The 144,179-nt window shown below is 35.3% G+C and overlaps 6 protein-coding genes across 8 annotated transcripts; 3 read left to right on the top strand and 3 right to left on the bottom strand.

Moving 5' to 3' along the window:
• Positions 1-5,876: 5,876 nt before the first annotated feature.
• On the top strand, positions 5,877-24,559 carry LOC121412219 (melatonin receptor type 1A-like). The gene is made up of 4 exons (XM_041605128.1): positions 5,877-6,796; positions 21,576-21,928; positions 23,004-23,259; positions 23,944-24,559. Exons 1-4 carry the CDS (start codon positions 6,432-6,434, stop codon positions 24,104-24,106), a joined length of 1,137 nt encoding a protein of 378 aa, XP_041461062.1. The 5' UTR covers positions 5,877-6,431; the 3' UTR covers positions 24,107-24,559.
• A 5,143-nt stretch (positions 24,560-29,702) lies between these two features.
• Positions 29,703-43,289, bottom strand: LOC121411241 (phosphoserine aminotransferase-like). Its single transcript, XM_041603850.1, has 10 exons — positions 42,973-43,289; positions 38,990-39,050; positions 38,408-38,477; positions 37,704-37,900; positions 35,615-35,692; positions 35,099-35,193; positions 34,589-34,758; positions 33,979-34,107; positions 33,339-33,476; positions 29,703-32,761 (listed from the first exon to the last, which is right to left on the bottom strand). Exons 1-10 carry the CDS (start codon positions 43,021-43,023, stop codon positions 32,530-32,532), a joined length of 1,221 nt encoding a protein of 406 aa, XP_041459784.1. The 5' UTR covers positions 43,024-43,289; the 3' UTR covers positions 29,703-32,529.
• Positions 43,290-53,061: 9,772 nt separating this feature from the next.
• On the top strand, positions 53,062-82,826 carry LOC121411240 (pyruvate kinase PKM-like). Its single transcript, XM_041603849.1, has 11 exons — positions 53,062-53,291; positions 68,508-68,705; positions 70,131-70,222; positions 73,173-73,298; positions 74,137-74,323; positions 75,033-75,175; positions 75,917-76,044; positions 76,735-76,885; positions 78,074-78,226; positions 78,556-78,722; positions 80,549-82,826. Exons 2-11 carry the CDS (start codon positions 68,528-68,530, stop codon positions 80,838-80,840), a joined length of 1,617 nt encoding a protein of 538 aa, XP_041459783.1. The 5' UTR covers positions 53,062-53,291; positions 68,508-68,527; the 3' UTR covers positions 80,841-82,826.
• Positions 81,770-90,474, bottom strand: LOC121411239. The gene is made up of 4 exons (XM_041603847.1): positions 90,376-90,474; positions 86,912-88,268; positions 86,320-86,522; positions 81,770-85,082 (listed from the first exon to the last, which is right to left on the bottom strand). Exons 2-4 carry the CDS (start codon positions 88,249-88,251, stop codon positions 84,958-84,960), a joined length of 1,668 nt encoding a protein of 555 aa, XP_041459781.1. The 5' UTR covers positions 88,252-88,268; positions 90,376-90,474; the 3' UTR covers positions 81,770-84,957.
• A 4,071-nt stretch (positions 90,475-94,545) lies between these two features.
• Positions 94,546-121,855, top strand: LOC121411238 (GTP-binding protein Rheb-like). The gene is made up of 7 exons (XM_041603846.1): positions 94,546-94,804; positions 98,001-98,072; positions 105,684-105,834; positions 106,658-106,714; positions 111,439-111,486; positions 116,224-116,305; positions 117,997-121,855. The coding sequence occupies exons 1-7, from the start codon at positions 94,750-94,752 to the stop codon at positions 118,078-118,080; spliced, it is 549 nt and encodes a 182-aa protein (XP_041459780.1). The 5' UTR covers positions 94,546-94,749; the 3' UTR covers positions 118,081-121,855.
• A 3,779-nt stretch (positions 121,856-125,634) lies between these two features.
• Positions 125,635-134,708, bottom strand: LOC121411237. 3 transcript variants are annotated; one of them, XM_041603843.1, is made up of 3 exons: positions 134,577-134,708; positions 129,424-130,841; positions 125,635-129,056 (listed from the first exon to the last, which is right to left on the bottom strand). In XM_041603843.1, exons 2-3 carry the CDS (start codon positions 130,718-130,720, stop codon positions 127,993-127,995), a joined length of 2,361 nt encoding a protein of 786 aa, XP_041459777.1. In that variant the 5' UTR covers positions 130,721-130,841; positions 134,577-134,708; the 3' UTR covers positions 125,635-127,992. The 3 variants fall into 3 exon arrangements, with proteins under 3 accessions (XP_041459777.1, XP_041459778.1, XP_041459779.1); XM_041603844.1 differs by lacking the exon at positions 134,577-134,708 and adding an exon at positions 134,342-134,428; XM_041603845.1 differs by lacking the exon at positions 134,577-134,708 and adding an exon at positions 134,303-134,370.
• Between the last annotated feature and the right edge of the window lie 9,471 nt (positions 134,709-144,179).

Raw genomic sequence — 144,179 nt, 5'->3', positions numbered from 1 at the left:
GACCTAACGATAGTAGACGAGTTGATCATTGGACGAATTGACATTAGTCCAATTGGAAATAAACCGTTATGCAGTGTGTTGTTGCAGGCTTACGAAACGAAAGCCCAAACAATGAGGCTGTTCTCACTACGTCCCTAAAACTAGTATAGTGGAAACTAGTTTAACGCGTAGTGAGAACGGTCAAAGCGGTCTTGGAAGCGATTTTTCAAATCAGTTTTGAAAACCACCTAGCGATGTAGTTTTCAATTTAGAATACAGTAAAAAAAAAAAAAGTTAGAACTTGCATATCCATCAACATTTGATACACAATCTCGGCAAATGATATTGCCGACTGGCTGTAAATTTTGCGATAAGTCAGTGATCACTGTTACAGGGTTGTTAATCTGGGTTAATCAAACATCAATTCATATTATATCCAGAGCGCTCGTGTTTTAATAAATCCATCTCCATTTATTAATTTCGTGACTCTTGAACATCCCTGTATGATTGTGAACCCCATTATTTGTAATTGTCTTCACAAATTATTATAAGGTTCCGCTTGTAAAGCCCTCATTTCTCTCTGGTTCTCTCGTCGTTTCACTGTAGGCCGGGGTATTTCTGTTGCCATGGAAATGATACTCCCATGTCATTAACTAATAGAAATGACAAATATTGAAGCTCAGTATAATGATCTCCAATATGCATGTTTGTAAATGCCACTCACATTGGAAGTTAATCATGCTACGCTATATACATTTTCAGTTCATTTCAGCCATATCAGTAAAGCAAAGTAGACGGAAGGACAATTCATTGAAGGCTTCTAGTTCATCTTAACACCGCCGTCGACCGAACGTGCTATTTTTGTATAAGCAGTTTTCTATAAAAAAAATTTAAAAAGGGAGTGAATTTGAGGTTTTTGTCATTAAAATACATACTATTAACCTGTTAATTGTCTCACAAAAAGCGGAATTTGGGTTAAGTGCGATAAGATGATTGTTGAAAACACGACGTCGATGAACACTGATGGAAGTATATTCGAAGTGGACAATGCCGTCGGCAATTCAATCAACATACTCTTCCTACTGTTTTTCGTGGTCATAAGCCTGACCGGGTTGATTGGGAATGTCCTGGTCATCGGGGCCGTGTTGGTTCATGAGAATCTCCAGGTTCTAAGCAGCACATTTTTAGTGAATTTGGCGGTAGCTGATCTCATCGTATCCGCTGTCATCAACGGATTCGGAATCTTTGGGTTGGTTGATGTCCACTTCTTCGATGACAAACCAATTATGTGCGAGATAATTGGCGTCGTGTGCGTGACCTGGTAAATTCAAATTATTCATTGAATACTAAACATGCTTTATTCAATCAAAGTCTCTGGTCAAAAAAAAAAGTTGAGTGAGAAATTGACCCATATTGGGTGAAAATGGAACATAAATGTTTGCTGGGTCACAAAACAACATTTCATCGGTAATTTTACACCAAATTGCTCAAAATTCACAAAGCATTATGCATTACTTTACCCAACTAACATGTATGTACTCTTTTAACCAATTATTGGCTAAACTCTTTATTCGGGTTGAGCAGAAGTCAAGGAATAAAAGGAATGGGAATGAGACAGAAGAAGAAGAAGAAGAAGAAGAAGAAGAAAAGAAGAAAGAGGAAGCGGAAAGAGGAGGAGCAATCATTGGCGGAAATCCCAGGGGGGGGGGGGGCGTGTCCCCCCTATGTAGGGGTTACAATATCAAATGTTTGTGGTTATTTTATGATGGTAAGAAATACATCATTCAAAATCGAAATAAAACATGCATTTTAGAACGAGATGACCTTACTTTTGGGATGATAACCTTTCTGTTTTGCTTGTCAAATTTATTTTTGTCGAAATGACCTTAAATTTGGGGTGATAACCTTCTTTTTTTTATTGTATAATTTTCCAGTCCCTTGTCCCCCTACCTTTTGGGAGAGATTTCCGCCCTTGGGAGCAATCATGACAAGGTATTTTTGAAAATAAAAAAGAATCCAAATTCTCTTTCGTCAAAGTCTGGGTGAAGGTTCTTTTTGATGACCCATTTTTTTATTCACCTTTATAATTGTTATTTTGCCTCCGACGAAGATTCTGCTAGGATCGAAAGCTTAGGCCCCTTTTGACTCTCTAACCTTTATAACTTGTTGATAAATAAAATGGAAAAGATATATGAAGATATTATGGAGAAAGATTTCACCCACTCTATAAAAAGATCTCATTATCTACACTTAATCCACTAAAAATGTAAAGTAACGATGTCAGAAGAGATTATGAATTCTGTGAAAGTAGAAATATTTTGATAAGGTTATGCTAATAGTTATGCTAATAACGTGTACTGTGCAATCAGAAGGTCTCCCTCAAATGTTTTCTTCAAAATGGTAAAAAAAATAATAGAAAACTTATTGTTAAAGGATTTAGACTAATCAGGCAAGAGGAAATATGAGATATTTGGATTTGTGCAGAATCCGCCAGGTTTCAAATCTGCAATTTAAAAATGACCTCGAGTTTTCTCGGTCTCTTTGATAATCCCATTATATCAGTGTCCGTAGTGTATTTTTTCATGCAATTAATTATTTTTTCTTCGCTTCAGATTCGAAAACATCTTTTCATTTTTTTTAGATCTTAAATATTTTTATTTAAGTGTTTTCGGATTCAATTGTATAAGTAAGGGTCGACTTCGATGAGATTTTTTTTAAAGAGATCTTAGATCTTGTTAAATCAGTGGCATAACGAGTCATACGTCTTGAGGAGCCATATGGCGTATCGGCAAAGCTTATTAAAAGTTGTGAGCGAGTGAAACGAGCGAACAAAAATTTTTTTATTTAAGAAATCAAATTTTGACATATTCAGAAAATAACATATTTTTCCTACTCTCTTTCCTTTTCTACCCCCCCTGTATTTTGTTTAGGAGGGTGGCAAGAGCACCCCAATGGCCCCCCATCTGTTCGACACTGCTTCGGTAAACTGCCAATTCGTCTATGTCAGCTCGTCCACTAAGCACATGGTCTATTTCGTTTAGTCTATTGCAGTTCCATCCATCAACTTTTCGTCTAACAACGATTTGGTCCAATAACCATTTGGTCCAATCATCACTTTGTCTAATCACTATTCTTATATGACAATTTCGTCTCATAACCAGTTTACCTAGTATCCATTTCATTTTCATTAATTTCGCACAATTAACACTTAGCCCAATTAGACCAAATGGTATCTGGACTAAATGGCTATTGGATCAACTGGTTATTAGACGAAATGGTGAGTAGAAGAATTGGCTATAAGACTATTTGGTCTTCTGATGGTAGACCAAATGATAGTAGACGAGTTGGCCATTGGACGAATTGGCATTAGACGAATTGGAAATAAACCACTATTAAGTCGAAAGGAGTATAATATACCCCCAGACTAAGTCGACAAAATGAGATACAGAGTATTGTATTATTATACATGACGCTTTCTACAAAATAAGCAAAAATAACAAGAAAAACAAGAAAGCCAACAATGAAATCATAAACATGACTTGTAACATACACACATGTAGCAACTTAAGTCGATGTTCATTGTATACAATGTGTGTACCAAGCGACAAAATTAATTATAAGAGGGAAATAGTTATTCTTATCGATGAAATTGATAATATAATGATGGAATAAGTTGGTGAGAAAAGGAATTTTTATTTTTATATTTCATATCTTGAATTCATTTACAATAGAATCCCTTTCCGATGACAGATAATATATGATTTAATCTCACATTCAAACAGCTCGTCCTGGTTGACAATTGGGCCGCGGAACGGTTTTCAAAGTGGGGGGCTGAGCCAAAAGTGGGGGCTGACCATGCAGAAAATCACAATCATAATGGTCATTTTTACGTTTTTGTACACGGTTTTGGAAAAAAAGTGGGGGGGGGGGGGAGCTCCCCGCTTCCGCGGCCCCTGGTTGAGTAGTTTTGAATTCCATTTGTGAGGGATCTTCAGAATGACTTACAATTTAAGGTGGATCACTTTATATCGAAGTTATATCTCAGAACTCTTGAAATTGAAATCCCGATCTAATGACCATCATCTGATCGTAGTGCTGCAGGGTAAACTGCCCATTCATATTTATTGCCAACTCATCCACTCATCACATGGCCTACCTTCATTTAGCCTAATACCATTCGTCCATCATTTTCGTCTATCAGCCATTTAGTTCAATGATCACTTCATCTAATCACCAGGCGGTCTAGGACCATTTTGTCTCGTAACAAGTTGGTCTAATACCCATTGTTATTTCATTCAATTTGCCCAATCGGCACTTGGTCCAAATATACCAAATGGTATGTGGACTACATGGCTATTGGACCAACTGGTTATTATTCGAAATGGTGAGTGGACGAACTGATAGTAGACCAAATGAAAGTAGACGAGTTGGTTATAGGACGATTTGGTATTAGACCAATTGGAAATAAACCCTCTGCGAGTATACCCCCACACGAGACACTATATAGAGGATGCTATATTCTTATTATAGCAGCCCCACAACTACGGGATAAACTTCTTTATGAATTTAGCAACTTTAGACAATTTCAAATTAAAATTATTCCGATAATATGTACTTGATCTATAAGGAGTACTTGCAGCGCAATAGCATGTATACAACATGTAATTGCTTTATATGAATATGATTTAATCATGTTAATATAATCATGTTAATAGTATAATCTTATTATTCCTGTTTTATGGTCTTGGAGAGTGAATTTCCGACCTTACACAACTGTCTGTATTTTCTTTTTATCACTCACTCTTCCTACTTTCCTTCCTCCTATTTTCTTTATTATATTTCATCTAACTTTTTTTGCTTTTAATTTACTTCCACGGAGTAGTGTCTTTTTTCATGAGACATTTCTATTCTAACCTTGAATGTCATCCTTTATCTCGACATAATGAAAGGTAGGCATGCACATTTAGAGAAGGAGCTTTGTACTATAAAAATGCATCTTAAGGATAGGATGCATTTTAAGTTTATGTTGCATCATATTAAGGTGCAAAGTGAGTTGTATGGACTTGTATCCTTCGGGGAAGGTGCAAACAAAACGCAATTTGATTACCCATTATGCTTCCTTTGGCGCCGTTCCTGTCCAATTTAATGGAGGGATCATTTCTCGGAACCATCTGGTCTTTCTTAATTTCTCAAAATGGTGCTTTGTAATAATAAATATATATATATATTTTTATTATTTGAACATCGTTGACATAGCATATCAACATCTAGTTCGAATACAACACAGAGCTCACAAGGTCAGTATACAGGTATAGGCGTGGAACCACTTCATTCAAACAATATAGAATTAAACCAAATTTTATGCAAATTATGTCATGTACATTTTTTCTTTACCGATAATCCCGATCTGAATAAATGCCAGCGGTTACCCCCGTCCTTACAACCGTTGTTATTACGCTGCTCCACCGATTTCAACCGATTCGTATCCCGTCCTCCGCCGATCTAATGCTCGGAATGGATCGGGGTTCACATAAAAAAATCAAAATGACATAGATATCAGCAAACAACCAGTAGAACATCCGACAAATTAGATGTTTATGATCTTTAAAATGTTATGGTATATATAAAGATTTAAAGTCTCAGAAAAGAATGTATGTCATAAAGAGTTTTTTACTACATCCGTCCACATCCAGCAGCAGATATATAGAGAGTAAGAAACAGAAAGGGGGGGGGGTGAGGTGAGAGAGAAGAGAAGAGAAAGATAGAGAGACAGATCAAGGTGTGGTATGTGGGAAGACTGCAACACGCTTGTTACGTAGCCGTCTCGCGCGTGCACCCTTCCGAATTAGAAAGATCATCTGTATACTAGGACAACATCCTAGAGGTCTATTAAGACATCTTCTCGTGGTAGACTCCACATCTTCAACTATCGTATTTCATCCCACCACTCTCCTCCGACTAATGAATATCACTCCTTCGCATCTCAGTTCCACTCATATCGACGTTCTTCACTGCACTGCGTGGGGAAATAGAAAGAAAAAACACGAATTCTGAAGATGTTTTTCCAGAATGTATTAGTAGACGAACGCCCTTCGAATCTTTTTGGTTATTTGTATCGATGTGATACGAAGATTGTGTTATCAAGTGCATAATTACAGCTGGAGATTAATACGAACTTTAGAGGATCCACGACAAGCTCGAGTACAACTTTCACTACCTTGGATCTTGCGTCTTTTGATTGATTATACGTTATCTTTTGTATCGGTATTTGACTAATACATTATTGAATAACAATTTGCATCTGAAAGTGTAATCAGATTTATATTTTTTTTATGAACAGAAAATGGTATCAAATGAATGATGAAAGTTGTGGCCAACCACATTCTCCATCGCGTATAAGACCATAAACAGTGTGAGAATTTGATCTAATTTGATTGTCATTGAAGAGCAATATGGATAGTTACTACAATTCTACTTTACCCCCAGATGTCACTATCCTCGGCCAAGTCTTCGGCGATGATGGCGACGACGACAACAACGATGAGGTGATCGGATCTTCCTACAGCGTCCCTCTCCTGGTCGCTTACGTCACCTTTGCTCTCTTTGGATGTATCGGGAATATTCTCGTCATCGGTGCCGTGTTCGTACACCACAAACTTCGTGTTCTTAGTAACACTTTCTTAGTCAATCTCGCAGTCGCCGACCTCAGTGTGTCGGCAGTCATCAACGGTTTCGGTATCCTGGGACTTATCAATGTCCGATTCTTTGAAGACAAGCCAGCTCTCTGTGAAATCATCGGCATCGTATGCGTGACAAGGTATCGTTGATTCTCTTCTTGTGTTCTTATTATCAGACCTTGATAGGATTCATGACTTGAAATTGATATTTTGATTGTGTAATAATATTATGCAAGCAAGATACTTTTCTGCCGGAATGAGGGCGATTTGTTATTCGAAGAGACTACTAACTTGTGTGATCATACGGAAAAGTTTGAATCGATTGAAATAAAAATGTAATATGAAATATACCGTTTAACGTTAAAATTCAAAATTTTTAACATGAATGTAATAAATCGCAGATAATAGCAAGGAAATGAAGTGAACCCAAATTTATAGTTATCCCCCCTTTCATTCTTTAGTCGTTTGGATTATGCAAAAGGTTGCATCGTATGATTTTATCATAAAGAAATGATCATTGGTAGAATGATAGAATTGAACTAATATTTTACCAGTGAGAAGTATTCGAGACCCTCATCTTACGCACTACTTCACCACTGCTCAAGTGTGTCTCTTTCTTATTAATATGATTGACTCTTAATATTTGAATGTGTTCGTATTTGATGGATTATGTAACATAGTTATTTACACATACTTCAGGACAAGTGAGATAGCAAAAGATTTGCAACTATATCCCATCTAGTTATGTTTATCAACTTAGCGCGTTCGAATGTCTACCGTTCACTCAAATTACGTAAAGCATGTTCATATACGTAAAGTAATCGATACGATATGTATGTTCCAACAGCCGATATAAAGGCGACCGAGCTCACTGTCATTAGTTCTCTTCACTATTAGGTAATATTTAGTCAGGCATGCTTCGAAGGTTTTGTAAGTGAGGCAATTCAATTATTTCTCTTCCCAGCTCATTCATGTCTTACACTAATTGATTAGAATTATTGAATTTAGTACATTTTAAGTAGATATTATCAAAAGTAAACGTATAATTTTAAGGCCACTAAAATATATTGGAAGTAAGTTCAGCTAGGTATACATCTGTAAAAAAATGGGGGAAATTAGAATTAAAACTGGGGAGGGAAATAAATCTCATATCGCATTTATAACTTTTTTATAACTGATGCATGAATCGGAGGGAACGTTATTAACACCACAGGGCATGATAAAACGACTGACATCTCTCTCCAATATCAAAAAAATCTGTTCCCCGATGTTGTCTCTCTAACATTCAGACCGTTAGCCAATAAAACCAATGATGCATCTCGGAGATGGGGTGGGATGGCATGTATGTGAGTTTACTTCAATGTCGTAACGTCAAACTGTTATTGAATAGGCATAACCTATTACGGGGGGGGGGGGGGTATGACTGGATTGTGTAAGCAAGGGTGTTGTAATGTGGGCCGAAATTTTAACAAATGCTTTAGCACCCTCCTCCTCCACCCCCCTTGCTTTGATTTCCCTCCTCTTCCTGGGATTGCTTTTGTCGAAACTCTTGGACCTTCAAAATGATTTTAGATTATTTTTCATTCGAAAATTCAGCAGTGTCTCATTTTAACCAAATGTTTTTACAATAATGACAGTGCATCACAAGGGATAGACCGACGAGTTGCTCCAAGGTCAAAAAGTATTTGAACGGGTTAACCAAATTAGAAACACTATACATTGTTCAGCAATTGTTGGTACATTGATTAAGATACGAATATTTCGACTGACCGAATGTCAAAGTCAGAAACCACCGCGGAGAATCGTCAGTTCTCGGGAGAAATAAAGAATGAAGTGCCCTTGATAGAAATATGATATTTGAGATAAAAATAACCAAATTTCTGCTTTTATCATCATCCCAGGGAGGTCAAATCAGCCATCGCGGTTGCCCACATATTTCTTTAATTTAAGTGTTTTCCCTAATTTTTGAATGTTGACAGCATGAAATATTTTGTATTCTCGAGTAATTCAAGTTGATAGGTGTCTGTATACTCAGTAAACACATTGTTTAAAACGTTTAAACAGCTCATATAAGGTTCATTAAAGTAAACAGCGTTGTATTAAAAAAATGAACAGCTGAGGTTATGTGATGTTTTCATTCGTTTATGTACAAAATGATCTTTGTTTGACTTCTTTCTTTCTCATACAGATATCTAAAACAAGTTTCAGCCCTCGTTACTGGTTTTTATTAGTTCTGATTTTGTTTTATTCACTATTTCATCGGTAGGAATCCGATGCCCTTGGAACGATTTTTAAGTAGGGGTGCTAGGGGTTTTGTTTAAAAAAAAAGAAAATAAGGGTTGTCACTCCAAAATCAAGGGCCGGGGTTATCGCCAGAACAAAATATGAAAACATACAAACCACAAAGTTGGTGCTCTGAAATATCCGACATTTGGGTCAAATCTCGATATTTTAGCACACGAACCTGATTTCCAGGAAGAGTGGCCTGTTGTAAATGATATACGCAGCACCCCCAATAAACCCTGAAAGATCGAGTCCACCCCAAAAATGTTGATTTTAATAAAAAGAGAAATATCAAACTAGCATAATGGTATAAATTTCATCAAAATCGGATGCAAAATAAGAAAGTTATGGTATTTTAAAATATCGCTTATTTTTCACAAAACAGTGATATGCACAACCCAGTGTCATGTAAATGAGTCAGTCGATGATGTCCATCACTCACTATTTCTTTTTCTTTTTTTAATTGTTTGAATTATACAATATTTATTTTTTTACAGATTTGACAATTAGGATCAACTTGACTGAACCATATAGAATAAAACAATTCTAATTACACGTGGTCCAGGGGCGGATCCAGCTTTCACCGATAGGGGGGGCCGAAAAATATTTTCATCATAATTTTCTCGATTAGCCGCTATAAGTATAATCTGATGGTTTTTTTTGGTTGTATTTTTGGGGGTTTTCAGGGGTAGTCCTAACAAAAGACTGAAGTCTTAAGTATATGTTAGATTTTATTGTTATAAACAAGATAAGGTATCTCATGTGGTCTAAATATATAATGCGTGCGCGAAGCGCGTGCTAAAATTCTTTGATATTTTATGTCCTTAGAACTGAAGATTCTGATCATTTAAGTATCCAACTAAACAATGCGAGCGCGAAGCGCGAGCCGAAATTTTATTATAGTAACGTGAAAAGGGACTCAATTAGGAGTTTTTAGTGATTGATGAAGAGGATACATAATCAGCAATTAAATAATGAGAGTGCGAAGCGCGAGCTCAAAATTTTTGATATTCCGACCTTTAATCTAAGCGCTTATTTATTCAAATAAAGAACAAGCTGTGTGTCTTAAACAATTACATGCGAGCGCGAAGCATGAGCTTAATTTGTTGATATACTGACATGATAAAGGAGCATTTTGACAATATTTGGAAAGAATTTCCAAAGAGGATAGGTATCTCACGAATCAAACAATGCGAGCGCGCATTTGATATAACAATTTGTGTAATTCAAACAAAATAATAAAAGCTTGATGTGCAAGCTAAAATATTGTGTGGAAATTGATTTCAGAACTGGATATATTAAGTGTCTTTTAATCCTATTGAATGGGATTCATTACACAGGAAATGCGAGCGCGAAGCGCGAGCGAAGATTTTTAAATAAAGTATATTTTCCAATTCTTCCCATCACCCTTTTCTTGTTTCCTTTCCCGGTCGGGCCGGCCGTTACGAGGCTGTAAATTACACATCATGAGTATAATACCTCTTTCTTACTTTCTTTTCTGTTTTTCGTAGTTTCTATCAAGTTAAATAGTACACATTTTTCTGCAGGTTGTCAAAAAATACGGGGGGCCGGGGCCGGCTCGGCCCCCTCCTGGATCCGCGCCTGACTGGTCAGGGAGGAATTAATCATTGTTACACTTGACAATGTGGAAAAAATTAGAATATCTAATACTTCGTATAATTAAATACTAAAGAAATACTGAGTAGATGACGTCATCAGTCTCCTAATTTACATACCGACCAGGATGTGAATATAACTGTTTTGTGAAATTAAGCGAAGCTTTATAATGTCATAACTTTCTTATTTAACATCCGATTTTGATGAAATTTTCAGTTTTATTCTTGTTGGATTTTTCTCTATTTATTCAAATAAACTTTTTTTGTTGGGGTGGAATTGCCCCTCAGCACTCCCAGCCAGCATCCTCTCCTCCCATGGCCATGGAGGAACAGAATATGGTCGATGACGTGCGGATTTGTTTTCCACAAATGAATCTATCTGTCTTCGAAGCTATCATGATGTCTTTGAACATAACAATGATAAATGAAACTCACAGACATTCAAATTCGTCAAAAAAGAACGATGGTAGCATTTTAACTTGATGAGATTATAAGGAAAACTGGCGACATTAATTTGTGGCAAAAGTAAACCGCAGAAATCAGATTTCTTTCATGCACGCATCATTCGATAGAAACTGAAGAACGAGGAACGACATCTTTGTCAGAATTCATCAATGCTTAAATGCATTTTCTAAAACGATTTATGTGCTTTTAGAAAAACTTGCATTAGAGAACGGTCATGATTTGAATTTCATATTCATTTTTTTTTTCATTTCTCTTCATTGAGAGTCTTTTCTGCATGGTGTTCGACTATTGTCGTTACGTCATCGTAGTTTTATGAATTATATAATCATAATAATTACAGCATTCATAAGGCGCTTAGTACAGATGTTTCTAAGTGCTCAATTTTCTGAATATTAATTATTTACCGGGATTATTAGAACCAAAGTGTAATCATTAAAACTAATAAATGAATTAATTAACACATCTCAGATTAAAAACAGACAAACGAAAACAAAATGAAACAAAAACTTGTGCACATCCATGTAGACCAACCCACGACTGATATCAGAGTGGAAATATTTGCGTATTAAGAAGGTGTGACGGCATGTCTTTAATTAATTATTCAAATTCAAATTCGAATTAAATTACGATTTGTTCGCAAGAACACAGATCAATAAAGTGGTTCAATTTTATTCCTTTTTCCTCACCCTGCTCACTCATAACCTCAAAACAAAGTTGGCGTCAGGACTATTAAGGTTCATAGTACTGTGGATTGATATGGCCATGGATCATTACGTAAAATATGATACAGCTCAGAACGAAAATGATGCCTAACGATGTCTAATTGTTCAGAACGATAATACATACATAAATACAACCCATAGGCACTCATAAAATATATGCTTATGGATATTTACATTTGGAATATTGGAGATTTATGGAGGTTGAAAAAATGACATAGATATCTAGCGTTTCTTGGCCTGGATCGGAACCATTTTGTATTCGGACATTAGCGTCATTGCTTGAAATTCGACTCTCCTGCGCGGCGATTTTCTGGTCATCAAAACAGACAGAAAGGGAGCAATTTCACGAAGTGCTTTTCTTTGAGCACGATCTGTTGATTTGTTTTTGTCCATCACTACTTATCGTTTACTTGAACTGTCCTGAACAATTAATCTTTCGATGGGACTACTATTTTACAAAAAAGAGGGGAAAATAAACAGAGCAAGAAAGAAAAAAAATACATGAAGTAGTTTTAATAGGTGAATTGCCACTTGTTCTGTATACAGCAATAATACTTACAGTTTGTTCAGTATTTGGTCATGCATGACCAAAAATATAACTTTGGCGTCATCTGATTAGAGAAAACCTTAGAGCATCAATATGAAAGTTTCCTTCATATTTATAAGCATTTTTTGAATGTTTTCTTTAAAATGTGACGTATTTATTGATACACACCGTAGAGATGACCTGTTTATGAAACAAACTTTATTTCACTACTACTTTCAAAATAATAAGACAAAATAGAAATTGGACAATCTAGGCATTAGACGAAAAGACAGTTAGACCAAAGAAATATTAGACCAAGCGATAGTTGGTCTAAACGGTAAATAGAACAAAGTTGGTTTAGCCATGGCGGCATAAGGTAATAACTTTATGTCAATTTAGACCATCTGCGTGTAGACCAAGTGAATACATACTGTCTATCATGCAAAATCGTATAAACCGCATATTTGGAGAAAACAAAACAGACAATGGCATACAGATTTGGAAGGGTGCTTGTGGGTCTCTGGTGCCAGAAAGTTCCAAGGTCAAGGAATATAAAGGGGAATAGGAGAAAAGAAGAAAAAAAAGACTTGAATATTGATGAATATTACGTCAAAATCTAGCGCAAATTTTTATTTGGCCCATTACGCCAATGGATAAAAATAGATCACCATAACTATTTACTTATATTATGCTACGGTTCTCATATAAGTTTAAAAATATAAAAAGCAAAGTCTTGGACAAATTTCATGAAATTGAATTTATATTACAACGCTATAGTACCGACCCACTTTTCATCTGGATTCTCGGAATCTAGGCCTATAGGAAAAATGATAGTTTAATAACACTGCATTGCGATGTATACTACTTATTAGATCAGTTTGGACAATCGATACCTAACATGATTGAATCTATTCGTGTATTGGTAGATTACAGTGTTATTACGTCTTCTCAATCGATGGATCCTCGGCAATTGGGATTCCAATTGGTACTCGTCAGCATCTTGCAGTCATTGCTGGTTGAAGAAAATTGTTGGTGTTGGTGGTGATTTTTTACCTGATTGCTAAGAAAGCGTGAATGCTTGTGAGCAAGCAACCAGAGGACCGACGGCTTAAGGTCCCCTCCGAAGGACCTGGTACAGAGGATTAATGCCTTATATACCAAAGGGCACTAGCGCACCAAGTGGTAATCGAACCCGGGTCACCGGAATACGAATCCCCCGCTCTACCGACTGAGCTATCGCGTGTATGGAGGGTGTGATTGTAGCTATATTTACCTATAACCATCTTCAATATTGTTATTCAATAATCATGAATTAGGCTCCACCCTCAGCATGCATGTGAATCATCCCATCGTACAATGAACAATTAAATCATAAAAATCCTCATATACAGGCTTATATGACCAGTTTAGAGCTTGGTTGTTCTGTGTAGAAGTAAGTACGTCATTTCCTTGTACACTGTTGTAATTATAGGGAGCATGACCATGTCCTAATTACACATAAACTCATATTCACGCTTCTCAATGACTTGGTTATTAGACTACACTACCAATTATTGCTTAAATGCATAATACGATCTTTAAGAAACGAACATTGTCATCTGATATATTCCTACGTTTGTTTGTGTTTTTTTTTCTTCAAACTATACGCTCATTAGGACATCAATGAATTTGAAGAACTATGTGAACAGCTTTAGAATATCTAAACCCGCTGAAAGTCGATGTTTTCAGTTGCAGTAAAATGTCAATTAAACGGAGTATGATGATCGTATAGTGATTAATCGTGACTTTATGTCCATCTTTGGGGTTCTATGGACCTCCTATTTTCGACTAGAATCCAGATGAATACCATTTTAGTTACACCCTCTATTCTTTCCTTATAGCACATTAAATATTGTGGTGTTAAAAGCGACACCAGTTGGTGTAAATAGAGGACCACACCCTGAGGTGTTAAAACTACACCCTAGAGATTGAACATAACACTAAAGAGTGTAAATATAACAACCAAATGTGTTGTAATAACACCTATGGGTGTAAAACTAACACCACCAATTTAACACCGGTGTAAAACAACTGGTGTGGTCCTCTATGTACACCGGTTAACACCACAGTTTTTACTGTGCACAAAGTCAAGTCTGATCCATCTCCAGCGAATTCTTTGTATGATGGTATCTTTATTTTGTTCCATGTTTCATTGGTTTCATTAGATGTGCATATTTCAACGTAATTATGTAAGATGTGGGGCTCCGTTTCAATGAGTAAAATTTAGCCTCCAGCAAAGTATTATACTGCAGGGTAATATATTGTCTTATTAGCCCAAGGTTCACTTGGTCAAACAGGCGCTGATTATCAAACTGCTCCTTACGTCATTTTTAGGTCTGATGACCCATTCTTGTCTAATTTCATTCTAGTGACTTAATTATTGAGATCTAAACACGGTTGGGGAAAGGAATGTTTGTCATTGTAATAATACATGTAATAAATTACATGTATTTATATTTACAGCTGCAGATACCCTTACAAAGGACCCGTCTACTATTTTCTATTTCACTGGCATACGAACAATTCTGTCAAAATATTTTACGTCATACGTAAACGTAGCAATCGTGAACAACAATATAATAGACGGGTCTTCTTTCCTTCTTTCTTTTATGTCTTGTTCTGTCCTCCTTGTCTTGTCTAGTAACCTGTGTGTCCCTGTTCTATGTAACTTTATCAGTTTTTGTCCTTGTCCAGTTTCTGTAACTTTCTCCGAGCTCAGCTCTATTTTTTCTATAATTATTTTTAGCTATCAATGATTACACATGAATTATTTGTTAAGGGCTTATCCACAACAAGCTTTTGCTTACTTTAGGTCCATCCACTTAGAATCTGCATTTGTATTATAATAATGCTGATGCATACTATTTCGGAATGAGTTGTATGTTTTTCTTTGTATTTTGATTGATTTGTGGAAAATAAATGAAATGAATGAATGAATAAATTCAAAAAGCATGTACATAATGCACTATCATCTGTGCGAGATTCATTGAAAATATACGTATAAGAGCTACAAAGTATATGCCTAATTTTAATGAAAATATAATGGGCTATAATATTATGCTTGCTTTAGAGTATATTTTTTGTATATTAGTATCAACTTCCCATGTTCATGATGTTGAAAATGACTGGCGGCTGAGAGAAATAGAGAGGGAGATTGGAGAGCGGAGAGAAAATGTGTGCATAGTTAAAATCAAATTATCATGAACAGATTTATTAAAGGAAATGCAGTCAAAAGGGAGTGATGGAGCCTATCATGATAAAGTTGCACTTTGCTATCGTCTTTTATTTGATAAAAAATGCATCAATCATTTTCTTACAGAGTTTAATCATGCATGTTCTTTTTTTCACAAACCATGAACTTCTTAATCATCATATTTTGTTCAAAACGAAAATTTGGCGCAGTTTTGATGTTTCTAAAAAGCTCTTTTTCGTTTGTTTGTTCTTTTATCCGTTTAATTTCACATCAACTAAGTGTGAATAATAAATTGATACAAGTTTCCAAGCTCTGTTTCGTGAAGAAATATGGGTTCCGATCGATATCTTTAGATTACATATGCCCTTGACTATCTAAAGGAGATATGAAGTTCTTCAAAAATCATTCTTCGCTATACGCCCACGCTTTCGTTAATGCCTGTATAGGAATTAAACAAGTAAAAGAGTTAGTACAGTCATCAAAACCAGAATTGAGGCAAACGAAATATTCATTGGCTTTCGGGGGGTGGTGACGCATTGGAGGGGGGGGGGCAAGGGACGACCGGCCTCCTATAAGTTGTAAAAAAGAGGGGAAAATGGAAGGGATGGAGATAGGGGGAGAGAGGCGACAGAAGCAGCATCGAGAAGAGAAGAATAGGCAAGGTGTCTCTATATTACCTATGTTATTCGATAAATGAAAAAAAAAACAACCTTGCCCTCTCCCCACCATTCAACCACGCCCGCGTGGCTTTCATAACCATTACACAAGTTGCAGATGCGCATACAATTAGGATAATGTCGACAGTTCCTGGCTTTCACCAATTACTTTATTACAGTGCTTTGTGCATGCATGCAACCAACACCAACATTAAGTCATTCCAGAGATGCCTTTTTATCTCTGTCCAACAAACCAAAGATACCATCATCATAATAAGCATTTAATTAACATCTCACCCCCGATACGTGTTGAGATATGCCTGCAAAGGTGTGTCAATAAAACTAGTTGGATGCCATACTTTCTTGGTAGTTACGTAACGATTGTCGTATTGTTTGTCAGCATCCGCTGCCAAGTATAAAGTTATTATTCCTCAAAGATAAAGCTGAGTGCCGACAGTCTGATAAATATTTTAAAAGAAACTGTCAGTTAAATAAAATGGCAGTAGTTGATTATGTAAAGACTAAGCGTACGTTATGACTCTATCACTCTAAATCTAATTGAAGTCGATTGAAATTCTTAAAAAAGTATTCTTTTCCTTTAAAAGCCGTGGTGTATAAAGCAGGAAAAGAACGTCAGAGACAATACATGCTCCCCTTATGACATCGGGCCGGAGCAGGCGCCAAAACTATATGGCCCTTCAAGTTCTAACGCTGGAAGTTTACTTTTGTATTATTTATTTGTTTTTTACTCCTTCTTTTTAATGCAATGCAGCATATTAAAGCTAGAACAACATAGAATCCAATCAATAACTCAATATTCTGATAGCCATTTAAAGTTCACAGAGTTTGAGCAATATGTTTCCTCCTCAAATATGCATGTCCATTTCATGTCACTCCGTAACCACGTTTATGAATATTCATATCTCATTAATTCAGTGGATCAAGATAACAAATGTTATTATTTGGAAAGTTGGTTTCATTAACTAATACTTGTTTCTGAACATGCTGAGTGTCGCTCCGTAACCGTGGAACTGCCCAGTTTCGATTTTATTCCAGAATGAAATAAAAATATATATTTTGTGAACCGAAAATGTTGACGTTAACTTACATAAGGAAAAGTTGTAATTGGGATATAAAAGAAAACATCGCCAAGTGCACAGAGCATGACAGATTAAGAAATCATACAGAAAAGCTAACATAGTGGAACATGGACAATATGACAATTATACAAGATAGATAAAGAAGACACGAACCCAATTATTGCTTATTATTCTGAAATAGGGCCTAATCATATATCATTTATTTAGTTTATCATGATGAAATCATGTTTTATCCCAAAATGAGTATCATGCTTATACGCTTGAATGAATATAGATTGTTTCAGGGAGTGAAACAAAATATCAACCAAAGTTTCTAGATTTAAATCGGGTAAGGAAACTATTCATCAATCATCCTCCATTTCCTGGAAGGAATATTAGGAGTTTGGGACGGTATATCTATGAGACGAAAATTATTTGCCGATTTGAAGACAATCTATATCTTTACGTACTAAATTTTGACAAGAATTTGCAAATGTGCCCCTGAAATCCAAAACGAAAATTTGTGCATAATACTTCTAGTGCCAATGACTCGGCAAGTCTGCATGCTTTCAGATTTCAGTTGGATATATATACGAGAAATTTAATATTTCAACAAAATATACATACTTTGTGCTTTGAGAACTTGATTAAAATTCGTAATCACAATATTTTCTGGAAAGCTACTTCAATGTACGATCAAAAGTCGAAGGGGGGCAATTTTTTTGAAATATGGCAGTAGAATTCAAATAAGCATTTATTTGAGACACGCACTCTCTTTAGACATGTTTGTGGTCCTGTTCATTCTATGAATATGATCACAGTTAGGGTGTGTTTGTTAGGAATGGTAGACGACGGTGTGTGAGTAGTCTGCTAGGCAAACCCTTCGCTCGAGTTAAGGGTCTGAATGTGCAGCCTACTCATGCCTTGTGTACTGAAGGTCGAACAGCAAGATTTGTATTGTTAGTCTTTGCGTGGAGGCACACTTGTTGATCAAAGTTCCAATGAGGGTCTGTGCCTGCAGACTAGTGTTTGGGGTGGGTTCGTGGGTATGTGTGCGGAGGATACACTGTAAAAACTGTGGTGTTAAAACTGACACCAATTGGTGTTAATAGAGGACCACACCCTGAGATGTTAAAATAACACTCTAGAGATTGAACGTAACACCAAAGAGTGTAAATGTAACATAGGTGTAAATCTAACACCACCAATTTAACACCGGTGTAAAATAACTGGTATGGTCCTCTATGTACACCGGTCAACACCACAGTTTTTGCTGTGTATGATTGCGTGAGGGCGTGTATGTGTGTGTGTGTAAGAGAGAGATGAGAGGGGTAAACAAAATAGAGAAAAAAAGGACGATGGGACATGGGGAGGGAGAAAGAAAAGGAGAGAGCAAGAGAGGGGTTATAGAGATGAACGTCGCTAAATACCATTCTCCGCATTTATGAACCTCTTATTTCTACTTTTCGTAACCCGATACAGATCAATCGTAAACATTCATTTCTTGAGATAAAAATAATATAATAATCGCCCCCTCAACTGTTTACACAAATATCATGTTTTGAAATATCCACAAGTAACCATAAAAAATGCATGTTTAACAATAACGTCTTGTATAACACGAGGATTTGCATGAGGACGAGGAAATTTGATATCGAGAGAGACGCCATTTCAGAACGGCAATCAACAAGTATACTTCCTTTACCAAGCACGTTCCCTCAGGCTTTTTCCCTCTGCATGTCCTATAATAGAGCTGTTTTCTTTTGACGGGATATTGTGACACGAAAATTTAAGGTCACTGTTTTCAGCTTTTTCCTTGAGATTCTATTGTAATAACTGAATGGACAGAATATTCTATTTTTCAAAATTAACACATAGACACATAGTGGAGTGGAATATAAAAAAAAAAATATATATATATATATATATTAGCTAGTGCTAAAGAAAATAATTCTCTATTGGTGGGCTTTGTATTCGTGGATGTACAGGTATGTTGCATGTGTACGTGTTCTTGTCTTAATAACTTTGTCCTCAATTTATTCCTGATTTCTTTTCTAAGTTTAAACTCCAAAGAAATGATGATTTCAAATTGAGGTATAGTGGATCTTATTACACAAACATCAACGGTCTCATTCCAGTATGACGTGAATAAAAAGTGAATATCGGATACAAATCATATGGTTGAACATCGGAGAATGAGCTAGATTAATGAAAATACCAGGAAAATGCCAGAAATTACAAATTTTTTTTATTTTCCTCACACGTGTCCTGTACAGTCACGTGGCTTATTCACTATCTTAGAATGCGCAAATAATGATGTGTAATTACATTTAAATGAAACATTGATTTTGATTTCTTGTTTCGGGTGATTTTATATATTTGGTAAGATCAGACAATGATTGTACTGAAACACTTTTTATGAGAATAATTTCTGCTACAATCTCAGTTAAGCTTCAGCGATAGTGTATCGACTACTAGAATCCATGCTATATTCCGACTTTCATTACTAAAGACGTTTTTGCGATGATCTCAGGCTGACATTCTCTTGAAAAGGGGTTGATCGAAGCAAACAATCTGTTGGTGAATATACTTTTATCCGATTGACAAAAATGATGACCATCGACCCAAAATTCAGTTAGACAATAACCAATAAATGTTTATATATAAACATACATGCATACACCCCCCCAACACACACACATAATATATATTCGTTGTTGTTGTTTTTTGTCTGTCACACATTTACCAACTTATTAGTTATTTTGGCTAATACTTTTCAGAGTGACCCATGTTCCTAAAGCTCACCAGGCCACTTTGTCTCATTATTTGACCATCGACATTGTCTTTATTATAGGTAAAAGAGTTTCAGTATGACCTCAAGCGAATGGCCTATCTCTTCAAAGATGGCATTTTTTTAATTCCGCAAGGATGTTCCTTTGGCCCGTTCCTACCCTCATATATTGCATGTAAATGATTTTGTAAACTTATCTTTTTTGGTTATATATTCTTCACTCATGATGCTTGTGTATTTTTCTCATACAAGTCCACAATGGACTGCTATTACCCGACCTTTGATCTTACGTATATTTGGTAAAGTGCATAAATGTAATTAAAAATCAGCGTGATATTCAGCAATCCCGTTTTCCGGGGGATTGGTGTTTGAAAGGTACACATGGGCGTTTTAGGGTATTTTATTTCATTTATTTTATTTTATTTATTATCTGTATCAAAGTAAAAGTTCTAAACCATTATTTCATAGGCATAAAGTTCTTCTCAAAAATATTTTCGGTTGATTATAATCAATCAAAATTGGGAGACTATATTTCTAATAAAGCCAAGCAGGATTTGATCGTGAAGTCGGATTCGCAGTCAGTGAACTCGATACGTGTTTAGCCTTTGGTCACAATGACCCCCTAGGTTCGAAGACGGTTGCAGCCTGGGAGAGCGGGTCAGAACCAAAGGGTATTACTCCTAAACTAGCAAGGGGAGATCGAGTTGGAAATGAAAAGGGAATTGAAGTGGAGTTGGGATGGCATGGGTCAGTCCTTCTTCTGATGAACCCTGAATAAAATGAGAAAGGTGGAATTATGAAGAGAGACATCCGAAGAATTACAGGAAATGAAGTCGTAGGGGTATGTTTGAGGTAAAAGGAATAAGTGTGATAATAAGAGAGAGAGGGTAAACGAGGACAGTGAGGGAGAGACAGGGGAACTAAACAGGCTAGGAAAGGAAGTATAACTAGAAATAGAAATAAGTTAATGGATATAGACTTACAAATTGCTATTTTGTATTCATGGTATTGCAACGTCCTCTGATCATGGTGATTTCAGGATTAAAATTTCTTGAGAACATAGATTAGGAGCATGAGGTCATTGAAAAATAAGGATAATATCCAGAATCCGCCAGAAAAGGATATCAGAATCAAATTATATATGAATTACTTTTGCATCCCTTTCCCTCGTATATTATTTGGTGATGATGTATTTTTTATTAGTTCATGAAGTTGTGATTACCTATGATCATAAATCTTAGGCAATGCATATGTAATTTAAGGCCCTTCATCTTCGTGATTATTTCAGTAATGCACGGTGTGACGTCATGCTAACCCTGCCACTTTTTCATTGTATTTTTGTTTTCTAACTGATGACCCATTTTATATAGGTGGTTCTTACAGCAGGCTTAATCCATAACAGTGAGCATCCTTTTAACTTCTGTAACTACTGAACTAACCCACAGTCGGGTTATAATAGTTATAAAGCGATGCCCGAGTGATTTGCTTTTCAAAACTAAATAATCCTCTATAGCATTGTTTCACACGTAATTCTGCTCTTTATTTCCAGTTGTTGCGGATCATTATGGAGCTTAGCAAGCATCGCCATCAATCGGTACATCGCCATCTGTCATCGAGATCTTTACCGTCGCATCTACACTCGACGGACCATGCCCCTTCACCTCATCCTCATCTGGACTGTATGTTTCCTCGCCGACATCCCCAACCTCTTCGGCATGGGCGATCACGAGTTCGACCCGGTGCTCCTGGTCTGTACGTTCGACTACCGCGAGTCGTACAACTACAATATTTTCCTCTTCATCTTGGCCTTTTGTCTCCCAATGGTGTTCATCTCGTTTAGTTATGTAAAAATCTTCATCTACGCCAAGGGAATCTCACGGGAGCTACGCAATCTCCAAATTGGTAATGACGGTGATCTCACATCTCGGGCACATTATCATAGGCGGCGGAAGCGGGAGGGACAGGGGGGACGTGTCCCCCCCTAAATTTGAGGAGGGGGGGACGGTCCCCCCCCCCCTAAATTTGTTGTTGATGACCTTTTTTTTTTTTTTGCTTGTCAATTTATTTTCCTACGTCCCCTCTTAAAATTTTGGGTTGAAAACCTTTTTTTTTTTTCCTTGCAAAATTTTTTGGGTTGTCCCCTCCTAAAATTTGTGGCTTCCGCCGCCAATGCATCTCGGGCACATAATAATAGGCTCTGGCTTTCAAATGTTGATGCATAGGGGCACCACCCCCCCCCCACCCCCACCAAAAAAAACTTAAAGAAAAGGGTTAAATGTGGAATTATTTCGGGGATGTTGTGTTGAAATCTGTCACAAGGTTAGATTTTAGATATAAAAGGGAAGTAGGGAACACTTTTGCCCTGTCACTTCATTCGCTTGCGACTATCTAGAAATTTCCCTATATACACCATGTTTTGCCCCCTCAAAATGGTTGACTCATACGCACTGATAGTGGGTTAGCTAGACCCATACAGATGTATATATAGCGTTATTAGTATATATCTCCATGGCTAGACCATACTGAATAGGAGGGGGGCACACATCAATTTTCCATATTCTTGTGGCATCCACTGACGTACTAGAAGGGACTGGCTTGACCACCAAAAATGTTTCACGACAAAAAAAAAGGGAGACAAAAGAAAGAAAAGGAATAGAAAAGGGGGGGGGGTAAGATTTCATGATATTATCTGAATATTATTGTCATGTCTAAATCTTTCTCAAATTTAGATTTTTGTATAAAAATGTTACACAAATTATTTACTTGTTTGTTTCATCTTGCAGCTTTTTTAAAATTCTACCCCAAGCAATGTCTGGCCATCTCATAATGTTTGGCTCGTGATGCCAATGCTTGCACTATACCGTTAGCAATAGCTTTTATTAATGCATTTTCATTATACTGCACATGCATTAATAATAAGTTTTACATTGTTTATAAAGATTGTTAATGTTTGATTATCTGTAAACTCTCTTACCAGACAAGGATAACGAAAAGAGCAATAAGAAGCACTACAAGATTCGTGTAACCGATCGTCGTCTCCTTCGAACGATCATGATGCTCGTCATCTTCTTCAGTCTCATGTGGGCCCCATTCTCTTTGATCGTGGTCATAGACCGCGATACTACCTTCCCACCTCTGGTCTATATCCTTGTCGCCAGTCTCTCTCATACTAACTCCAGCATCAACTGGCTTCTCTACTGCGCCACCAATAAAAACTTCCGTGAGGGATACAGGTGAATAACCCCTTACATGTTTTTTTTTTCCAAATCAGAATAGTTCCAATTATCGGATGATTATCACATTCTATATACGTGACAAAGTATAATTTTGACGACTGAAATTCTTATAGACATTTTTGTTTCAAATGTTTAAAGGTGGCTTGATTTTCATGTATAATTTAATAACATTCCTTATTCATCATTTGGTGTTTATCTGAACAGAATAAATAACATAATTTTCAAGATATTATAGCAAATAGCAATCATATTTCAAAATGACGACAATTTGTTGGGTTTTTTTTTTTGTTGTAAATTTTCAATGATATCCGCCATGATTGTGAATCAGTAAAAACAAATTATGATTACGCCAAATAATGTACACAATCGTCATTGCATGGGTTATTTTTCTGACGTGAATAGATAAAAACCGGACAGAAGCTGAACCTTTAAACATCATCGATAAAGTCAGAAAGATATTTTCTTTCGGTCCAAATTCAAAATGACGACAATTACAATAAGAAATTAATTTGATTATTGATTCATAAATTGTGAAATTATTTTGTTTTATTAGTTATTTTATTCAGTATTTCTTCAATGTATAAAATGTTGATGTTCCTCATTCCCTAAAGGTTAATGTCCTCAGTTGCAACATTTAATTCATGGTTAATGTAATTATCTTCCTTTCGGTAATGTATACAGGACCTTCATCTGTAAGGTATGCTTGTGTGGGATGGTGAAAACCAAGAAGAACTTCAGTATAGACATGGGCAAGATAATGTTCAACCGCAGAACGAACAACGAATCGATGTCAAGAGATATGTCTCGAACAGGAGGTCAGCGAACCACCGAAGATCAACTCTAGAATGAAAAGAGGAAAAGAGATCAAGATATGACTGTAAAGAGTTGAGAGGAAAGGAGAGAAGGAATGGAAAACAGCAGAGATTCCATGCATGGATTTAAAAAACGACACTTTATCAATGATCATACTTCATTCGAGTCGATTGCTGGTCAATTTGATCAATTTGTTCAATGTACATTATTATATAGCTTATCTACCTTTTAGTGCTTTGAAATATTTTACAATAAATTTTTCGCGTAATTTTGGCAGAATTTTTTTTCAGATAATTTGCTACTTAATAGAAAAATACTTAACCATTTTCATGATGTTCCAATTTCATATTAAAGTTTTTTAATTTTAATTTTATTATACATTAATCTAATTTCGCTTTAGCATGTGACTATGTCTTTTTTGTGAAGCATTTGACTCATATTCAACATAATAGACTTTTCCATAAATACAGATTCTCGAGTGGAATCCAATTACTCTGTTTGTAAAGAAAAATACAGATCCTGCAGCTACGATAATTATAATGATATCGACACTAGGTGGCGTTATACAACGTTTATCTCGTGCCCTATCTACCCCCGGTATCTTAGTCAGGCAGCATTATGTCATCTACTTCGAAAAATTGGCTAAGTCTGATTTTTCACTTTTATGTGATTGGTGACATCATAAGGAACAACTTCCAACTTGGTGACAAATTTCTAATGGTTATCTTGACCATGTGAGGGGTCAAAATTGGGTCAATAGGGGTCAATTTTTGGAATTGCCCCGATTGTGTTGAGTCATATATCAAATTGTTTGTCTGGCTATACTGAACAAAAAAGTGTACACAACCATATACTCGTGACCTCCCATTAAAAAGTTATACCCGGAAATGTCAAGAGGTCAACGAACTTTCGTTATGTATATTATATGGCCAATTACACTGAAGGTGATAAAAAGCTAATATTTTCGTTTTTTGTGTTTTGCATGTGTGTACTTTTTTATTTTAATAAGTTCATCTTCAGAAGTCGTTACCCAGAAGATATTAAGGGTCAAGACAAGGTCAGGGAAAGGTCAAGAGGTCAACAAACTTTCACTGGTAGCCAAAATACACTATAAAAGCGGTTTGAATTTAGAAGTAGGTTCTTCATTTTGAAAAGTCTCTAAGAAGACATTATCCATTAGATAAAAAAGGGGGTAAAATGTGCTCATTTAGGAACAAAATAGATAAACAGTGATAGACGTCGAATAGTTTGAGTGTGGTATCATGGTTTATTGCAGCAATACCTTGCAACGACTTGACAAAACCTATAAAAACCGTATCATCTTCATGACGTTATAAGTGCAACCAGCTCTTTCCGAGTTGCTTGATTTAGGAACTCAATTCAAGTTCTTTTCATTTCCAATTTACCAGTCTTTGATATGTAAAGAAACATTTCATCCATTTGCTTTGTACATAATATTTTAATCAACAGAAAATATTGTAATGTACTGGGGTATATGTGTAATACTATGCTAATAAACACATCGATTGATCAGTGCTCCAACTCCAAAGAAAGATGCCCAACATCTTATTTGACTTAACTTACGAATAAGATAAAGAGGTTAGGATTGAGGATGATATGACAAGTTGGGCTCCAATCAATTGTTCCTTGATTAATTGGAACGAGTGACTGTTATATTATTTCTAACAAAGAGGCAACATTTTTCAGGCATGCTCATTGTAGTCGTTAGTGTCCATTATGAGGATGTGATATATTCTGACCATTTTTGGAGCCAAAAAGGACTGCACAATATTTTTGATTGTGCTGTCATTAACACGGCTTTTCAGGCCTACTATTTTATCAAGTTTTTTTTTCCAGAGCATACAACGTGAATCTAAACTTAATACCTGTTCTCAAGATAGTGATATGCATAGATGCTGATTGTTCTTTTGTCGTTTTTTTTCTCCTACTTTGTGAACTACCTGGATGTTGCCAGAAATAATAATCACATAAAATTTCATTGAAGTAAACCACGGCCATGCCGCAGCGGGCGGAGGTGGCAGCGGCCCCCAGAAATTGTGAAAACTTGCATATTTTTTTTTTACTGAAAGATACATAATAATTGACCAAAAGTATGCACGAAATCTATAAATTTCTCTTTACAATATTCAAAAGCGGCCCCGATGATTAGCTCAGAACAGCACAACACCAGAATTGTGTAGTCCTTTTTGCTGGCTCCAGAGATCGAGTAATGGTCAGAATATATTACATCAGATAATTGACATACACTTCTACAATACGCATGCCTGCATAATGTTGCCTCTTTGTCAGAAATAATACAACCGTCACACATTTTGAATTAATTAAGGAGCAATTGGAGCCCAACTTATAATATCATCCTCAATCCAAACCTCATAATATTATTCTTAAGTTAATCCAAATGAAATGTTATGCATCTTTCTTAGGAGCTGGGGCACTGGTCAATCGATGTTTATTCTGTTAACATAGTATTACACTTATACCCTACTACAATACAATAATTTCTGTTGATTGAAATATTCTGACAAAGCAATGAAGGAAATGTTTCTTTGCATATGAAAGACTAGTGAAAATGAATTGAACTTTAATTGATTTTCTTAAAAAAGAAACTCGGAAAGAGCTGGTTGCACTTATTACATCATGAAGATGATAAGATTTTAAGGGCATAAGGGTTTGTCAAGTTGTTTCAAGGTATTCCTGCAATACCATGATACCACACTAAACGCATTCGACGTCTATCTCTGTTAATCTATTTTGTTCCTAAATAAGCATCTTAATTTATTTAATGCTATAGATACAGACTTTTCAAAATAAAGAACCCATAAAAAATGAGACTTCTACGATTCTAGTCGCTTTTAGTGTATTTTAGCTACATATTGACCTTTTGACCTTTCCCTGACCTTGTCTTGACCCCAATATCTTCTGGATAAGGACCTCCGAAGGTGAACTTATTAAAATCGAAAATAAAACAGTACAAACATGAAAAAGAAAAGAAAGAACCCCCGGAAAATAGCTTTCTTAACACCTTCAGTGTAATTTGCCATATATACAATGTAACGAAAGTTCGTTGACCTTTTGCTATTTCCGGTCATAACTTTTTTACGGGAGTATATGATTGTGTACACTTTTTTGTTCAGTATAACCAGAAAAACAATTCGATGTATAACTCGACACAATCGGGGCAATTCCAAAAATTGACCCCTATTGACCCCATTTTGACCCCTCACATGGTCAAGAAGACCATTAGAAATTTGTCACCAAGTTGAAAGTTGATCCTTGTGATGTCACCAATCACATAAAAGTGAAAAATCAGACTTAGCCAATTTGTCGAAGTAGCCTGTAAATCATGACATATGCTGCCTGACTATCTGCCCTTTCCATGGATAAAAACTTGAAACTATACTACTACTACTACTACTACTACTACTACTACTACTACTACTACTACTACTACTACTACTACTACTACTACTACTACTACTACTACTACTACTACTACTACTACTACTACTACTACTACTACTACTACTACTACTACAACTACTATACTACTACTACAACAACAACTACTGCTACTACTACTACTAGGCCTACTACTACTACTACTACTATATACTACTACTACCACTACTACTACTACTACTACTACTACTACTACTACTACTACTACTACTACTACTACTACTACTACTACTACTACTACTACTACAACTACTGCTACTATACTACTACTACTACTACTACTACTACTACCACTTCTACCACTACCACTACTACTACTACTACTACTATTTGAAATGGGGGACAATCTCTCTTTTTTTGCTTGTCAATGGCTGCTGTTGCTGCTACTATTGCTTCTACTGCTGCTGCTGCTGCTGCTGCTACTACTACTGCTGCTGCTGCTGCTGCCATGATGATAATGATTTTTGTCCAATTTTGTTTAAGTTGATTTCAATGAGGCTGATTTGATTGGATTTCCCTATGGATCAAGAATTTATTTAGATAACATTTAAAAATCTGTTTGGTTTCTGTTCATTGTGCATTTTTATAATATTAGTTCACGTTTCCTTGATGCTATTCATTCAAATGCTTATATTTGAATGTCTTTGGAGGTTTTGAATTGTACAGACTGTATAATGTATCTATTTTGATATGCTTTATTATTTGTGTGTCTGTGTTACATCAACGCGTACGCGTAGATGAATGATTTACACCGCCTACCTATGTGCGGTATTATGTTAAAAAATTGTACATAATCCGAAAGTCTATAAATTTATCAAGCTAAATGCAGTAAGATTACGAAATGATTGTATAAATGGATATTTGTTTATTTAACAGTGTTTACTTTTTTTCGACTACAAACATACGCATGGGGCATGCCCATCATTAGATCATATTTCGTAGGGGGGATGGATAAACATTGACTTCGTCGTGGTACGGGCGCGGTACAACACAATCGTATTTTGATCATGATGAATTATACCTGTTGGTCGTTTCATAACGGACTTGCAACTGTTGTGACTTTGACATAATGGCAACTACCATGGCAACATGGCTCAGCAACCAATCGGAACCAAGGTTACCATAATGGCAAAGTTACAACAGTTGCAAGTCATTTAAGAAACTGGCCCCTGGTAAACAAGAAAATACGCTACGATTTTGCCTATTAATTCTATGATCATAAACTGTAATTTTATATTTATTATGCACATAGCGTTTTATATCACATACCATTCGGTGTCAGTTTTGTACGGTATATATTCGCTATTTAAAGCTAGGGTTACACCAAACCGAATTCTCCCGAATAATTTCGGACAGAATCAGAGGCGAATCAGTCTGGAATAGGTCCCGAATAGGAGCACAATTGCCAGGATTTGACTTCTAAGAATTGCCTAGGTGCCTCCTAGAATCCACCCGAATTCCATCCAAATACATCTCGAATGTGGTCCGAATGAAATCTGTCATGGCCACATTCTGCTGCATGGTTTTGAACATTTCAAAACGAGCCAATCCCTTCTACAAAATGTTCCTGAATCTCTCCCGAATTTTCTCGCATTCGGGGAGGGAGAACAGAATACTCCCGAATAATCCCTATTTGATTCGGGGAGCTTTCGAATCACAGGCGAATATGTTCCAAATACACCGAACATGCCGTATCCGGCGAATTTAGGTTTTGGTGTAACCCTAAGGGTACAAGAAGAGTCCAATCTACTTCTGCCAAAGTAAACCTGTATTACTAAAATTAAAAGCCGACCATTCTCTAAAATTAAGAGGTTATCATGGAGTACTAGTATTTTCCCTTACTGTATACTTTCACCTTTTCCAAAATATGTTTAACATGCCCAAACAACAAATAAAATGGGTATTTTTATGCCATGATTAAACCATGGACCTACTAGTAAACATACAAAATGCACTTTACTTCAACCCATTTTGTCTCAAACCCTTCACCCCCTTCTCTCTAGCCCCCCTCACTGTCTTCATCTCTTTCACCCCCCCCCCCCCCCCATCTCTGTCTCTCTCTCCTCTCGCCACTCTTACTTTTTGTCTTTCCATTTTTTCTCCATTGTACATTATATTCCAAAGAATGATAAAATAGATCATATGTGTCATTTGTCAGTGTTCAGTTTTTATATATTTATACACGTCTAAATCTGTTGGTTTACATTGTATGGTGCCGTAAATGGAAAAATGCACATAACATGACAATGATAGCTGAAATATCATATTTATACATGAGAAGTGGTTTATCACAAAAACATCTATACAACTGCAAATATAAATCATGGACATGATAATACTTCTGTTTCGCTAAGGAACCCTTTGCACAAAAGCTTAGCATGAACTATTAGTTTCTCTCATCCTGCACTTGTGCTGTTGATGTTTTGCATGACCACAATATTATTAATGTGATGACTTAACGATTTTTCAAAGGCATCAGATATGTAATTTCCTAGGAAAAGATAATTAATCTCCTGCATATCAATCCAATGATAATCAAGAATAATCATCATTATCTGTTTATAATTGCTTTTTACTATATTCAACTACAATGTAGAATATATTGATGATGTTCGTTCTGAAGTATTGTATTCCATTATCATGATCAAAAGCGATAAAGTATATTCATCCAAACAATTTCGTCCAAAAATGTTTTAAGAAAATAAAATAATCAATAACACCATATTAATATACATATATATGTATATATGAATATATACCACGTCAATTGGCAAGTAAAGTCAATATCTTTGCTTTTGTTATTTTCCTTTGTTTAAAATTGAGCAAAAGAAAAGACAAAGGAAAATAATATAATTTACAGTATGATAAGCAAATACTTTTTTGCCAAATACTTTATGATGTATAATGACAAGGTAGTGTAAGGAAGCATGACCCTATTTCAAAAAAGATCCAAATTGTTAAGAAAATACACTTCAGATTAAAATGTCTTGCAAGTGCCAACTCTGCCAACTATTAACAATAAGAACACTATTATTCACTTTTCTTTCTTTATCAGTTTTAATTTGAAAAGTATCACATTCAGCTTGCAATATTCTAGGTGTTTTTGTACAGAATTTTGTAACTTTTGAACAGCTTTTATCCAACATCCCTGTCTCATACATAAACAACATACTTAGCCTGTCTTAGAGCGTGAAATATTGAGCAAGAAAATCATTACTTACATAAGGTCAAGCCAATCATGCATTCTCAGCTCAAGAGTTCCACACATAACACATCAAATATATATTAAAATAAAAGTATCCAGAGGGGCGTTTCATAAAGCTGTTTGTAAGTTACAAGTGACTTTGTGAATGATTGGTGACCTTTTTGGTGGTAAATGCTATACCCCAGATTTGCATAGGTTTTGATTTAGTTCCTAAGAAATGATCACCGGTGGTTCATTAAGTCGCTTGTAACTTTTTCTCAGCTTTATGAAACACCCACCAGATAGAAATCATTGAAAGTGGAGCTTAGAAATGTGACCTGCAATTCTGCCTCCACCTCACATAAAACCTCAATAAAAAATATATATATATTTCTTTTAAAACTACAAATTTACTACAAATGAGTCAATTCTCCGAAAGTTGAATGTAGCAATCTTACAAATGTTCTTTTCACAAACATTTTAGGTATCATCATTCTCAATAAGCAACAATAAAAGCAAAAGAATACTTTGATCGAAAAAACTTACATATCAGGCATTTAGGTATGTAAACCTATAGATTTGATATCGGACACACACTAATCGTAATTTGCATAATATACTCGATGAATCATATTAAAAAGTGAAGAAGGCCAAAAGAAAAGAAAAAGAAAACCAAAGATAAAAGGCAATCTAAATTCCAAAGAAAGCTAAAATATGTGGATGAAGTAATACTACACATGGTTCTCCTTGCTCATGAGGGAGCTTCTTACTAAACTGATTGTAAACGCAAAGTCAGCTGCATGTAAGCTGCTAGTGTATTCATCTTATTTTCTTCCTATTGAAAACTAACCCTGTACTTTTATTTCTACTGACAAGAAAAAGAATGAATAAGAACAATCACTTTTAAAATAAACATATCACAATGAAGAACATCAAGAGATATCAATATCATAACTGCTTATAGCAGCACAGCTGTCAAATCTACAAAACATTTCACATTTCTGATTGACCATTGAAACTAATAGCAATTACTTTGGGCATCATGTATAGATTCACAATTACTGCTCTTAGATTTGGAATCCTCCTTTATATTTTGTTATAACACAATACATATAAAGGCCTTCACGATAGATACAATTACATACAATCACAAATTTGTTTTCAAAAGTGAATGAATAATGATGAAATTGTGAAATGAATAGATACAGTACTGTAAGTACTTCGAATGACCCTGATGCATATCTGCAATACAAGCAAACTACCATGAGTGTCTTGAAGTTGATCATAAACTTATGCATGCCTTGAAAATTGACCAGATTAAGAGATGCCCCCAAAATAGTTTTGTTCTTCTATGATTGAATAGCCCTCCTTGGCTTGATATATTCCAGTTGTTTTTTGCACAAGACTCTATGAAAAATATTAAATTGAAATATCTCTCAGGAGTGGACTTTCAAAATAATATATAGGTGTGTGAAAGAAGCTCAAGTTTGTTCCTACAATCGTACTTTCATCAATACTATCAGTGAATGTAGATCAATGTACACATATATAATTACTTTTGTCATGATATTTCAATATGATCCATACAACAAATGCCAGCTGTCAAGTGAAGGCTTTACACTCCGTCAAGATACATGTCGAGTTGGACCTGCAATATATGGCAGCAGACATCCTGAGTAGTCGTCACTGATAAAAATGCATTGATAAACGTAGACAGTCTTCTTTCGTGGAAGAGTAATGGCACCAGTGAATTTTTCGGTTCAAAATGTCACTGTCTTCATTCATTTCATCTAAGTCCTTACAACACCATTGGCATGGTGGCCATTAGTAAGTCCATTGCAAACGGCTTTAGCAGAGCTGCTTTTCAGCTGGCTAGCGATATCCGATTTCTGGGGGACAGCAGCACTGAAAGTGGTATTTCCTTCGTGTCTATTCTGGAATTCCTTCATGAAGTTAGCCAACTTTCTTGTCTCCTCAACAGTTGTAGCATTGTACAATGAGGCACGCAGACCACCGACTGTCCTGTAATTTCATAGAAAAGAAAATAAATGGCATAATGAATTAGTGAATGGAAATCACAATCTGTTCTGTGGTCATTTCATTAAATTTATTAGTTTTGAAACCTGTCTTTTGTCTTGTTTCTCTATAGGGAAATAAAACCAAGGCAAAGTAAAATTATTTTAAAAAGAAAACTTAATTATCCTATTTCAGATCTCATTAATAGGCACAAAAATGAAATAAAAAATCACTTCAAGTATGACTTTCAAACATAATTTCCCCTAAGTTGTCCATGGCATGGAATGAATCAATGTTGTGACTTCACAGCACACAATGTATTATGTCATAAGCATAAGTCTGGTCTTGAATAGAACTGTACCCAAACTCAACATATCTCTTCCATGCAGACATTCCCCAAATTAGCTTGTTCTCCTGCAGATGGCAAAAATACACTTGCCGAACAAAAAAAACACTATATGTACCATGATGCCCGTACATTGACAAGTTTCAAAAGTTACAAATTTAGTAAGATGGCTTTAGATGACAAAAAATAATAAAGTGATCATTTATATGTCATTTTGATTGGGATGACAATACTGACCTGTGTCCTTTAAGTGCAGCCATTCCTCGCGATAACGCCTCGGCAACAAAGGCTTTCTCTAGCTCCTCATTGCCGGCAGCACCACCTATTCTGAAAGGAATATTCATCCTGCTACGGGCATCCTTGTCAATTGGGCAGCTGGAATAGCATAAAATACAACAAAATAGAGTTTAGATTCATGGATTGATACTGAATGTCAGCAATTCATGGGCAACATTTTTTTGAGTCAGTATATCGTTACAAAATATAATAAGAAAATCAAGATTAATCAATGTCATATAACATGGACAAAAACACCCTGTGACAAAGGTGACCAATGTTTTAATATTGACAATATATCATGGTATATATTGACACATGCAAGAATCCTATGACGCATATGTACTATCCTCAGAACCCCCCCCCCCCCCCACAAAAAAAGAAAGAAAATATCTCAATTCTCTACAAGGTGCTTCATGTAGAAGTTTTTCTAATATTTGACAAGACCTTATCAATAGCTTCACTAATGTTTAGATTTTTTTCAGTTAAAATCAGTGATTACTTTTTAAAGATAATTGAAAAAATACATATATTTGGCTTGCAATATACCTATTGTATATAGTTTGTATTAAAGCAGCTTTATGTGACAACCCCTTCTTACCTGAAGAATCCATTGGAGTTGTCAATGGTATCAAAGATGAGATTGGACTTAGCAATGCTCCATTCTTCCATCTGATCAACACCGCCATTTTCCTTGATCCAGTCAAAAACAAGACCCATGATGTAAATACTGGAAAAATACAAAGTCAAATGTAAATCAGTTAATTTCATTCTTTGAGAATATGCAGCATGGCTGAAGGGGTAAAATCGACTAATTTTTCACTTGATTTCATAAAATCCAAATAGTTGTTTTCGAGGATGCATGTGGCAGAAAGATAAAATAGTTCGCCATTTCAATTAAATTTCAGCAATTCAAAATATCAAGAATGCTTCTTAATATGGCATACAATGACCAGACGTCATTTAATCCATTCCAAAAGTTCAAATAGAATAAAATCAATTTTGAAAAAGCCAAAGGATCATGTACTGTGATACAAGAGAGAATTTGGACGCAAGACAACACAATAACTGATTCACAGTACAACATTTTTTGACAGGTGCTCACCTATTATTTTTATATATCAAAGTTTAAAATGACATTACAAGCAGAATGGATGGTATATGCATAGGCTCAGAGAAAAAGAGAGATAAAGATTGTTTCTCCATTTTACCTGTAAACTGGTGGTGTATTGTAGGTTGAATTGCTCGCGGCTTGTTGCTTGTAATCAAAGATGATAGGACACTCAGTGAGAGCTTCACCAATCAAATCATCTCGAACAATCACAACCGTTACTCCAGCACAGCCAATGTTCTTCTGAGCACCAGCAAAGATCAGGCCATACTGTAAAATAAACAAGAAAAAAAAATACTCCAGTCTTAGCATACTTTGCATGAAATTACCATACAACACCAAGTAAAAGAAAAGGGCACATGTACATGTATGGAAGCCTTGAGTTGGGTGAAACTTGTCAATTTATCTAGCATTCAGTAATATCTGAAAAATGCACACACAAATTGCAGTGTTAACTATAAGTGAAGGCTTTTTTAAATGTTTCACTTTCACTAAGAAAGTGATAGGAATATGAGAATACTTTAAAAGTATTACTTAGAAAATGATAGACATGGAGAATTTAAGGAATTATATCTGGAGAATAGATCAAAGTGATTCATAATAAGCTTACCTTGGAAACATCAACAGGCCTTGAAAGGAAATTTGAAGACATGTCACAAACCAGTGGGATACCATTCGTCTCTGGCACAAACTGAAATTCAACACCTGGAAAGAATTGGAAATTATGTAAAAGTAAGCTTTCAGTTTTAAGTGTTCTGGATATCATCAAGAAATCTATTGATTTTCTTTTCAATTTAACAGACGTAAGAAATGTTATCTTACGTCTTTATTTACTGCTTTGACTTGACACAGCTATTTTTGTTCAAAAGTTTCAGAACTTTTGAATATTCAATCACAGCCTTGTTGAAAACAGCTTTATAATGACGAATGCAGGCAACTATGTATCACATAAGTTTTAACCATGAATTAACAAACAACTTCCAGTTAATAGTATGGAATAAAAACAAAAACTCCCCGTGTTTGAATCTGGCAAACATAGTAAAAAAAAAGGCACAAATCCGGCACACAGCATATATCAATCTCAAACTCAAGGGATATATGATCAAGAATTTTTTAATTCACTTACCGTTAATAGTTTCATTTGCACAGTAGAATACATATTCAGCCTCTGGATCCATATCCCATGTATCAGGATGTGGGATTGCTGAAAGAACAAATGACAAAAAATGAGACAAATTAAAAACAGTGGACAATACCTTTTTGCATCAGATTCAGGTGATTTAAGGCCAATTTACATGAATGGTGGAAATTGATATGGTCTATCATTTTTATACATTCACTTATAAATATTATTAACATGTAATTTTTTTTCTAAATACATTGTAATAATGATATTACAATGGCTCCAGGGTGTTTAAATCGCCTCATAATAAGAACCAATATGACTGATAGATCTATTTAAGAAAAAAGGTGAAAATAATTATTGTCTAGTTCAGAGACTGATCAATTATTTACCAGAGGGCACCTTAATAAAAAAAGAAAAAAAAAAATAAGAAAACCACCCCCCCCCCCTCCCACAAAAAAAGGGATTACAAAAGTAGAAAAAGAAAATTGACAAGGGAAAAAAATCCAATAGTGCCAATGCAGTCTACAAGGTTTTATTGACAAAGTGGCTGAACTCCAAGACTATCTGTTTCAAAGGAAAACTCCATCACACAGTAAATGGGAATCACCCACTGTTTAGTAACATGCACACCATTCATGGCCGTTTTATTCCTAATATGGAGCAATGCACATGAACAATAGCACTGCCCAGATACAACCCACTCATTAGTCTACACAAATTGTCATGTGCACATGTGCGTATTATTCACGTGTGCAAGGGTTTTTTTTATTGATGGATCAATGGAAACTTTGTAATTTAAAAGTAGAATCAATCAAGGTGGTTTAGGCCTATGGTATATTTTTCAATCCCTTGCAAACATCATGGTCATAGATCTACTCTACTGTATTGGATATTCCACTCAATTCCCTGTGTTGACACAAGTCAGGTTGAGTGTGAGGTCACAATGCCTTTTTTATCTCCCTACATATATAACTAAATAAACATGGTAATTATATTTGGTTTGAAGAACGTTTATCACCATTAAAAGTGTTAAAAGGCAAGGGCAAGGACCTCATCTAAGAAGAACAGTGCAATACATGAATCTACATATGTGAAAAAATTTACATAAAATAAAGGTAAATAATACAATTATTAATATTTGATCATTATTCTATATGCAGGAATAAGTGCATTTCATGAAAAAGGGTCCTTAAAATTCCTTTTCCCAACTCGTAAGGAGTTGCATGTTTAGTGCATGCAGCTATATGCAACCTGGCACACAATCTGTCAAGTTTAAACAATCAAATTTCCTGGTTAAATTGATTTTCATCTAATCCATTGGCAGCTGGCTTATTGAAGTGGTAAAGAGGATTGACCATCTTATTGTAAAGGCATTGATAAATGGGATAAGAAGGAATAACAGTTTGCTAAAGGATTTCAAAATATCAATGGCTAACCTTTGTGAATTAATGACCAGAACCAGAATATATCTAAAGCTCAACATGACAATAGATTTTGGCCATGTAGATGAAAGAGTTGCCATTTTACACTAACAAATAAAAATCCATGTTATTGATTAGTTGGAAATCAAGTATTTGATTAATAAAAAGCAACAAGTTTTGCTCTTATATCTGCGATGAACCATGTGAGCATGATGGCTCAGAATTCTAGGACTCTTCCCACACATGTACTTTTAAGATACCAGCCGGGTTTATTTGACTTTTAAAATTAATTCTTTAGTTTTTTGTAATCCAGTCATCGACAGGTGATGCTTCCCTATGACCCTATCTATTCTTCATGTAAAAAAAAGTGAAGATTTTCGGCAATCTAGCACTGTCTGCCAAACATTGATAATTTTTAGGGGCAGACTCGTTTGACACAAGTGACAGGGCCTTGAGCCCAACTGTAAAAGAATTATCTCGCTTTCTAGATTTACTTTAGGCTTATCAAAATCCGAAGTGCGATAAAGAAAAAAAAAGAGAATGGAGAAGAACTAGGTCAATCAACCACGAAAAATATGACATCTGCGCTATCACTATTAATCTCCTTATACAACCCATGAATTACGTAATTTGTTTGCTAGGCATCGAAAGACTGATAGCCGACTTACAGGTATATTTGGCTGGTTTGGGGAACACCTCCCTGGTAGTTCCGTACTTGAGCCCTTCCTTGGCTGCCTTGACAGACCACATGCCTGTTGGGATGTAATCGGCCTTCTTCCTCTTCAGAAGGTTGAGGGGTACGGCGCTGAACTGGCCAGTGCCACCGCCCTGCAGGAAGAGGATCTTGTAGTTGTCAGGAACTTTCCTGTCAGGGGGAAATAATAAATCACATGAAAAACATGCTAATAAAATGTGGAAGTCTAATCAACACTTACATATGGATGCCGCTATTTCCCTCCTACTTTTAGGAGGTTTATCTTCTTTTCTTCCAACTTTGGACCCCACATCTCTCTTCCCATTCCCATTCATCTTTCAACATAAGCATAATATCAGACATGTTTAATTTGGAATAGTTGAGATTGCCTCATAAATACAATTCCTGAAATATTTTGTTTAAACCTATTGTCCCTCAAAATGAAAAAAAAATACAAACGGTAGAAGAAATCATAAATGCACAGCGGATATCACCAAACACAACTTTATACATACATGTCAAACTCATATAATAACAGAACATCACAAGATACCTTTGAAGGATTATACCAATAAGTACAATGTAAAACAAATCCAGGGGGGGGGTTATGTGCAACGCATCCAGTCTATTGTGAATTGTCAAGGAATTAAAAGAATTAGACAAATGAATTCCACTTACAAGAGCTCTCTGAGAGATTGCTGGGCATTGGTTAAGATGGCTGTAAATTCAGCTGACCTGTGACTCATTTCTGCAAGGATAAAGGAAATTTGTTAAATTAATTCAAGAATTCAACATCTACTTTAAACAAAGAATTAAATAGTAAACACATAAACTCTATAAAGCATACACCTTCAGTTAAAAGAATAATCGATTAGCAGTACATTTGTATTAACTAGTAATTATACAAGCTAATGAACATGGCAATATCTACATGAACGATCACAGCTTACTAGGCTCATATGTTTTAACATTGAGTCTTTGAGGCTATTGAACATCATAAGTATACAACTGATAATAATGCATTAACCCACTCCACATAACATGTTTATCTCTCAATCAATCACATGATATTGCCCAAACTTTCAAATAATGGGATCCTATTTGATTGATGAAGAGATATTTCAATTATGTTTCAATAATTCAATTTCATTTTTATTGATTTTTATTTCACAATGCCAAATTTTTAATCATCATATGTCTTCCTGAAACCTTCAAGAATGAAATGTGGATAATTCACCAAACTTTAAATTTCAAACTCACCCATGACTCCATATCCCAGACCTTGGTAGTTCATAAGCTCTTTCTGTGCTTTCATCAATACCTGGAGATTGCAAAAAAAAACACAACAATATAATAAATGGAGCAAACTTTTTTATTTTCATATTCATTTGGATCACTCCACATCATTATCATTTTTCATCACAATGTATTGCACCCATAATAAACATTCTAGTCTAGTATACTAGTAGCTGTAATCAATTTCAACTGAATAAGATTGTGCTTTGTAGAACAGTAGAAGACACTTATTAGCAAGGAAGTGCATACTTTTTGCATGCACACTTCAATATCAAACCACAATATCACTTTCTAGAATATAAGGTAAATAAGTGAACTTGGGTAAACAAGGAACAAAGTTGATAACAGGATATATATACAATGTTTGCCTCGATAATATGGAACATTCTTATCTTATCTCTTGTTTGATGATCATATATAACAAGGAGTGTGAGTACTAGGGGTTATGAACTCTTGAACACACAATTGTAATTGGGGTTATGAACTTAAGAATACATTGTCAGTGTCTGTAAGGTTAGATAACTATCATTTGAATTAGAAATGAAGAGGTTATGTAAGTTGTAAATGTAGGCCTTCATTATTGGCTGACTCATCTTGTAGTTCTAAGGTGAAGACACTGATATACACCTAGGCCTATATGTTATGGAAAAAATATAGGGATCATGGGAGGAGGGGCATTTTTCTGCTTCAAGTCATACATTCATCTATTTCCAGAAAACATTTCCTACACCGCCACTCCAGGGAACAGAAAATCATTTAATTTTATCAAATTTTAATAAAGACACAAATAAAGCTGAGGGTGAACTATTCCCTATATTTCTCTTCAACCATTATTTTCTGCCACCAACTGAAAATTAAACAAAAATTTCTTTAAAAAGAGAGCTGCATAATTAACATGCCGACTTTGGAAGGAGGGTAGTACCGTAACATTCTAATCAATTCGAACACAATTAAAAAAAACACCAAAAAAAAACAGAATGTAAATATGATAATCATGCAAGCAAAATGAAATTCTACTCTGATAAAAATTTATACTTTAACTACAAAAAAAGAATATATTCCTATCAATTTAATTTCTTCTGCTGTACCGGTAGTATATGAGTATAGGCTAATTAATCTGTGGCAAGTGAAGTCTCAATCACCAGTTGAAAATAGATAGAGGCCCTTCCATTCAATGTACAAATTACCTGGATAATTTTCATAATTACACAAATCCAACATAAAATATAAAAGGTTCACTCTTACTTCTGCCCCCCCCCCCCATAAATCCGAAGTACACAATCAGGCTTGAGGTACTGGCAGCACTTTATTTTTTTGGGGGGGTGGGGTGGAAAGAATCCTACACCCCTGGATAAGACAGCTGACAGCCAGCTGGTCCCCTGGAAAATTAAAGAGCTCAGCCCAGCTCAGCTCAGCCTTTGAGTAGCTTTCCACGGCTGTGACTTTGAGAACTACAAGGGCAGTCTACATCAACAACCCATGGTATGTCATTTGTCTACTCATGGTAGTCTACTACATGCTGCACGAACTACCTTACTAGAATACTACATGTATAACCGTAGCATTGGATTGGCTTTAGAACCTGAAAATTTGCAGGGAAAGCAGCAGCTTTAGTAAGGATATATTTCTTAACCAAATATCCATTGAAAATCAATACCTACTACTTAAAATTAATTCTAGTTTGGCATAACCAAATAACAGAATACAAAACATGGTCTGGAAAAATAGACTAGTTTACCATGTGTCTCGCGATCCCAGTCCTCTCATTGATTTTTTGAAAGCCACGCCCCCTTAATTGTAGTCTAAACTTCCAGACCCTTGTCAAACATGTCTGATCAACAGGGCATGGGCTGGTTTTATGGAATTTTGTTGTTTACTGTATTTGACCTTGGCCTGATCCTATGAAGGACTGAAAAATATGTTTACAGTGTGATTTTTCTTCCATTGGCAAGAAATTGAAGCGGGTATACATATTCTACTAGTCCAACTTTTTTTCCACATATTACTCACTCAACCCCCTCTTTAAAGCTCTATTACAGAGCCCTCCAATTTATTTTCTTTAATAAGGATACATTTTCAATGTTTTCCCCTTATAAATGTCCATACTGATTATAAATGCTTTACTTTGCTTGGAAATTCATTAAAGGTCCGGACCTACTTCATTTCACAATAATAAGTCTACATGGTCATCCCTATAGACCTTAATGAAATTTGTAAGAATTTATAGTACCATACAGTAATGGTTCAACACAGAGTCTTCTCCCCGGCATCACCCCATTCCAAGAGTCTGAGTAGTCAAGAGTTCGAGACTACTACCACTAAACAGCTGATTGGAGCAAAGCACAATTACGGTATACAACACATGAAAGCATGCAACGCTTAGCCTGCATCGCATGAGGGAAAAACCCATGAAATGTTGAAATGTTCTGGCTGCTTGGATTTTAGACTACTGGCACTGAACAGCTGATGAGCAAAGCACAATTACAGAACAGATGAAGGCAGCGCATGCAATGCTAAGCCTACATCGCATGAGGGAAAAACCCATGAAAACTACAGATGATGAAATGTTACCACTGCATTAACAGATTATCACTAAACAGCTGATTGGAGCAAAGCACATATATTTTGCACATGAGAAATAATAGGGCAAGGCCGCCCTTAACAATAAGCATGAGGGAAAAAACCATAATACCCATCTTTATAACTAGCTGAATCTCTGCAAGCATAAAACTGCAACTAGAATAATAAAATACAATCCAAAGACTGATATCAGGTCTTCGAAATATCCACCTCTGATTTTCTTTTGTAAAAGTAAAACTATCTCTCTGACTTTTTTTTGCAAAACCATCTCTAAAAACAATCTCTATGATATTTTTTGTTTGAAAAACTATCTCTACTTCCTGTTTTCTTTCTTGTTTAATGTAGTCTATCTTCACCTTTTATAATGATATGTTAGTGATTTACTTCTCTTTTAACTCTGAACAGCTCGATTTTTCAATGCATTACAAATGAAAAGGCCTAGGTTTTTTTTTTCATTGTCCTGCCCATTTTTTTTTTGCACAAATGATTTTGTTTGTTCCTTTGTTTCTTTAGCTTTGCTTGTCAATTCTCTTCTTTTTTTACAGCAACATTACGATTTGTGTGTATGATTTAGATGCTAATCATATAAATTGTGGTATGTTATTATGATGCATGATCAGATCTGAATAATTGCTATTTTATGCAGTGACAGCTGACATGGCCAAGAGTAAGACACTTCTAAAAATACCTCAGATCTACTATAGAGAATAATTCACACCTAACCTGCAGATAACTACCTTTTTAATATCATCAGAACAAAGGTGTATGATGCTAGTATGAGCTAACAAAATTAATAAACTTCTGCAAAAACAATTGACATGAATTGAGAAGTTAGGCCGAGTAGAGCCTAGGACTTCTTCAAAGTTCAACATGATCAGGCTTTTGTCATAACTCATGTGCAATAAATTTTAATTGCGCTCTCAATTTCAATCAACAATAAATTGCATTGAATTAAATTAGATAATAATACTAATACATACGTAGAATACATAGAATATATCTTAAAGTCCAAACATGCCAAATAAGTTTCAATTTGGCCATGTTGGCCTGGGTGTCTATCTCATGACAAGCCCGTGTCTGTAACACCATTTATCTACTCTTTCTTAGGTTACTTTATTTATTATAGTCTGAGCATGAGCCCTTTATTAGGCCTAGGCACAATAGGCATTGTCCATGACCATTCCATCACGTTCGAACAGTCTGACATTTTAAAATAGTCCTGATACTTGATAGTCATATTAATTAGTGAAACAATGCTGACCATGAATGATGTACGGCCACTGTCTGATCTAAATTCTGATGAGTGGGTATCCGTGCCGGGGATAGAAATTAATAGATGGCATGCCAAATAGATTTTGAATTCTTACCTGATCGGGCAGTTTAGCTGGTCCAGCAGCGAAATTACACACTCTACTCATGATGATTCTGATTTACTTGATAACTTAAAATCAAAAGATAACTTGATAAGTTGATATGTCCTCGTTGGCTTTTCTTGGAGTTGTGACGAGATGGGCTCACTGACACACACCTTTTCATAGGACGAGTGTCTCGATCAGCTGTTTGATTACACAATGAACAGGTCCGTTTTTAAGCCGCGCCAACTTGAAGGCGCGCCAGACTCAAGATTCAATTCGCCCCGACCTCGCCGCTCGCAGCCCAGTACTTTTCCTAGCAAATCGAGAGATTGTTCGCCGCCTCGACGGCTCTTCATTGGCCGAGCAACCAGCTGTATTCGAGAACTCATCCATGCAAATCAGCCATGTGCCTTGTGTTCACGCGCAAATCTCATGATAGTGGTCCGAAGAAATATCATTAGTCTTTGATTCCAGACCAAGAGTAGATGAGTAAATTATTGTTTGCCTATTTGGAGATCTCAGCTCACTGCTGAGACTCGAGGTGTAACGTTAGAATATGCTTACAAGTGAATATAACTCCCAACTCGTTGATGTATGTAATACAGCATCCATGGACCCATTGGCCTGTATGGGCAGAAATAAAATGTAAAATCTTCAATATCCGAAATCACGGATATATATATATTTATTCAAGTTTCTGAAGTAATATATTTTCCTTCTATTGATATCTGATATGACAAATAATAATAATCAGAGTTTGTTTCACAGAGACTTTGTGATACATATATCTATATATAGTTTGAATAGGAAAGAGATATATCAAACAAGCTTATATGCCTTAAAGGAGAAATTCACCCTAACAAAAAGAACAAGTTTGTTGTAAAAAAAACTTTAGCGAAGAATTGTTAAAAAATATTGCTGAAGGTTTGAAAAAATCCATCAAAGAATAAAAAAAAGTTATATATATTTGATTTAAGCTTTTTCCTCTTATATTCTGAGATTGCCCTGGATAAGCGTCTTTGGCTTTTTGGCAAATTCCTCCATATTCAGATTTCCGATGTTCTGCTTCTTTGGTTGCTTTTTGTATTTTTTGTAGCTTTTGGTACACCGTGAGTAAAAACGTTGTTTAATTTAACGCTGTTTAATATATGAACCTTACAGTATTTGTTTAACCTTGTAAACAATCATGTTTAATTTATTGAAGTTTAGATATTGAAAATTAAACTTTGTTGCTTAAGATTTAAACACTTGTTTAAACTGTTTAAACAATTACTGTAAGGTTATTATAGTAACAGCGTTGTATAATTTTTTTTACTGCGTACTGGTATTTGTTTGTATTGTGTCATTTTTAATTATTTTTTTTTTGTATTTTTATCATGGAACAATTTGAATTTGAAGAAATAAATGAATTGAATGGAATTTGTGACGTCATATGCGAGCAGCTTTCCCGGCAAAGTGTATGATAAAAACCAATGAAATTTTGTCATTTTCTCATTATTGTTTGAATACAATATTTCATTTTTTTTACAGGCGTATTTGACAATAGGGATTAACTTGACTTAACCAAACAATGCTAATCCCACAGGTTCGGGGAGGAGGAATTCATCCGTTGTTTCACTTGACAATGAGGATAAAATTAATAGAATTTTTATATTGCATAAAATACCGCGAGTGATGTCACCAGTCTCCTCATTGCAGAATGTATACACTGCTTTGTGAAATAAAGCAAAACTTTGAAATTTCATAACTTTCTTATTTTACAACCGATTTTGATGAATTTTTCAGTGCTATGCTTGTTGGATTTTCCCTTTTTATCAATAACCTTTTTTTTCGGGGTGAACTTGTTCTTTAATAGACAAATCATTTTAGACCCGTTCCTAAAAAAAATAAAAATGAATGACTCATCACGAACCATGATGCATTTTGTATTACATGACATAATATTGATACTGACTTAATATGACATAATTATTTCACATGAACATAATAAAAAAATATAACATCAGAAGAAATAACATTGTATAAAAAATAAAACATGGCAGCATTCATTTAATTAAATAATACAGCAATTTGTAATCAAAGACAATTTAATGGTGAAATATGAGGGAACCTGCATTAAAAAAAGCAAAGCTTGTTAGGTCTACAGGACCCCCCACAATAATAATAATAAATCGGAGTCTTAATTTGTAGGAGAGAACGATAAAATGAAACTAATACATAATGCCAATGTATTACAGGTGTCGGCATTTAGAGTGTACATTTAAAAAAAATGAGAGACCAAACGTATACTCAGCCAGCGCGCATTAATTTGTATAAAGTTACTATGTATAACCGGATACAGGAAAATTATCAGAATTAATCAACGTCAATTTCAATTTGTTTGAAAATATTTATAGAGCTAATATGTACCACTTCATTTGGAAGACTGTTCTAAAACCTGGGTCCTTCAAAAGCCGCGAAGAGTACGAGTATATGGAAGGTAATAAGCAGCACTGGTGATAAGAGTCAATTTGCCGGATGATGGGATACGTGTGGACTAATTCCTTATGGAATTATAGGCGTAAATATATCAGGCAATTCATCTTTTGAAAGCTGAAGCATGAATATTCTCACATGAAATGAATATAAAATCAAACATCATAAGTATTTTTTTTAAAAATAACGGATTTGTGTGGGAATAATACCCAAATTGATTGATCAACCTACAATTGCTCGGGTTTTTTTATTTTTTTTTTATTGTGAATAGTTTGTTTTATTGCAGTTTCCCCAGGCCGGTATGATGCAACAATGTGTGAAATATAATTTTTTCAAAACTATGTTATCAGGAAAAATATTTTAGTTTACTTAGAATGCCAGTGTTTCGAGAGGATATTTTACATATATAATCAATTTGACATTTCAATGATAATGCATGATCAATGTAGAGTCCGACAAAATTTGGTAGAATCATTTTGTTGCAATTTGAAGGATTGAATTTGGGTTACGGCGTGACCGTCAAAAAAAAGGTTAGAGTCATCTGCCTATGAAATAAATGACAGGTCATTAGATGAATTATTGAAATCATTGATATACAGAATTAAAAGAAGAGGCCCCCAATTAAAGTAACCCTCGTGGTACCGCAAGAAATAGTGTTCATGTCTGATGAGTGACCTTCTACAACAACCGCGTAGCCAGGATTTAACTTTGGAGGGGGGAGGTACGTGTACGCAAAGCGCGAAGCTTTTGATATCTCATCAAATCTTAATCAAAAGAAGACGTCTCTAATACCCTTTATCAATTCGAATTCAATTGACTTGCTGTAATTGAAAACAAAACCTGTTTTCAAAAGAAGAGGTGAGTGCCCCCAAAATGGGAAAAGATTGAGGAATTCAAAATAATTCCTCTTACCGCGCGAAGCGCGAAAGCTAAGACTTTTAATAAAGAAAAATGAGAACAGAAGTGGTATTAAATGCCTATTTTAGTCACATCAGATTTGATTGTAAAAACTTTAGCCACATTAAATTTCTTTGAACTCGCAAAACAGAGTGGGAAAACGAGTATATGAAGGGAGGAAATATTTCTTCCCGTGAATGACGCCAAAGCTCTGAATTTTATATTTTTTCAGAAACTTTAACCTGCTCTAATATTGATATTTCTTAAATAATACGGAGAAAACATAGCTCAAAATATGAAAGGGATGATGCAAGCTAGAAGAGGGACTTTTCATTTCCCATGCACGCGAAGCACGGAAACTTCTGTGACTTATTTTGGGAGAAAAATTGTGTAATTTCGCTCATATTATTAAGCGCTTCATTTTGTATGATTAAGAAACTTCAGTGATATTCAAATTTTCAAATCAATGGCGCAAAACAGGACAGGAGATGGAAGTGCAGCAATATAGAATAAAGTTTCATCGTACATACCTTTGCATAAAGCACGGCACGAATTTAATGCTTCCCCATGCATTTGAGCAGATATACTTTGCCAAATAATTTTATCATTGCTTGCTGAAAAGCGGAAGAAATAGCATTTGGGGACTGGGGGAGTGACGGTATAAAAATTTACTCGCTCTGAACAGAAGAGCCGAAATTTTCTGTCAGTGCAATTTACATCCATGTATATACTTTATAATTTCTGGCAAGAATGCGATTCCCATGGCAGGGAAAAGCGGAGTAGAAAAAAGGGTGTGGGGAAACAAAGGGGAAAGGTGATTTTGATATAATGAAGAGCGAGAGAAGAACATTTCGCTTAGGTTTTTATTATTTTGACAAAAAAATAAGAAAAAAAACCGAACAACAAAGCTATGATATTTTCGCCTTTCTCCCTTCGCTTTTTACTTTTCTCCCTTTTTGTTACTCCTCAGTTTTTTTTCTTTTGGGGGCGTTTTTTTTTGGGGGGGGAGGGGGCGACTGCCCCCACTGCCTACGCGCCTGTGAAAAAACTGTTTTCTGTTAGTTAAGTAACTCGTGAACCATTCCCAGGCCCTTCCCCGCACGATGGGATCACATTAAAGCAGAATTTTAAGATTGATCGTGTCAAAGGCCTTGGAAAGGTCCAGGAATATACCAACGGTGAGCAAGTAATTATAAATAGCATTTTGAAAGTGTAGCATAGACGGTAGAATGTTTTTTTTTTTCAACCCAAATTGGGAATCGCATAAAATATGACAATCAGATAGAAATTTTACTAAATGGAAATAAATCATCCTTTCAAGAATTTTTGACAGGGAAGTTAGGACATGAAGGAGAGAAATTGACGGATAATTGCCGACAATCCGTCTATCCATAGGCGGCGGAAGCGGGGGGGACAGGGGGGACGTGTCCCCCCCTAAATTTGTTGTTGATGACCTTTTTTTTTTTTTTTTTTTTTTTTTTGCTTGTCAATTTATTTTCCTACGTCCCCTCTTAAAATTTTGGGTTGAAAACCTTTTTTTTTCCTTGCAAATTTTTTTGGGATGTCCCCTCCTAAAATTTGTGGCTTCCGCCGCCAATGCGTCTATCACCCTTTAACCTTAGCTAATTTTATGTTTTGAGGACCCAAGCCAGTTTCCAGGGATTGGAAAGTCAAAGGAGTCAAAATTTCATTGTTATACTTGTTTTATGACAAAATTTGTAAGTTCATCGCTCTCTGTACATTTTTTAAAGTTTTAAATGATAAAAAAAATATTTAGGATTGGGATTTTATTTTAAGTGTTGGAATCTCTAATCAGTTTCCGGAATATTTTGGGAGAGAGTCGTATAAAAATATTTACATAGTAGTTATTAAAAACGTTATCCATAGCAACAGCATTAACAAGTTCGACCGATACATCGTTTTTTTTAATTTCTTTAGTGAACTCCTTTGATTTCCTTGTGTGTAAAACAATTTTGATCACCTTCCACGTGCTCGATGTATCAATTTTGTACTTGAAAAAAAAAAGATCAGCAAAATACTTTACTACGCAACAATGATGTATAGACATTTCGATAACGAACATATTTTCTTTTCAAATGACTTTTTTTCTGGATTCTTTTTATATTTACAATAATAAGTTAATTTTACGATTTATTGACTTGAGGAGTGAATTTGAAATCCAACGAAGTCAGGGTATTTTTTCACAATAAGATCGTAAAAATTTTCTTAATGGTATATAATATTTCAATCTAAATAAAATTCCTGTATATCTCTGGATGCCATCATCGTGCAAATATTGTGAATGTGACTGTTCCAGGTTAAATTTTAGTAAATCCATACACCTAAAAATTTGGTTTATTGTTTTTCGTCCCATGTTACCCCCACTGTCCTATTTTACCCCACACTGTGTCCCACTTTACCCCGCGTAAGAGGTGTTCCAAAATAATATTTTTACCAAAATCTTAAAGTTTAGGAGTCCCTGGCTATATGTTCACTATTTACCACAATGACATGAAAATGTCATTCTGAATAATTAAGGACATGTCGACCCCAACAAAAAGTTGATTCGAATAAAAAGAAAAAAAATCCAACAAGCATATTACTGAAATTTCATCAAAATCGGATGTAAAATTAGAAAGTTATGACATTTCAAAATTTCGCTTACATTCAGAAATAATATTCACGTCTTTGTCGGTATGCAAATGAGGTAATGATGACATTACTCACTCACTATTCATTTTGTATTTTATTACATGAAATATGAAATATTACAATTTTCTCCCTGCTGTCCTCTGAAACAAGGATTAATTTCTCCCAAAACACGTGGAAATAGTTTTGTTAATACTATGTGGTTCAATCAAGTTGGTCCTTATTGTTAATGTACATAATTAAATACTGTGTAATTCAAACAATATAAAACAAAATAAATGGTGAGTGAGCATCATTGACTGTCTCATTTGCATGTCACTGAGTTGTGCATATCACCGTTTTGTGAAAAATAAGCGAAACTTTAGAATATTATAACTTTCTTATTTTACATCAGATTTTGATGAAATTTTCAGCATAATGTATGTTTGATTTATCTCTTTTTATTCAACTCAAATTTTCCTGGGGTGGACTTGACCTTTAAAAAGTTAGAGATGGAAAACCACCAGAGTGCCATTTTTGTCCCAGCTCTCCCCGCCGTCCCCTTTCTACTGAGGCATATCAGCAACGATTTGAGCAGAAATGTTAATGAGCCAATCGTTGCAAAAGCACGAAACAATCTTGTCCAAATTTTGTGCGCAACCTGGTTTCGACATTAAAGGGATCGATACTCCGGGCTGAAAATATTTATATCTATATAAATAGTAAATTTCACAGAGCAAAATGCTGAAAATTTGATCAAAATCGGATTAGAAATAACTAAGTGCATGATTGAATTTTCAAGATTTGCATTAATCTAGTGAAACAGTTCTATATATCATGTCTTCATGAATATTCATTATGTGGGCTGATGATGTCACATCCCAACTTTCCTTTTTCTTATGTTATTACATGAAATCATGCATAAATGAGTAAATCATATGCGGATCAGGGAGCTGAGGGGCCCGCCTCTCCCCCTATTGGCGGAGCAAAAAAAAGAAGAGAAAGGAGAGGAGAAAAAAGGAAGAGGAAAAATAGAAGGAGCAAGACGAGTAATAAAATAAGGTTAAGGAAAGACTCAGAAAAAAAAAATCTTTCATGCCGCTGTATAATATCAAGTTTTCAAGTCATATACAAAACATATTTCAGCTCGGACATCGAGCTTTCATTAGTCTGTTTGATTTTCAAATCGATTTTTAAAAAGTGCCTCTGTAAAATGTCTTATGGTCTGAATGTCAACATTTTCAGCCCGCGCTACGCGCTCGCATTATTTGATAAGTTAAGTTAGTATTTCTTCTCTTGTTTTCCATAAAGTTCCCTAATATCTATTTTTAAGTCTGATTGTCAAAATCTATCTTCTAGCGCTGCATGCTTGCATTTTGACAATCAGACCTGAAAATGATCTAACAAACTAACTAACTCTCCCTTTTCATGGCAGTTTTTAAAACATTCCGGCTCACGATTTGAGCTCGCATTAATTAAAAAAATATATATTAACTCATGCATCCTATTCATAATTACAAAAGTGCTTAATGTTCAGTTTTCAGGCCTGAATTTCAACAGACTTCGCGCTCTGATTAGGCTTATATATTAGATTAATGAATAAGATAACATTTTCATGAATTCCTATTAATCAAATTCTCCCCTTTTCATAATAGAATATGGAAAACTTTTATCTAGCACTTAGGACGAGGAATATGAAGATGTATTTATTATTTTCATGATGACAAGTCTCGGTCCTGTGTCAAAATAATAAATCTTGAGCTTCGCGCTCACATCATTTATTATGTGCGATCTTTATCCACTTCACAATTTCCTACACATTGCTTAAAATAGTGCTCAAATTGACTCTTTTCAAATCGGAATATCATTCTTTTTTTTTTCAGCTCGAGCTTCGCGCTTGCATTACGGATTTTCATAATAAAAGAAATGTATTATTTAGAATGCCCAGGGTATAATAAATTTAAAACACGCACACGCATGTTTATTGAGATACGCAGCTTTACGTGCTTGAATCATCCAGTTTCAGATCAGAATATTGAATTAGGAAGATATCGAATTACTGGGATTCACAAAACCAAACAGGGTGTCCCGTGTTTAGGTCAAATTTTTTTTTTCGGCTCGCGCTTCGCATCAATTCTATCCTGTTCATGATTACAAAAAAGCCTATAATAATGTCCAGTTTTTAGGTCAGAATGTCAATTTTCAGCTCGCGCTCGAATTATGTGATTATTGAAATATGTATCGTCTTCATGGGTGAATGCAAACAGTCCTTAACAGGTCCCTTCAGTTCGATCAGGCCAGAACGTGTATTATACAAATAATGCAATAATACACCTATTTTATACAAAAAAAATGCTGCTCGCGCTTCGGTGCTTGCAGTAATTATTTTTTTTTTTTTTTTCAATCTTTTTTCCCTCCACAGGGATTTTATTGGCAATGAAAAATCAATATATACAGAGTACAATGAATAATACAATCACTGATATAAACAATGAACTGACAAAATAATTTTACATGTGTAAGTCAAACAATAAAGAGATTTTTCAATCGAAACCATCTTTTGTCAAATCTGTGTTGGTTGAAATTAAGTTGGGCAATGTATTTTTCATTTTGGTAATAATTGATTATTGAGGATTTGATGATACTGAAAAGAGGAATTGTTTTGTTTATTTTACAATCATACACAGTCTTTCTTACTATAATAAAAATACAATTGAGTGCACAATTGTTTTTTCCAATAAATCCGAATATTTTATTTTCATCTGAAAAGTATAGAGTCTCATTGGTTTTGGTCCTAATCCAGTCCTCTAACTCTTTCCAAATGTGATTAACATGTCTGCACTCCGAGTATAGATGCAAAACCGTTTCAATTTCTTTTCGACAGAAAGTGCATTTGTTTACTGAAACTAATTTCAATTTGAAAAGCATATCATTTGTAAATAATATACGTTGCACAACCTTATATTGAAACCAACGCAATGTTACATCAATGGTACACTGAAAACCCAATGAGCAATAATTATTTAGTCACATACCGTACGCATCTTTTTCAGGATCACAAACATTTGTTTAGAACGTTTCAAGACAAAATACATAAAATTTCCAAAAATTTTAGCTCGCGCTTCGCGCACGCACTATTCAATTGCTAAAGCCAATATGAGATTATTATATATTCATGTTGTTTTATAAGAATAAAGCTAAGAAGTGACAGAAAGGGCTACACCCCCTTCAAAGAAACAAATAAAAATCAACTTTGACCGTCCGATTGGGGAAAATATGGGTGAAAAAAATCGCCCCCCCCCCTATCGGCGACAGCTGGATCTGCCCCTGTAAATGATGTGTTTCCATCAATAGGATGAAATACTAGTAAGTTGCAGCTACAAATAACCAATGCACTTAAAAATACAATTGTTTTATTTCTTGGTAATTTTTTTTTGAATAAACCTAATTATAATAAAATATAAAAGAACAAGTGGGGATATGACATCATCAGCCCACCTAATGAATATTCAGAAAAAAATCAGAAAGACATGCCTAGAACTGTCATTCAGCAGAATAATGCAAATCTTAAAAATTCAATAACTTTGTTATCCGATTTTGATCATTTTCAGCATTTTGCTTTGAATTTTTATTCTATCTTTAGCCCGGAGCATCCCTTTAAAATTTCAAACTCGGTTTTGTTCAAGAAGTGTTCGTCCCATATTATTAGGTATTAAATGATTATATAAATTATTTATCATAATTTATTTTCCCTTTGAAGAGAAAAGACTTAAAATTGTATATACTCTCAATCTCCTCGGAATCATAGCAGTATTATAATAATCTTTTTCATATTAGAAGGATGCACAAGAAAAAATATTTCATATATACATCATATTGGTAATAATACCATTATGTGAGAAGTGAGATTTTTATAGATAGAGTCAATGGCGACAATTTAGCCATTTAGTCAAATATCGCCACTCGAACCAACATAAGAAGAAGAAGAAGGTATAGCCCCATCTAGTGACAAAAAACTATACAATGGATTGACCTTTTATCAGCTGCTTTTGCATTTGGTGTGTAGGCCTACGTGCCGTCTTTACGTACCTAGCTACCGGTACAAATCGCATTCCCAGGCCAGCAACCCCGGCGTCTAGGCTCCCTTAAAAGACTCGCGTAGCACAGCTACAGGCGCCAACCAGGGCAATTTGCATGCGGCTCGAACGTGCACATATATCGCGCTGTGCATATGCCAGAATTCACGGGACCAACGACCGTAGATCATCTACCTAATAGTAATAAAGTTACCTTCATCACTCAATCGGTTTGCTAGTAAAAATTCGTTCGAGGTAAGTACGGTACGGGCACAAGATCTACTCTAGATCAACATCCAGCTAAGTTTTTTTAGGTTACCCAAGTGAAGTCTGCCGACCCTGCTGAGTAAATACTAGTTAGTGAGTGCTGTCTCAGCTCAGTGTCTGAGTAGGGCCTACACTGTCAGTCATAATCCTGTAATACTAGCTGTGAGTGCAGTGTGTGACTGAGTGTGAAAATGAATGTCTATTTTCGGTTGAACTTTGCACCCGAATAGATCCCAGACCCTGTGCCAATTATGATCAAGGCACGAGTCAATACCTAAGTCCTAACTTGTTAATATTGGTCCAGCAATGTATAGTCACGTATTGTATTACCGGACACTTCCAGACGCGCATATAACTGCGTAGGAAATCAATTTCGTACCGTAAGACTTCCGCAGTTCAATTTCACAGATCAATTCAAAGAACGAGATTGCAAAAACAAGGCGAAAATATAGCTTTTACCTTATTTTTCTCTAAAATGACAGAAAATGCTTGAAATAACATAATAACAAAGTTTTGGCTTTAAGTAACAATTGATCCCAATTGATCTTTTTTCTGATGGAAATACGGACCTGATTTGCCGAATTTCAATCTCGTAGTCGTACGCTCCATCGATTAAATCATCCACGGCTAGTTCTCAATGTACCCGGTACCCCGGCCGTGCGCGAGGTTTACCGTGATGATGGAGAGCCGTCAACGATCAACAGCGCATCGATAGAACTTGATGACCGAGTCTTACGATATGAACGAGCATTAACACTTGGAAGTGCAATATCGAACGCGCAATAAAAAAAAAGGAAATTAGTTAGCAAATGCAAATTTATAACAAAGATCTGCTCAGAATCGTTATAAGAAAGCAAACAAAAACTTAGAATTTACTCATGAGATGATTTATTCCGAAAAAAAATCACACCAATTCTAATACATCATTATAATCGAGAATATTTTTACCTGTCCGGCGCGCATCCGGAAAATATAATTTGTCACGCACGAAAATGATTGTTTTTCGCTGAGGGGTATGCGGCAAGTGCGGTGCAAAGAAAAAACGGTTGGAAAATATAAAATGATTTCATCATTTTCATAATTTTCATAATATTTGGAATAGCAAGTGATAATTTTTCTTGATTGTATTTCCTCTAGTTGTCATTTTTAAAGCACTGAAATGAAAGTGTCCGGCAATAGGATACACTGCCATACACATCCGGAACAGTCTATCAAAGTTAAGCCTAGACGTAACCTTTAAAATCTCAATTAAAGCGACCTTCCATTGACAAATTGTGGGGAAATCAAGCAGGCCAATCGCAGAATAGGGCAGTTCCATGCCAAGGCCCAAGCCCAAGGTAACTAACGTTAGCCAGGACTCAGGCTTCTCTAAAGTTAGAGAGTAAAAATCATGGCTAGGCCTAAATAATTTGCAGCTAGCTGATTAGTCAAAGCGTACCACGTGATCATTCGCGAGAAGTGTCTATCCCTGCACGCCCGTGGGACTTTCGCGCTCCCAAATTGTCTAACCCATGGTCAAAATTTTTGATATTTGATTTAGATCTATTTCATTATTTCTTTCTCATATAAGGTGCTTAATTGCGTTCGAAATTACTTAGCCATCTTATAAAAGGAATAACGCATTTTCCCGTCGTTGTTCAGCCATATGCAGTGCACTCGGGGTTTCATCTTCGTATGCACACTCCACAGTCGCCTCTGGCTCGTGTGGAGTGCGCATGCTCAGAAGAAACCTCTCGTGCACTGTTGCATACTCGCTAAACAACTCCGCGGAATGCGTTATTCCTATACTAATGTATGCTTACTCTCCACGAAGCCAGGATTCATCTGCACTTATTGCCCCAAAACCTGAAACTTTCGCCCCTGAAATTTCTACTTTCCTAGCTTCTAAACGATCTAGCCCTAAATCATGTTGATGGGATACAACTTCATTTCCAACATTTCTACGTTATCGATTTTATTTTTAAACAAGAATTCATTAAAAAAATGAGAAAAATATGAAAAGACGTAAGAGATCAGAGACTTGCCCGATGTTTACGCCGCCATCTTGTTTTCTATCGTTCTTCCCCAACTTTACGCTACCAAGGTTAAGTTTTTGAAATGTCATCATAACCTAGAAAGTGTATGGTCATAGTTCATAAAAGTTGGGTTATCAAGTATTACTGAAAATCCTGCCCGACTTTCAGGTCACATGACAAAGGTCAAAGGTCATTTAGGGTTAATGAAATCTGTTAATCTTAGGGGTATTTGTGGAATGTCATCCTAACTTTAAAAGTTAATGGATATAGTTTATGAAACTCGGACATAAGACTACTAGAGCAACCATGTATCCCTGAATATCTTGTGCGCGTTTCAGTTCACATGACCAAGATCAAAGGTCATTTTAGGTCAATCAACTCTGACCTTGTTGGGGGTATTTGTTGAATTGGCAGCATAACTTAGAAAGTTTATGGATCTACATGTAGTTCATGAAACATAGACAGGAGGGTAATCATTTACATGTAGATTGTAGGAATGATTATTTTGCACATCTTTAATAGATCATGGTCAAGGGTTATTTTAGGTCAATGGACAAAGTATTTTATTTTCAACTGAGTGTTTTCTTTCATGAATAATTAAATTATTCAATAGCCACTGCTGGAAGCGTTCCACTTGTTTTAATTCTGTTGCAAAGCAATTACATACAGGTGAAGAGAATAGAAAAAAACCAACAGGGTGATACCATACTTGTCATACGGGACATTTAAAGAACATTTGACAGTTTTTTGACAAGAAAAACAAAAAATATTCCAGTAACTAGAGGTGATCATCAATCATGTACCGTACTACCAGAGTGTTAGAAAAACCAAGACTTAACATGACTTGAATTCACATCCAGTATGATACAGATTTAAAATAGTAATGTGTCGTACGAACGCAGAAAAGGTGGCTTTTTTAGAAACCTCAAGTTTGTACTCTAAAGTCTGTGAGTTGGACAGATAATTTTCATAGAAACTGAACTCAAATTGATATTCAATTACCCAAGAACAAACACATCTATGAAAGAAAGCAAAATAAACATTCATGAATGAATAAACCAAATTACAATTTTCAAGAACATTGTGGCGTACGGGACACTCAAAATGTGTCGTACGGGACATCTGTAAATTAAAGCCAAACTTTCTTACTTTATGTCTCTTTGACTTCTTTAATCACTTTATTTGGCCGATGAAAATGATAATCCTATCAAACTAAAGACATTGATTACACTGTACATGTTAGAAATCGCTATTGGCTGAATATTTCTGTCAATACATATCATAAACAAAATAATGTGTCGTACGGGACACTTGTGTGTTGTACAGGCACTTGCGTGTTGTACTGGGCAGCCTGAATAAAAGAATGAACTTTTTATCAATCAGAAGGGGAGCATGCCATTGCCCCTAAATTCTTCCTGTTTAATTAAAAGTCTTTTAATAAGTAGTCATTCAGGACAATATAATTAACTAACCTCAATATACAATTGGGTGGGAGCAATATATTATTTGTTTTTCATGATGGGAAATGTACAAGGGTTCACAACATTTTTACGAGCTGAAAAACTTGAGGTTTTGTGTGAAATTATGTTTTAGTGAATTAATTGATTTCAAATACTCTTTTTATGAATAAATGAAACTGTAAATTACGGGGCTAAAATGTTATAATTTTTCATATAAAATGGATATATATGTCACAACTGTTTGTAATTCCACAAAATATTTTTTTCTTAAGAAATGCGGTTCTACTTTTTCAAACCTTTCTGCATTTCATGAAATCATATGGTTTGTCTTATTTTCCAGATTTTTTTGAACAACATGGTATGTCTTATTTTCCAGATTTTTTTTTTACAACTTGAAAAAAGTAAGGAGTTTCAATACTGAATATAAAAAAATTAGTGATCATCAAAGGAAGTCCAAATAGATAATTGATATGTAATTTTTTTTTACATCTTATAATTCCACATTAGCATGCAAGACGAAGTCATCTTCCAGGCTAGAGTGAATCAATTGTAAAGGTTTTCTTTTCATGCTCATTGACAAAGAAATTAACCTGCTCTGACCAGTGAAAATCACCAGTTCAGCTGAAGGGATTCACAAAAGAATACGCCTACATGACATCAATTAAAATGGTCAGAATCACCTATTTCATGTTCTATGGCAAGGCTCCACATTAACTTTTTTTGGTGGTGGCCCGTTCGGGCCACCAAAACCTTCAAATAATTTTTTTTGGTGGCCCACTAATAAAGTTTGGTGGCCCGAAAAATATAAAGAAAAAAATTAATTAAAAATGAATAAAACAAACTGAAATATTCTGCAATCACTAACACGTACCACTATTCTTTGTACATCTTGTATGTAAATCGTGCTTGCTGTTATTTTACTTTGCTTATTTTGTGGTAATACATAAATTGTTCTATCATTGTAAATATGAAATGATTGAAAGAGAAACAAAGAATTGTATTGTTCCCAGGTTGTGTAGATTTTTAATCTCTGTATAGACACATACTCATAATGGTAAAGTAAATAAATAGTGCATATATCAAACTCAGATAGATTTACAAAACACTGATTTTTCCTTTCTTCCTTTTTGATTGTAAAACCTAGATTATGCAGGCCCAAAATCCAGTTTATTTTCTCTTTTCCAGCATATTATAGCAGGAGAAAATCACATGCTGCAGAATTAGAACAATGTGTAAAAGGGGGAAATAAACAAAAATAATTTTTAGAATAGTATATTGAAAAAAGAAAAAAATTGTAAAAATGAATACGTTAAGTGAAATAAAACAAAAGAAAAAATGAAGAAAAAACAAAGAACAGGTCATAAAAAAAATTGAGAAAAAACAAAAGAAAATTTAAGAAAAATAAATAAAACAAAATTATCAAAAAATGGGGAAAACTGTTATTATTCAGTAGAAACATTTTCTTTAATCAGGCATTTTCAATGGGAAGGGGTATAAATGGTTTAATCACTGTGAAAAAAATGAAAGAAAAAAATAAAATGGCAAAAGTTATCTGGAAAAAACAGTGAGAAAATTCCTTCCCTATATTTGACAAAATGATGGAAAAAATTCACATGTCATATCAATGAAATGCCTTCCCAATGTATTTACTTCCTTAAGAGTGGTTTAAGAAGTCATTTGTAAACAAGAAAGAAAGAGCGGCCTATTTATTTTTGGCTCGAAGAGACAGCTTCGAAATAAACCAAATATCAACATACATACAAATGCACATATGGGACTGTGATGTACTCACCTATGTGTTTTATGTGTATTAATACATTTGGAAATCGGTCTTTTTGAGTCAAAAGAGAGGTCATAATTCCTCCTTTTAATGCTTGCATATAATCAGGTTTCAGTAATATGGACTGTAGAAGGGCATTTCATTGGTGTAAAATGTGACTTTGACGTAGATTTCCAAAGTTCTGGGGAAGATTTCTTAGCAGTAACATTTCGTATCGCAGCTCCCTGGGTCTGAATAGTCTGCTCGCGCACAGCTAGCTAGCTGCATTGGTTTCATGCATGCAAAGCTCAGCCAGACAGCCGGCGGCGAGTTTCCGTTTTACACCCTGGCGAAGGCATTTTCCGGAAAAGTAGCCAAAAAGCGACTAGTGAAGAGTCTACGTCTACGTTTGTTTACATTATCAGCTGGGCGCGCGATCCAAAGTCCGCACCGAAGTTATCCGCAGAGCTTATACTTTCCAGGTTCAATACGAATGTTTGCCTTGATCATTTGCCTTGCCGATTTGCTGATGTCTGTCTTTCTATCTGTCTATATATCTATCTCTCAAATTCTATCTCTATCTATGTAACTGCAGTATCTATCTAATAATCTTCTCTGTCTCTCTCATTCTTTATCTAACATCTATCTATCTCAAATTCTCTATCTCTATCTATCCATCTGTCTGTCTTTTTCTCTATTTCTCTTTTTCCGTCCATATATCTATAAAACATATCTCCATCTCTCAAGTTCTCTCCCCCATCCATCTATCTATCTATCTTCTATCTATTTTTGTAACTACAGTATCTATCTATCTGTTAATTTGTTGATAATCTTCCCTGTCTCATTCTTTATCTATTTAACATCTATCTATCTCTCAAATTCTCTCCCTCTCTCCCTATCTATCTATCCATCTGTCTGTCTTTCTTTATTTCTCTCTATCTATTTATCTATCTATTTTTATCATAACTTCAGTATTGTAACAGTAAATTTTGCTGGGTCTATCTATTTTAATCTTTTTTCTTACATTTGGCTTTCCATACTTTATTGTTTACATTCAACTTGTTTATTTCCATTCCCACTCATCTCATCCTTCTTTCCATCCTCTCAATCCACATACATTGTCATGATCTCATCTTTCATTCCATCTCCACAATACATCTCACATAGCAACACAGGTTCATTGCATTTCATTCATTCATTCAGTTTCCCCTCAGTCATGCTTCCTGGATTTCCATTAGCTTTCCACTCCACATGGTCTTATTGTTTAATTCTCATTAGGATTCAGTTTAACTCATGATCACCCTTCTCTATTCTCTGATTGGTTCTTATTTTTAAATAGGGTTAGTTCATTTTATAGTCCATACCATTTTCCTTGTATTTGATTGGTTGATTTCTATGATTATCCAATGTGGGTACATTGGCAGAAGATAAGATTGGGAAAGTAAAGTCAGTGCTGATCAGGACTTCATCTTGTAAACTTCTAATTTATTTTGTGTACACCCTATCTTCAGTTTAATAATTTTAGTTTAATTAAAGTAAGGTGAGCTTTGGAGATTGAATTACAGGAGAGCATAGGAGACTGAGTTTGGAAGTGTACAAACGGTCATGTTACAGTATCTATCTGTTAATAATCTCTGTCTCTCTCACTTTTAAATCTATTTAACATCTATCTCAAATTCTCTATCTATCTCTCTATCCATCTATCTATCCATCTGTCTGTCTTTCTCTCATTCTCTCTATCTATCTATTTATCTATCTATTTTTTTAACCTAGAGTATCTATCTATCTGTTAAATTGTTAATATTCTTTGTCTCTCTCCCTCTTAATATCTATCTCTCATCTATCTCTCAAATCCTCTATCTATCCATCTGTCTGTCTTTCTATATTTCTCTCTATCTATCTATCTATGTATCTATCTATCTGTTAATTTGTCTATCCTGTCTCTCTCATTCTTTATCTTTCTATCTATCTAACATCTATCTATCTGTCTCTCAAATTCTCTATCTCTCCTTCTTTAGCATCTGTCTGTCTTTTTTCTCTCTCTCTTTGTTCGTCCATATTTCTATCTATAACATCTCTCTCTCTTTCTCTCTCTCCCCCTCTCCCTCTATATATCGACCTCTGTCTCCCCCCTCTCTATTTATCTATCTATTCATCCATCTCTCCCTCTTTCTCTCTCTTTCTATCTATCTATCCACCTCTCTCTCTCTGTCTCTCTCTCTCTCTATTTCTATATATCTATCTTTCTATCTTGTCTCTATCTATTTATCAGTCTTCTATATCTATCTTACGGTAGCTTCTAAGTGTATCAATCCATCAAACTTCAATTTGTCTTTCCATTATAAGTATCTGTTTATTTTGATTTTGTCTGTCATTCTATTCATTTTAATTTATTTTTAGAAAAAAAAACTATCATAAACAACGCGACTGCAAAAGCATGTTCGGATTTCAATCATAGAGATGTATATTGATTTAACTCCTGACTGCCGCTCTCTCTGTACATGAAGTGCCGAGGAACTCTGTGCTCTGATCAGTAACTGCAAATTGCATGCGGTGGTGGACTCGCCTGTGTCGCACGCTGAATGCAACCAGCGACGTGTGTAGACTCTTCACTAGTCGCTTTTTGGCTACTTTTCCGGAAAATGCCTTCGCCAGGGTGTAAAACGGAAACGCGCCAGCCAGCTGAATAATAGTTACTGTATGCTAGCGGTAGGCCTACATACATGTACTCATGACTATGCAATCTTTGTGTGTGTGTGTATTTGTGTGTAGATTAACAAAAAAGGCGCATGACGAATTGGCTTGCAATTTTAACTGTAGAAATTTGATAAATGCATGCAAAATCGGGAGAAAAATTGCGCTACTTTGAAAATTATTGGTTGCCCGATTCGGGCCACCAAAACTTAACATTTTTTCAATAATGGTTGCCCGAGATGAATTTTTGGTGGCCCCGGGCCACCGCTAATGTCGAGCCTTGTCTATGGAGATAAAAAAAAGTACTTTTCGGGTCACTTTATGTCAAATCAATTATTTGAATAGGCCTACTATTTATAGTTTCTGAATCCAAATCCTGCAATTAAATGCATTATAATTATATTGTGTGTCATACGGGACAACTTTTAATAGGACAATTATTGAAAAATGAAGGGCAGTAATTAGATCCTTATGGGATAAATCGATCACCCATGGGTCAAAAATAGAAAAACTGATATTGTGAAATTGCATCATCAAAAATAAAGTTGTAGGAAAAACTTTTTTGCATTTTCATGTGTCATACGAGACTTTGCCAAAAATAGATTCGGAAAAATCAGGGCTGCCCCTATTATGGATCATGAAAATGTTGTAGATATTATTTGGAACCATCAATGATACATTATTCCATTGCAATATTTTCCATTGACCTATTTTTAATCTTCTCGTGCTTTGCCAATAATTGTTTCGGGCAGTGTTCGTACTTGACTATTTACATGTAATTAGCAAAATTATTGAAAATTCCATTGTCCCCCCCCAAAAAAAAAAAACTACAGGTATATCTGACTTCACTTTTGGTTAAAACTGATAATTTTCATAAAATTTAGGTGCAGGGTATCATAGTAAAATATTACACTACTTATGACTTATTGAAAGCATGTTGAAATTTATATTTTTGAAGTTCTAGTGTGGAATCACCCAACATGGACTTCAGTTACATTAACTTCTCTTGAGTGTAGTAAGTTAGATATTCAGGGATCTGGATAGGCCTACTTGTACATGTTAAGTGTGCATTTTATCAATTTCTGCTTTATTCTAGAATCATGATCAAGTACAGTTTGACTTCAATATCAGAGGTACCAGTATTGATCATGGTTTTTATGTAAGCTCAGCTGTCACAGAAGCGTTGCTAGTTCAGCTTTCCCACTCACACATTTGACAGATTGTATATTTTTGGGACATTAGAATGAAAAGTGATTTATCAAGGCTGCTAGAGTCAGCCCTCTTTCCCTCACTCCCATTCTGCCTTTAGGATAAAAGTTAACACACTGCACTGAGTTTTCAAGTGAAACTGAAGGAAATGGTAAAGAATTTGATGGCAGTCCTTAAAAAAAGGAGTGTTAAAGTCTGATATTGAGCAGCATTAATGTTGACTTAGCTTTAATAGAGGTCATACTTGGGTGTCAACCTATTTCCTGTAATTTCATTGTACTTCTATACATTTCAAGTTCAACCTGGGCAATGACCGACCAGCCTACTGCACCCCTCAGCACAGGGAAGTTCAATTGCTATGCCAAGTACTTATCCAGGACAAATGATCCCCTTTTCAGTCTTATTGCAAAGAGTAAGCACTTATTATTAAAGCTAGTCAGGTTGAATTAAAAAAAGAAAATACTGTCTTCAGTTGGTTCTGAAAGAGGAGTCCTTGCATTAAACCTACAGGTACATGTAGTCTTGAGGACTCCATGATGATGTCTTTTTAAAAAAAATGATATACTTCATCATTGGAGTCTTGGACCCCCGTCCATATGCATAAGAGACTGACCAAAACAGATGGATTTTCCATCTTTTTTATTAAAAATCACGTAATATTGGTCATGATTTTAGTTATCTCTACACCTTCCCACGCCTAATGCATAGGAAGGTTTAAAAAAAAAACAGTCAATTAAAATGTAAAAAAATAAAGGTTTCTTACCAGACCGATGTCGTGTAGATCCCTCGATCCAAATGTACACAATGCAAGTACAATAGGGTCGACCCTTGAACCGCTTACGTATGACGTACATCCGGTTAGCGATGCCAATTTGAAGAACAATTTATAGATAAAATTTATTATTTTACAAATAATCATAGAATCCAGTTTTTATGAAAAGTCCTCTCCCATAGATGTTACAAGCAACATGTGCAAAAACGACATGAATGTGTTATTAAATTGAAACTTCTTACGATGATGCCTTTATCAATTTAAAAGACATAATTCAGAAAGAGTAATTCCTCCTGAAGCTGTAACAACATATACGGTATGTACATTGATCATTGAGTGTATATCGGTCAGTGTTTATGGAGTTAGAGTCAAATTTGCATGATTTTAATGTCATACATGTACATGCAAACTGGAATTTTTGAGTTCTTAAGCCATTTAGATGATATTAAAGGTGAAATGAGTCTTACAAGTATATTTATGATTCATACTATACGGTGCGTATAAAAAAAAAGTTTACACTTCGAAAAAATCCTGTAAAATGATACATTTGTAATATCCTGACAATTTTTCCACATTTTAACATTGGTACAGATCCATTTACTGAAATGAGGATGTAACTGTCAAAAAATATTTCCGCTTGAGTGAGCACCACTTACTTTTGAAAAGTTAATGAAAAATGATTTGCGCAGAACTTTGAAATAGTTATGCGAATAAAAGTAGACCCTAATCATGAATAACATGTGGAATTTAGCTAGTAAAATTGATTTTAAGATATCGTTTTTAACTTGTTTCCTTGCCCAAACCACTTCGAGGAGTGCATTGCGCCCCACCCCACTCCTCCACACACCAAGGCCATCGTGACAATATTTGCTTTACACTGAGCTGTGATTTACATAAAATGGCGTAGGCTTGATTTTCATTTTGTTAATCATTGTCAAGCTTGGGAAAAGTGTGGAGAAACAAGTATTAAATGGTAAATGAAATGCAAACCCACTTTAAATGATAAAAAACGGATCCAGCTGGCACAAAAAGGGTAATGGTTGTGTTTACTAAGTGTTGAAATTTCAATTTGGGTGGCAAAATTGTTAGAAAATGCTTGAATGTATATGTTTTATTTCAATTGACTAAAAGTGCAAGGGAAATGTATGAGAAATGTTTCGCAGGGTAAGTTTGATTTCACCCTTTCACCTTACACAGCGTACAAATGAGCATTTCCGTGCAAACAGATTTCTGCGAGCTTTACAAAAATGGACAGTACTCACTCAAGTGTAACATTCTGTCAAAACTTGTACTTCATTGGATAGATGAGACCCAAACCCAAGATTATATATGAAAAAATTACCCACATGTTGTGTATTTTTTAATTCCAGGGGCTTTGTCAAAGTGTAAATTTTTTTTTTGATACGCACTGTATAGTATCCAAATATGAAAAAAAAAATGTGGTTCTCCATTCATTCTGAAGAGCTACATGATTGTTGCTTGATGTATAAATAAATTATCACAAACAACTAAAAATAAATTTAAAAAATGATACAAGATGCAAATCACACTCTTTAATTCTTATGAGGATTGCACTAATGACAAAACTGCACCGGCCCTGTACAAGGATGTATTTTATTCCATCATGTCTTGCACTGTTAGACTCTTTGCATAGTGATGCATCTTAATACTTTATGCTTTGAAAATGGCTTAAACTATTATGTTGACATACTGGTAGTTAATGCTAATCTGTCTGCCATGTTCAGACATGGTGATATCAGATGTTCATGTCAGACATGCAAGGTTATTTGGATAGTATCACCTGACCATGCTTGCCAACATAGAAAACTGCAATAGCGGTAGACTTTGCGAGGGAGTGGGGGAGGGCCCTCGCAAGGCTAGAGACATTGGAAATTTTGAAATCTATTAAATGCATCTCTTGAAGTGCTTGATAATTATGCTCCTTTTTTACGTCACATATCAAATTAAGACTGAGCTTGTCTTTCAAGAAAATTGCCAGCTCTCGCTACGCGCCGTCTGTGTGAAATGTCTCTATGTATAATGTCACATATTTCGCTGGAAATGTTTGGGGGGTTTTTTGTCTTATAAACATGGTTTGAAAGTATTGACTTTCAGTTTATCAACAAATTTCAGCTCGCACTTGCATCATGAAAATTCTTGAAAATGCCGTGTACACCTTAATTACAAAAGGTTGATTGAAATAAAAAGAAAAAATCCAACAAGTGTAAGTTGTGTAACACTGAAAATTCCATCCAAATCAGACGTAAAATTAAAGTTATGACATTTAAAATTTCACCAATCAGTTTTATGCACATCCTGTTGTGAAAAAGAGACTGATTACACCACCCACTCACTATTTTCTATTTCATATACATTGATTTACTTTGATTTTATCCTCATTGTCGTGAAACAAAGTTTTGTTTCTCCTGAAAATGTGGAATTACCTCTGCTTTAACACTTTGTGGTTCAGTTATGTTGGTCGTTGTCAAATCTATAAAAATTGAAATATTGTATACTTCATACAATGAAAAACAAAAGAAATAGTGAGGAATATATCCACTCTCAGTCTCATTTGCATATCATTGAGTGTGTACAATGTACATAACTGACTTGTGAAAAATAAGTGAAACTTTGAAATGTCAGTCAGCCATCCCATTGTGACTCGTGTGACATTCACACAAAATTTTACCTTCTTAAGGTTAATTACTTGAAAATCATATATTGCACATATCTATTTCCTATTTATTTCAATCAAAGTATTGATAATATACATTGTCCACCAAAAATTTTGAATTTGGAGTAGTTTTTGTAGGAGATATTTCAATTTGTTTGTTTGTTGTGACGCGCGTGACACAACACTTGAAGATTCCTGACTTTACTGTATTTGTCTGTAATTTCCTAAGAAGATACCAGATTTTGATAGAATTTTCTGGAGAGTATTTTGAAACATCTGGAAATATTATTTAAAAATTCATTGACACCTGACTTCTTGTTTTGAGTCGATTGCCATTTGTAAATGTGACTCGCATGACACATGAATGTGACTAGCAAATGGTTAGTTTCAATATATTGGTTTGACAGTTGCCAACATTGGAAATTTTTATTCTAAGATTTTTTGTAATAAGTTGTAAAACTCAATCAAGATTTTTTAATGATGCATAATAATCATATTATGGAATGTTATAAGAAAACCGGTATGTATCCATGTTTTCTGAGATTTACTGGCAAACAGTTAAACAAAGAATTATATATTTTATCAATCCCAAAACTATCGAATGCCCTCATATTTGGAAAATGTAACTACTCAATAAAAAAGTTCTGTTCGTTTTGCTTTATTCTGCTATAACTCCCCACTGTTCTTAACAGCACTGGAAACTTAACTTTCTGTTTTTATGGTTTAATAATTGTTACCGAGAACTAAGCTTCTTTTTCTACCCGTTATGCTACGGTTATGCTACATGTACAGTACATGTACTCTCTCCCCACTATTTTTAACAATACTTAGAACAAAGTTTTTGTTTTTATTCATTATCCCCCTTCCCCTTTATTTTTAACAATACCAAGAACTGAGTTTTTGTTTCTACCCATTATACTCTAACTCTCCGCTATCTTTAACAAAACCGAAAACTGAGTCACTGCATTGTTACAATTTCGTACAATGTATAAGTGCAATAATTATTACGAATCATTGGACTAGGCAAAGTATAAGCTTTTTACTTAGTTTAACGTAGCTTTAACTCTTTTTTTCTGTTCAGTTCTACTGTAATCTATTAAAGGGCATAGGCTGGTTTGAGCTTAGGGAGGTGCACATCTTGAGGATGTGAATCTAGAATGTGGAAAATCAGCTGTTGAAAGCAGAAGAAGGGGTTCAAATTGTGTTTTGCTTGCCAGTGTCTGAACTCTTCTGCCTCAGGGAGAGGTATCACTAAGTGCACCACCACCCCCCCCCCCACAGCCTACGCCCTTGCTATTATCTTTCTATTCGCGAATTCATACAAACATGCAATACAGGTACATGTAGGTCCATGATGCAAATAACTTCGTTAGGGCATTTTATAACGTTTATCGAAGCTTGCATTATTTTAGTGAGATTCATGTCCTCTTCTTCAATTCAACGGTGCTCTGAATTTTCTATTTAGTACTGTATATACTGTATAAACATGATGAATTACACTTGTCATGCTTGTACAACAGCTTTGGCAATTTTTTTAATTATTGATGTTTTGAAAAAAAAGAATGAAGTGAAAAATGGTAGGCACAGCTTAAATCAAGGTCCCCCAAGATTATGAAAGAACTATCTTCTCTATGGAAACTTTGATGAGGCCGAAAAAATGCCTCTGAACGCCCTCGATAATACAGTTCCCCCGCTCCACCTCCCACCATTCCCACAAACTGGTCTTAATGAGGAACGCAGTAATGAAAAAAAGGAATGGTTTCACAATCCAAAGTTTATCTTCATGAAAAGATTTTGGAGCCAAGCATTAGTGTAATCATTGAATAGTGTATTTTTGGTAAAACCTTGGTGAAAAAACATCTCAGCCTATTTTCTTTTTAAGCGGTAAGGAGAGTAAAAAAAGTGGTATATGGTGAAAATGCCTGAAAAGCAGTAGAGTTGGCATCTACATGTACATGTATGCCTGACTGGTACACAATACTTTGATATGGGATAGAGCCATCAGTCAAGATCTGCTCATGTCAGAGGCTTGTCTTGACAATGTGGAGTTTATCCATACTCAGAGGTGAATATGCCATAGGGAAATATGATTTGATATTGGGTTAATATGGATTATGTCTCAAGTTTTGTACTTTTTAAATGCATTCTGGGTGATTCTGTTTGTCAATATGGATAGTTGAGTGTGTCATAGCAAGATCATCTTATCAGATATAGTGTGACAGACAGTGTTGACTTATTTGGTGTATTTTGTCATGTAGGATTATGGGAACCTGTTTACCTGGTAATATTGTCTGAATGAGCAGCAAACTGTGCATACCAACGATGGTCAAAACACGTTAGAGGCTTATTTTGTAAAATGTGGTAAATGGCTTTAATCATAATCATGTCTTTTTCAAAGTGAATGACTCGGACTAGAGCTAAAAATGAAATTGACAAAAGGAAACTTTACAAGCTACAAAGTACAAAAATGTCATGCTTAACTGCTTGCCGGATGATTATTTTACTAATGATTAATATGAAAGACTGAAATTAGGAGGTTTCATAAATAGCTTTCAGATAGGATTTGGAGATGACTTTAATTTCATGCTTTTCTTTTAAAATTTTATATTTTTTTAAATCAGGGTAGTTATTTGGAATCACCATGTCTCAGGCTGCAAAGCGCCCACATGTTGCAGATGATGAACATGACAGCGAGCATTACTTTCAGATGGCCCAGTACAAGGTTGTCACGGCCAACACGTTCTTGGACCACTGCAGCAAGCTTCACATTGAATCTCGTCCTGGCAATGTGCGCAACTCTGGAATCGTCTGCACAATCGGTAGGGGTCATGATTCTTTACATTTCCAGTGTAAATATATCTTTATGTTGGACATATATGTGGACTTTGATGCCAGGAGTCTGTGTATAAATCGCTTTGATAAAATAATAGTTTTGTTGACAAAGCATAAATGAATATCATGCATTTGTGGGTTGACCAATAAGCTGAACTTAAGTGGGATAAAAACCAGGCAATAGATGTCTACCTGTGTGTATCATAATTTATGGCATGATATGAAGTTCAATGTTTACACAATAAGTCAAGCTCAAGTGTTTAAAGTGTAAAAGTCATAGTTCCATTATAAAGTCCACCTCCACATATTGAGTTATTGGTTTAAATTTGTTGTAAATATGTAAATTTTACGTAAGAATTATACAAGTCAAAGTGTATTTGAATGAAATCTATTACCTTGCTTTTACATAGCAGGGATGAACCTTTTGCAGACAGTAATAAGAATCCTTACTTTTACACTACTTACACTACTTGTAGTAGGTCCGTATTTGGCCAGAGAAGACCCATTTTCTTTCTGTAAGGGTCCATTATAGACAATTTTCCTACTTATAATCAACTTTACTTGGCATCCCTAATCCTTAATCACTTGTAGTCGCAATAACCAATAAGTCTGAATAAGTTCCAAAGTGAATTGATATAATTTCTTCATAAATTCTATAATTTAAGCAAGCCAAGTATGAAATTTATTAAAAATAATTACTAGATGGGCACATGGTCTGGTTATTACCAATTCTATGCCATGTACATGTGTAGAAAAAATCTGCTTATTTTTGTCTCGCCCACCAGAGGTGAAGGCGAGACTTAGGGATCCAAATGGCGTCTGGCGGCTGTTTGTCGTCCATCCGTTGTCCGTCCGTCACAAACCTGTAATGACACATAATTCCACAACCGTAAGTCACTTTTCAACCAAACTTGGATGGTAGATGGACGTGGGGGATCAGCATGTTATGCTGCAGTCTGAGGTCATATGGTAAGGTCAAAGGTCATTTTCAGGTCAGCATTAAAGTTTACATGCAAGACTCTTATGACACCTAACTCCGCAATCGTATGTCGCTTTTCAACCAAACTTGGATGGTAGATGGACTTGGGGGACCTGCATGTTATGCTGCAGTCGTAGGTCACATGGTAAGGTCAAAGGTCATATTCAGGTCAACATTAAAGTTTACGTGCAAGGCTCTTATGACAAGTGTTATTCCATCCCAGTCATTTCACAATGAAGTTTCAATATAGTTCTCTTGCGTGCCCTCGCAAATCACATTATTTCTGGTTATTTTCATAAGTGGGCGAGACTCAAAATTGCTTTTGCCTTGTCTTAATTATCAAATGAATTTAATGCCAAAATAACATATGTGCCAGAATGGGAATTCCAATATATTTCATGGTTATTATTGTTAAATTCTTTTGTTGATGCAGGACCTGCTTCCCGTAGTGTAGACACTCTAATGGATATGATCAAGAATGGCATGAACATTGCTCGTATGAACTTCTCACATGGATCCCATGAGGTAATGATGATAATTTAAAAATCTACATGTATATACAGTGTATGCAGGGCTCGACACTAGCGGCGGTCCGACGGTCCCAGACCGGTAAAAATCACTGTCGGGCCAGTAGATTTTCAGAATTAGGAAGATTTACTGGTCCGACATGACCAGTAAAAAATATCATTGTCGGGCCAGTAATTTTTTTCAAAAAATAGCAAGATTTTAAGGGTCCGACATGACCAGTAATAAAAACCATTGTTGGGCCAATAACTTTTCCAGAAATGATCAAATGCACTGCGAACCATTCCCCCCCCCCGACAAATTCTGTCATTCACACACAGAATACACACAGAATGAATCGCACGTAATTGCTACTAGAGCAGATACAGTGTACATACATGTATGTAGCTAGCCCACACAACTCACGTGGTAAATTCTTTACTGGCTGCGCGAACGAAGCCTGGCTAAACTCTGGCAGAAATCTCTCACAGAACTGTCAAAATTTGCGGTTCATACTCATGAAAGGCTCTTATAATGTCCATATTTCCTAAAAATTGGAGTAACTCTGTCATTTGTAAGCAGTAAAAGGATAAATTTTCACTTTTGTTTGGTTCAAACAGATCGGGTTTCGGGTGATATCGTCTGAATACAAGTTAGCCCCACATATGCATTTATCTGTGTGTTGATACACTTGGTTTCTGACTTTCTTTCGTAGCTATTTTAATTGGGCCAAAAAGAAATTGATCAATTATTTATGATGATAGTTTTAGCTTTCTTCCTCTGTTTTCTTCCTATCTTTCTTTCCTTCTTTCATTTCAATCTTTCTTTGTTTCTTCCCTAATTTTTTTACTATCTTTCTTTTTTATTTTATTCGTTCTTTCATTCTTTCTATCCTTTTAAAAATATTTTTCTCTATTTACTTTTTTTTTCTCTCTCTTTCTTTCCTTTTCTTTTCTTTTTTTTCCTTCCTTCCTTCCTTTTTGATATATTTCTTTCTTTAATTCTTGAGTCCATCCATCCTATATTCATCTCTTCTTCCTTTCTTTCCTTTCTTTTACCCTTTTCTTTCCTTCATTCTTCGTTTCTTTCTTCCTTCCACCCATCATTCATTTACCTTTTTATTTCTTTTCTTTGTCTCTCAGTCTTTCTTTTTTTCTTCCTTTCATCTATTCTTTTACCTTTTCTTTTTTATATTGCTTGCGTATTTCCTTCCCTTCCTTCCTTTATCTATTTCTTTCCTTTTATCTATCATTTTACCTTTCCTTTATTTCATCCTTAATCCCTTTCTTCCTTCTTTCAATCCTTCCTTCCTCTCCTTTCTTTTGTCCTTTCCATCTCTCCTTTAACCCTTTCTTTTTTATTGCTTCTTCTTTCTTTCCTTTACTACTTTCTGGATTTGTTCTTTCTTTCTGTATTGCTTGCTTCATTTCTTTCCTTCATTTCTTTTTTCTTTTCTTTCTTTCTTTCTTTCTTTCTTTCTTTCTTATTTTTTGTTCCTTCTTTATTCCTCCCTTCCTTTCCTTCTTTAGTTCTTTCTTTTTCCTTCCTTCACATCTATCCTTTCTTTACCTTTTCTTTTTTTACTTCCTTCCTTTTTTATTCTTTCTTTCTTTTTCTCCCTTTCCTTCCTTCCTGTCTCTTATTTTTTTCTTTCTTTTCCTTCCTTTCTTTCTTTCCTTCTTCGTTTCTGTCTTGCTTTCTTTTTGTCCTTCATTCCTTCATTTCATGGGGGGGGGGAATGAAAGGCTAGACAAATAAACTTGCGCATTTTTCTAATGTTTTCTTTATTTTGGGGGACCAGTAGATTTTAGGTTCGGACCAGTAAAAATTTGAAAAACTGGGTATCTACTGGTCCGACATGAATAGGTTGGACCAGTAGAAAAAATGGGTTAGTGTGGAGCCCTGGTGTATGTGTCCAGTCACCCAAAAACCAACAATAAGTCACCAGGTAAGGTTGTCTGTACATATTTAAAACAGTGCTTTGGTCTCCAAAATGTACAAAATTAAAATTAGCTTATCTGAAAGAGAAACTCTTCTTCTTCATACTGTCAAAATTTGAAGTTAAATAAAAAATGAGATACAGGAGGTTTTTTTTAAGTCAGTTTTTCTGGACTGATTGGAAGTTTGACTTAAATTGCACAGTATGCTTGAGTGAACCCCAAATTTCAAACCTTGTTTTCCCATTGTCTTGAAGCTGTCAATGAATTTCTTCTGCATTCAATCAAATACACGTGTGGATTATTGTTGATCAATCTTTCCAAGTTATATAATTTTTTAATTTAGGATGTGCTTTTTAAAGCTCAATAAAAATCTCAAAGTTCATTTTGGGCAACTTATTGTTTGGGGATGGCAGGACACATAGCATTTAGTATATTGAAATAATGCCTCTAAGCACTTTTGCAGATATTAACTTGGTCACGTTGGATCCTTGTTTGCCTGCACTGACTGTATGCACCTTCCAACTCCCTTGGGAACATTCCAACAAGGGTTTCCAAACTCCATAGCATACCACCTATGCTACATACATCCTTCCGGATACATTTTTATTACTCAATTTAATCAAAAAGAGACTCAAACATGGAAGAAAACTTAGAAAAAAAGAAATGTATAAATATAGCTTGTTACAAACCAAAGGTTTCTTTTCCCCCATTCTTTGCGAGTCTTAAGCTCATCAAATATTTCTGTCTTATTTGCATTTGATATGTTGTTGATGATATACGATACTCAGATATTGCCAGATTTGAAGTTCCAAAATAACCTAAACCAAATAACCAAGCCATGGAATCATAGATTGTTTTTACAGTTGAACTTGTGGTGAGTTAAAAGGGAAATAAGATAAAAAATTAAAAAAAACATATGTGGCATATTGCCATGTGATACTTCTGTTTTTATGCTCCCCATTGAAAACATTAAATGTCAATGATGTAACTAAAAATTCTACTGATTATATTTTTCTATTTTCATCTGGTAGTACCATGCAGAGACGATAAAAAATGTTCGTGAGGCTGAGAGGCGTCTCACCCAGTTGCGTACATGCAGTATTGCTGTAGCTCTTGACACAAAGGGACCAGAGATCAGAACTGGACTCTTGTCAGGTGTAAGTAATTATGCATTAATTTATCTTGGTGAGACAATGTCAGGCGACATTGTTAAGCAAGATATTTGTTCACATTCGCCCATTTCTACCTCCTGGATCTACATGAGTACTTGTTAGAATTCCTTGAAATGCTAGAGTTTCATGATACTCTTAATAATTGGGTTATGTCAGGAAAATCAAGATAAATAGAAATCAGAGCTGTTCAAGATATTGTGTACATATAGAAACTTGGCAGAAAATTTTAGATTGGAAGAATAAAACTGGCCTTGCGATCCCATCGCTGAACACCTTTTGTTTGTTAATAATTTAAAGGATACATCTACTGATGACAGCATCTCTTGTGAAGATGTGAATTCATATGTTAAAGGTAAATGCTAGTTTTGGTAACTATATTAAAATGAGTTCATACAGAATCCAATGAATTGACCACCAAAGTGTTTGTTTGTATAAATAAAACGTATGTGCCAAAGGATTCTGGAAGAAATTGTGTAATTGCTGAGAAATCAGCAAATAAGCACAGGATTCGGGTAGAGCGTCGGGCCCGACATTCGAAGCAATAATTATACACTGTCCCACGTGCGCTTATCTGTGTTGGGGATCTTCAGTCTGAACATTTTTCAGCGTAGATTTCAAGATTTCACATTCACAAAGTTCAGTTTATGTAAATGTACCAGATCTAGATCCTCGATGATATACTGACAATTAAGCCTTGTTTTACAGACTTTCTCAAGAATTCAGTGCTTATTGCAACTACTGGAATTTCTCTTTAAAAAAAATATTTTTCATGACTCAGTTTTAATGTAACTTCCATAAAGATCACTTTATTCATGTATTGCAGGGAGGTTCGGCTGAGATAAAGCTGGAGAGTGGAAAGACAATCCGCCTAAGTTTGAACAAATCTGACGCCGAGTCTGGTACTGCAGAGAAGATCTACGTTGACTATCCAAACATGAGAAAGGTCCTAGATGTGGGAGGCACTGTGTTTGTTGATGATGGTTTGATTGCTCTTGAAGTTACTGAAATTGGTAAGTTAAAAATGTATGTAAATGGCAAATGAGATATTTTTGCAGCCTATTGCTCATAGGAAATAGGTGACCACGAAACCATACACCACAAAACTACCAAAAGTGTCGTCAAATTTTAAATTTTAGTTCAGAATCCAATCTGAAAGGGGGGTTATCACTATCAGTTTGAAATGATAGCTCAATGACTTTAGAGGATAATGCACAGTGTGAGGAAAGAGGGGTTTAATGCTTCAGTCTATTCAAGCTATTGTTAATGAGGCATTGACAGAGGTGACAAGTGGTGGATTAGATAAAATTCAAAGGAAAATTTCTATGAAAGGACTATTTGATTGCCCTTGAAATAGGTGCAGTAATCCTGTTTACTTTGATGAAGAGCTTTTATGGGTTGTCAAAGGTGAGCAAGTTCTTTTGATAGCTGAATAATTATCCATAATGGCCATGGTATTTCAGGACAGCAGGAATCTTAATGAATCTGTTTTCTCTCATGACGGGAAAGCTTATGTGAAAAAAATAGCTTTACAAAGAAATATTTCCATACTCCAACATTCTTTCACTTAAGTTATGACATTATGAAACATTTAAGATGTAGGCATATATTCATAGAATTGAAAACCTCATTCGGATGAAAATTGACAACCAACGCTTGCAAAGCAGGATTGATGCCTACTTGTGTCTACCCAAGCACTTAGGTCTATATTTTTTTTAACAGGTTCTGACTACCTAGACTGCAGGATTGTCAATGGAGGCATGCTTGGTAGTAGGAAGGGTGTTAATCTACCCAATGCTGAAGTAGACTTGCCTGCACTCTCAGAGAAAGATAAGGGGGATCTCAAATTTGGTTTAGAAAATGGGGTGAGTTTATTCCCTTAAGTGTAAATACTGATAAAAGGTTTTTCTCCCCTAAAAAACTTGACACCAAAAAACTGCTGGGTCGTTGGTAGTCACAATTCGGTTGGTCACACATGTGCAAGACTCAAAGAAAAGTCATGAAAAGTTGCGATGACAGCTTGCTTTATCAGTTTAATGACATTTGCTCTGGCGACAATTGCTCTTCTCTAACTTTAACACACTAATGGAATGACCAACTTCAACCCTACGTTTAGCACTATTTTATACCCTACCCTTAACCTAACATAAAACTCTATTGCAACCCTTACCCTACATCATATGTATCTTACATCAAGAAATTATGCCCAGAGCAATTGTCGCAGGAGCAAATGTCATGTCGATGCTTAAAAACCCTCTATTTCTTTTAGGATCAATGTTATTTTCAGTTAAAACAAGATGGAATCTAAAACTATTTGAATTATATTTATGATAAAACAGTTCTCTCTTTTACCTGTTGAATGGTAGAATTTAAGCATGTAACCTGTGCTGTCAGGGTTTGATATGTATTTTGCATCCTAGTTTGACTAGAGTAGGTGCTTATGATTCTGAATATGTCTAACAATACACATTCTTCCATTTTGTTTGTCCAGGGAATTTTGAATATTTTTTTAGCAGTGGTTCATCTTTGTGAAATGTGACACACAGGAAATATTTGTGAGGCATGCACAAGCTAAATCTGATTTCCTCTTACCCCTCTATTGTCAGGTTGAGATGGTGTTTGCATCCTTCATCCGCAAGGCTAGCGATGTTGAACAGGTGAGAGAGGTATTGGGTGAACAAGGAGCTCATATCAAGATCATCAGTAAGATTGAGAACCAGGAAGGTGTAGCCAAGTAAGTCAGCTAAAGATAGAACTATGATGTTTAGGGGCCACTCCATGCTGCATGTACAGTCCATGCAATACACTCGTAATTGTGCTTGTATATCCTGTATGCATGTAGATACCTTGTACTGCTACATACATGTACCAGCTGTTTCTGAGGTCATTTATTTGAAATTCCACTAATTATTCTTTATTGTGTATTGTATTTAGAGCTTTGAAATTACATTATAAAGAAATAATGATGAAAAAAGATATTTGAAGCTTTCCATTTTGAAAATTGTCAATGCTTACCCATCTGATAATCTTGTCTAGGCTTTGGCAACAGAAATTGTGATTAATTTTATGACAAGAAGTATACAGAAAATAGTCACTGCAAGATATCTCAAACGTTCCCTCATTAAACTTCAAAGTCATGATGCCTTTCGTTGGTTGCCTTTCTGTGGATTTGATTCCTTACTACCTTGAGAAGATTTAAGTGTTCATATGTGCCGACTTTGCCAGTGGGAAGGGATACCTCTTCTAAACTCACTTTGTAAAAAAGGCACATACGCATCTAACATCATTGTCCATACAGATGCCTTTTATGTATGCCAAGCCCTGAAATCTCACTTCTGACTAATTGTGATGAAAAAATAATCTCTAAAAATGTTGTGTAAGCTGATTAAAGCCATGCTACGTTTCCATGGTTTCCTTCCTGTAGATTTGATGAGATCTTGGAAGCAAGTGATGGTATCATGGTTGCCCGTGGTGACCTCGGTATTGAGATCCCCCCAGAGAAGGTCTTCCTAGCTCAGAAGATGATGATCAGTAGATGTAACAAGATTGGTAAACCTGTCATCTGTGCTACTCAGGTGAGGGGGCAGGATCTAGCAGGGGAGAGTTTCATGAGCAGTTTTGTTGGTGATTTCAAATGACCATATTGCTCTCAGCCAATCAGGTGCAATGATTTGTAGTAGCTTTTAACATCTGTCGGTGAAATCACTGGCAAAACTTATCATGGAAAGCTCCCGTGATCTTTATCTTACTCCAACAGGCATGACCAAAGAACAAGCTGTGGAAAATTTTAAGATATATTCAAGTATTAGCAATTTAAAGCATTTGTCACTCCCCTCCCCCTTCCCAGTGAATATAGCTATTCCATCACTACTAAATCATGTGAACGAGTTTGCCCTAAAACGTGTTAGATGTGAATGATGTACAATAAAAAATGAATCTTATTCGAAAATATCTTGGTAATATTTTTATCAATATAAAAAAAACCCAACTCTTTTCAAGCATAGCATAGAATGGCCTGAAAATTTTAGGATTTAATTTTTGTAGCTTACTAATAAATCACAAAATATATAGGTGAATGCTCAAGGGGTAATTTCTAAAGAAAAAATAATACTACCAAGAGGCCTGAGGGTTCTTGGTTCTCAAAAAATAAACAAATTCTGATTTTTCACAAATAATCAACCACTGAATAAAGATTTAGAGGCTGTGACACATTTGTAATATTGGAAAGTTAGATGACATTCCATTAGAGTTTATACTGTTAACCCTTTTCCAAAGCTGTACACCGGCTTTAATAATTCCTCACAAAAATAGCAAAATACTGTATGATCTGCAAGACTTTCTTATTTTTCATGTTAGGATGCAATTAACAATTAAGAGGGAGCTATGAAAAGTGGTCTAGGTGTGTATTTTTGCCAGTTGGTGCGACATAATAATGTTATTGATGTCACTTTTTAATTCAAGAAAAGTAGTTTACCAAAAATTAAAGTTTACAAGGTAAGGATATAGTAATTGTACCAGGTCCAATGCTTTAAAAGGTAAACAGCAGGTTTTGCATGGTATATGTAGCATAAAAAAATACACAATATAATTTCTAAAAAAACAATAGAATATAAAAACATGCAGTTATCTCGTTCAAGTCTAATGACTAATGCCTTGTGTTGTGTTTTTTTTAAAGGAAACCTAAAGCAAATTTGAACTGTGACTAAGAATGCACCTACTGTACCGACACTGATATTTTTATGTAATTTATCACACGTTTATAGATGTTGGAGAGTATGGTGAACAACCCTCGTCCCACCAGGGCAGAGACTAGTGATGTTGCCAATGCTGTTCTTGATGGTGCAGACTGTGTCATGTTATCAGGAGAAACAGCAAAGGGCAAATACCCAGTGGAAGCTGTTAGCATGATGCACAGGGTAAATATTACTCTACTATCATCGGGGTTGGGCTCAATTACTTTATTAAATTACAATTATGTAATTGAAGAAATGTTCAATTATGACAATAGCATTGATTATGAATAGACAGCTACAATGATAAAATGTTTGATATGTTTTATTAAGAATCATGATGATTTTATTGAATGTCCTCATCTGTCAGTAGAAATTAGAGTCATCTAAAGGAAATGGCATTCTGGAATTAATTGCCAATGATTTGTAATGATATTACAAACAAGTTACTACACCCATTGGATGTATATGTTCAATAACATAACATTTTTTCTTGTTGGGTACGTTTTCCATAGATCTCCAGAGAGGCAGAGGCCGCAGTGTTCCATAGGCAGCAGTTTGAGGAACTGACCAGGGAGGTTGATATGCCAACCAGTGCTGGTTTGACTGTAGCCATTGCAGCTGTGGAAGCATCTTATAAATGCTTGGCTGGTGCAATCATTGTACTCACCAAGACTGGAAGGTAAGATATCTCCTCATGAATCACACCCATGTTGCACTCCTTGATGATGGATTTGTACGAGTAACAATCATAGAAAGAAATCATCTGATGATGCTAACTATTATTGAATTTGATCATCGAGTTAGACAGAAGCTGTGATGGAAATATAATTTCATTTTTGTGTTTTATGCGATTGAAGCCACAAGCTTGTTTAATAGACGAATTAATGATGGTTATTTTTCCTAGGTCAATTTTTTGGGGACGACAGATATATGCTGGAAAACCTAACTTGGAAGCACATGTTTTTTATAATCTGGTATAAAATTACTTAAACTTAACCCTAAAAAGACTGGGCTATTTTGGAGGCTAGAAAAACTGGGGGGGGGGGCCTTTTGGGCCCCCCCCCCTAAGATCTCGGCCGTTGGTCGTCCGATCGCAACCAAATTTGGCACACACATCCTTTGTCATCTCCTCTAAAAGAAAACATAGTCAAAATACTGATATTCATTGTATTTCTTAATATATGCATAATTAATTATGCGAAAATGCAAATTTTTATCAAAAAATTAAATTTTTCATACTTTGGTACCTGTTGCGGTCCATAAATTCCTGTTTCAAGGTTTTCAGCTGTAAGAAGAGGTTGTTTATCATGGAATTGTGTTATTTTGTGCTTGAATTATTAGATAAGCTTATGCAAATTAGTAATTACTAAATATGCAAATAAGTACTCTGCACGCGTTATGTAGAGAAATACAACATTTGGCATGTTTTATTGCATTACACTCTCTTGCAATGAGCCAAAGCAATCTTGGAAGATAAACAAGTGATGGGTTACATGTACACTAGCTGGTGAAAACAAAGCATAAGAGATATCACATAATTTATGCAAATTATATTCATAATTATGTGAATATGCAAATTTTTATCAAAAAATTGAATTTTTCATATTTTGGTACTTATTGCGGTCCATAAATTCCTGTTTCAAGGTTTTCAGCTGTAAGAGGAGGTTGTTTATCTTGGAATTGTGTTGTTTCATGCTTGAATTATTAGATATGCTTATGCTAATTAGTTATTACTAAATATGCAAATAAGTACTCCGCATGCGTTATGTAGAGATATACAATAATTGGCATGTTTTATTGCAAGCGATTCTGGTATTTTGCACTACTTTTCTTATGTTTTTCTTTGATTTTAATTTCTTATGTATTTCTTTATTTTGCATTTCTTATGTATTTATTTTTTTATGCAATGTTTTTCATTATTTTCATATCCTAGAACTGCTACTTGAATTCACAAGTGACATAATATAGAAAGAAACAAATCAAAATGTAGTTAGAAAACAATGTGTATAACATTCATTCAAATACCATACACTTCACACACAAACGAATACAAATTTCAATTTCTTACGTGACATGTGATACGAAAATGTTACGTAACTCCGCAACCGCGGCATGGGGGTATACAAATTTGGTATCAAAAGTTGCGCAAAACTCGAGAGAAAAAAGTCATGAAATGGCGGCACGAACGCTTCATGCGCAAAAAAGTAATCACGATTTATGTACAGGGGGGGCCTAAAAGGCCCCCCCCCAGTCTTTTTAGGGTTAAAGTAGCCCCTGAAAATAAAATAAAAAACCTATTATTGCCTGGATGGAATGATGTGATGTTTTTATTGATGTCTTTATTATAATTGTCAATAGAAACAGTGAATTATAATGCAATGCAGGACTGTAAAGGACATTTTTTTTTTTTTTTTTTTTCATTTTTCATTTTTATCACATATTTGTGTGAAGTTGATTCAACCTCTCCAATATATTTTGCCTCTTATATCCATTCTCTATATTCAGGTCTGCCCACATGATTTCCCGCTTCCGTCCTCTTGCCCCTATCCTGGCAGTGACCCGTAACCAAGTCATTGCTCGTCAGATCCATCTCCATCGTGGCTGCTTTCCTCTCCTCTACCCCTACCCCGAGGAAGAGGACCGCATCTGGTCTGAGGATATTGACAACCGTGTCAAGTTTGCCGTAGAGGTCGGCAAGGGCAGGAAGTTCTTTGAAGATAACACCCCCGTCATTGTAGTAACTGGTTGGCGATCAGGTGCAGGCTTCACCAACACCATGCGCATCATTTACTCTTAGAGAGATACCTTTGATAGATAGGAAAATCCAAAGAAATTATATATGCAGATTTTATCCTCTCAATATACAATCTCAACCCTTTACTCTGTCATTTGCTTTAAGTAATGACCTCCATGTGTCTTAGATTGAAACACTTTTAGTATAGATATTGGTGGTGATTGTAAAAAGATTTAATATTTGTTGCACACAGAAAAGTAGGTGTCAAACAGGGTTACATTTACTGTTTATTTTTCTGTTGGTAGCTATGTTCAGCAGCAACAAACAAATCCATGACCTGTGACTGATTTGGTATTTGTGGAAAATGTGGCTCCATATTTTGTCATTTGATGGTGAGGACTTGGCTTTCCTCTCAGGTATATAATATAGAGAACAGGTGTTCTTGTAGAAATATGATTAAGTGGTACTTTCATGAGTATTTAAGAATACACCTTCATTGACATCGTGGTATATTCAATCCATAATTTACATCTTATATGTTATCCCATACTGTCTGTTTTACCCATATGTTATGAAATAATCATGGTGAAACTGTAAGCACAAAAGTGCGCAAGGTATATGTTCCACAATTTGTTAATGTTTTGGAGACTACCCTCTAATCTTTGCAACAAGGTATTTCAGAGCAACAATAGCTTTGAATATGTATTACTTCATGAGCATATACATGTATCTGTGTTGACCCCAGTTATATGGGTCATTTGGATTTTTATCCATCTAAAATTAAACAATGACCAATATAGATGATAATGGTGAAACTAAGCACAAACAGTTTTAATGTATATCGTATTTTTAAACAGTATTTTTTGGAGTATTGGAGAATTGTCATTTTCTTTGCAGTGTTCCAGAAGAAAAACTAGCTAGAATGCCTGGTGTCAAGAAAATAACTTTTGGTTATACATGTTGTGCCAAACTTAGTTTGAAGTTATTTTTTATTTTTTGCACTTTGTTGTTTGTTTATTTATAAGGATATGATCCACCTGAATAATATGTTTGATCAATCTACCTTGGTTGAATGCTAGCTTTAAGCTTTTTATTCAGATTTTTTTTATATAATGAAAAATTGATAATCATCCATCTCATGAATATTTACATACCAAGTATCTCTTTACTTGAATTCTATAAATTTGCAAGATAACCTTTATGAAATGAAGGTCGGGACCCTGTAAGAAATATTTACTTTTATTTGCTGAAATTAACATGTATTCTGTACATGCAATACTGGGAGTCAGATATTTGTATGGTTTTGATGTTTAAATTGACATGCCTGGTTATTGTTGACGTCTGAGCAAGTTTAAGTGCTAATATCGGACTGAAGTAAAAGATGTCACAGTTGTTACCATGGAGTAATTGATCAATTTTCACAGTCAAGCTATCTGAATTCCCTTTGACTGAAATAATTTTAATTGAAGATCTTCTCTTGATACCATTATAAGTCCAAACACTTGGAAACCTTATCAGAAGTATACTTTATATTGAGAATGATGCTGAGAATTGAAATGGGCTTCAATGGGATGTGGAACAGGGCCCCTGTATGAAAAGAAACTTGAAAATTGTGAACATATGCATTCATATTGCAGCAAACAAAGTCTTGATTGGGATAGAATTGTTCGTTTTTCCATAAATCATACATACATGTACATGTCCCATTAACATGAAGTGTGCTATAAATACCCAAACTGAAGTTGCTTTCTCTTCTCCAAGTTACTATATTGTCCTTTTGGAATTCCCATTTTCAAGAATGGAAATTACCAGTTGAATCTGACAGCTGCTTCTTTGTTAGAATTCCTGTTAAGTATCAGTACATGTGTAACCCATGTGAACCTCTATATTTTTTGAAGCATGTGCATGTTAGTTGCAAAACGTGTGGTTATTTTGGAATAGGTTATTGGAAGTTACATGTGTTGATGTGGTACACAAGACCTGATGTGCGATGAAAAAAAAAACTGCCAGATATGAGCTTGTGGTTCTTTGAAGGCAATAAATGCTAAATCACACATAAAGAAAATGTGCATTTTCTTTCCTTTGTGACTACTGTTGCAGGATAATTAGAATCAGTTATAGAAGAAAAACAAGCAAGAATTTGTGAGATTTGTTAAAAATATTTCATTTTCTGCTTTTTAACAGTGGAAGTGTATTGACCAATAAGTTAATCATTACACAACTAGTACCTTAAGGACAGATTGTCAAAATTGTTTGGATGCTTAAAAAAGTGTGGACAATTGTTCACTTGCACATTATTCCTGGCAAAAAACACATTAAAAATAACATGTAGTTCAGGGACAGTACAGTATCGTGTTCTCACTACTTTTAATAAATAAGTTCTTGGGCTGGTATTTAATTCAAAACTTAGATGAAGCAAAGATTTTCACTGAATAATTTGCTAGGAAATATCCTTGTTTAGTATTCACTTCAATAGTTGGCATTTTAGATTAGTTAACCAAAATGGAAGTCAAATACTCACTGAAGAGCATTATGATGTCACTTTGCTGCCGAATAACATGCTACTAGTGCATTGAACCAAAAGCTCTACCTTGTATTTCTGCACAGCTTAAGATGACTGCATACAAATCCATCACCTGCCAAACATTGTCAAATTATTTGGCTCAACTCTACCCGAGAGGTGAATTAAATACTGTACAGTACCAAGCCTCATTCATGAATCAACCACCAAAATTATAGGAGCAATTTTCTTAAGAAAATAACACTAATTCATCTGACTTAAGGATTGAATTAGATATTGGCTTATAAAGACGTCAAGCTGCCGAGGCCAAGAGCCATCAATCATGCTGCAGCATCTTGTCAGAACAGTGACATACCTTGTGAATGCAATGCCTATGGCTTCTAGTTTCAACCAAATTAGGCTGTGGAATCCCTCAAGAAAACACTGAACTAACATTAGGTATCGTACCTTGTCGTCATCATCATAACAATGCCTATGATGCTGAAAAGTTTAGCTAAGTGAATGAAGTGTCACACAAAATCAACAAATAACCAGCAATATTTTTGGTTCATCTTTTGAAGACTAACAATCTAATCACATAAATCTGTTTTTTTTAATTTTTATTAGAAAGAGTTAACTATGGTATCTCATAGGTGGTTAAAGCAACATGAATAAATCTTTGGCTCTAAGAAAGGCTCTTCAGTAGTCTAGATCAGGGCTCCGTAACACAAAGGTTTGCAATGAATTGCAAATATGAAAGAACCGCACTGATTGGTTCCGGGTCAGTTTTTTAAACAGAGTGCGCATGCAACTATGATCTTGATTGGTGATTGGTATTTAGCGACTGATTGTAAACCTTTGTGTTACGGAGCCCTGGACATTAGTAGTTATTTTTTTGGGAAAACCCCACACTCACTCATTGTATTTGGTACACCAGTACTCCTCATTTCACCTTCTCTCATTCTAGAATAAGGTATAAAGAGGAATGCTGTATTGGTGTACCAATGCAATGAGTGAGTGTAGGGTTTTCCAAAGAAATTACTAATGTCAAGATCTAGACTAGCTCTTCAGATGCGAAAGGTCATGATCATGAATTCAAGTGTTACTCTAGAATTAGAGTTTTTTCGTCAAACCTACTTGGGAAATAGTCGGTTGCCTCTGCATTGAAAGTCCCTTGGAACTTCACACCTATATGTATCTATGGAATGAGCAGTGATCTGTTTGTAACAAAACCCATGGGACAAAACCATTCTCCCACGAAATAATAACCATTAATGCTGCAAACCTATGAGACATCTGGGCCCCGTCTTACAGAGTTGCGATTCATCCGATCAACCACAACTATAGATGGCTAGCACTGTCAACATCTAAATTGCATGGTTTGTTCAAAATATTTTCTAGATATGATGTATATTCATACATTCATCGTTCTCTTGAAGATACAGTGATTCTTTCTGTTTACAAGGAGATTGTGCAAATTTCCTGTAGAAGAAAATGGATGGATCTCCATACAGTTGAGATTGACCGGATCCATCATAAGTCTTTCTAAGTCATGGCCCTGTTGTTGATACCAGCTGTCAGAATAGAATTCTTCCAGTGTTTCCATTTCCAACATTTGAAGCTCCAAGTCAATAACTATGTCCATTTGGCTACTACTGTAATCTTCAAATCAAATCAATATCATTGCAAGGGTAATAACTTCTCAATGTCAACGGCCCACATGTCAGCTGCATCCAGATGACTGTCTTTAAGGAGTTCGGATAAGACCTTGATATCACCAACCATGTTCTTGTATTCTTTGCCATCTTAAAGTGAAATCGGGAAAGAACAAACAATCAGATACATGAGTTAGTTAATGGCACAAAATGGCAACTTGGTAGTAACATACATGATGGTAAATTGCCAATTTGGCTACTGCCAACTCATCCACCCTCCACATGGTCTACTTTCATTAAGTCTTATACCACTTTGTTCATCAACATTTCGTCTAACAACCATTTGGTCCAATCATCACTTCATCTAATCACCATTTCGTCTATGACCATGTCATCACATAACCAGTTGGTCCAATATCTTTCATTTTCATTCATTTTGGACAATTAACACTTAGTCTAATTATACCAAATAACATATGGACTAAATGGCTATTGGACCAACTGGTTATTAGATGAAATGGTGGGTGGATGAATTGGCAATGAGACCATGTGGATAGTGGACGAACTGATGGTACATGTAGACCAAATGATAGTAGACGAGTTGGCAATTGGACGAATTGGAAATAAACCATATGAAGACCTTACCAAGTTTTGAGTATCCATCTTTTTCATGAAACAATATATAAAAAAATATTGAAGATCTTTCATGAACTTTCTGATAAGGACTCAATCCCCGCTTTTCAATCCCTTGCTTCTTTTGAACTACAGATTCTCAACTGCAAGCAGTCAAAATTGATGCCTCTGTGATGGCAAGCACAAAACTACATGTATATCACACTTCGTATGTGAATTTTTTGTCCAAAACTCATTTAATCATTACTCATGTGAGCCAAATTTCATTTCAATCCACATGTATAAAATGATGAGTTACTGTGGCAATTAGCTAAGGCCTCTATGACCTTAGACCCCAAATCAGATCAGATATTACTCCCATATGCATGCATGAGACAAATTTGATTAGATTAAACAATTCTCTAGTAATCACAAGGATAAAACATACACAATGGCCTGTGTGATTTTTTTCTTCCTAAATAATCAGATCGATGTCACTCCTTTTAATATCATATGCACATGTACATTGAATTATAGACAACCCAAATTTTGAGTTGATCCCTTACAAGGTTCTTTAATTATTTGGAGAATTAAAACCAGATGGACAGACGGACTACAAGTAACTGGAAACAATGCCTCTGACAACCACTAACAGTGGGTGGATGCATAAAAACCCTTACATCTATATGAATGAATTACTTTAAAACTGTGAACTACCAAGATATAAAATACATGTATATTCCTTTATATTATAATTCAGGGTTAAATTTCATACCTTTGACCATCATAAACCAGTTGGCAAACTTTCTACTGGTGAGAAACTGCCACAGATCTGAAGGAAAGTAGCCCACGGATGCTAGAGAATGAGCTAGAGACAAGACAGTCCTACAGTCTGCATACGATAACCTAGAAGTATCAGCTATCAAAGATCCTGTAGCCTTGGTGACAAAGTTTCCGAAGTCCCAGCTGGATGGAGGCCTTGAAAAATTGTGAAAAAATTGAAAATTTGACTGAATAATTTGTCCATTAGGTCACCAGCATAGATCATTCATTACATAATTTATTTTACATGGTGTAACAGGAAAGTGTATCAACATTCATCTGACAAACATCCGGTAAAAAGTACCGTAACATATTAACTCTTAGTGCTGTCCCTAATATAATATGCCTTCATATATCAAGATTTAAAACCCCCCAAAACCCTATTGATACTGTGATATCTATCAGTAACCTGTGTGATGCTTTGAACCTCTGAATAAGCCCCCCCTCCCCCCTTCCCTCTCTCTAATAAAAGAGAAAATGAGAAATTCTACTGATACGAAAAGTGTATGATTTATATTGTGCTTCAAATCATCAAAATACTCTACCTATGGCCCAGAGCATGTAAGCTGCAGACAAGATTGGTCATGTCCAAGAGACTGAGCTTTTTCACATCACTATCCATCACTCTCCTGATAATACGATCATACAAAAGAGGTGCTTCCATCTCAGCAACACTGAATGCTTTGGCAACATTGATCAACCATGTAGGACTCCACTTGTCAATGTCTTCAAGGATTCTCTCTGATGCTACTTCAAAGAAGTCCTGATCAGCATGGCCCAAACCACTGAATGCACACAGCAGATGGTAAAGATCAGAGTCTGATAGATCTGCCATATTATGAGTCAGCACTGGGCATGCTAATTCCAGGAGGATGTCTACCTTATAGTCAATCTTATGAAGAGCTAAGACAGCCTGAGAAATGTCCTTCAGTGAACGGTCTTCATCTGCAGCTAATATGGCAAGAAGCATGTTGGCGATTCTACCTCGAGATACACTGTCCAGTGAAGTGCCCACTACTGTAATAAGGGTAAGGGTGTGGTGTAAGTTTCTTAAATCATTAATAAGTTGTGGTGTCAAGAGACCAACTGCATTAACCAAGGCTTGCACCCTAGCATTCCTATGATAATGATATCGACTCAAAACACCTGCAAACTGGGCTAGTTCTGCGACATTGAATGTATTGACCCGCTGTTCAGCTTGCACTAGAAATGTGTACATCATGCTGCTCTTCAGAGGAATTTTCAGTTTCTGCAATGCTTCCAGTGTGTCTACAAATAAATCATTTCCTAGGTGCCGGGAATGTTGGAGAACTAAATGGCAAAGATGTTTGAACCGTGAATCATATAAAACAGGAGCTCCATGTATGGTACTTTTTACAAGGCCTTCTTCCTGCTTTTGCTCATGGACAATATCAGCAAGTCTTGCAAGAGCACGAGCATAGTGCACAGTAGATAGGTCATTCCCACCCTCTTGAAGGACTGCCATAACCTCTGTTTGGGTTTCTGCATCATGAAGTCTACCAAGAAAGGACACTGTGTGGGTATCAAGATCCAGAACAGAGACAGCTGATGAATGAGTGGGTTCTTTCAAATGTTTCTTCTTAGGAGGGTCAAGTTTGCCCAAGGGCCAAACTTGCCAGGGTGGTTGAGAAAAATGTCTGTGTGACAATTGCATGGTCCCACGAGTAGTTCTTAGAAGACAAGGAGTGGAGTAAAGCTGTTCCATCCTTGACTTAACATCTAAGAAAGATACTTCCCATGGTATAACTGTATTCCATCTTCTGCCCTTTAAGGAATTCAGGCTCAAAGTCTTATCAATCATGTGCAGTCCACATCTTTTGAAAACAGATGACACTTGTAATAGTGAAAGTGGAGCTACAGCCATTTTATATCCCTTCTAATCTGCAATGATGAAAAGAAACAGACAAATTATGCCTTCGTATTGTATTACATCTACAGCTAATCTACATTTTCAATTAAGATCAAACCTTGGTTAAATGATTTTCATGACATAAGAGCAGAAAATTCAAAATCAAATAACAAGAGCTACATGTACACAATAGTTAAAAGGAAAATACAAGGAATAACAAAGATATCGCTGTTTAAAGAGAATAAGATCACCAATACTATGGAATTGGCAAATTGATGAGTAAATTGTGAAAAGTGGTCTCTCCTATTCACTATGTTCTTTATCAGAAGGAATTTGTTGCCTTCTCCTAAGCACTCTTTCCCTTTATAGGGAAGTAATCAAGATCTAGCATATTATTGTTCAGGTTCTCGAGAAATAGCAGTAAATATTTTGAAAGAGATGACATTTAAAGGGGAAGTTCACCCTGACAAAAAGTTTATTGTAAAAATAGCAGAAAAAATAATAAAAAATATTGCCGAAGGTTTGAGAAAAATTCATCAAATAATCAAAAAGTTATTAGAATTTCAATTATTTAATTTGTGATGTCATATGCGAGCAGCATTCCTACATAGCGAATGGTAAAAAAATCAATGAAATGTCATTTTCTCAGAAAATTGAAAATGGTTTTCACTGTAACTTTTGTATATCAATAGACAAATCATTTCACACCCGATCATGAAAAGAAAACAAAATTAAGTCATCACGAACCATACAAAATTTGAAATTCATACATTTTATATTACATAACACATGGGACAGCTGCTCGTTTATGACGTCACAAATCCAAAATTTTGAACTCTAATAACTTTCTTACTCTTTAACGGATTTTCCTCAAACCTTCACCAATATTTTTTACTATTTTTTCTGCTATTTTTACAACAAAGTTTTCTTCAGGGTGAACTTCCCCTTTAAATAGGTGTTGATCCTATTCCTAAACCATATCCTACATGTACATCACACTGATTTATATAGATCTATTTAGTCAATTTAACATTTCCATCAGTATAATAATTACAAGTTATAACAAATACATGGCTAAAAATTTAGACAAAATGGGAAGTAGACTTCTATGTCTATATCGGACGAACTGAGTAGACCAAATGATAGATGAGTTGACAATTGGACGAATCGGCATTTGATCAGAGTTACATATTAGACCAAATGAAAATAGATTAAATTCCGTACCCGCACTCACTACAGCAACGCCAATGGTGCAAGGGCCAGGCATGGCCAGAGGCCTGTGCAGTGCACTGGGGGGGGGGGCACTCGACCCAAACAGTGGTAGGGGTGTGCCTGCCGCGGGCGAGACAAAAAACGGGGACCTTGGAGCAGGCTTAAAAAAAGGAGGGTCCTCGGAACTAGAAATGTTTGTGAAATCGGAGGTCCTTGGTACAGGCATACGTGCATGATGCAGCTAGCGCAGCCTCCGCCAGGTGCGCTCGCTCGCGCAGAGGCGATGGTCAGACAGCGCTAAGCGGTCGCTTTTCACCAAAATTGCAGCTCATTGTAGATCAATGTGACCAGAACAGCGTAACGAAAAATATGCGAAGTTTCAGAGTGGATTTCTTTCTTCTTTTTCCTCAATAACACAAAAATGCTATGCCTTGGAATGGAAATTTGAGTGAAAAGATGGGGGTTCACTCCGGGGTACATACAGAGCTACCAAGTCTCACACATTATGTGTGAGACTCAAGCATTTTGGACTCTTGTTCATCCCCTCAAATCTCTGTCTGTCTCACGCAACTATCATCAAAGCCTATCCCCATAATTGTACCGTACACAATGTCTGTGATCTCACTCAGATTCACAGAAAATCTCACGCATAGCAGTGACATACCCACTACACTGTGGCATCTATGCATTATATACTGAGTGCCCCCCCCCCCGGCCCGGGGGGGGGGGGCAGTGCACAGTCACCTGTGGACCGCGGCCGCAACTCTGCTCTAGCTCTGTGGCTGTGTCCGACTACACGTACATGTACGGTATGTGAGTCGAGCCGAGCCCGAGGCGTGCGGCGGAGGCGGTCGACCAAAATTCCCGTCGTTTCGTACAATGCCTGGCTTAATACCAATTTAACATACCGGTATATAAGAAACTCACCTCAATGAGTAGTATATCTAACGTCCTGATTAGTCCAGCAAATTGTATGAGGAGACTTTACAGACTGTTCACATACCGGTACACAGTTTTTATGGTGGTTTGCACAGCCACTGAAAATCTTTAACATTTACGAATCAATCTAGGCCTGTGTGCTATCCATATGCATACGTGTTGTAGTCTATTTTAAGACCTAAACTGCAATTAGTGTATTTTCTATTTTGACATAAAAACTACATGTGGCAAGGCTCGGGCGCGGGCTCGTCATGTTGTATGGAGGGGGGGGGGGGGGTGCGCTGGTTGGTACGCTACTGATCGAGGAGAAAATTGAAATATTACACATTTCATGTAATAAAATCAAAAGCAAAAAAATAGAGAGTTTGTGATGTCATCAATCCCCTCATGCTATCCAGGATGTGAATAACTGTTATATACAGTGCGTATCAAAATAAGTTTACACTTTGAAAAAGCCATGGGAATTAAAAAAATATAAATTATGTTGGTAATTTTTTCACATATATTCTTGGGTTTGGGTCTCATCTATCCAATGAAAGTAAACATTTTGACAGAATGTTACACTTAATGAGCACTGTGATTTTTGTGAAGCTCGCAGATTTTTTTTTTTGCGCAGAAATGCACTTGTTTTCACGCTGTGCCAAGGGGACAGGGCGAAATTAAACATATCCTGCGAAACATTTCTCATACATTTTCTTTGCACTTTGAGTCAATTGAAGTAAAACAGATACATGCAAGCATTCTGTAACAATTTTGCAAACCTAAATTAACATTTTAACACTTAAGCACAACCTTACCCTTTTTATACCTACCATCTTGATCTCAGGACATAACTAAATCTAAACAAAAACTTATATCAGACATCTCCAACATGTTTTCAATAAGTTTTATCATTTCAAGTGGGTTTACATTTAATTTTTCACTTGTTTCTCTACACTTTTCCCAAGCTTGACAATGATTGACAAAATGAAAATCAGCGGCCCAAGCCATTTCATGAAAATCACAGCTCAGTGTAAAGCAAATATCGTCACGATGTGTGGGGGAGTGGGGTGGGGTGCAATGGCACACTTCGAAGTGTTCTTGGGCAAGGAAAAAGCTAACAAAAGGTAAAAGATATCTTCAAATCATTTTCACTGGCATTTTTCCCTAAGTGGTGCTCACTCAAGCGGAAATATTTTTCGACAGATATATATTCATATGCTTAAATGGACCTGTACCAAAGTTAAAATGTCAAAAAATCTTCAGGATATTATATACAAATGTATAATTTTACAGGACTTTTTATAAGTGTAAACTTTTTTTTGATACGCACTGTAGAATGAAGCGAAATTTTGAAAGAATAAAGAAATTTTGAAAGAAAGAAAGAACGAAAGAAAGAAAAAAAACAAGAAGAAAGAAAGAAACCCTTGAGTGCTATTAGTGTGGTGTCCAGGGCTTTTGAATGCCGATTCTCGAAATTCTCGAGATCCATCAAAAGTTGATTTAAGTAAAGAGAAAAAATCATACAAGCACAACACTGAAAATTTCATCAAATCGGAATAAAATAAGATAGTTATAACATTCTTAAATTTCGCTTAATTTCACAAAATAGCCTATATGCACATCCTGGTCGTTATGCAAATTAATATGAGGGAACTAATGATATCACTCACTATTTTTTTTATTACATGAATTATGAAAAATTGTAATTCATTGTGCTATATAGCTGTGAAAGTTTTACTTTCTTCCTAAACATGTGGATTTACCATTGTTTAACATTTCATTGTTAGGGGCCGCGGAACGGTTTTCAAAGTAGGGGGGGGGGGACTCAGTCTATGCAAAAAATCACAATAGTAATTTTTTCGTTTTGTGTACATGCACGGTTTTGGAAAAAAAGTGGGCTGAAGCGGGCGGAGAAAAGGGGCTGAAGCGCGACCCTTGCACTATTGGTCCTTATTGTAAAATCTGTAAAAATTAAAATTGTCTAGGACCTCTAAAAAAATAATTCAAGCAATTAAAAAAGAATAAGTGAGTGGGGTCATCATCGATTCTCTCATTTTCATGTGACTGAATCGTGCACATAAATGTATAGCGAAACTTCAAAATGTCTTAACTTTCTTTTTTTTTACATCCGGTTTGGATGATTTTTTTTAGCATTGTGCTTGTCTGATTTTTCTCTGTTGATCAAAATCAACATTTTTCTGAGGTCGACTTGCCTTTAAAGATCGAGATTCAGCCATTTTCGGGGCTATTTAGCCTAACCGCACATAATTACGCAGTGGCGTAAAACCCATGCATAAGTGACTAAACATTGTGAAGGGGCAAATATATATGGCAAATTTCTGAAAAGTCCAGAGAGAGCGAAGCAATCAAGAAAATATTGGCCTAAAGCTTTTGAAAATGAAATTCTATTAGAGATTTTGACATTATGTTTAGCACCTAATATTTCCCTAATTTCTTGACTTTCCTTATCCCCATTATTATTTCTCGCATGACCCCCCCCCCACGTCCCTTCTGATTTGAGGAATTTCAAAATGATTAAAGGACAAGTCCACCCCAACCAAAAGTGGATTAAGAGAAAATTCCAACAAGCAGAATACTGAAAATTTGATGGAAAATAAGAAAGTTATGACAAATTTAAGTTTCGCTTAGTTTCAGTTATATTCACATCCTGGTCGGTTTGCAAATGAGGGAACTGACGACATCACACACGCAGTATTTCGTTTGTATTTTATTGTATGAGATATGATGTATTCTAATTTTCTCCTCATTATCCTGCGAAACAAAGTTTGTTTCGCCCTGAAGTGTGGAATTTCCATTGTTTAACATTTTATGTTTCAGTCAAGTTGGTCTTTATTGTCAAACCGTGTAAAAATTGAAATATGATTCAAAAAAAAAAAAGCGAAAGAAATAGTGAGTGAGGGACACCGTCCATCGATTCTCTCATTCTCTCATGTCACTAAACTGTGCATATAACTATTTTGTGAACAATATAATCGAAACTTTAAAATGTCATAACTTTCTTACTTTACATCCGATTTGATTTATGAAATTTTCAGCATTATGCTTGTCTGATTTTTCTCTATTGATTCAAATCAACATTTTTCTGAGGTGGACTTGACCGTTAATATATTTCTGTCTCACAGTTATTGTAGCCCTATAGGGCCTATATCGATCCCTTTCCGTTTCCACATCATCTCTTTAATATTCATCCGGGGGGGGGGGGGGGGCACATCCATTGACGAGTGGATACAATGCGCGACCATGGGTCCCGAAAAGCACACTAAAAACGTATTTTTTGAAAATGCACCCCATAACCGTATTGGCCTGTGAAACCCTACCCTTAAAAAGTATTGGAAACAAAACGATACACTTGGCAATTAAGTATTCCCTGAATTGAACCCCTTAACAAGTACAGCGATATTTAATGTCACGGGCGTCACCTTTACCTACATCATTGGGCTTATATACGCTCCAGTGCACCTCCCACACCTCGGGTAAATAGGACTCTAAACACGTACTGTTGACTGTTGGGGCAATTTATCCTTTATATAATAGTTTCTTTTTGGTATTTTTAAATTTGACCTTAAACACGTAGCTTTCCTAGCGAAATAGACATGCCCTTTTATCCCCCTTTTATAATTATTTTACTGTTTTTGACACCTTTATTACGTTACGTACGTATAACGCACGTGCCCCCGTACCGGCCTATCTTGCATGAAAAAGACATCATATTTACATGTTTTTTTTGGTCGCGCATGAAGTGGCCCCGGGATATTCATTCTTATCCTTTTCCTTTCCTTTCTTTCTCCCTTTTCCCCTTTATTTTTGCAGTATCAAAAGCGGCCAAATCCTAGCTCTGTGGGGGTGGGGCATCATGATCGATCGATGCACGCGCGGCGCCAATACATATAGTCCTATATACAGTAACAACGAAAAGGGAGAAACTGGAATAAAGAAAGAGAGAAAGTAAGTAAGAAGAAAGAAATAGAAGGATGAGTGTAAAATCAAGGCAGGGAATGCTGGGGACGGGGCCGGGGAGGGGCTGCCGACATCTTCCAAGTTCTAGACAAGTAAAAATTGTCATCGTATATAGACAGCTGGCAGCCGTCTGTTTCGAGGATTTTTTTAAACATTTTTTTTCTCCTCTGTATTTGGTGAGTGAAAGCCAACGGAGTTCAGCTGAACAACCAACATAACAGAGACCGAAGCTTTTGGTCTACGTTATATATTGCGAAGTCTGAAAGGTAGTCTAAGAAAACTTTATCGTTTGTGCACGAGAAAATCCTGTTCTGTGACCCACGAATCCTGCTGCAAACAGATCCATTTTATGTAATATTATTCATTTTATGTAATATTATAATTGTATATAATATTTCAAAGATGCCTCCTGATACCAAAGCGCGACAAATTGCCGTTATGGGATTCCGATCAGTCGGTAAGTTAAAGAAAATTAGTTGCTGTTTAATAGTGTTGTTAATCAGTGATCTGACTCTGAGTGAGTGCTGTGCAGCTGGAATAGTGCAGGCTGCAGCATTGTGTTGTGAACTTGTTGGCCCGTGGCTGTGGCTGCATAATTCGGCACCGGCAGCAGTGCAGTGTACCGGTATGTACATGTAGGCAGTATGATGCCTACGCACTTTGTTTACAAACGATAAAAACTATGCTAATTTTAATGTTTTAACAAATAATCTTTCACAAATTTGTGGTAAATATTCTATGGCCAAATCGTGGTTTTGGAAACCACTCATAGATTTGTGTATGCGCATTTGTGTACAAAGTGAATGGAGGTGGAAATAGGCACTCATTCAATGAACAAGGTTATAATATAACCTTGTTCTCAGTTATATCTCCATGTGTGACAAAATAAGGGTGGCAATGTTTGGCTTATTTTCTCTTTTTCTTTGGGGCAAATGCTTGATTTTTTTACACTGACAGTTTCCATTAGACCTGTTAATTCATACTGCTTGGCTCTTATTTAAATTTGATGACTTTATATCATTTTTTCTTAATTAAAAATAGAGATCAAAAAATGAAAATTTTCTTGCCATATTACTTTCCACCAATAGAGGGCGTACACAAAAATATGCCCAAAATTCAAGTTTTTGAGCGCTCTGGTGAATACAAAAATTATTCCCACATTACTAATGATAAATAAAAACAAACTGTATGGAAATTAGTAATTTTGGTCACAAAAGTGATATTTTAATGATTTTTTAAAGTGTGTGCTCTATACAGCATTGGCATACCATAGTCCTACCTGTAGATTCTCCACAGGCCAGATGGTAGCAGTGAACAAGTGGAAATAGGGAACCGTGCGTGCAACTGAATAAAGCGCTGCTGTATGAAGTGAATGGTGGTTACCTATATCACGATAATGCCTATTCTATTTCTAAAGATTTTTAACCATGAAGAAAATATCACAAAAATCTCAAGTAAATCCCGCCATGAGCATGACCATGATGACATGTTTTCCGCACACCCTAAATCTAATCCAGGTAATATAACCTTGTTCATTGAATGAGTGCCCTAATCCTAATCTTGACTTAAGTCACAGTATGCAAACACATGTAAAGAAATTAAGCTCATCAGTTCACAAATGAAACATTAAACATTTATGCTCATGAATAGGTATCTGCTTAGGCATTTTGATGTCCAGCAATATCATATACATATATATATATATTCTTGTTAGTAAAGTGTTTACTTTTATCATCAAATCGTTGAGTATAAATATGCTTATTTAAGGCTCCCATATAAACATATGAATTCTTATTAAATCATAATTATTTAACATCCAATAATAATTTATATGAATTTAAAGCTCGATCCGAGACATTCGAATTTATTTCAATCGCAAGCTCCAGTGTCTAAAATGAAAAATGGATTATCATATCAGGATTAATTTCGAACATCGTCATAACTCATATTCCACAATCTTTCCTCACAATCGTTATCAGCATTGAATACCAATTCAAATGACCATCCAGAGAAAATTACGTATAATTCCATCAATTTGGAGCTCGTTTTGGATCCAACTAGCCCGCCAACTACACAATCTCAGGCAAGTTACAGCGCTCTCTGCTGGCTGGCGCTGGCAAGCACGCTTGTCGTTTGGGGAGAGTGAGTGTACGGGGCTGGTGTGTGCGAGTTTGGACTGCGAATACTAGTTGACTGAAAATCATTCGGATCGACTCTGCGTCATTCATGTCTTTAATATTGTTTCATTTTAAAATTTGTTGTCATCTGCAAACATGTTTTGTTAAAGATATTAAACAATCTCAGGCAAGTTACAGTGCTCTCTGCTGGCTGGCGCTGGCAAGCACGCTTGTCGTTTGGGGAGAGTGAGTGTACGGGGCTGGTGTGTGCGAGTTTGGACTGCGAATACTAGTTGACTGAAAATCATTCGGATCGACTCTGCGTCATTCATGTCTTTAATATTGTTTCATTTTAAAATTTGTTATCATCTGCAAACATGTTTTGTTAAAGATATTTTGGGAAGAATTCTGCATTGGTCCCCAGGTTTTTTTTTGTGTTTTGTGATCATGGAAAATACAAACATACTTTGCTCTGTCGTCTGCTTGTGCACTCGCCCGGCCAGTGCATACCATCAGTGCATGCCATGCAGTGCGTGCATAGCGAATCGACGCGACGGCCGGAGCAAAAAAAATGACTCGATATGCCCTGCCTTCAAAATTCGATGCATCGATGTTCGATTGAATTAAGACTGTCGAACACCGGTTTTCAAATAATTGATATGACTCAGGCTTAGTTGTGATACATGTACTGTACATGTAGCTGAATATTAAGGTTTACTATTTTTGTAACACAAGCTCTTCTTCCACAAACAATTTAGAAATTCACTTCTGTTGCATGATAGAATGAGGATGGGTGCTTACAATTACAATAATCAAAATGTAATTTGTATCATCATAATAACATCAGTTGTACTCTCAAAGGGTGTAAACAGTTTCATACCAGGGAGTCTCGAAAAGAGGGGAAACATTTTCTTATAATAAAAAAAGTTGAATGTCAAGTCAATGTACATTGCAGTAGCACTTTCCCATTAAAAGATTCTGACAATAAAAAAAATGGTCAAAGGTCACCAGTTTCCAAAACAAACCATCCAAATGATTTCTTAAAACTTTTAAAAGCAAAAATGTCATCAAAATTTTGTCAAGAGGGAGTGCCTCCTGCCCCCATTGTGTATGCTTGAACTTGCCGACGGGCATTATTTGGAGAGAACTGGGGGGGGGGGTGTTTCACAAAGATTTAAGAATGACTTAAATTGCACTTAAATGCTAATGCGTGTCAGAAAAGCAATGCACAATCTAATTGATCAATGCGCAGTAGTGCACGTCCTCTTTGCATGATCTGACCAATGCGGTTAAAAATGGCTTTTATTCCTCACGCAACTAGGCATTTAAGTGTGACTCTAAGTCATACATAAAATTTGTGAAACACCTTCCAGCATTCATTTATTCACTTACACGTATGAATTAGGATGAGATCTTAACATTCAAAATTCAAACAAAAATCTTATGATCCTCAGCATTATACTATTTAAAAGTCATTCTTATAAAAACTTTCTTTGCATTTCAATCTTAAACTTTCTTTGCATTTCATTCTTACAGGGAAATCGTCACTGACAATTCAGTTTGTAGAAAAACAGTTTGTTGATTTCTACGACCCCACAATTGAAAACAGTAAGTACACAATTTTAAGATTTCTGTTTTCCTGTTTGCTTGTTTCTTTGTTTCAAAATAAAAAAGGTGCTGTGAGTCACTTGTGTATAATTTTGTACAGGGACATGTAGGCCTACCATTTAAAAAAACCTGCCAAAAGAAGTTTGAAGTGGATAGAAATCAGAGTACGGTCGAACAGTATGTTTGGTCAGTCAGGCCGTTGCGAATCTTAACTAATTGAACTAACTTCAAAATTCAGTTTTCACCTAATGCTCATGAGATCTTAGAGACACATTGGAATGAAGACATGCAAGATCTATACTTTTTTAATGCACCAGAGGTTGCTTCACAAAGATTTAGGTGTAACTTTAGTTGCACTGAAATGCCAATGCGTACATGTACATGATACGCAACGCACGATCTTATTAAAAGATACTCATTAGTGTGCGCCCTCATGACACAATCTGACCAATGCAGTCAAGCCTTTCATACCGTACTCAACTCACTATTTAAGTGCGACTCTAAGTCATACTTACATGTAAATCTTTGTGAAACACCCCCAGGACTAGTAGTTCTTTCTTATTTTACCCAAGTATCACTGAAAATCTTTTGTGAGTTTCAGGTCACATGACCAAGGTCAAAGGTCATTTAGGGTCTAGGAATTTAGATTATGTTGGGGGAACCAAAATGAAATTGTAACCAAGGTTAAGTTTTTTTTTAATGTTATACACTGTAATTCTGATTTTCTGATGTGCTCCCTTGGAAAAATGAAATTTTCTAGAATTTACTTGAGTTGATAGTACATAGTAGTTGGCTCTTAAGTAAGGTGACAATTTTTTTTGTATATAAGACTATGTAAACTTGTGTCTGTGCTGTAGGCTGTAGCTGATGTGTTTCATGTACATGTACATGTAAGTTTTTTTAGGATATAAATGAAATAAATAGTGCAGATATCCTGCAAATAAGAATGTCATAATTTTATTAAGATACAAAAAGAACAATGTTAAGTCATTTTTACACCTTGAAATTAAATCAAGTGTGCATCTACCATGCACTTTTTAGAAAAAAATGAAATTGTAGTGTAATATACGTGTACCTGCATGACCATGGAGGAAGAAGTATCCTCCATGTTTTTTTTATTATTTGAAAATACATGGAGAAATTTGTGCTGAATTCAGGAGTCATGGGAATTGCCTCACCATAGCCATATTCATGTATTTAACAGAATTGGACCATTATCAGCACCTTTGAGGCTTCCAGTCTTGCATAATTTAGAGCATCCCATGGCTGGCAAGGTGATGATCTGAGAATATATGGGATGTGCAGATGGGGAGGGGGGGGGGGGGGGTTGAGTGTGAGAGGCTAACAAATTGCCCATGCTGTGACTGTGGCAGATACTGTGCATGATATTAATAAATTGGATCTGTGGGGACGATTCACAATCTAATTACTGAAATGTCCGTGCCAGAGCTGTTGAAGTTTTCCTCTTGATTGAATCCATCCTATGATGTCATCCTTAGCAATAAATGAATCTGAGTGTCGTAGACAGATGGATTCACAAGAGACTAAAATGTTCTCAAATTCATAAATATATGATGATGATGATGATTATAGGGAGGATGATAATGATGGTGATGATGATAATGATGTCAATATTGATAATGATAAATTCTACATGTACATTAATATTTTTTAATGAAATAAAACCATTTATTGTTATTTTATGAAAATTATAATGATATTGTAATTATGATGATGATCACATTTATAATTTAGTACATATTACATGTAGTAGTAATTGTACTAGCAGCAGCAGCAGCAAATGTAGCAGCAGCAGAAGTAGTCGGAGTACATGTAGTAGTAATACATGTACATGTAGTAGTAGTAGTTGTAGTAAGTAGTAGTAGTAGTAGTAGTTGTAGTGGTAGTAGTAGAAGTAGTAGACTACTAGTACCATGTAGTAATAGTTTCAAATATTGGTCTCTTTCTGACTCGAGTAGCACCAGATTACGCTGTGCCATATTTTACAATTGTCATTCCCATGGTACATGTAGGTTTCGGCAATGGGGCTATTGCCTTCACTGTTTTGGGGGAGGCAGAGGAAGAAAAAATATAAGGGGAAAAACTTTTTTAGACATGGATATCAGAAGTTGGAAGGATGCACCGTTTCATGTTTTCCTTGGCATTACATGTAGATGTTGCAACGTACAGTAACACAGTTTCAATGCTTGCCCCTGACACAATTTTCCTATGGCCCTATGCCACTGCAGTAGACTCCCATTCATCCAATCCTACTCTGATAAGTTCAAGTGTGAAGTGATTCTCCTACATGTAGTATGTCCCACTTGCTGATGATATTAAATCATCCCTGTAGGAGGCTTCATGTTCTATCAAACCTAACTTAAACCTAGCTTGATAAGTGATCATCACACATTTACATTACATGTAGGATGAGTGCGTTAATTCATTGGCTATCTATGGTTCGCTAGTCTTTGAGAGCTTGCAATTCTTTGGTGCATACACTGTAGACTATCAATTTTGAAAAATCAACAATTATACCTTAAAATGGGCTCCAACATTTATGACAATCCATTTTTCCCCGCTGTTAAGTGGCAAGTCTCCTTTGTACAATGGAGTTTATTAAAGTGACATTATTCAAAATCAAAGTACATGTATATGTAGGGTGGTTCGTTTTAGGACATTGGCACTGACTGATGAATTTGATGCACCAGTCATAAAAGTGAATAGGGGCCATAATTACTAGATCCCAGTCTCTCCTAACACGGATTTGAAGACGACAATTGTTAGTCACTTTCTGTGTGTAACATTGGGTATCAAAATTGAATAGGCATACACATACAAAATAAAAAGCAATGTTATTAAAGAAACAATTGATACTGAAAATCAAAGCTGATGTGCACCTGAACTTCATTGACCAACCAACAACTTGGTCATTCTAGAGAAACATTTCTCAAAAAGGTATTTAGTTTTGAGCATGGTACATGTAGATGGAATTACATTCTAATCACTTACATGTAGCTTCAAAAGAAAAGTGAACATTTTAAAATATAAATAATATATGATAAATAATTATCACGAACGATATGAGCATAATACTCTCAAATTGCATTTCTGTAGTTTACTTTAATAAATTTGACAAGAATTTATCAAAAATGATCTTTTTCATCAGTATGAATAAAATATGAATATTTTGCTTTAACCGTGTACATGTACATGTATTTCACCATGATTTATTTGGACGGATTCCATATTTATAGCAATCAGCTGCACCATGAGTGTGTTTTCTAGGTACAGGAAACTATCTATTCTCCCAACTTCCTGATCTAGTTACAAGCCCATTGCAAATCTTTAGAATCAGCATGAATCTTTTCCATGACAATCTTATCAAAATGTCAGATAGAGATGATTTAAGCATCCCTTGCTCTATAGTACAGTATAAAGTTCAACAGAGTCTAATATAGGCCTCATGGAGAAATGGTTTCACTCCGTTAAATTGATTCAAATCCTGTATCCCAGGGTTATAATGTAACTCTAACATTATGATCTTTACATGGAAGTTGTCTTAAGAAAAATATTTTAAATAGAAAAAAATGAATAAAACTAAATAATTTGCATATTCACTGAAGTAATATGAGAATCTACATGTATACAATAGAATGGTCCGGGGGGGGGGGGGCACTTCCATTGAGGAGTGAATACCATGCGTGACCATGGGGTCACGAAAAAGCACCCTAAACATGTATTTTCCATATTCTGAAAATGCACCCCTTAACAAGTAACGTATGTCGGTCGTCAGTTTTACCTTTACACATCATTTGGTTTAGTACGGCCCTACCTTCCACAGCTTGCGCAAATCGGACTCTAAAACACATAGTTTTGAGGCAAAAAGGACATCCTTTATAAAACATTTTAATTTTGTTTTATCATCCCCGCAAATCTGACCCTAAACACGTATCTTTCTTAGCGAAATAGATATCTTTTTTCATGATTTTTGTGTTTTTGACACCCTTATCACGTTACGTACGTATGCCCTATCTTGAAAAAGGCATCCTTTTTACGTGTTTTTTGGGGTCGCGCATGGTATCCACTCGTCAATGTAAGCGGCCCCCCAGGAGAATGGTTCAGTCAAACAATTTGAAAAGGCATTCCAAGTTTCCAACCTGAGATAGAAAATGGGTATCAGAAAGCAAAAGTGAAATTTAGCAAATTGGATAAAAAATTATAAGCATTTTATATTTTGTATTTATGCTTTTCCTAAAAAAGTGAATTTGGATGTTTGTGGATGCATGGGGTAATCATACCAGGGTGCTACATAAGCACTTGCCCGATTGCCCGGGGCAAGTACAAGTTAGAGTCGAGCAAGTGTTTTGAAGTAAAGACCAAAACTACTTGCCCGAATTGGGCAAGCAAAATTCTCAGAATGACAAAAATTAGGGTCGATAAGATATTGACCCTAATTTTGGTCATGGCAGGCAAGATGAAAGCCACTTTGAAAAAAGAAATGCAATAACAAGGGAGATCAGTTCATGTCCATAGAGAGAAAATATCAGTGGTTTGTAAAACCGCAAAACGTGAAGAGATAAAACTATTTTTTTCAAGGATTTTTTCGGGCAAGTGAAATAGATTTTGGGGCAAGCATATTTCAACTATTTAAAAATTTACTTGCCCGACCAGGCAAGTGCTTTTTAAAAGTTATGTACATGTAGCACCCTGCATACCCACGTACATGAACTTTTTCATGAAGTAATATTTAGATATTGGATGGCTCAGAGTGGAATACCAGAAATATTCCAAGAGTTTGGGAAAATATTCCACGAATCGCAGATGAGTGGAATGTTGGCCCTAATGAGTTTAATATATCAGGTATTTCATGAAATACAGCCTTCCAATATAATTTTTATCATCTATCCCATCCCCCCCCCCACAAATAAAAGAGAGAGCAATTTGATTGAACAAGTCATACATGCCATCATCACTTCATAGGATCAATTTTGGTCGTCAACATGCGACTTGCATGTAGTTCATTTTGACGTCTTAAAGCGTAAAATTTTGTGCTCTATGCTGCGCATCTCATTGCTTTCATGGTTGTACGCGTTTTATATTTTACGCATTCGCGCATGTGCATTAAACTGTTGAATATGCTCTCATATTTTCAGGAGCCTATGGGATATTTGTCAGATTTCGGTCCTTTTTAGGGATACGCTTTGATACTGCACGGCAATTGATGCAAACCAAAATACATGTTGTAATGCACTGCTAGAACACTATAGATTCTCCTTCAAGAATGTTTGCATTGATCATCAGGCTAAAAGATCTTAATACTACAGTGCGAGTCAGAAAAAATGTTGCACTTTTTAAATTAAGTATTTTTCAAGAAAATGTGGGATTCAGAGAGAATGTTTAGCATGTATGGATAGAGTAGATATTCCTTTGTCACTTGGTAAATTTGTTTTAGGGTTGTTGTCATGGTTGAGTGCACAACAGCCATTGTTTGAAAAGTGTCAAAAACCATTTGCGCCAAGTCAGGTGATTACCTGTACCCGCTGAAACAGAGACAAAAGCATTCACACAAACAATAAGTGTTAAGTTTATGCGTATGTTTATTAATCAAGAAAAATAAACAAGAGAACCAGTAAATCAATAACTTATCTTCACTGAAAAGTTCCTTTTCATTGTCATTTGGCCACAACTTGGATAAAGCTTCCCGCCTTCAACATGTTCAATCTTCCACATGTTGCTCTGATGATGTGCTGCTGCAAGTCATCCAGATCTGCAGGTGGGGTGCTGTACACTTTTGACTTCAATCACATAAAATGCTTCTTCTTTATTTGTCGACTGATTTTGATTTTAGACACTTCGCAGCGTCATGGCAGCAATGCGCCATCGAGCTCAGAAGTGCATCAAGAGAAATGGACAACATGTGGGAGATTGAAGGTGGGATGCTTTGTCCAAGTTGTGGCCAAAATGACAATGAAAAGGAACTTTTAAGTGAAGATGATTTATTGATTTACTGGTTCTGTTGTTTATTTTTCTTGATTAATAAACATACGCATTAACTTTACGCTCATTATTTGTGTGAATGCTTTTTTCTCTTTTTCAGCAGGTACAGGTAATCACTTGACTTGGCGCAAATGGGTTTTGACACATTTTTTCAAACAATGGCTGTTGTGCACTCAACCATAACAACAACATTGAAACAAATTTTATCAAGTGACAAAGGAATATTTACTCTATCCTTTTTACATGGTAGAATTTCTCTCTGAATCCCACATGTTCTTGAAAAATACTTCATTTTTGTCTCACCTGCATAGCAGAGTGAGACTATAGGCGCCGCTTTTCCGACGGCGACGGCGTCAACATCAAATCTTAACCTGAGGTTAAGTTTTTGAAATGACATTATAACTTAGAAAGTATATGGACCTAGTTCATGAAACTTGGTCATAAGGTTAATCAAGTATTACTGAACATCCTAGTAGAGTTTCATGTCACATGACCAAGGTCAAAGGTCATTTAGGGTCAATGAACTTAGACCATGTTGGAGGAATCAACATCAAAATCTTAACCTGAGGTTAAGTTTTTGAAATGTCATCATAACTTAGAAAATATTTGGACCTAGTTCATGAAACTTGGGAATAAGGTTAATCAAGTATCACTGAACATCCTGCATGAGTTTCACGTCACATGACCAAGGTCAAAGTTCATTTAGGGTCAATGAACTTTGGCCGAATCGGGGTATCTGTTGAATTACCATCATAACTTTGAAAGTTTATTGGTCTAGTTCGTTAAACTTGGACATTAGAGTAATCAAGTATCACTGAACATCCTGTGCGCATTTCAGGTCACATGACCAAGGTCAAAGGTCAATGAACTTTGGCCGAATTGGGTGTATCTGTAGTATTACTATCATAACTTTGAAAGTTTATGGATCTGATTCATGAAACTTGTACATAAGAGTAATCAAGTATCACTGAACATCCTGTGCGAGTTGGAGGTCACATGATCAAGGTCAAAGGTCATGTAAGGTCAATGAACTTTGGCCATGTTTGAGTTTTTTGTTGAATTACCATCATATCTCTGTAAGTTTATTGGTCTAATTCATAAAAAGTGGACATAAGATAAGAGTAGCCATGTATCACTGAACATCTTGCGCGAGTTAGAGTAGTTTTCAAAGTCAGCACTGGTGCTATATTGAACTGCGTGATGCAGGTGAGACGGCCAGAGGCATTCCACTTGTTTTAATAAAAAGTGTAACATTTTTCTGACTCACACTGTATACAGTAGTTGTTAATAGAAGTTGATATGTACAATGACTGACAAGAAATATTGCAGATTTGAAATTTATTGGATTTTGGAGATACATGTAGAAGTGGTTATCTGCTTATTACATGTATGTCACCATTTTTTAAAATGATGACTTGTGAGATAATTTCATGTTTGGTATTTTCATTCAATTTGATGATTATTTTTAATGCTGTTTTTACTCGTTGATATTTTTACTTTTTTTATTTAGATCAACTTGATTTCAGGGTGGAGTATTGATTTGAAATTTGATTATGTAGTGCTCATTTTTATTCGATTTTAAAGAATTTCATGACATTATGTCATTCACAGCATTTGACAAGACGTTTAAGATAAATGGACAGCAATATCAGTTGAAAATCATAGATACTGCAGGGCAGGATGAGTACTCTATCTTTCCACAATCCTTATCTGTCAACATCCATGGTTACGTCCTTGTCTATGCTGTCACATCTGCTAAAAGGTAATGATCTGACTTCCATTACATACATTTACATATTTTCAAGGGAAGGAGGGCAGGGAGAGGAAGGGGTAGAGGGAAGTTGGCAGAGAAGGGAGCAGTTTTAATTAAAAAAGAGAGGGGGAGGGGGGAGGAGGAGGAAAAGAGAAAGAGGGAGCTATCATAGAGATCCATCTTGAGAGAAAAATATGATGAAAAAGAAAGAAAGAGGGTGCGGGAAAAGAAGATTCCAAGGTTACTTAGAACATGAATTTCTTGTAGAATTATCAAATAAGACATTGAAACTTGCTTACATGTAGGATCATCAAGTATCTTTTCTTGACAGAAAAACTCTGGGTAGCATTACAGTTTGTCATTTTGACACCTTTCAGCAACTTACGTATGTTTGCATATTTTCTCTTAAATTAATGTAACATAATTATATTCAGATTATATGATTAAAAAATAATAAAAAACTGTATTTTTTCATATTTACATGTAAAACTCATTAAAAAGAATGCAGTCGCATAATTTTTGTACGGTTGTATGATTCACATAAAGAGTTTAAGGGTGATTATTTGCCCCCCCCTAACTTTCACATTTATGAACTTCCATCTGATTTAGAAATTGAACAAAAAGTTGAAAATGTACAATTTTGCTTGGAATTTAATGAACCAAATGCTGTGAAAATTGATTTTGACCATTTGTTAATGTACGTGTGGATGTGTGTTTAAATCTGACCTTAGCCAATTTTATTGAATGCTATGTGGTTTTTATTGTACTTTATTCATATACTTTTAATTTTGCTCAATTCCTATTCTTTTTTGATCTGTCCTCCTTCCTCCAGCTTTGAAGTTATACAAACTATACATGAAAAGCTTCTCGACATGACAGGAAAAGTCAAGTAAGTTTTACTTTTTTTGTCTCGCCTACATAGCTGAACGAGACTATGCATCAGGGTTGGCGGATTTAAATCACATTGATTTAAATCGTGATTTAAATCGCGATTTAAATCACCATGATTTTTTTAAAAAAATCATTGATTTAAATCACTTCCATTGAAAAATGTACAAATTATGGACAAAGTATTTGTTCAATGCAGTTTTAATTCTTCAAGTCAACTGAAAAACTTTGAATTAACTTTATATCAACAAAAGATCAACAAAGTCTTCATATCTACTTAAAACAAATTAAAATCAAATTAATAAAATCAGGTAATTCCTTAAAAACTACAGAGGTATGTTGTCAATAGGTACTCATTTTTTGTAAATTATGTCGAGTTTTTCTTCTGAAATTTTACATTCTTTGTCAGTTATTATTAGTCAATTTCTTTCTTAACATAAAGTTTTTACATAATCCAAAGACTTTTCAGAGAGCAGTTTGTAAAAAAAATATATAATACATAAAAGTCAATGAGAATGCCTCTTATTTCGTATTGTTACATTTATCATACATTTGATGTTTTAAATAACAATTATAAAAATCACATTAACATAATGTAGTACAGTCATAATTTGACTGTTGAGAAAAAGCTTTCTCTTATAAACCTTTTAAGTCACTGCAGCCCATTTTATGTTCAGTGCTACAAATAATGGAAGTTTTGTATCTGTATGTAATAATGGAAAGAGCTCTATAACAACAATTTGCAAAACTCAGAATAAACATTTAACACTGCATTTAAATGTTAAGATGCAGGTACTTCAGTTACAATCATTGGCAGTTGTAAGCTGTGTCTCATTTAAAATAAAATACTTTTTGTAATAAATGTACATATGTTGTAATTTAAGCAGTTTTGCAGTTTTTATCCTTCACGTTAAAAGTAAGTAGATTTGTTTTCATACTTCATGGATCAAACAGATTTTTTTGTAGAGAATATGGGAATAAAAATTGTAGATTAATGTAAAAAATCACAGTAACATAATGAAGTATAGTCACCCTTTGACTAAGCTATCTCTTATATTGTTCTCCAAAACTGAGAGTTTTGCATCTATATCTGTAGCAAGAGAAGAGCTTTTTATCAAACTACAAAGATCCTAAACATATACAGTTGTAGTCTCTCTTTGACTATTGTAAAGCTGTGACTAATTGAAAAAAAATCATTGATTTTAATTATTTCACTTACAATATACATGAATACTAGCAATTGGCAAAGGGTTTGTTGGCAGTTTTGATAAGGGATTTTTTAAATATTTGAATGAAAAATCCCAGAGGGGAATTTTCTCTACTCACTGGGAATTTCCTATGGAATATTCCTTCAAAGGCCTATGTATGATAGAATTAAGTTCAGATACATGATTCCTCAAATTTATTTTTAATTGTCAATTTTTACTGGATTTTAATTACAAAATATGTGGTTAAGAACAATATTAGGGGTGAAATGTATAACATCAATATTGATGTCATTGTAAGAGTAAGGGGGGGGGGGGTAATTTCCCTTTTTTTTCGAAGGAACTTTAAAAAAATCAAAAAAATAAAAAAAATCTGATTTAAATAAAAAAAATCTGATTTAAATCAAATAAATCAGATTTTTTTGATTTTTTTAAAAAAATCAAAAAAATCAAAAAAATCGCCAAGGCGCCACTTTTCCAAAGGCAGAGGCGGCGGTGGCATCAACATTGAAAACTTAAAAACCAAGGCTAATTTTTTGAAATGTCATGTAACTTAAAAAGTATATGACCATATTTCATGAAACTGGACATACATGTATGGGTAATGAAGTATCACTGATCATTGTGCATGAATTTCAAAGGTATAAGGTCTCTAGGGTCAATGAATTTTGATCATGTTGTATCAGCAATGAAATCGTAACTAAGGATAATAAGGTTTTGAAGATTCATTTTCAATTTAAAATGATATGGACCAACCTGGTCACATGACAAGGTCAAAGGTCATTTTTTAGGGTCAATGAACTTTGAACCCTATGTACATGTAGTATCAACATTGAAATCATCCAAGGTTGAGTTGTTAAAAATATTCATACATGTAGTATCAACATTGAAATCATCCAAGGTTGAGTTGTTAAAAATATTCATACAAATTGATGTATTTGATGAAATTTGGACATGCATGTAAGGGTAATCAATACCCGATCTTTTTGATAGTACACAACATGGAAACTGAAAAGTCGTCTAAAGAACTGGACATTAAACAATATTAAAATAAAAAGATATATACTTCTGTATACTGTACATGTATATTGAGACTTTAACAGTGATACTACATGTAATCCTTTCAAGTATAACATTGAGTTTGTTAATTAAAATTTTTAACCCATGTTTATTGAAAATGTGAATTTAAGCAGAAAACCTCCTGACACATACACTTACCGGTATTCATTTATTTTTTTATGTATTTATTTATTTATATATTTATGTATGTATGTATTTATTTATTTTTGTCTCGCCTGCATACCTTGAGCAGAGCTTTTCTGACGGCGGCGTTAACATCAAATCTAAACCCAAGGTTACGTTTTTGTCTCACCTGCGAAGCAAAGTGAGACTATAGGCGCCGCTTTTCCGACGGCGGCGTCAACATCAAATCTTAACCTGAGGTTAAGTTTTTGAAATGACGTCATAACTTAAAAAGTATATGGACCTAGTTAATAAAAATTGGCCATAAGGTTAATCAAGTATTACTGAACATCCTATCAGAGTTTCACGTCACATGACCAAGGTCAAAGGTCATTTAGGGTCAATGAACTTTGGCCGAATTGGGGATATCTGTTGAATTCCCATCATAACTTTGAAAGTTTATGGATCTGATTCATGAAACTTGAACATTAGAGTAATCAAGTATCACTGAACATCCTGTGCGCATTTCAGGTCACATGACCAAGGTCAAAGGTCAATGAACTTTGGCCGAATTGGGTGTATCTGTTGAATTACCATCATAACTTTGAAAGTTTATGGATCTGATTCATGAAACTTGTACATAAGAGCAAGTATCACTGAACATCCTGTTCGAGTTTCAGGTCACATGATCAAGGTCAAAGGTCATGTAAGGTCAATGAACTTTGGCCATGTTGGGGTTTTTTGTTGAATAACCATTATATCTCTGTAAGTTTATTGGTCTAGTTCATAAAAAGTGGACATAAGAGTAACCATGTATCACTGAACATCTTGTGCGAGTTAGAGTAGTATTCAAAGTCAGCACTGCTGCTTTATTGAACCGCGTGATGCAGGTGAGACGGCCAGAGGCATTCCACTTGTTGAAATGACATCATAACTTAAAAAGTGTATGGACCTAGTTCATGAAACTTGGCACGAGGGTAATCAAGTTTACGAACATCCTGGTCAAAGGTCATTTAGAGTCAATGAACCTAGACCATGTTGGGGGAATCAATATAGAAATCTTAACCTAAGGTTTAGTTTTTGAAATGTCTTCTTAACTTAGAAAATATTTGTACCTACTGTACTGTAGTTCATGAAACTTACACATAAGGGTAATGAAGTATTACTGAACATCCTGTCCAAGTTTCAGGTCACATGACCTAGGTCAAAGGTCATTTTGGGTCAATGAACTTTTGGTACATGTATGTTAGGGGTATTTGTTGAATTTCTATCACAACTTTAATTATTTGTAAATATTTATGGAGCTAGTTCATAACATAAGAGTAATCAAGTTTCACTGAACATTACTTGCAAGTTTCAGGTCACATGACCTAGGTCGAAGGTCATTTAGGGTCAACAAATTTTGGCCATGTCGGGGGATTTATTGAATTACCATCGCAACTTTGAAAGTTTATGGATCTAGTTCATAAAACTTAGACATAAGAGTAATCAAGTACAAATGATTGTTTTGCATATATCTTAGATCACATGATCATGGTCAAAGGTCATTTTCGGTATTTTATCATCATATGAATGTTTTCTTTTGTGAATGATTATTCAATAGCTGTTTTCAAGGTCAGCACTGCTGCTACATGTATGTTGAATCATGTAGTGCGAGCGAGACTGCCAGAGGCGTTCCATTCGTTATTAAGGGTGTGTACAATGTCGATTTTCAAGTTCAAACAGCAAAATGAATCATGAATAAAAAATCAATTGAAAAACATCAAACACACACTATCAGCGGTGTACTGTTCAGTGTCAGAAGTATAAAGCCGTTTATATGGTGATTGTCTTTAAATTTCCCGCTTTTGGAAGCGCAGCTTTAGTGCGCAGTTTGACCCATCACAAGAAAGGTCAGTTCTGGCACCTACTTGTGTATGCTTCCACTGCGAGAGTTAAATTAAGGAAGTTGCAAAACTCATAGTGTTCAATGTTGCATTCGCAATGCTCAAGGTGGTAAAATCTGAGCTGATCGCGTTTACAAATGCATCTTTTTCGAAGTTTGAATTTTCCTCCGAATCATGATTTGAAAGACCTTTCCACCCCTAAAATGAAAGTGTGGATTAATTATCTATTCATATGAAGTATTTTCAAATGTAGCTTGGAGGCCAATTCAACCCAAACTGCAATTTGATTTGAATGAAAAAAAAATCCTAATAATCAAATGAATGTACAGGACATCTAGAAGCATGCACATGTACATTCACTGTTGACAAAATGAGAATGTGCAAATTTCAAGATTGATTATGTAGTAATGTGACTTAACATCATTTTGATCTGCTCATTTCTTCCTCTGCAGTATTCCACTTGTACTTGTCGGAAATAAAAAAGATCTTCATTTGGAAAGGTAAAGTAATAAAATATCAATTTTGTTTCAAAAGAACAATAATTTACATGAATATGATTGTTTTGTGATTATGAATGCCATCACTAATGATGTGGGCAGTGTTGGCACTTTTAAAACACCATCCCCCCTTTTTTTAACTTGTTTCAAAATACTGTATCGACCTGTGTGGTAAATTTGTGGGGATGTGATTTGAGATGATTTATATATATATATATAGATATATATATATATATATATAGAAATAGTCTGCTTCGGCATATGGAATAAAATAATCATGAAAGGTATAGTAAATGCCGTAGATATATATACAGTGCATATCAAAAAAAGGTTTACACTTTGAAAAAATCCTGTAAAATTATACATTTGTAATTTCCTGAAGATTTTCCCACACTTTAACATTGGTACAGATCCATTTGAGCAAATGACGATATAACTGTCGAAAAAAAATTCCGCTTGAGTGAGCACCACTCACTTTTGAAAAGTTAGTGAAAAATGATTTGCGCAGAACTTTTAAATAGTTATGCGGATAAAAGTAGACCTTAATCATGAAGAACATGTGGAATTTAGCTAGGAAAATTGATTTGAAGATAGCTTTTACCTTTTTAAACTTGTTTCCTTTCCAAAAACACTTCGAAGAGTGCATTGCGCCCCATCCCACTTCCCCACACACCGAGGCCATCGTGACGATATTTGCTTTACACTGAGCTGTAATTTACATGAAATGGCTAAGGCTTAATTTTCATTTTGATAATCATTGCCAAGCTTGGGAAAAGTATGGAGAAACAAGTATTAAATGAAAAATGAAATGTAAACCCACTTTTAATGATAAAAACTTAGTGAAAAAATGCTAGAGATGTCTGAAATAAACTTTTGTTCAGATTCAGTTATGTCCTAAGATCCAGCTGGCACAAAAAGGTTAAAGGTTATGCTTACTAAGTGTTGAAATGTCAATTTGGGCGTTAAAATTGTTACAAGATGCTTGAATGTATCCGTTTTATTTCAACTGACTAAAAGTGCAAGGGAAATGTATGAGAAATGTGTTGCAGGGTAAGTTTGATTTCGCCCTTTCCACTTGACACAGCATGAAAACGAGCATTTCTGCGCAAACAGATTTCTGCGAGCTTTACAAGAATGGACAGTGCTCACTCAAGTGTAACATTCTGTCAAAACTTTTACTTTCATTGGATAGATGAGACCCAAATCTAAGATTATATGTGAAAAAAATACCCACATGTTGTATATTTTATAATTCCCAGGTCTTTTTCAAAGTGTAAACTTTTTTTTGATACGCACTGTATAAACACACAAAAAAATGTCCCACCTAAATCAAATTGCTGTAACTTTTGAACGGAATTATTTTTAGATATATTTTGTAGGACGTAGGTGGTTTTCTACACGTATTAAGCAACTCCTGGGGAAAATTAGATTGATCGGTTGAGTCATGCATGTGTAATTAAAGATTGAATTAAAAATGACCATTTTTGAAAGTCACAAGAGTCGTTTTTCAGATTGTGCAAATACAAAGTTGGGCAAAAGTTGTTTTTAGGTGAATTTTATGGTGTTAATGCTGTTTTACTATCCATCATTTAGCCACTCCACACACAATTTTGATATCGTACGTGTATGTTCATGGTTGAGTGAGCACAATATTGCAGCTGCTGCGGAAGGGGGGGGGGCTGGGTTACCCCCACTTTTTTCCAAAAGCATGTACAAAAATGTAAAAATGACCATATGATTGTGATTGTTTGCATGGTCAGCCCCCCCTACTTTTGGCTCAGCCCCTCCCCCACATTTTGAAAACCGTTCCGTGGCCCCTGTATTGTGACATATCGTCATAGGGGTTTTTGGTAGTATCCTCCATAACTTGTTAAGTCATATTGAAATTTGAAAATGTTGGTGGCTCCCCCAATTATAGGCTCCTCCCCATTTTTAAATTCTGGATCCACCACTGATTTGTCCATAAATTAAACTGATCATGAAAAAATTGTTAGGAAAAGAATACATATATGCAGTATTAAGAGTATTCATGCAGTATAAAAAGTTTTCGAATGTGCTCACTCGACCATGAAAATGTTAAAAGTTCGGAAAGTGTGTGGTGATAGAAATGATGGATGATAAAAACAACAGCAATTAAAGTCACATTTGAAACCGAATTTGCCCCCAATTTTCACCTTATTTCCCACTTTCATGCGTGCTCACTCATTCATAAATAAACAAATCGATGTCATTTTTGCACAGAATTCTGCCCATAGGTTGATAAACATTACTGCCAAATGACATTGCTTAAGACAGCCTTGAAAAAAAAAGTTCCACCATATTGAATAAGGGGTTACTTATTCTTAAACATATGCCCCAATAACGTACACAAGTCTATGAGAGAGGAAGTCAAAATTTTAACAAATATGAAATGAGGGTTTGTTTCATGGACGGTTTTTGTTATTTCTGTCAACAGTTATTAAATGAAACTTCGCACATGGCTTCAGAGTAACACTATCCAAAAGGTGCGCACACCAAAATAACAATGCGATACGGCACAGAGTGGGGCCAAGGCCTTGAACTTTCTTCTCATTTGCATAATTTTCGAGTGTTGTGTGGTCACTGATGCATTAAACATCAGGATTTTCATAAAAATCAAATCAAATGAACCATGCAAGGAGGTTTGTGACAGATATCCATAGTTACAAATTGCATTCTTTTCAATAACGTAAAAAAAGGCTTATCACATTCCACATGTTCATTCAAGCGTGAATGTTTAATTAAACGCCTTTGAATCGTTGAATGAACATAATGAAAAAGTTGATAAAAGATCAGTTTCAGTTAATACCAAAATGAAACAATACTTGCCTATGATATTTGAAAAAACATATTTTTTGTTTTCAATAAATGTTCATTGAACCTTGAAACGATGAATATTGTTGAAGATGCTCTTCCCAAAAATAACTGTCATCATATTCTATCATTTTTATTGATAAAAATGTGTAAAAATCCAATTATAGCAAATTAGGACTTGTGCTTATTCAACCGTGAAATTTAGCCAAAAAAGTTTTATCGTCTTTTAGAAAGTACCTTTTACAAGCCTTCTGACTATTTTTCATGATGAGAATGTGGAATCAGATAAAAAAATGGAATCAAAGTCATGGTATTTGGCTTGTGACTTTTGAAAAGTGAAATTTTTGCCTTCTGACGGTGCTCACTGAAGCATGACGTAAAATATGTCGATAACATTTACTCAGAGGGTAGCTTATAAAATTACCTACACGCTCATGTAAAAATATATCAAAAACTCGCATTGGTTCGGAAATTATTGATGTTTGTTCAAGGGGGACTTACTTTTTATGTTTTGTATATATACATACACTGTACATGTATATGTATAAACCCTCTTTTTCTCATCGTCTCTTTCTCCTCCCTCTTCAGCTGTGCACATATTAATCCATTTTTGTGCTCAATTTCATATGTACAGGGGGGGGACTATTTAAATTGAGCTCAAATACATGTGCATGTAATTATAATACCTTTAATGAAATGGAAGTGTTTTAAAAGCAACATACAGTGGGTGTAACACTGACATTGTGCTCTTGATGTACATACATGTAGGAAGGTGGAACTGATGTCCTGCATTGCTCCCTCTTTTGATGATTTTTTATCATGTTTTTTTTACAAATTTCTTTAATGTCAAGTACTTACTTATTGAACACTGTTTCAGGAATCAATTTCCAGGATCAGGAACCAAACTGAGCAAATGCAGGATATGACTTGCAAATGATTCCATGATAATATCACTACTTTCCCTTTTATAAATAGGAAGTCATCAAATTATCAGATGTCTACTGTATGTATTTAGTCTTTGATAAAGCCGTCTCTAGTTTATAATACATGTAAATCATTTGCAAACTTTGGAAACCACCTAGAAGCAATATTAAGTGCATCCCATAAAAAAGGAAACCTGCATGTTAGGTGAAAAGGGTATAACCCCAAGTGTATACCACATGGCTTTTCTACAAAAATCTCTACAGATCATGTGTACGGAGGCGGATGGTGGGTTGTGACCAAGGCAAGGTCGTATTCTGGTCAAATCATGACCCACTTTTTTCTGAGCAACTTGGTTTTGATATTGAAAGTTTAAACTCTTCCTACATGTACTTGTCTGTGTGTGTTAGCTCATCATATCATATTAGGTATCAAAAAGGTATCAAAATAAAAATCTGAATTCTGTGATGATGCAAATTGAATCACCACAAGTTGTTTGTTGTATGTTGGGGGAAAACCAGCAGGAATCTCAAGTTTCTTTTTTTGTGGAACACACTGTGCAGTGATCCAATAGTATGCCATGTTTGTTGACGAGTATAGAATGCTATCATAGCTATGACTGCAATTGCTCCCTCTATGTTATGAAAAAAAATCATCATTACCAATTTGTAAATATATACTTATCTTCTAATGTGGCCTTCTCTGGAATTATTTCCAATAAGGTTGGCAAAATATATCAACCTTCTTTAAACTAATATTTTCATATATATGGAAAATTTTCTAAGATTTTTGACATATGAAGGCCTATTGAGTCAGCATTGTTTTTTATTTTATTGTAATGAACCTTTCAAGATTGCAGAGGAACAAGGAATATTTTTTGAAAAAGTAATAATTCACTCAAATTTACATTAAAATAATGTCCTTATTCTTTGTGTTGCAGATTTTATTTGAAATTAATTTTTATATATTTTTCTTTGTGTTTTATAGAATTATAAGTACACAACAAGGCAAGCAGCTGGCTGATTCATGGGGTGCCACATTTATAGAATCATCAGCAAAGCAGAATGAGGTTAGATCACTGTTAAATCTTAATTTTCCACGACACTTGCCTTTTGCCCTGTTGATATATGATATATATTTTTTTGTATTATATTTCCATAAAGTGCAAGGGATAAAATGATGATTACTAGTAAACAGAATCCGGAATACAGGGTGTATAAAAAAAGGAAACCCGAATTTTATCATTCATAATTTTGAATATATAAAGATAGTGATGGTGAAGTATATATTACTGCTGAGGAAGTAAACCACTTTCTATTTTACATGAATAAATTGAAATATCATACTCGATCAGAATCAATTTACAGGGTTAATATTAAAAAAAAACAGATGCTATCATTTAGAGATTTAATTTGAAAAAAAAGATGTTGATATGGAAGCCTACCATGTATCACTAAAGTGGAAGTAAACCACCTGTTTTACATGAATATTGTGAAAAAAAATGGTATTCATTATTATGTACCCTGAAAGCTACAGTGAATGCAAGTTACCAGTAGAAAGGCAGTGAGTTTTTCTCTTCAGTGATATGACTCTCATGATTACAATCTTAATATGACTTTGTTATAAGTGATTAAGGGGGAACCTTACTTTTTTTTTTGAAACCCCCAATATAGGGGGAAGGCGCATACATTCGTAATTCCGAAGGTTTGGATATTCCGAAGGTTCGTTATTCCGAAGTTTCGTAATTCTGAAGGTTCGTTAGTCCGAAAACGAAATGAGGTTCGTAATTCGGAAGGGTCGTTAGTCCGAAAACAAAGTGAGGTTCGTAATTCCGAAGGTTTGTTAATCCGAAAATGAAATGAGGTTCGTAATTCCAAAGGTTCGTTAGTCCGAAAACGTAATGATTAACGAACCTTATTTTGTTTTCGGACAAACGACCCCTCTGAACAACGAACCTTATTTCGTTTTCGGATTACAAACCTTCGGAACAAAGAACCTTATTTCGTTTTCGGATTACAAACCTTCGGAACAAAGAACCTTATTTCGTTTTCGGATTACAAACCTTCGGAACAACCAACCTTATTTCGTTTTCGGACTAACGAACCTTATTTTGTTTTCGGATTACAAACCTTCGGAACAACCAACCTTATTTTGTTTTTCGGACTAACGAACCTTATTTCGTTTTCGGATTATCGAACCTTCGGAATAACGCCACAAATGTTCGGAGTAACGAACCCTTTTATGTTTTCGGATTAACGAACATCGAGGTATCGGCAATTTACGTGTTTCGGAATTACGAACCTTCGGAATTACGAAGTGTAACCGGGGGATGCACCCCTGAGATTTTTTTTTCAGAGAGTCTGTGCCACAGACCCTCTTTAGAGACACCAGAGTAGTGTTTCATAAAGAGTTTTGTCTCCAGTTTCACTGACAAATTTACTCTGGGCAAATCATATGCAATTATTTCAGTAGCTTATAAAAAATATTCAGTGAAAATCACTTAATAATATAAATTTCCTAAAATGCTTTCTGCCTCCCCAGCTGTTTGTCTATGCTTGCCTAGTCCTTTGGAACCCACTCCCCCGTCCAAAGAGCTCTGACAGAAAAGTCTTTCAAAGATTTAATTAAATATGGTTAAGGATATTTACAGTAACTTTTCTCATTGTCATCTTCATCATCACATTTTCGTATGTTAACTGGAAAATGATACCATCTTTTTTTTCTCTTCTATCTCTCTTTTTTTATTCTATTAATACCCAGAGTGTGGAGGATATATTCAAAACGGTGCTGCAACTCATTGATGGGAACCCTCAAATGAAAGATGAAAAATGTGTCATCATTTAAAGCCATACGGACAGAAATATTACTCCTTTTGTTCCAGAAGACACCAACTTATAACTCTTCCATCGACTTGGAAAACCACACATACAAGCAAAGTCATTCATGCAAAACTACTCCTGGAAATATACAAGGAAGTGTGAGGATGTCGTTTTCTGGAAGGTAGTTTTCGACAGAACTTGCTTGTAGGAGTTAATACTGTGGTGCAACAGACCCTTCTTTTCTCTCCAATAGAGTTCAACAATGAGAATGGGGCCGGATAAAGAAGGAAAGCAGCAGCACTTTAAACCGTACCCATTCAGAAAGAATCTATTATCTAGATTCGTTACATATCCCTGCTATGAACCATGGCCTTGCTCTGAAGTCTAGTCGCAACAGGCCCGAGAAAATGTGACAGTGAATTTCATCATGGTGAAGAATTTAATTGGAATTGATGTGGAGATATTTTTTCAATTTTAATGGTAATGATTGTATTGGTCATATTGATAACTAGCTCTATTGAAATTTTATCCACCAATGCGCTTGTATTGATCTATGAAAAGTAAAACTTCATTATCAAAACTGTATTTTCACATGATAATTGAATATATGTCCAGAAAGAGAAAGTCCTGAAAGTAGCTCATATGCAACTTGATACGATTGGTTTGAATTGCTATTGCCTTGCGTAACTTTGCCTTTATAATAAAAAAGCATGTGAAGTTATCACCAAGAATAGTCTACACCATGTTTGTCCAAGTCGTGCAATATCAAATAGATGAGAAATGTCCTTCCAAGGGAGTTGAGATTTTATTGATTAAACTTTTAAAAAAATCATGGAATTGGGTATCTTCTACTCGGAGCTACAGTATATAATTTGAAATGAGCTAATTTATCTGGTGAATATACCAAAGCTTTGCAGAGCATAAATTATATTACAAAGTAACATGGTCTTGTTTTCCAGTTGTACATTATTGTAAAATGGTAAAGCTACTTGGAGCAATGTGTGCAGTGATGTTTGTCTCCAAGATAAATGATTCATGATATATGACATATCTTTTGGATTAGATCAAGAATTGTGAATATTGAAAAAAAAGAATTGTATGCAACTAAACTTCTTTGAAAGAATTTTTGGGTTTACAATTTTTTTCCTCATGTCGGAGTAATCTTGCATGTGTTCATAATTTTTATGACTTTGTACGGTGAGGTTTACAATAAGGAAGTGTCAATGGGTTATATATCCCAAGAAAATAGATAAACTTCAGTCAGGATTGAAATGTAAGCATCGTTAAACTGTGCCATGGCCTTTTAGGTACATGTAGATAGGTGGTCCTTGGTTAATATGATAAAATAGAACACTCTACTGATCTATTACCTTGTTGATATTTACTTCATGCATTTAACAATTTGTATAACATACTTCCCCCAGATATATATTTTGGAGACAGGTTGAAGTCTTCTCTGAATTTTAATCTTGTGCGCCTCGGAATAGAATATTTTCTAGAAAGATGGCGTTATATAAATGCCTATTATTGATAGCTTTAATGTCCTGGATCTCCGAAGTTGATAGATTACTTATTTGAGGTTTCTTGCATCCTGGTTTCTATAATTAATCTTCAATCATGAGGACCTGTGTTTATCTGAAATATGAATCACAGATTTGAGAGCAAGCTCAAATTGAGTTCAAACAGATCAAAACGAAATAACTACCAAAAAGTTTGGACATACTTGTATATTTGAATATTTCTGTACCAAATGATTCTGACAGAAACAAATTCCTTTAGAGAAATGATTATACATGTAGCTGTCACTTTATGGAATAGGCAGATTTTAAAAAAGTACCCACATGCTTATCGAGCACTGTTAGTGATCTTCAGCTTACATGTACTTTATTTTTTACTTAAATTGTGTCACAACTTACTACATCTAGTTCTATGATGTGGTAATAATTGTCCTTGACTTTAAAAGACACACTCTTGAAAATATTTTTCAGTGTATATATTTGGTTTTGTAATGTGAACCCCTTAAAATGCAGTACATGCAATAAGGGTTGTGGATTTGCTGCATCACAATGATTGGTGATTTACTCTTTGAGGTCATTAAAGTTGAGATGAGAAGTCTGGTTGTTGTTGTCAATTCAATGAGGGAAAGGGATAATGTAACCATGCCAAGGGTATGATAACAGAAGTCATAACTATTTATATCGTTTCAATTTTATGTAAGTGCATTAATTGATATGTATAGTGAAAGTGAAATGTCTTTTAGAAAAATTTGATTCTGGCATTTCATCTGGTTTTGGAAATAGTTGCTCAGCATTATTAAATAACAAGCTTTTAATACTGCCAATGAAAGATTCTAGTAAAATAAACCCCTATGATTTAAGTCATATGCTTTGATATGACTTCTTGTTAGGGGAATTCCATCAATTTGAATTTGAAAAATAATGACAAGGTAAGTCATGCAATGAAAGAAGAATTGATGGTCTGTCAAGTCTTGAATGGTATTGATGTCAATCTTATAGTAAGTTATTCACAAGGGAGACGGTTCTTCAAGGAGATCAGAAGCATAGTGGGGTCCTGTAAAAGATTCATGTTCTGTAAGACAAGTCTTGATATTTGATGAAAACACTGAAAACGTGAATTTCAGGTGTTCCAGGAGTTACAATGGCGGTTTGAACTTTATTGAAAATGAGAATGTTTGGATGAAATCAGTTATCCTTTTGGTCCTTGACAAAATATGAATACAGTAAAGAGTAAAAAATAAAAAAAAGGCATGAGCTTTCATTTTGAAGTACATGTCTTTATTAGCACAGTGTTACATTTCTGGGTATGACTATTCCATGTTAAGACAGTGTTACTAGTAGATCCAGCTGGGTTACATACAATACAATATTATGAGTCGTATTGTTTTTGTACAATGGTAGGCCCATGCCTAATCCTGCTTGATCCATTCCTGGGATAAGGAACCAGTAGCTGGTTGAGCAGTTCAGGGGAATAGAAGTAATGTAATTCAATGGATAGTGACACTACTTTGACTTGAAACATTTTATACTGCCACCTTGTTTTTTGAACCTCTCCTCCCCTAAAGGAAACATAGTGGGATTAAGGAAAGCTTAGATAGTAGCTAATGCATAGCAACAATAAGTATTTGACCAGTGACATTTTATGCCTTTTCATAATTGCATTGCAGTTGTAACCATATGTTGTTATCTTGAGATGAATAAGTTGTATGCTTATATCATTCCATCAGATTTGTATATTAAAAACTCTTAAGTAAAGATAAGATTCGCTAGTAATAGAGTTCACACTTTGGATATTGAACTATACCATGCAAGGCAAACAAAACTTGACACCTCACAAACCCCAATTTAAGGAAAAATATATCATAAACACATTATTATTATAGATGGCCTGAAAGGATATGTTCTCTCAAATAATTTGATACCATTTTTATGTGGTATGTCTTCACGATCAGATGATCAGAAGGTATTCTTTGCAATGATGTAAATTTTGATTTGTATCGAAGTACATGTAAGCACGACTGTAATGAATTAATCCAGATGTCAGTGTCATAATCCCACAAGGATTGCATTCAAATCTGTTTCAAAACACCTTTTTGATAATTTACATTATAATAGTAGACCGGCCAAAACAATTTTTTATACTTTGGACGGCAAAATTTGTTAATGCTTGCTAATGCTTAGCGTCCCAGCTGATAGTCTTGCAAAAGTACCCAGGAATGGCTTACGGCCGGATGCAAAGCGCACTTTTGCGTTAAAGTGTCATTTTTAGCGTAAAATCTGAAAGAATGTCGAAAATCACGCATTTTGACATTTTGACGGATTATTTTAATATTTTTTATTATCTTTGTTATGCAATTATTTTTATTTGGAGTTTCAAATTATAAGTCTCATAAATATGCATTTCAAATTTGAATATTACACACACATATATGGCACAGCGAAACATAAAACAGCGATTTCCTCAAAATAAACTTTAAATAGTTTGAAGTTTTTTACGCAACTTAAAATTCTTCGATTTCAATTTGTTTCTCCATCAAATGTATAGTAAATGTCCTAATGACACAAATATTAAAAGAATTTTCAAGTAAGATGGAAAACATCTCATTTTATGTTATCCGAAAGGATCATTGGCATCTGGATTAATTCATTGCAGTCATGCCTTACTTCGGCGCAAATCAAAATTTACGTCACTGCAAAAAATACCTCCTAATCATCCAAGCATGTAAGCAAAATCCATGGGTTTAACCAATGGTTAAAAAAAAAAAAACACCTTTTGTAATTCAGGCCTTTGTGTTTCTTGTTTACATAAGCATGTCCTCATGACATTATGTTCCTTTTCTGTGCCTAGTTTGCTGTGATGTTATTGATCAGAGGATTTTCATTGATGCAAACTATTTTTGTTCTGCATTTGTGATTATATAGAGCCCGTTGAACATAATTCTCTAATTTTGATTGATTATATTGACTACACAATGTAAATATGCAGAGATGTCCAGCTCTGTACACACTGAGGCATGCAATGCTCTGAAATTCAGAATTCATGCCATCCAGAACATTGCATTTTTAGCAATTGTTCGATCCCATAGCAGTTCTGGAGACGCCCATTTTAAGACCAAAGGTTAGTTCCAGGGGCCCCTATTTTTTGTTATTGATGCAGCACATGTTATAATTCAAGTACCCCCCTCCCCACCCACCGCAATGTCATTCGTCTTAATCTTATCATTTAACACAAATCTAGCAAATTAATTATATGTAAGCTTAAATTTACAATGATATTGTAGAATGTGTAAGTTATTCCACAAATCCAATATAAAAGTATATATGGCAGAGTATATCAACAAAGGCTCAATTGTCCATTCTCATTTCTATTGCAAAAATAGACTTAATAAAGCAAATGAATTATCAACTCAGCTGTTGCCTATGAAATTACCACGAAGAGATAGTCACTGCAAATACATACAAGAGGTGATTTTACATTGCATGGTTGTACTTTGGATGATGATGAAAACAGGTATGTGTTTGGTTGAGACATTCTTTTGTTTGTAATCATGTGTTCAAATGGGAATCCCCTAATGTCCCATTGGCAAATATACAACATAACAGGGAAGTGGTGTGCTGGAAAGATTTCCTATAAAAGAGCAGTATTTTGTTCTGTGCATACATATTGTATGTAATATTTATATACTGGTATCAACAACACCATGGAGATGTACGACTCATATATAAATCAGATGTATATTATGCATATTTACACTTGTGAGTTTGGGTTTGAGCATTACAGAAATAGGAATTGATTTGTACCTTGAACCATTGCCTGGGTAATATGGTGATTATTATTTTCATTCTGATGTGTGCATATAATCCGATAATTCAAGAATTGATTATGAACTATAAAGCAAATCTCTTCAATCAGCACATGCACATACATTGTGTTCATGATTACCGTATGTAAATCTTCACTGAAAGCATTTTGTATTTCATGTATCTGTAGAAAATGAAAATCACCAGTTATAACAAGGAAGGAAATTAATTTAAAAACATCAATTCAAGAGCTTCTTGCATTACAAACTTATTCACACAAAACTTGTCATAGAGAGGAGCAATTTAGCACCCCCTCCCCTTTGTTGTTTGTGTGCAAGCTGTTATCCTGAGTTGGCCTGCCAGTAATGGAAATTAAGTTCAGTTGTGGGAGAGTTTAAACTTGAGTACCGGTATTTGAATGGATATAAAATTTGAATACTTTAAATAGTGACCTGGAATAAAAAAATTTCATTTGCCCATGCTAACTGATACCGAGTTATAAATTTCAAACTTAGGTGACATGTATTTGAGCAAGATTGGTTTGAAAATTATCAAAATATTAAATAAATATAGTTTTGTGCATGGATACTGTTCCATCGGTCACTCATGTGGAGAACCATTGAGATGTTCATTCATGGAGTACAAGCTGTGTGAGTGTCCATAGTAGCATTGTATCGCTTGTGTGGGGATTCCCCCGAAACCTTTGTGTGGTGATATGGAGCCCCTCCTAATTCAATCCAAGTAATCGGGTTTATGTACCTTATTTGAGAATATAATGTATTATATAGCTATGTTGAAAAAGGACAGATTTCTTGTGTCCAAAAGCTCAATATGAAATGTAGCCTTAAAATGGCTTTATTATAAGTGAAAATAACTGTACATGTACTTTATAACATGTAGTCTATTTTACAGTAGTTAGAATTTCAATAAAAATGAGGTGACACCTTTTTATGTAACAATTTCTTGAATTCCTCAAATCTTTTATTCAATTTGTGACCAGATATGTTGTTGAATTTCATTACTAGAAATATTGGAAATTGGGATATTACTTCCACAGTTCCAAATAAAAGCATATAATGTAAACATACAATACATGGGAAGAAGTGTGTGACAAAGTGAGACAATGACTCGGGGATATGCCAGTGTCAGGCCTTGAATGTTTGTACAGACAGTTCCTGATTTTTTTCTTCAAGTTTTCTTCTTACCTGCATTATAGCATAGCAGAGCGAGACAATAAGGCACTGCTTTTCCGACAGCGACGGTGGCAGCGTCAACATTGAAATCTTGACCAAGGTTAAGATTTTTGAAATGTCATGGACCTAGTTCATGAAACTTGGACGTAAGGGTATTCAAGTATCACTGAAAATCCTGTGAGAGTTTCAGGTCACATGAGTAAGGTCAAACGTCACTTAGGATCAACAAACTTTAGCCATGTTGGTGGTATTTGAGGAATTGTCATCAAAACTTAGTTTACAAATCTAGTTAATGAAACTTGGACATAAGAGCAATCAAGTATTCCTGAACATCCTGTGGGAGTTTCATGTCACATGACCAAGGTCAAAGGTAATTTCGGGTCAATGAACTTTGGTAATGTTGGGGGTATTTGAGGAATTATCAAAACTTAACGTTTATGGATCTAGTTAATGAAACTTGGACACAAGAGCAACCATGTATCCCTGAATATCCTATGCACATTTCAGGTCACATGACCAAGATCAAAGGTCATTTAAGGTCAATGAACTTTGGCCATGTTGGGGGGGGGGGTTATGTTGAATTGGCATCATAACTTAGTTTATGGATCTAGTTCATGAAACAGACATAAGGGTAATCAAGAATGAATGATTATTTTGCACACATCTTGGGTCACATGACCAAGGTCAAAGATCATTTTGGGTCAATGGGTATAGTATTTCATTATCATATGATTATGTTTCCTTTTGTGAATAATTATTAGCTGTTTTCAAAGTCAGCACAGCTGTATATTGAATCGTGTCATGCAAGCGAGACTGCTAGGGAGGTTCCACTTGTTTAATACAAGTACCCTGGATACCTTGTTACATAACGAGAGCCCATTCAGAAAAGCCTTGCAATAATGGTAACTTTGCCATTTGATACATGGCATCGGGGCTCAGCAGCCAATCACAATCAAGGTTCCAAGGTATTTATCACCGTGGCAAAATTACAATAATTGTAAGTCTAGGCTCAACTAATGCGAACAAGACCATACAGAAAAAAAAAACAAGAGTATGCTTTGGTGTATTGTGTATTCATATAATTTAATTATTCTTACTGAAATGATTTAAGGTCCTCCATTTCTGACTTCTAAATTCTAAATTCATGAACCCAGGAAGCATTTCATCAACATTTGTGGTCTATAATCATTAGTTCTGAGAGCTGAGAAGAGAACATGCACCATAAAATATATCACAATGAAAACAATTTGTATGTTAGTCAATTGAAGATTTTTAATAACAGATTGATATCAAATAGTTTTGGGGGGATTATCTTCCTATACGTTATTTGCTTTTTGCCTTCTGGGTAAAAGAACACCTTACTGTTAACAGTAGTAAAGTCACATGTGTCCCAAATAAACTTTGATACATTTCCATTTGATAAGCAGCAATATCATAAAGAAAATTCAACTTCGATTTCAGTACAACTAACTTATCTGAGGAAAATGTATTTGAAAAAAAAAGAGAGGTGAGAAATGAAGAGATGCAGACAAAATAAAAGTCAAAGAGCAGTTGTGTCACTACATGTGTACATGATCTGCTGAGAGAAGAATGAAATAATGTAAACTTAACAAAGCATGTACGGGTAGAATAAAATGATGAATCCTTTTACTAGCATGCAAAATGGCAGAATTGATTACGCCCGACAGATTTAGCAAGTCCAGATCTGATATTGATATGTCGTATAATCAATAACACTAGAAATTATCTTTAATGTATAATTAAGAAGTGAGAACAATTCACTTAAGAATTTAAACTCCTAACAAACTGAAATAAATGCCAGCAGACAAGGCATACAACCAAATTGGCACCAAAGACGAGATGTATATTATACATGTAGTCCAAATGCATTAATTTTGCACTGGAAAACTGAGGAAGCAGTTCAACTTAAATGCAAAGAGCAAACACTATGTTGATGCTTATGTACCCCTTTAAACTTATTTTAGGGAAATATGAAGGTGGCAAGGGAAAATGGGAGCAAACCCTCACACAATGGTCTACTTCATAGCACTTTAGAAGAAAGTTAACAAATTAAAGATCATGACAAATAAAATAAGAATTGATGCAATATGCAATTAATGGGCATGGATATTAATGCATAAGTATTAAAGAGCCCCAAGTTGGAGATCCCCATGTGAATGCGGCTGTGTGTTATTATGTTTCATTAGGCATGTATCAATCTGATTTCATTACTTACATGTAGATCTGGGGGATAAACTTAAATGACAAAATGAGTCCATGACCAGACTATGGCTCACACTTCTGATCTCTGAATCCGAAATTGAACATGCTGCTGCATAGAAGGTGCAGGCTATAACACCAAGTTGTATGCATGCTTGTGAGTGTGAATGAGTTTTACATCATCTGAAAAATGCGACCCAGGGTTCAAATCTTCCTCCTTGTAGCTTGGATTACAGATGGACAGTGCAAGGCCCAGTTATTGTTATTGTACATCCATTACTCTTGCTCACTAGTTATATACTTTTAATTTTATGTGGGTATTATAATTGGCAACACTTTCATGCTGCTTCTTGGTTTAAATAAAGAATCTATAGCTGCAACTGACAAACTTGGCAGAATGTATTAAATAAAACTACATGTATATAATTAAAATACCACATATTAATGTACCGTAATCACTGCAGTAATACTTGTTATTGTGCTTTAAAAAGTTTTTAGTTTTTCTTTTAATTTTTCTTGCTGTGTGGTGAATTCTTGAATAAATATAAACATTAGCTAAAGCTGCAATACAAGCAGGTCAGGTAGTATTCTTACAATTGGGGTCTAAATAATATAAATGAAAAAAAATGTACATGTATTTTTCAAAAAAGAAATACAATACGTATGACACACACCATGATACAATGGGATCTTGAGTTTGACCAAATTTGTAGGAATTAGTCATCCTCATTCAAATTGAAATTCATATCTGTTGCTGAATGAACAATATATTCTAATAACCATATTGTGAATAAATTAAATATATGTATAACGAAACATACGAGTACATAATCATATAAAAGTAGACCTTTATCTGAACCTAAAACTGAAATCTGAAGACGAGCTAACAGTTTCAAAATGTTATCCCACTTCAAAGTTTAAGTGAGACATTTTAACCCTCTTTACAGATCTTACAGAGAATAATTGAAATGACTGTTGTGCTGACTCATGGCTCCTGTGCCTAACTTTACTTACCAACTAGTCACAAAAAAGAGAGAATATTATGAATACTTACATACCAGTTACCACCGAATGGGTTTGCTTTGACTAACAGGCGGCAGAACACCAAATACTTTTCCACAAATTATTATTTTTCTTAAAGTAAAGAAGAAAGAGTTAGTTTAATAGATGGAACAGCAATCTGTGGCCTAATGTTTTTAAAAACTTTCATTTATTTTCATAATTATCAGCAACTACCTCAAAGCTACCTGGACTTTCATCAAAGTGTAAATTTATGTGGCTCTGAACAGCTTGCATTGGTACATAGTCTGGGAATAGCATATTGCAAACAGGACAAACCCTCCCTTCTTTGGGCGATGGATTTGAGAAATTTGTCAGAGTTTCCAAACCATCTCTTTCGAGATCTTCAGTATATGTGCTTAGTGAGCTATCTTGGGGGATGGCACTGAAGTAGTTCACATGCTGAGACCTTTGCTGGGCAGTGTTCAGCTGACTCATGGCTCCTAGCGTTGGAGAAGCCATGCCACCATCCTTAAATTGTACACTACTCCATTGAACAGATGATGGTAACAGCATGTCTTGGGTTGTACCACTGTTGTCACCTGTACACTGTTGAACTTGACTCAAAGGTAACTTTCTATCATAAAGAGCGACATTGTCCCTAGGCTGAGAGGCACTCTGCATTGCATACTTTGAAAATGCCCCTAATTTGTCTATTTTACCTGAAGATTCTGAAGAGGTGGCAATGCTGTTTTCACCGATCAGCAGATGCTCAAATGATCTCACTTCAGGAGGTGTATCCGGTGGTCCACGAACTGGAAAATCATCATCTGAATCTGAAGAATGCTCTGCAAATCTACGACTGAATATTTCTGATGGTGGGGAAGTACTGACACCAAGGGGCATGCTTTGTCTCTTAAATACGCTGTCAAGGCTGCTGGGTTTGGAGAGCAAAGACTGGTCCATGACCTTCTTTTGCTGGGGTGAAAGAAATGTATCTGATTTAGACCTGGCATGAGGATTGCTATTCTGAAGAACAGTAAGCTGTTTTGGAGGCAATGGACCTCTAATCCCATGAAACGTCCCTTGGGGAGGCCGTACTGCTACTGGCATCTTTGGCATTGCACCACCTGTCATCAATGTGAAACTGGGAGGAAGAGGCATCTTAGTGGCCTGGCTAGCTGTCTCTCTGCTCTTGAGACCGGAGGGTCCAGCAGAATTGAATCCAGTTGGTAACTGTCCTTGTCTCCTCTGACTCAGCATTGTATGATCTGTGGGTATATGGGAGTGAAAGCAAATATGGCAATTATGATATGAATCAAACTGAAGATGGAATGATAAAGAAACTTTTAAAATGTCTCACTCTTCCTCCTTTTTTGCATTGGCTTTGGACTGGTTAAGTGTCATCAATTGTGCATGAAAAAAGGGCTCAATGAAAATGAATCTGATTTATGTACTTTTGCTAAAAACAAAAATGTTTAAGCTTTAATGGAATATTTCACAAATTAACAGATACCTGAACATACATAAACAGAGGTAAACTTTTTCCAGAGCAAATTAACTTATCATAGCGTCAGATCAAAACAATTAAGTAGTGCAAAGTTTCATCACTTTTCTGTGGAGCATTGTCCTGCTTACCATTGATTCTATCACCATTTGATTCAATGCCATTATCATGTCCACATCTCTGACAAAGTCCTCTCTCAGCATTTATTGACACTACCTCCTGGCTAAGACTATGAATAGTGGAACTCATCAGCCTGAGCAAGTTCCCAAGGTCATAATTCTCAAGAGCCTCTCTCTGGGGAAGGTACATGTCCCTCTCCATTTCATCCACGTCATCAAGATTCTGGGATTTACCAAGATTGAAACACAAATGATCAATCTTCTCTACAAGTTTCTGAAAGAGACTTCTGAATGTCCAGAGGTCTTCTGCTGGAATTGCAGAGGAAATTGATGAATCGCTACTCGATACACCTGAAGACACCTCTTCTGTCTCCATTGAAATTGACATCGAGAGGCCTTCGACAACTTGTTCCTCAACAATGCCAAGGTTCTTTGAAACTGATTTCAGAAGTTTGGCAACTGCTGACGCTACGTCATCATTTCCCATACATTTGTCCATCTCCTTGACAAACCATTCGTCAATCTTTGATTGTGACTTTGCTGGAGGTTTACCACTGTTGTTGAGCAAGTGATGGATGTTCCAATGCATTAGTCTCCATATTTTGTATACTTGTTGCCTGACAGACCTGTCAGTCTCACTCCCGAGTGCCATATTTAACCAAGCAGGAGCAACACTATCATCATCATTTCCTAAACTTATGACAATGCCCTGGAGTAGAGCAAAGAATTGCAATAAATATTTGGAAGCATCATGCCAGTTTCTGACTTCCAATTTCAGGTTGGATTCTCTGGTCTGTGCCTCACCATGTTGAGCTAATGACTTACCGATGTAAGCTGCAAGATCTTGTAATAAGTTTTTGACTTCTAAGCAACTTGAAAGCTTGTTTTCAAATATCTCTTCACAAAATTTAGACTGCTCCTTAATCCTGGTAGGGGCAGAACTGCCTTTAGGGTGTCCAGTTAAATCTGGAGATGACAATGCTGTTGGTATCTCATTGGTACCAAAGTTATGTGATCCTCCTGGATGCTTAGACATAGCTTTTGTGTTTAGCCAAAGATTCGCCTGATCTGTTTCCCTTCCAACTGCTATCTTCAGATGCCCCATTTCTTTTTCAAGTGAAGAGATCTTATCTTTTAATGCAGAATTCTCCCTTTTTAACAAAGCATTCTCTTCTTGAAGATGTGATATTTTCTTTCTGTTTTGAGACTGCACTGCATCATTTGATTTTACTTTACTTTGGAGCTGACTTATCATCGAGTTTAGAGCTTCTTGGGAACCCGACGAGGCACCTGGCATATGTCCAGCCATCTTTCTCTTGGATCCTGCTTTCCTATCTTACATGTGATTTCAATGGTGGAACACCTAGTGATATGCATGCCAGTATTTTGTGGATTGGTCTCTTGTACTTGCACTGGATGAAGGCCTCTCACTGAAAAATAATAACAAATGAAAATTTTGGAGATTTATGAAGGGTAGAATTCAGTTATATTCTGTTTTAACTTGGAAGCACTGTAACGTTTTAAGGGAAGGGAAATTGAGAACCAGATAATAAAAGAAAATAGGACAATAACAAAACTACTTTGATTCTACAATGTAAAACAACATAGTCATCATGTTTCATAATTGAAAAGGCAATCCACCAAGATGAAGCCCTTAAATTCAGAAACTATTTCAATGAATCACTGCAGTGAACACATAATGAATACTAATTTATCCGGGTCAATTGTACATCATTATATATGCCAAGTCTCACGCACTATGTGTGAGACTCCCACATTAGGGACTCTTGCTCATCCCTTTAAATCTCTTTCTCACGCATACATGTGCCAAATCTATCCCCATATATATTACACACAATGTCTTTGATCTCACAATGGATTATGGAAAGTCTCACGCAGAGCTGGTCGTTGTACTTGGCATTTCTGCAAACTTTTGACCTAAATGCAATTCTAATGGGCATTTGTCTGCTGGAGATATTAGATGGGGTTTGGGAAACAGGCACTTTCAAAACTTTTACATGCTTCTGAATCTATTGCTTCTCTTGAACTGCACTTGTAATTTTTATTCTAATGAAGAAAAATTCTTACATCAATTCAACAGTGCTCACAGCATGAATCAATTATGATTGATACTTTAATGACAGAATGATAATGACCAAATTTTCATGTGGCTTCCTATTCCTCCTGCTCCCTCCCCCAGAAAAATGATATATTCTGCTTTTATATACATGTATCATTTAATACATTTGAACAATGTCTCTAAGCACTTTACAGACCATTCCCATGTTCATCGGATCCTGGCATGTCCGCACACATGCACTTTCTCCACTCCCTCGGGAGCATTCCATCAAAAGTTAATTAGTCACATTGGAGCAAAAAAAAAAGGCAAAAAAATTAAATTTACATACGTACAAAAGATCATTTAATGCACCAACATCCTTCCGAATGGAAGGGGGAGGTGCTTCTTTATTTTCAAAAGAAATGTAATCTCAGCCAGTCATATTTTCAAAATGGTCACCTGCCTAGGACCAACTGAGATAAGATATAACATCTCATATCTCTTAAAGGATAGATACATAGGAATAGTCCAAGATATGTATGGGACATTCAGAGATTTTCAACCTCTAAAAATATTTAGAAAGCATCTGGATTTTCTGTGTTATCATCGTATGATGGATACCTATGAAAAGAATACTCTTAAAATTTGATGACTTTTGACCTTGGATTAAATATTTTATCAACAAAAATGTACTGACCACAAAAAACTAGAACTATCACTAAAGGTGATTAATACCCCTGCCCTACTTTGTTTGGCGGGGGGTATAAAATTTTTTTTTTTTTAAATAAAGTTCAAGTTAAAAATTCTCTGAAAGTATTTTATCCATGAACTCGTGTTTAGCTGTGAAGAAAGGTATTTAGGCCTACTATACTATAGTTACGTATTGTATTACTGGACACTATTATTATTCCAGACGAGCATGTTACTGCGTTTGAGAATAGTTTCATACCGTAAGACTTCCGCAATTCAATTTTTCAGAGCAATACATACATGTAGAACAAGATTGCAAAAACAAGGCGGAAAAAATCCAAATTTGACCTTATTAATCTCTAAAATTACAGAAAATGCTTAAAATATCGCCTGGGGGGCCACTTACATTGACGAGTGGATACCATGCGCGACAAAAAAAACACGTAAAAAGGATGTCCTTTTCACGATAGGGCACGTTACGTACGTAACGTGATAAGGGTGTCAAAAACACTAAAATAATGAAAAAAGGGTATCTATTTCACTAGGAAAATTACGTGTTTAGGGTTGACTTTGCGGGGATGATAAAACAAAATTAAAATGTATTATAAAGGATGTCCTTATTGCCCCAACACTTCGTGTTTAGAGTCCGATTTGCGCGAGGTGTAGAAGCTGGGGTCGTACTAAACCAAATAAGGTAAAGCCGACGACCGAAGGACCCGTAACAATAAAACATTCCTGTACTTGTTTAGGGGTTCATTTCAGGGAATATTTGCCATTCCTGTACTTGTTTAGGGGTTCATTTCAGGGAATATCGTTTTGTTTCCAATACTTATTAAGGGTAAGGTTTCACACGCCAATACTTGTTAAGGGGTGCATTTTCAGAATATGGAAATTACGTGTTTAGGGTGCTTTTCGAGACCCCATGGTCGCGCATGGTATCCACTCGTGAATGGAAGTGGCCCCCCCGGGAAAATATCACATAACATAGTTTTGCATTAACAATTGATATATTTTCTAAAGGAAATATGGGCCTGATTTGCCGAATTTCAATCTCGTCCGCTCCTTCGATCAAATGATGAAGTGTGGTGTATTGTGGGTGATTGTCAATGGCTAGTTCTCAAGGTACCTGTGCGCGAGGTTTACCGTGAGTAGAGCTGTCGATCGGCAGCAAGCGCATTAATAGAACTTGATCAGCGTTACGATATGATCGAGCATAAAATTGGAAAGTGCCATGGAACATGCAGCTAACAAAAAAAAATAAAAATAAGTTATCAAACTCGAATTTAAATCTATTGCCAACATCTGCTCAGATTCGATATAAAAAAAGCAAGCAAAAACCCACAAAAACTTAGAAATTACTCATGATATGATAGCAGAAAACATCACACAAATTTGTTGAATTACATTATAATCAAAGATATCTTTACCCTTCTGGCACGCGTCCGGAATCATGTAATTTGTTGCGCATGAAAATAATTGTTTTTCGTGGAGGGGTGTGCGGCAAGTGCGATGCAAAGAAATGGTTGGTAGATACAAAATAATTTTATTATATTCATAATTTTCACAATATTTGGAATATTTAGCAAATGCGAATTTTTCTTGGTTGTATTTCCTCTAGTTGTCATTTTTAAAGCACTGAAATAAAGGTGTCCGGCAATAGGATACACTGTCACTGCCATATACTTCAGTAAAGTTTTAATTAAAAAGAATAAGAGATATTTTGTTGGTCTGCAAATTTTGTAATACAAACGTACACCTTTCAAATGGGACAAAGCACACCTTAAAATGAACAGCAGTCCCCAATAAGCAGGTATGCTCATGAATGTAATTATGATCATAGCTTAATATTTAGCTCTAAAAATAAAATGACATTTTGTGAGAAATAGTTTACGAGTGGTCACTTCCCAACTTATGGAATCATACTGAAGCTATTTTTTTGTCTTCATAAATTAATTGCCAAAAATGGTGGTTAAACTCCTGAATATGAACGTCAATGATAAAAATGAAAGATGACGAGCGATAGACCGCGACTGGCATGGATAAACATGACTAGGCAAAATGGCAAATTCTACTAGGAATTTACTAGATCTCTGAATAGAGGGATCTTCTCTAGTAGAATTTGTCCCTAGTCATGTTTATTACCTGTTAAAACCAGAGAACAATAGATATGAAACTTCATACCCCACGCCTCGCATACGGTACCGCTGCGCTGCATGTAGCTTTCTCCGAGACAAACTGAGCTCTATCTGAGGTGCAGTGCGACAATTATTACAACGCAAAAACACCGAGGTCTGCATCATGCAGTGCATGTAAAGTACCGGTAAGCTGACCTGCCTGCCTGCCCTACAAATAATCAAAATTGTACAAAAGTGAGAAAAAAAAACGAAACACATTGTACTACTACACTAGTCGTTACCCTTTTCTCCATAATCTTGCTCAGAAGATTGGGGATTTCCTAGTTATTTCGCAACACTGAGCTACTGCCAACAACAGTTACTTCGATTTTTTTTAAATTCGGACTAGTACCGTGTGCGTGTCGATTGTAGCGACAAAACCGGGATTTTTTTTACGTCAGGGAATTCCCCTTAACTGTGATTACGAAAGCGTAGGATAGACAAGCCATTATAACAGTACGGCGAGTCGAAAACAGCCGATTCTTTTGATTCAAAATTAACCCACTGGGAGAGATCAGTGTTCAAACCACCTGGCACAAAAAAAGTTAAAACGGCTGTTTTTACACCACGACTTCTTCTTTATTGTTTTGCTGGCAACCAGTCAAGAAACTCTTGCCAATGCTATTTGGAGGGTTTTTTCAGTTTTTTTAAAGTATTTATATATAGCTTCTTTCATATTTGAGTTACTTTTCTTTCTTTCTCCTTCATTTTTTTCTCTTTATTTTCTTTTCATTTTTTTTCACTCTTTTCCTTTTATTTTGTTCTTTAGCTTCTTTTCATTTTGTTTCTTTGTTTTCATTTACTTTTTTTCTTTTCCCCCTCTTTTTCTCTTCTGATTCTCTCATCATTTCCCGGACTCATTTACATGATTTTCTAATCTTATAATTGTCTCAATTTTTTGTTTCCGCTTTTCTTTATATTCCTTTCTTGTATTTTTTTCTTTTGTTTTGATTTTAAGATTTTTTCTTTAACTTTCTTTGGTTTCCACAATTGCTACAGCACTGAAGTGAACTGGATTGAGGGCTGAAAAAAGTGAATAGTGCACTATAGCTAGGGCGGGGGAATAAATAGGAAATAAGGAAAATTATGCATTTTTAGTACGGGTGGAAATCCCAGGTGAGGGGATGCGCCCCCCCCTACCAAAAATAGTAGGGGGACACATTATCACATGTCCCTCCCTATACTACTTTTTATCTTTTATGAAAATTACATCATATTCACAATCGAAATAATACATGTATTTTGTACAAAATGACCTTACATTTTTTTTTTGCTTATTATTATTTTTGCTTTTTGCTTATTAACTGTTAAAGTTTCCAGCCCCTGTCCCTCTATATACCTTTGGGGACAGATTTCTGCCCGGTTGTTGGTATATTATGTATGGAATTAGTTCCAACTTCAGTACCTGGAAGTACACTCTGGAGCATATCCGCCATTTATGATATAATTCTGTGTACCTGTAGGCTGTACATAATCGAAAAGATTGTGAAACATAGAAGAGGTAAAGACTTGGCACTATCTTCACACATATAAGATTGCATTTGGTAAAATATATCAGAAATGTACCCCTATCCTCTTAAAGGGCGTACATGTACACACACACATAAACATAATAAGTTTTGTATTCCTAATGAAGATACAAGGTTTGTGTAAAAAATTTGGAAAATAAAATACTTGAAATAAACTTTTTGTTGGAACTGAATGCAATAGGCCTATCTCTTCATCTCAATGTATTTAACATGCGGAATATAATATCGTTATAAATACAGTGCATACAAAAAAGGGAAAGTTAAGAAAAGTCTATCAAAATTTGGTTTCAAATCATGATGTCTATATTTTGATGATATAGATGCTCTGATGTCTTAGCTTTTAATTGCTCTAAAAAAATGAGTTTCGTTCATGCTTGAGCAAACACGGCGCTTTTGTGAGGGGTTAAAAAAAAGGCTAGAATCAAATGCCAGAAAATGAGAAAATATTGATTATCCGACTTCTTGCCAGTTTTATTCAATTTGCTATCATTTCTTTATTTCTACACCAATTATGTTCATACTTGGTAGATATTATCATTGGATAATTTTACATGATGATGAGGTCGGAGGTTGTCTAGGGATCAAAAGGTGAAATGATAGGTGGTCATGTCCATCCTTTTTTGAAGTTTTTGTCCAACTTGCTCTGATTTCTTGATTTCTGCATCAATCATGTTCATATAATTGGCACATATGATCCTTGGGTAATACTACGTGTGTAGCCATGAAGATGATGGAGTCAAAAGTCATCTAGGGGTCAAAAGATTATATTGCATACTTTGATTATCGCAAAATCGGCAAGACTTGTGATTTGCAAACCACCATGTTTCATGTTATTATCTAATCTTTTAGCATTGAATATTCTTTCATAAGATAGAAAAAAATTGTCAACCTAAGCAAGGAGATATCCATTAATGGAAGAGCTTGTAATTTATTCATATCCTTTTAGTATATGCAAAAAGGGTTATGGTGCATTTGAAAGACATGACATTAATTCCTTGAACAAGTCAAATTGTGTGATTGACATGAGAATATTAATTTATAAAAGGATTCATGTCTTTCAAAGGCACAATAACCTTTGTTGATGAAGGGATTTGATCAGATTACTAGCTATCCCATTACTAATACGAATCCCCTTACTTGGGTTGACAATTTTTTTTTCTTGTGGAAAAACTTTCAATGCTAAAAGATACAATATATTAAAAAAAAAACACCAAACTAAACAATTTAAGTAAATGAATAGATTTGTAAATGGATTTTGACAGCATAATTAGAAAAATATGGCAGAGATAATGAAGAGTTAAAAGGAAGTTTGCATTAGCAAGAAGTCTGATGATCGGTATTTTCTCATTTTCTGCCAGTTGGTGCAAGCTTTTTCTTGAACCCCTCACTAAGTGTTCTGTGTTCACTCAAGCATGAACAAAACATATATTTTATAATGGCATTTAAGATAAGACTTCAGATAATCTATTCACAAAAAAATATAGACATCATAATTTGAAACAAAATTTTGATAGACTTTTCAAATAGCCAGCACTATATATATATATATATATATATATATATATATATATATATATATATATATATATATATAGGAGTTTCACATAGTATAGTTATAGGGTAGAGCGAGTTGCTTAGATTTTAGTTGTACAGACTGTTTCCCACTCAGGGTTCATCAGCAACTAAATCAAATTTAATGTTTAATATATATATATATATATATAAATACATACACACACACACACAATTTTCCAAGCAATACGGAACAAGATACAAGGGTTTTTTTTTTTTAGCTATCCAACTCAGTTTTGAGCACTCCTGCATCTTTTGATCCAGACAGTATATAAACATAAATCTATAAATATGGTAGCAAGTTTTTGTCACAATGTGCCAGCTAGAATTCAGCCTTAGAAATCATTAAGCCAGGGACCTGCATGCTCTTTAAATGGGACCCTTCTGGGCAAGCAAGGGTGCATACCATGTATAGGGTATAATGTTAGATATGTGTAATTCAATCTGATGATTCTGCAAGTTGCATGAATAATGTGTGTTTGAGACTGACTGAGCTTGGGTTAGGTCATTTGCCCACAAGATCTGGTAAAGGCATGACCGTGCTGTGCCTGTGAGTGGAGTAGTTTGAAAAGGCTACGATGTGCTGTAAAACTAGTGGCATCTTCCATGTTTACAGGCCAGGATCAGAATCCTCGCAACTCACCATTAGATGAGCTGGGTTTCTGTTCGGTTCTGTTCATCCTATATTTCTGTTGTCATGGTAGACACGTGCCAAGCCTTGGTTTTCAACATTTAAGCCCTATAATGATGCAAACTTTGTCGTGATTTAGACAGCCATTTTCTGGAACTTTGTGGATGTGGCATTTCAACGTCACATTTGTTCATCAGCACTTCAAAATCGATCCCAACAATTATTATTAAATGGTTAAACATCAGAACACTATTTAAAAAAATAAATTTTCTTAGACATTATTTGGAGAAAAGATTTTTAATTGACTTGCAGACATGGCAGGCAAAGTCACTATAATCTTTTGATATATTGGACTGACCTTAAAGTTAAACATTTTTGGAACCCGATATGGTATATTCCATTATTGAGTATGCAATTTGTTCATTGATATTAGAATGGAAAGAAAGCACTCTGCTATATGCATAAAGATTACAAATCAATTTAATTCTTTCAGTACAAGATTATCATTGTGTAATATGTTGTTGTGAACGATTGACTACTCGGCAGAATTGTACTAATCATCAGACAAATCAATTCAGAGGTAAGATCCGACAGTTTTCACAATTTGTAGATTTTGTAATACAATCTAAAAAGTCAAAATGTATGATTTATCTGGTGGTTACATTCATGAATTTCTGAACCATGACAGCATAAAAGTTTGAATCAATGTTGCCAAATTACAATAGCGATAAAAAATGCTACCATGGCTTTATCAACTACCGGTATACACCCTACTCATTAGAATTCAGATCTCAATACCAAAATACATGTAATTTGGACCTGCCCGAACATTTATACTTGTGTCTTACAATACAATTCAACATGTACACATTAACATACATGTATAATATACAGAGAAAGCAAGCTTTGAGCAAGTATAAAGCCAAGAGGGAGATATTTGGCCTAAGTTGAACTAGCAATACTACTTTTTCACCCTAGGTAAAACAGTAATTGCCAGTCCAACCTCAGGCAAACAATTTTCTCTTTACTTTCCAAAAAAAACCCTTGTATGTTTGTTTTAGTTCCTACTTATAAAGAGTAAGGATAGATCTCGGTAGTCTAATCCTCATTGAATCATCCCAATCAGGATAAAAATCTTAGTCACCGTGCTTTCAGAGCCCAGTTGTGCTTAAGTAGTGCACTCATAAACCTATGGGCTGAAAATATTTATATCTAAATAAATAGAGTAAATTTCACAGAGCAAAATGCTGAAAATTCATCAAAATCGGATAACGAATTTCCTTGGTGACCATAGTAGATTGCGAGACAAATGAATACCCTCTAGCGATTAATAAAGAAGTTATTGAACATTAAACTTTATCAATATTTAGTGAAACAATTATATGCACATGGTCATGAATATTCATTAGGTGGGCTGATGTCTCATCCCCACTTTCCTTTTTCTTATGTTATTACATGAAACCATAAATGTTTAATTTTTTCATACATCTTTAAATGATATGTCTCCATTATGATAAAATAAGTTGCAGCAATAAATAACTAATGCACTTATCAGTTGTCAATCCAATTGTCTCAGTTCTTGGTAGAAATTTTTTGAATAAACCTAATTTCATATATTACAATACAAAAGAACAAGTGGGAATATGACATCATCAGCCCACCTAATGAATATTTAAAAAGACATGCCGACAACTGTTTCACCGGAATGCAGATCTTCAAAATTCAATAACTTTATTTGTTACACGATTTTGAACAAATTTTGATAATTTTGCTTTGTGAATTTTACTCTATTTATTGAGATATAAATATCTCCAGCCTGGACCATCCCTTTAAGCCTTCGCATTGCAAAGAATCTGATTATTGGGGGTAGTGTCTGAGCCGACATGTTGCAAGACTTTCCCAAGAGAGACAGTTTGTTGACTGGCACATTCAAGAGACTACTCTTTCATTCCAGGGGCTAGGATTGTCAAGTAAAGCCAATCGAGACATATAGTCCAGAAAATGGTTATATATCAACAAGAACTTACATGAAGATTAACCTCTATCTAAACAGAAGGATATGAAACAATATCTCAGGTGTTTCTTTCAAAAGCATTGTGGAAATTCTTAAACATTGGTTGGACCGCCAATATTACCATTTTACTAAAAATAGAAATTGCTAGACCAATCTCTGGTCAATAATCATCTACAAGATGGAACAGACTCAAAGCTTACAATGATAGGTCATTTGTCTATAATATTTGTAATATATTTATAATAAATCATCAATTATTCTCAGTTTTGTACAGTCTGGCACCCCCAGTGTAAAGCTGTGTTATTTGTTAAAGACATATTGTAATACCAATACACATCTATTTCACCATCAGGGCCTATTTATATAAAGTGAAACTAATCCTCTGCTAAAATTTTCAATGCTTTCACAAAGTGCAACAAATCACACAGGCTGACTGGCAATGAAGTTAATGGATGCTCATTAAAACATCCACCCTTGATTTTAAAGATATGTTAATCCAAAGTTACACCAACAATTGAAATAATATTTTTCAGATTTTTGAAGTGAGATTGCATCAAATGACTTATGTTGGCTCGCAAGTTCTTGACAGAGAAGTGTTGTGCATATTTGAACAGGCCTCTCAACAGTGACCAAATCTTTCCTCTGATAACTTGACATACAATTTAGCCATTTATAGCCTAACAATTTTCTTAAATCTGTAATGCAAAAAAAAATATTGCATTGCAAAGTTTCACAACCTTCAAGTGTTGTGCAACTATTAAGAACAAAGTTATGAAACATTTCAGAAGTACATATCAGACAAAACACTTATAAAAAAACATGTTATCATAACTGTATAAATCCAATGCAAAGTCTGGAGGTAGCCAAAATTCATAAATGCATTGATTACTTTTATTGGTTAAGCAATCAATTTCAGGTTTTTCTTTTTTTTCCAACGTACATTTAATAACAATCATGAGAGAGTAGAGTAAAATTTAGCAGTCTTAGGTTTGTTTTTCCAATAAGTATTCTAATTCTGATTTTATTGCATTAATTAGCACAAAAATTATAATCAAAATTAGTTTGACTAATTTTGGTACAGACATGAAACTAATTTTTTTTAGATTGCGTCGCAGATGATATACAGTGCGTATCAAAAACAAGTTTACACTTAGAAAAAGTCCTGTAAAATTATACATTTGTAATATCCTGAAGATTTTTCCACATTTTAACATTGGTACAGATCCATTTAAAGTGATTGGTTAACATTGGTTTGACTTTTAAAAAATCTGAGCTTGAAGGTCACACTTGTCATCTGTGTCTGTTATATGTTACAAAAATGAAGCCCAGAAAAAATTGCGTTCGAAATAATTATTTAGTGCTTCAAAAATTCAAATATAAAGTGACCGGAAACACCATCGTAATTTCATCCCATACACTTATGTGTACTATTTAGGTGTCTATAAGACGCCTACTTACAAAATCAGGGTTTGCCTTGTAGTCTTAGCTTTTCATTCTCAATAATGGTTGTTTTCAGGGTTTATTAGTTCTAATACATGCACCTATACACATGTTTCATCTTGGTTTGAGAATTTTTTAAATCAGCTGTTCACAAAGTAAAACAATACCTTTAAGCAAATGACGATATAACTGTCAAAAAATATTTCTGCTTGAGTGAGCACCACTTACTTATGTAAAGTTAGTGAAAAATGATTTGCGCAGAACTTTGAAATAGTTATGCGAATAAAAGTAGACTTTCATCATGAAGAACACGTGGAATTTAGCTAGTAAAATTGGTTTTAAGATATCTTTTACCCTTTTTAAACTTGTTTCCTTGCCCAAAACAGTTCGAAGAGTGCATTGCGCCCCACCCCACTCCCCCACACACTGACGCCATCGTGACGATATTTGCTTTACACTGAGCTGTAATTTACATGAAATGGCTAAGGCTTGATTTTCATTTTGTTAATCATTGTCAAGCTTTGGAAAAGTTTGGAGAAACAAGTATTAAATGACAAATGAAACGTAAACCCACTTTAAATGATAAAAACTTAATGAAAACATGCTGGAGATGTCTGATATAAACTTTTGTTCAGATTCAGTTATGTCCTCAGATCCAGCTGGCACAAAAAGGGTAAAGGTTGTGCTTACTAAGTGTTGAAATTTCAATTTGGGTGGCAAAATTGTTACAAAATGCTTAAATGTATCCCTTTCATTTCAATTGACTAAAGGTGCAAGGGAAATGTATGAGAAATGTTTCACAGGGTAATTTTGATTTCACCCTTTCCCCTTGACACAGCGTGAAAACTAGCATTTCTGCGCAGATTTCTGCGAGCTTTACAAAAATAGACAGTGCTCACTCAGGTGTAACATTCTGTCAAAACTTTTACTTTCATTGGATAGATGAGACCCAAACCCAAGATTATATGTGAAGAAATTACCCACATGTTGTATATTTTTTAATTCCCAGGTCTTTTTCAAAGTGTGAACTTTTTTTTTGATACGCACTGTAGATTGATTTTCGTTGCAATCTCAGCACCAACAGCCATGATCTGGATGGAACAGCCTGGGCCATATAAGTTTAAACATACATTTTTTTCATTCAATTTGATTTACATTTTGATGAACATGTCCCATATTAAAGGAAATCATCCCTGGTAATTTTGCCTGTTCTTATGAATAGGACAACCCCATGGACGTATGGGTCTATCAAATTATAGCTTTAAATTTGTGGATAGTGATTAACTGAACAATGAATTGGGGACTATATGTTTTTTGTCAAATACAAGCAGTCCAAATTCACACTGTCATCATAGCCAGATCTAAAATATATCATAGTGTATATTTAACATTTACAATTTTTGAAAGCTGATCATTCAACCACAAAATAGCCCTTTTGAGTTGACCTTGAAAACCCCAAAAGTCCCGATTTCATATATGAGTCAAATATGAAGCTGATCCATCCAATACTTGTAAGGTAATTACGAAAATCAACCACCTTCCAGTGTATGACATCTGTGACCTTGACTTTTAATTCCTTTGAACTAGTCAAGACAATGGATACTCCTATTTGTATACAAGAGCCCAGGTTGAATTGGTCCTTCAAATACTTCTGCAGTCATTGTCAGATCAAGGTAGTTTCAGGAGCAGTATATAATGACCTATGTGACTTTCAAACTCCCTTAACTAACTAAATAACTCGCTCATGCATAAATTACCTTAGTTTGAAGTCTGGTCAAATGATTTAAATTTACAGGGCAGATGATTGAATAGATGGCCTGGAAACATAACAAGTGGAATGCCACTGGCCGTCTCACCTGCATCACGCGATTCAACATAGCAGCAGTGCTGACTTTGAAACCTACTATAACTCGCACAAGATGTTCAGTGATACTCGGTTACTCTTATTTCCACATTTTATGAACTAGACCAATACACTTAAAGAGATAGTATGGTAATTCAACAAATACCCCCAATGTGGCCAAAATTCACTGACATCACATGACCTTTGACCTTGATCATGTGACCTGAAACTTGCACAAGGATATTCAGTGATACTTGATTACTCTTATGTCCAATTTTCAAAAGTCAGATCAATAAACTTGCAAAGTTATGATGGTACTTCAACAGATACCCCAATTATGGCCAAAGTTCATTGACCTTTGACCTTGGTCATGTGACTTAAATGCGCACAGAATGTTCAGTGATACTTGATTACTCTTATGTCCAAGTTTTATGAACTACACCAACATACTTTCAAAGAAATGATGGTAATTCAACAAATACCCCCAATTCGGCCAAAGTTCATTGACCCTAAATGACCTTTGACCTTGATCATGTGACCTGAAACTTGCACAGGATGTTTAGTGATACTTGATTACTATTATGTTCAAGTTTCATGAATCAGATCCAAAAACTTTAATAGTTTTGATTGTAATTCAACAGATACCCTGAAATCAGCCAAAGTTCATTGACCCTAAATGACTTTTTACCTTGGTCATGTGACGTGAAACTCATGCAGGATGTTTGGTGATACTTGATAGACCTTATGTCCAACTTTAATGAACTAGGTCCATATATTTTCTAAGTTATGATGACATTTCAAAAACTTAACCTCAGG

Source organism: Lytechinus variegatus, chromosome 3, assembly GCF_018143015.1.
Source record: "Lytechinus variegatus isolate NC3 chromosome 3, Lvar_3.0, whole genome shotgun sequence".
Taxonomy (NCBI): domain Eukaryota; kingdom Metazoa; phylum Echinodermata; class Echinoidea; order Temnopleuroida; family Toxopneustidae; genus Lytechinus; species Lytechinus variegatus.
This window is presented reverse-complemented; position numbering and strand designations above follow the sequence as displayed.

Excerpts from the sequence above, each read along its gene's own strand:
- LOC121412219 (XM_041605128.1), top strand. The coding sequence starts at position 6,432 with ATGGATAGTTACTACAATTCTACTTTACCCCCAGATGTCACTATCCTC. Across the intron at positions 21,929-23,003 it reads GCTACGCAATCTCCAAATTG|ACAAGGATAACGAAAAGAGC; the intron begins GTAATGACGGTG and ends CTCTCTTACCAG. Across the intron at positions 23,260-23,943 it reads AACTTCCGTGAGGGATACAG|GACCTTCATCTGTAAGGTAT; the intron begins GTGAATAACCCC and ends TAATGTATACAG.
- LOC121411241 (XM_041603850.1), bottom strand. The coding sequence starts at position 43,023 with ATGAGTAGAGTGTGTAATTTCGCTGCTGGACCAGCTAAACTGCCCGAT. Across the intron at positions 37,901-38,407 it reads CAATCTCTCAGAGAGCTCTT|GAAAGTTCCTGACAACTACA; the intron begins GTAAGTGGAATT and ends TCCCCCTGACAG. Across the intron at positions 33,477-33,978 it reads AACTCCAATGGATTCTTCAG|CTGCCCAATTGACAAGGATG; the intron begins GTAAGAAGGGGT and ends ATGCTATTCCAG.
- LOC121411240 (XM_041603849.1), top strand. The coding sequence starts at position 68,528 with ATGTCTCAGGCTGCAAAGCGCCCACATGTTGCAGATGATGAACATGAC. Across the intron at positions 68,706-70,130 it reads TGGAATCGTCTGCACAATCG|GACCTGCTTCCCGTAGTGTA; the intron begins GTAGGGGTCATG and ends TTGTTGATGCAG. Across the intron at positions 76,045-76,734 it reads AACCAGGAAGGTGTAGCCAA|ATTTGATGAGATCTTGGAAG; the intron begins GTAAGTCAGCTA and ends TCCTTCCTGTAG.
- LOC121411239 (XM_041603847.1), bottom strand. The coding sequence starts at position 88,251 with ATGGCTGTAGCTCCACTTTCACTATTACAAGTGTCATCTGTTTTCAAA. Across the intron at positions 86,523-86,911 it reads TTACATGCTCTGGGCCATAG|GCCTCCATCCAGCTGGGACT; the intron begins GTAGAGTATTTT and ends CAATTTTTCAAG. Across the intron at positions 85,083-86,319 it reads CTGGTTTATGATGGTCAAAG|ATGGCAAAGAATACAAGAAC; the intron begins GTATGAAATTTA and ends TTTCACTTTAAG.
- LOC121411238 (XM_041603846.1), top strand. The coding sequence starts at position 94,750 with ATGCCTCCTGATACCAAAGCGCGACAAATTGCCGTTATGGGATTCCGA. Across the intron at positions 94,805-98,000 it reads TATGGGATTCCGATCAGTCG|GGAAATCGTCACTGACAATT; the intron begins GTAAGTTAAAGA and ends TCATTCTTACAG. Across the intron at positions 106,715-111,438 it reads GACATGACAGGAAAAGTCAA|TATTCCACTTGTACTTGTCG; the intron begins GTAAGTTTTACT and ends CTTCCTCTGCAG.
- LOC121411237 (XM_041603843.1), bottom strand. The coding sequence starts at position 130,720 with ATGGCTGGACATATGCCAGGTGCCTCGTCGGGTTCCCAAGAAGCTCTA. Across the intron at positions 129,057-129,423 it reads AAATGGTGATAGAATCAATG|ATCATACAATGCTGAGTCAG; the intron begins GTAAGCAGGACA and ends ATATACCCACAG.